Here is a 144179-nt window from a genome sequence, read left to right as displayed (position 1 = left end):
CGTTGGAGGCATCAACAGAGACAACACTGGACCTCCAAAACTTTCCTGCTTTTGCCATGACAAAAGATTGACCATCAGACACCTGGGTGGCTCAGTTTGTTGAGCATCCGACTCTTGATTTCTACTCAGGTCACGATCTCACAGCCATGAGATCAAGCCCTGTGTCAGACTCTTCACTGGGTATGGAGCCTGCTTGAGATTCTCTGTCTCCCCCTCCCCCCAGCAAATAAATAAATAAATAAATAAATAAATAATAAAAATAAAAATAAAGCTCTAAGTCTTTAACACTTTCAATAAGGACAAAAGTAATTACTCCATTTTTCTTATTTTTCACACATTTGGCCATTTCTGTTAGCTCCTCTGTGAGCTACTTTTACAATAGTGACCTTCACTTTCGGAGACTATAACTGGGCATGTTGTTTTTTTTTAAATATAAAATTTATTGTCAAATTGGTCCATACAACACCCAGTGCTCATCCCAGCAGGTGCCCTCCTCAATGCCCATTACCCACCTTTGCCTCCCTCCCACCCATCAACCCCTAGTTTATTCTCAGTTTTTAAGAGTCTTTTATGGTTTGGCTCCCTCCCTCTCTAACTTTTTTTTTCCTTACCCTCCCCCATGGTCTTCTGTTAAGTTTCTCAGGATCCACATGAAAAGACACTTCTCTAAAGAAGACATCCAGATGGCCAACAGGCACATGAAAAGATGCTCGACGTCGCTCCTCATCAGGGAAATACAAATCAAAACCACACTGAGATACCACCTCATGCCAGTCAGAGTGGCTAAAATGGGCATGGTTTTTTAAACGATGGCCCAAAACGTGCCAACAATCATTTTAAATAGTCTTCAGGTTAATACACAGTAACGCTTCACTACCCCTTTCCATAACACTATTCCATTACTGGCTTGGTTCTTCTTACTGTCCAGGAACTAACTCTAGATCTTTCTCGGAGGTATGTAGACTGGCTGTATCCATCCCTTGACCCTTAATTACTGTTTAGCGATTTATACTATGTCCCCACCCGTATCGCATTGCTTCCTGTTTGCTGTAAAACAACGGCAGAACAGCCAGGAGGAAATCGTTTCCTTTTCCTCTTGGTATTTATTTACATGCTGCTCTGGGCATCATATGTAAAGAGTAGCTACGGCAAGTGTGGTGAGCCTGGTGTCCTGGGCAAACTGACAGCGGTTGTCAGGAGGGTTTGGGAAAAGTACTCCGCGCTGGCAGAGGGGGTGAAGGGGACATAGAGCAGGGCTGACCATGCCTCTGACTCATCCTGTCTCGGATTTGTCTTCGTTCCCAGGTTACTTCCTGTTACCGCAGGAACGTCCAAGGGGTTCTGCGTAAATGGAGCTCTCCCAGATGTGTCTGTGGTGAGGTCAGCCTACATTTCATCCTTCTGATTGCTTTCAATATACCATAATTATGAGCTGGTGGACTGAATATCATGTGTCTTGGGTGGTGGGAGCAAACCAGCTTACCTGGCCAGAATAGAACCCACACTTGTTTGTGTTATGCGTTGCCATGTTTATTCATTCATTCATTCATTCATGCACCCCTCCAACGCACTTTTGGAACTTGTGGTCTGTGCAAAGTGTCATGCTAGGCTCTAGGAATACCAACAGTCCTGCCTTGAGGCGCTCATGGTCAGCGGGTTCCCCAGAAGACTCTTTGTCAGGGCTTTCCACTCACCCTAGCAGAGGAAGAAAGTGCACCTTGAACAGACTGTCATGTGGAATCCAATATCTGGAGCTATGCTGCCTAGAGAGGAATACAGGTTACTTCTAAGAGGGCAGCAAGTTACAGCAGGTCAAGCATGAACGTAGGAGCCATCAGGCACTTACTATGTCATTTACCTATTTCACGTACTAACTCGTTAAATTTGGGCAACGTCCTTAACCTTCTAATGTATAAAACAGAGCTGAAGATATCGTCATAACAAATCACTATCCTATAGGAAGAAGGTAGCACAGTCGGAGGCAGGAAGAATTGCTTGAGGTTTTCAACGCTTCCTCTCCAGCCAACATCACTTACCTCAATCTCTTATTATTGAAAACCAAATGAAGCCAAAATAAAACTATGTAATCTGGATGCAACATTCTGCACCAAGCGACACTTTATAATCAGTTGCTGTGATTATTGGATGCGACTTAGAACAAGAGCGGTGTAGCTGAAATGCAAGTTATGTGTGCAGATGGGCCAGGGTTAGCTCAACTGCTGTGGGGTATCGGGGGGCTAGTGGGGGTCTCAGGGAACACAAGGACTCCAGCATTTTCTGTGGCTTGTTGAGTCCAGATTAATCAGGTGGAGGGTTTGTGCTGTCGTTGCTGATAGTATTGGGGTTTTTGAAAGTAAAAGACGGAGGTAAATGAATCAGGCTCATCTAGGATCACCAAAATGTAGACGATTTCTTCCTGAATCGACATTTCGAAGTCAGTAGGCTTTGCTCAATGCTCGTGAAGTTATGCTGAAAGCCACATGCAGGAAGCAAAATCATGAACAAGGAATATGTAGACACAGTTGTGAAACCTTTTTTTTATTTTCAAAAGAGGGACCTGGGCATAAAAAGGAAAACATTGGACTAGTCACGCATCCTGAGATTAGTCAAGACACATGGGACCTTTCACCTCCCACTAATGTGGGGTGCCTGGCGTGGCCAGAGGTGACCGTGAGCATTTGGCACTTGGCAGCTGTGATGGACCATGGTGAAATCAGATCCAAGCCCAGGGCAGTTCTAGGGTAAACAGGTGCCCACACTGCACATGTTAAGTGCATTTTGTGAGGGACGAGTAATCCTAGTGACTAGGTGGTCTGAAAAATGAAATTGCTCTGGGGCCCTCTGAAATCCACTCATTAATGCACATGGTCGTTAATCCTTAAGCCCCTACTGTTCTTGTTGGGTTGAGAAGGGGAATTTTATATATTCTGTCTGGCTAGAATTGGAGAGACTATCACAGGATTCTAGAAAAGGCTGTGTGTGTGTGTGTGTGTGTGTGAACACAATGAGCAGGGAATAAGAAATTGCTTAGCTCAATAAGATTTTTGAAAAGGAAAGACATTTTTAGTTTGGTTCAGAGCAAGGATAAAGGTCTCAAAGCTGGAGGCTGAGGACATGATATTAAAGTCAACACAGAAAGGAAAATTCCTTCCCCACAGGCTGATTTCTGCAATCTTTGTAAAGTGAAATATTTAACTATACGTTTCTCAAGTACATAGACAGAGCACTGATTTTTATTTTGGCTATTTATTTTCATGTCATAGGTTTACCTGTTCCGGCAGGAATTTCCCTTCTAACACATATTCATAAGTAGATGTGTATATAAAATTTCCAAATAATTTGAGTCCTGCTTTTATATGTGTGCCTGTCCCTCTTACAGAAATGTTGATAGCGGACCTTAAGGGTCACTTCAAGGGCACCTGGGTGGCTCAGTGGGTTAAGCGTCTGACTCTTGGTTTTGGCTCAGGTCATGATCTCACAGTTCGTGGGTTCGAGCCCCGCTGATAGCATGGAGCCTGCTTGGGATTCTCTCTTGCTCCCTCTCTCTATGCCCCTCTCCTGCCCGCTGTCTCTCTCAAAAGAAACTTAAAAAATAAATTAAAAAAAAAAACCCAATCACTTCAAGTGCTTCTGTATTTCCCCTGAATGCTCCAGAAAGTCTTGACCGTGACCGTCGAGGCTTTATTGCAAATCTAAGCAGTATAAGGCACTGTTCTACATCAAGGACCAATTTGCTACAAAGAAGGAATGTTTTCAGGCATTTTTCCTCCTCTCTCCTAACCTGAGGTCATGGTCCCTCTGTATTTTTCATGACGACTGTCCTTGCCTCTGAAATCTGTCAAATGGAGCCCGGGCTGGCTGTTTGCTCCACGGGGCTTCTGCTAAGGGATCTAACCTCCAAGTCTCTGTGCTCAGCAACCGGGGCCACATGTGGCCCAACGGCAATTGAAGGGGCTGGTTATATAAACAAGCTCAGAGCAGAGACTGGTGACAGCCACTGGCAATAGACCCTCCAATTAGCGAAGTTCAATCCCACCCCCCCCCCCCTTTCTGAGGACTTACTGGATACCTGGAGGAGTTGCCTCAGGAATGTATTTACAGCTAATAAAAGGTGACCCTTCCTGCAAGTCTCCTGCCTCTTCAAACAAACAAGGCTCCCCTGCGGCCAGCCCTCACCTCCCCCTCTGTCCTTTGAACCTATTACTATGCACCCCTGCCCCAGAGGATGTCAGGCCAGGTTTCAGATTTCACTGGTATGCAACAGCTCTTGCTTTTCCGATAAAAACTTCAAACATCAGGACTGTGCTAGACAAAGCAGGAGAACCATGGAGCTGGCTGTCCTTGAGCTGAGGGCATTCTGCGAGACAGGCCCAAGGGCCACATGGATGCCTGCTGGCTTTCGCGGCTATAGATAACCTCGCGGAGTCCATGCCCGCGTGCTTTTAAGGGGGAGACCGGGCAGGATGGGCTGTCCCCACCTCTGTTGTTTCCTTTCCTTCCACATCATTTGAAGGGAGAAGCTTCTTGTCAAGACTGTATTATCCAGCCAGAGACGTCGTTAGAATAGCAAGATATTGATTGACTTTAGTAAGCTGTGCTAAGGGTCTAATAATAGCAAGAGACAGTATTGTCTTAGAGTTACTGCCCTCGGAGAAAGCTGGGATTGTTAAAGCTTTGAGAATCTGCCATCACTCTCTGAAACAGAACCAGATGGAAAGGGACAAGAAAGGCCCCCAGAATCCTGGGGAGGAGAGGAACAAGGCCAGAGAGAGATGCCCAGGACTCACTTGGCAGAAGACCCCACGAGAAAACTCAGAAGGTGTGTATGTGATCCGCTACAAGCGAGAATTTGCATCTGGTCAAGATGTCTCAGGCTCCCGGCCCAGCCAAAGGCTGCATAAAGCTTCTTCCTCCTGTTTTTTTTTTTAGGGATTATTTTGAGAAAGGAATATCAGAAGGCTGTATAAAAGGCATAACATTCCTACTCGTCTCTCAAAGCTCGTAGGGTCGAAGGAACATTCTCTGGGTGTTTCAGAGCACAAAGCAGTGTTTGCCCTGCCCTGACGAAATGCTTCCAGATACAGAACAAGTGATGGCCTGCCTCGTCCTGGCCCCAAGGGTCCCAAAGGGCTGCAGGCAGTGGGTCCAGACAGCCTGTGGGGAGCAGGCGGAGACCTGCACTCCATCAAGGAGGCCTGGGTTGTCCGAGGGGAAACGGAATCTGTCAGCCCTATCTCATCTTGGCTTCCAGTCACCTGCACTCTACCGTGTGCAGAGTAATGATGTGTCGTGAGCTGTGTCTGGACCTGCTGTCCACAGGCTTGCAGTCTCCAGCTGGAAGAATGTGGCTCCCTGTCTGGCTTCCTTGATGTGTCCGGGGGGATCAGAACTCGTGGGGTCACCAGGTTGTCGGAGCTGACCAAGGGGGCCTTGGGCAGAGCCCCCGGGGTTCCTTTCTCTTCCCCAGGAGCTCCTGGCCAGCGTGTGGTCGGCTCGCTGCGGGGACAGCTGACTCACAGGGGACCGCACAGAACCTCCGTACCCCTCCTTTCAGCCTCCAGCTCTGCAAGATGAAGAGTGTGCGGAAGGTTCGCTGCTGTTCTCTCGCGATGGCAAAATCAGACACCCACCTAATGCAGTGGAGAAGAAATGCATCAAGCCTGCCAATTTGCTTCATGCAGACAAGCCACACTATTCATTGATACGTTCTGGTAGAAATTCACATGGTGCAATAATTGAGATACGTGTCTTGCAGGCAGGGTGTATCTGTTCTTCTGATAGGAACTTTTAGCCCATCAAGGTGGTGTTTGCAGAGGCTGACAAAGTGATAAATTTTGCTTATTTTAATCCTTTCCTTTTTCCCATCAGAGGTTAATTGTTTGGTATTCTTTGTTAAACTAACACTTTTGATGAGTTAAGAACCACTAAGGCTGCTTAAATAAACACACCCTTCAGGTAAGAACAGAAGAGCCAGTATAGACACAAGCTATTAACTTGCTGCCTTGGGGTTGGAGTGTTAGTTGATGGACACTGAAAATGACTTGTGGATTTCACTCGCAGAATTTTGTAAATACCCATCAACTGCCAACAAGTGTTAACTTTCTTTTTGGAGGCCGGAGAAATGGACTCCTTGATATTTAATCTTCCTGAATTATTGAAATAATCCCTCTTAAGTAATGTTATACCATCCTCCAAATGCACTGCTTACTCTCCTTGACATTATTTTTAATAAAGTACATTGACTTTATCACATTTTTGTGCACAGATTTTAGAATCTAGATCGTACAAGTTTGCGGAAACGACTCAGGAAATATTCCATTTGTCTCTGTGCTCCAGAAGAGATGTTGTGTGGTGGAAATTCTGAACTTGCTTCACAGACAATTTTACAGTCTGGAAGCAGGATAGTCATTTATGTCCATGATGGCAGGTGTAGAAACCCTGGCCTATCTGCCCTTCTCCCAGAAGTGTTTACATCCTCAAACTTCCTCCTTTTCTGAACTATTTTGCCTATTCTGAAACATTTAAAACTCTGAATACACTTCAAAATAAGCCACAGATTTGTACAAAACCAAGTGTGCTGATAACTTGATTTGAATGGTTTAAAGCTACAGAGGAGACTGAGAGAATAGACGTCTTAACCCAAGGGAGTCTGACGACTTATAGGCACATATCTTCCTCATTTAGGTAAGTCTTCATTCGTTTCTCAGCAGTGTTTTGTAATTTTCGTGGTATAACTCTTACACGCATCTCGTTAAATTTATTCCCAAGTGTTTCATATTTTCGATGCTATTGTAATTATTACTTTTTGAGTTTCCGATCTTTAGTTGTTTGTTGCTGGTACACAGAAGTACAGTTGACTGTTGTAGGTCGACCTTAGGCTGATCCCTCTGGCTGAGGTCATTCCTTAGTTCCGTCAGCTTTTTTTTTTTTTTTTTTTTTCTCCTGGTAGATCCCTTAGAAGGATTTTCTACAGGCATTTTCTTCTTCCATTTTATTCTAAATTCTTTTTTATCTCTCTGTATTGCACTGGCTGGGAAGTTTAGTACATCATTCACCGGAAGTGGTGAGGGGGTATTTCGCATTGTTTCCATAGGAAAAAATGCATTCAAATTCACCATTAAATATGAAGTGAACTGTGGATTGATATGCATGTTCCAAGGTGAGGACAATTCATTTCATTCCTAGTGGGCTGACAATTTTAAGACGAACTGGGTTTAAGTAATGTCAAATGCTTTTTCTACATTTGTTGAGATTATCATGTGATCCTTCTCTTCTGCTCTGTTAATATTAACAAATAAGTCGAAGTGATTTTCTTGTATTCCTGGAATAAACCTCACTTGGCAATGATATTTTTTTGTATATGTTTCTGGGTATTTCCTAACAGGCTATGAAGGATTTTGTGTGTGTATTCATGAGGGGTATCAGTCTGTAGTTTTCTTTTCTTACAACACTGTTGTTGGGTTTTGGTGTAAGGTTGATGTTGGCTTCAAAAAATGAGTCTGGAGGTTCTTCCTACCCCCTTCTATTTTCTGAAAGAATTGGTGTAGGATTGGTATTATTTTTTCCTTAAATATTTCATAGAATGTATCAGTGGGATCACATGGGCCTTGTGTTTCCTTTGGGAGAAATTCTGAAGTTAGGAATTTGGTTCCTTTATTGGATCTAGGGCTACTGAGATTTTTCTATTTCTTTTTGCATCCATTTTGTTAATTTGTGCTTTTCATGGAATTTGTCTTTTTCATCTAAGTTACTGTTTGTTGTCATAACATTTTCAAATATTCTCTTATTGGCCTTTTAATGTCTGTTGGATCTGAAGTGATGTCCCCTCTTTGATTCCTGATATTGAGAATTTAAATATTTTTCTTTTTTTTTTTACTCGATCAGTCACACCAGGGATTATCAAATCTTTTCAATAAGCCAGATCTTAGTGTTACTAATCTACTGTATTGTTTGTCTATTTTCTATTTCATGGATCACCACTCTTACATTTCTTCCCTTCCACCCACTTCAAGTACAGATTATTCTTTCTCCGGCCTCTACATTGGAAATTTGGGTCATGGATTTTAATCCTCTCTATAAGCATATAAAGGTAGAAAATTTTCCACTACAATCACACTGTATATTAAAATTTTTACTATGTCACATTTTCATTTAGTTTGAAATATGTTATAATTTTTTCCCTGATGTTTGTGTTCTTTAGATGTGTTTGGTTTCATTTTCAATAATTTGGGGATTTTCCAGATACCTCTCTGTTACTGATTTATCATTTGATTCAGTCACGGTGAAAAATAAAACACACAACAACACTGTGATTTCAACCCTTTAATATGTATTGAGATTGATTTTATAACCAAGTATTTTGTTTGTTTTGGCAAATGTTCCACATGCATCTGAATAATATGTTTTCTGCAGCTCTGGTGTGTAGTGTTGTCTTTTTTTGAAGATCAATCAGGTCAACTTGGGTAATAGTGTTCCCCGAGTCCAGTGCATCCCAATTGATTTTCTATTTGCTCTGTCATTTGCTGAGAGAGAGGTGTTTAATTCTCCAAATATAATATGTCCATTTCTCTTTTCAGTTCTGCCAGTTTTTGCTTCATCTATTTTGAAGTTCTGTTATTAGGTACGTGCACATTAGTATCACATGCCACCATGATGAAGTGAGTCCTTTATCATAATGAAATGACCCCCTCCAGTCCTGGCAGGATCTCCTGTTCTCAAGTCTCTGGTTCCAGCTCTTTTGTGATTCATGGCCAATGGCGTTTCTATTTCCATTCTTTTACTTCTATACATCTCTGTCTTTATGTTTATGGCTGTTTTGTTGTTGTTTCGTGTTTGTTGTTTTGGAGACACCATACATGTGGACCATGTTGTTTCATCCCATCTGAAAAGTCTGGGTTTCAGTTGAAAATGTTTAGATGGACATTGTGTAACAGGACTGTCCATGGTGATGGAAATGTTCTATATTTACACTGCCCAAGATGGCGGCCACTAGCCACCTGTAACTACTGAACCCTGGAGATGTTTCTAGGTTGACTGAGGACTGACATATTTATTTTCTTTTTTTAATAATTAATTACATTCCAATTCAAATAGCCACATGTGGCTAGTGACTATCAAAGAAAATAATTCAGGCTTAGATCATTTATATTCAATGCACTTATAGCTATGTGTGGGTTTAGGTATAACATATTTTGATTTGTTTTCTATTTATTAATCTGATAAGTGTTCCTTGTTTTCCTCTCCACTTGTCTTTTTAAAAATTAATTCTTATGTTCTGTGATTCCATTTTGTATCTACTGTTATTTATTAACTTTACCACTTTCTTTTTGGGGGGAGGGGTTGTTCTAGGATTTAAAATACATATTTTTAATATTTCATACTTTATTTTCAAATGATATTATATCACTAAAATATAATTTAAGAAGTTTATATCTACTTTCCATCTTTTTGCTGTTGTTACACATTTTATATATACATATATTATAAACTACACAAATCAATGTTATTATCTTTTGCTTTAAATAGTCAGTTGCTGGTGAAAGGAATTTAAAACTAAAAAGAAAGTTTCATATTTCTGTACATATTTATAATTTGTAGTACTCTTCATCCTTTCTATATATTCAGGTTTCTAGCTGAAATTCTTTTTTTTTTGCCTAGAGAATTCCTTTTAACATTTCTTGAATGAAGTTCTCAAGGCCCAATTTTTGGTGAAGATTTGCTAGTGATAAATTATCTGTTTTTGTTGATCTGATAAAGTTTTAACACAAATTTTTAAGATAAAATTTTAAATTGAAGTGCTTTTTTTTTTTTTTTTTTTTTTCCCCTCTCAGCCTTTTAAACATGTAATCCAATTGTCTTCTGGGTTACAACATTTCTGATGAAATGTCTTTGTTCCTTTCTTTATAATGTGCCTTTCTTTTTATTTTCAAGATGTTTAAGATTTTCTCCTTATCACCGTTTTTCAGCAATTGTACTATGAGGTGTTTAGGTGTGGTTTTCTTTGTTTTGTTGGGCGACTTGGACCTGTAGGTTATAGTTTTCACCAAATTTGAAATATCCCCAGCCATTTCCTCAAATATTATTTCTGACCCCACCTCTCTCTCTCTCTTTTTTTGTTTTTTCCTGATTCTAATCACACATTTGTTAGGTGGCTTGGTATTATCTAAAAGGCCATTCAGAGTCTATTCATTCTTTTTCATTCTTTTCTCTCCTTATATTTTGGATAGTTTCTATTGTTATGTCTTTTTAAAAAAATTTTTTAATGTTTATTTATTTTTGAGACAGAGAGAGACAGACAGAGCTTGAGTGGGGGAGGGGCAGAGAGAGACAGAGACACGGAATCCGAAGCAGGCTCCAGGCCCTGAGCTGTCAGCACAGAGCCCGACGCGGGGCTCAAACTCACAAACCATGGGATCATGACCTGAGCCAAAGTCAGACAGTTAACTGACTAAATCACTTAACTGACTAAGTCTCTCAGGCACCCCTCTTTTGTTGTGTCTTCATGTGCACTGATCTTTTGAGGTTCTTACTCTTCTCTTAATCCAATACAGTGGAAATGTATATTTCAGAGTCATTTATCTTTAGAAATGCCACTCTTTTGATATCTTTTCTTTCCTTGTTATATTCATGTCTTCCTTCAACCCTTGATCATATTAAGCATATATATAAATAATAGCTCCTTTGGAGTCCCTTCCTCCTGAGTTTACCACCTTGCTCATATCTGGTTCTGTTTGTACTGACAGAACTTTCTCCTCGTATATGTTACATCTTGCCTCTTATGATGTCTAGTAATTTTTCTTAGATATCAGACATTGTCAAAGTTTTTAGTGCTAGGTGTTTTGTTTTGTTTTGTTTTGTTTTTAAGGGTGTTAGGCTTTGTTCTGGCAGCTAATTCAGACATTTGTGGGTTAACTTGCTATTTTTGAGGTGTATTTTAACCCTTTCTATGGCCTTCCTCTAGGGTTGGTTTAGCTCACTGCTACAGCATGACCCTTCTAGGGTCTCAGTTCAAGACCACAAACATCCCATCTTCCTTGGATGTAGCAAATCAAAAGCTTTCTGGCTCTGTGTGGATAACTCTGAGCATTGTTAGACCTATAGCTTCCTGGTAACTTTTTTGTGCCTGGAAGCTCTTCTTCCTCCAGCCTCATATGCAAGTGCAGAATGGTCCTCATCCAGAAATGCAAGGGGACATTTCTGAAGATCTCTCAAGCTCACTCTTTGCATAGCATCCTCCTCTCTAGCACTCGGCTTTGCAAAGGCTTCAGTTTCCCCAAACTCTGATAGCTATCCCCTTGTATCAGTGATGTGGCCCTGCTCTGTTGAGGATTCTTCTCCCTGCCTTACAGTCTGGGATTTGCTTCCTGGAAGGAAGCTGAGGAAATCTTGTTTCCATCTTGTTTGTTTCCTTTTTTTCTCAGGGAACATAGTCTTGCACTTCTTTTCCAATTTCTGAAACAGTTGTTTCAAATAGCTATTCAAGTGTTTTTTATCTGTTCAAAGTAGGACAATGAGTCTCAACGTTTTTACTCCCCCTTAGCCACAGTCATATTTGATTTTTAATGTATATTTAATATATGCCTTTAATTATAATTAAATCATCATTCACATAGATTTGTGCCTGATTTTAAAAATTTATCTGGGGGCGCCTGGGTGGCTCAGTCGGTTGGGCGTCCGACTTCAGCTCATGTCACGATCTCACGGTCTGTGAGTTTGAGCCCCGCGTCGGGCTCTGGGCTGATGGCTCAGAGCCTGGAGCCTGCTTCCGATTCTGTGTCTCCCTCTCTCTCTGCCCCTCCCCCGTTCATGCTCTGTCTCTCTCTGTCTCAAAAATAAAATAAACGTTAAAAAAAAATTTTTTTTAAATTTATCTGATTTCTTTATATTGTTTATACACTATGTGGGCTACATGACTGCATTTTGAATGGCATTTTAATATGATCTCATCTATTTTTTTCCCAGAAGACATTAAGATTATTTCTAATATTTCCAGAATTATGATAAACATTTTGGGCCCGTCTGTCCTCTTCATGTCCTATCCCCACTTTATCTAATAATTCACTTCATCTTTTCCCAGCATGAATTCTGCAAAAGAGAAGTCCATTCAGGTGCTCTATGAGGAAAAAGCACATGGTTGGGTAGGTTTGGGAAATAGTGGGTGATAGACCCTCTTCTTGGTGAATCATAATGTGCCTGGGCTTGTTACAGGCTTGGGAAATTTTTCACCAAGAAGCCACACTTACCTTTTTTTGTTGTTACTTTAATTGTTTGGCAAGTTTTATATAGTTTTTATTGTTTTGTTAAACAACATCCAAAGCCGGACTGATCTCTGTTTCAAACAGTAGGGCCTTGGAAGCATTTATCCTGCTGGGCCTTTGGCCTGCTCTCCCACTGAGGCCTAAGCTGGGGATTTGGATTCCAGCAGATGACCCGTGGCATTTTCTGCCCATTCCTCAAGTACTCTAGCCCGAGAGGTCTGGAGGTGAGCAGGCTCCCACTTCATGGGAAGGGACTCAGACTCCCTGCTATGGGTCTGAGGCACAAAAGCTGGTAGGTTCCTGAGGGAAGGAGACGGGGATGGAGGTCAGTAGCCATAATGCCCCTTGGAGACTGCAAAGGCTCTGGAGAAGTAGGTTTGTTGGAACACACAATGCTATGAGACCCCCAAAGTCTTTGCATCCCACGGGCCCTGGGACAGGTGGTGGTGGAATCTGGGGATCATGAGGTCTGAGGCCCTATCCCAATAGAATTGTGGAAGACATGCCTCTAGGCTGCAGACTCTGCCCTCTGGGTCCCCTCTGTGGTTGTCCTTGTGTCCTAGACACTTCTGTGCCCCCACTCTAAGGGATAGGCCAGCAGGTGGGCAATGTGGTGAGGGGGAGGCCCCTTGATGCTGATACAGAGGCAGGTAGTATGTTCCCCCATGGGGAAGCATAGTTCTGCTCCTGGCTGTCCTGTGTTACTAGGTGCTCCTAAAGAACACCGTTATGTAAAAGTCTGGTGGCTCTGATGGCTCACTGTGGAGACATCTGTCACTCACTGCCTGTCTCCATAGTTTCTGGCCCATCATAGGGCCAGGTGGGTAGCATAACCGACTTACTTCAAAGAGAGAGCTTTCCTCATGGGGTTTCCTATCTTCTCAAGGTGAAAATGCGGGTCTAGTCAGGATGAAATGATGTCACCACTGCCACATGCAGGATCTACTTGGCCTTGTTTGCTGGGACAGCTGGTATCACTGTCCAAAGCCAACTGGGACCGTGGTCACCCTCAACATTAGGACCATGGGGAGCTTCTCTTGTCCTTCTCTTGTGTAGAGGATGTTTAGAGAACAGAGATAATAGGGCAGGGATATGAGTGAGGCAGTAGCAATCGTCCTGAAGAAATTTGGCGAGGACCAGAACTCAGCCCGTGCAGATGGAAAGAAAGCGAACAACTTAAGACACTTGATAGAAACTCAGCACCACTTCCAGCCCATCTGATGGTTCTGTTCCCCTCCAGGCATCTTGTGCTGTGACCTCTTTTAGAGGATCATCAACAGCCCTATGCTTTCCTGGCTTCCTGCCTTGCGTGACATGATGCCATTCTGCTGGCCTGGAATGCCACCTGCCTTTGACCCTCTCTTCTGCCACGATAGCTTCTCTGAGGCTGAAACCTCCCCCGGAGCTTCCATTTCCTGCCCAGTGAACACTTTCCAAATCCATGAATAAAACCAAATGAATAAATGGAATGCACCTGGCAATGAGTGGCTCCCCTCTTTGCAGTGGCCTGGATGTGGTCACGGCTTCCCACTGATGATGAGTGACCTCTCCTGCAGGATCCCGTTTTCCTTTCTTTTACCTCCCTCACCAGTTTGTTCTGTCTCACAGCTGCCTGTGGGCATAAACTTAACATAGAGGGCACTTAATAAGGGCGCTAGATGGCTCAGTCAGTTAAACGTCCGACTTCGTCTCAGGTCATGATCTCACGGTTTGTGGGATTGAGCCCCACATCCGGGTCTGGGTGGGTGGTATGGATCTTGCTTGGGATTCTGTCTCTCCCTCTCTCTGACCTTACCCCTGTTCAAAATAAACAAGTCAACTTAAAAAAATACAGCACTTGATAAATATTCGTTCAGTGAATAAAGTGATAAACAAATCATCACCCAAGCAGCAGTTCAGAAATCAATCAATTACAACATTTCTTAACTGGAGATGACCAACCCGTGGAATAGTGTCTCCCCTATATCAAGTCATGGGGCTGCTCGGAGAAAAAGAGACCCCTCTTCACACACTCTCCCCATGCCCTGGATGGTGGTGGAGTTGAGGAGGAAAGTCTGGGCATTTGGTGAGGACACTCAGAGCTGGCCAGTGGCAGCTGTCCAGCTTGAGTTGCCCTGATGGACGCTTTGTAGTCATAGCCTCATTCTAATAGGTTTGTAACAAATGTGTAAGACACATGGGTTGCATTTTATGTTGCAGGGCTTAAGCTGGTTACCACACATGTTCATTTTCCTGGCCAACAAGCATTGTCAAAACCAATGAGTAAAAGCTAAACGAGGAAGTGGACTCTACCTGGTGTGATGAACAGCCGCCTGTGGGGAGAAGGGGCTGTGCCTGGAGGTGTCCAGGTATTTGGGGAGCAGGACCCCAGCCGTGGAAACACAATTATCTGCCCAGGCCCAACACTGGCTTGGTCTGTGTAGTCGGACAAGCATTTTTACTGGCTTTTACTCTCTCCCTGGAATTTTTAGGTTGTTTGCCGGAATTGGCTGCATTAATCAAATAGTTGTTTCTCAGAGACATCGTTTATGTTTGCTGGAGCCAGAGAGGGATCTGTGGGCCTTATTTTTACTTGCAGAAAGTAAACTCTGGGCCAGAAAGCGAAATGCCATTGGTTTTATTTCATCACAAAGCCCCGAGGACAAATTCTCGCCCCTTCTGGATTTATAGTTGGGCTTGTGACAGAGTAGGAGGAAAGAGACCAGAGAGTAAATGCCAGGATATGAGAAGGAAGAGAGGGGAGGGTTCTGGTTCTCTAAGTCGTAAGGAGCAAACCAGGAAACCGCTGGTGTCCAGGCCCCATCCGGGGACCAGGACACCCCCTTCCCCCAAGGAAGGCCAGTTTGTCTTCCTACGCCTCATTGTCCCCCAGTGAGTTCAAAGCACTATTCCTCAGCCAAAGGGCACAAGGACTCTGGGGATGGTGCTGAGCATTTTCCAAGCAGGTGCAGAGGACTCTGGTAGCTACTGGCTGACATTGCCCCAAGTACCAAATTTAACAAAGCTATGCGGCTAATCCACATCAGGTTATTACTAAAGGCTGTGCCCTACTTTATTTTAAGATGGCATTCGTCACTTCTGCAGAGAATAAAAGTAATCTATGAATCCCGTTTTTTTTTAAAGGGAAATAGAGAAAATATAAAAAAAGGAGACATTGTCTGCAAGCATAGAATTCAGGTATCACTTCTAACAACATTCCGGTATTTTTCTTTTGTCTCTTTTTAGACAAAAGAAAAAGGCATGACCTTTACTCTTCCAGAAGAATATAATTTTTATGGACTTGTAATATTCTGTATTATGATTTGGCTACTCCTCAACTATTATTGAAGTTGTTTTTCCCCCCACTGTTACAAAGAGGAAGACATTGAACATCCTTGTACACAAACCACAGGCCACTTTTTATTTATTGTTTTTCCAGGCCACATTTCTATAGGTGAGAGTGGGAATAAAACAATACTTACTCTTTCAGAAATCTTGATACATGGTGCTCAGAAGAAGTCCACGTGGTGCCCTAACAATGTGTTCATTTACCAAGAAAAACAATCAGACTTTATTGTGAAGGCGTCTAGACTCTGGTCATTTGATTTATTTTTCTTTGAAACTTTCAACCAAATGTCTTACGATAGACGTAATGTGAAGTGGAGAATGTTGCTACAGCTAGAGAAAAGATTCGTTCGTTCTTACATATCCTATCTTCTGAAACAACATTTTCCCATTTGTTCCACTGCATAGCCCTCTGTCTCACTGCATGAAGATGATTTCGAAGAGTTTCCACTTGTGGGGCACGTGGGTGGCTCAGTCGGTTAAGCATCCGATTCTCGATTTCGGCTCAGGTCATGATCTCACGGTTCCTGAGATTGAGTCCCGCATAGGGCTCTGTGCTGGTGGCACAGGGGCTGCTTGGGATTCTCTCTCTCTCTCTCTCTCTCTCTCTGTCCCTCTCTCTGCCCGTCCCCCTTTCGTGCTGTCTCTGTGTCTAAATAAATAAATAAAATTAAAAAAAAAAAAAACTAAAAAAATAAAAGAGCTTCCACTTGTGAGAACATAGGCTGGTCTCTTCCCCTGGCACAGGAAATACAGCCCTCCAGGCAGCCCATAACTCCTGAAAGCCCTTGCCGGAAAACAGCCTCAGCTTTGGTCGCCAGCGTCAGGCACACGACGGTTAATGCAGATTGCAATGGATAAAACAATTTGTGTGGTTGGCATCACATTCACCCGAGGCTGTCACTGCCTTGACAGAGCTGAGACTTTCCCTTTGGTCCAGTCCTCCCAATAAATCAGGTCGCACCATCAGCAGTGAACTTGTTAGCTTTTCTTGAATAGGGTTTCTTTTTCAGCCTTGAAATTCCTACATCTGTATGTAACTTCCCTGTTAACTACGACAAAAATAAATAAATGCATTCCCCGAGCAAGTAAAGAAAGAAAGACAAGCAGAGAAAATGACATTTGCACCCTCCGGCGGACTCCTGATTAAGGACTAGGAAGGTAAGAACAATAGTGTCCCTAAGATCCAGTGGCCCGGCGGCTGCCCCCTCCACCCTGTGTCTTGGAAGGATTTGAATGAAACGCTTCATAGATATTTACACGCTGGTAACTGTGTTAGGACGATAGCCATGGTCTGCACAACCTGATCTGAGCCAGGAAGTTTGGACGTAAGGCAGCAGGAATTCTGCTGTCGGGCCTGGTGCCGTGACTCGTGAATCCTCGGTTGCCCACCTACTGTTCAAAGGCCCCTGACGGCAAATTCAGCACAGAGACTGCATACCTGCTTGTGTCGCAGCACAGCACCCTCTTAGGGATGGGACGGTGAAGCCAGACCAATGGCTTTTTTAAAAGACATTTTTTGGGGCGCCTGGGTGGCTCAGTTGTTTGAGTGTCCAACTTCGGCTCAGGTCATGATCTCCCGGTTTGCGGGTTCAAGCACCACATCGGGTTCTGTGCTGATAGCTTGGAGCCTGGAGCCTGCTTCAGATTGTGTGTGTGTGTGTGTGTGTGTGTCTTTCTCTGCTCCCCCCCATCACATTCTGTCTCTGTCTCTCTCAAAAAATAAACATAAAAAAAATGTTTTTAATAAAAAAAATAATAAAAAAAAATAAAAGACCTTTTCCCCGGCATATACATCCCGCCCCCGCAATTCTATATTGGAGAGGAAGGGGTTGGAGAGACACCGTGCACTCGAGGGGCCACACTTGATGGGAACACACTATGTGTGGCTCCCATGATGCCTGAAAGTTTGCTCTGTTTGCCCATCTGTGATTCTGGGTGCTTGGAATGCGTGCAAAGATGCAGTGCCCTGGCCTCGTGGCACTTACATTCTATGGGGAAGCATGGAAGGCACATGTTATTAAGTGAATCAAGTGCAAATCTATCGTCATCGGCCACAGGGTGACATTGACATGTCACACGGTGACACTGACATATACGGTGGAAAAACAGAGCCGCGTGAAGAGAAGGAGCCTGCGCACAGCCTCTGGTGGCCTGCTGGAGAAGGTAAAGGACACAGGCCTGAAGGGCAAGGCCTCCCCCCGTAGCAGCCCGGGACACAGGCATGAGAGTGGAGAGACAGTAGGGCCACGGTGCGCCACAGGTGACAGCCGAAAGGTCCTGTGGTCACCAAGAAAGGATTTAGAGTTTGCTGAGAGATGGGCGGCTGCTGGGAGGTTTGGAGCTTGGAGACCCACGGGACCACGTCCAGGGTCTCTGCCGCCCCAGCCTCCCCGTGGGCACCTCGATGCCCCAGCCCATTCGCTGCTGGAACCCTCTCTCTGGAGCCAGGGGCCCCAGACTCGCTCCTGGGCCCACATTCTGCCTGTTGGATCAGCAAAAGGGCAACCGCTCAGCCTGGTGAGTTTAAAGCAATTGTAGCCTCTTTAAGTCACTGAGAGAGAAGCTGGGGGCCGCTCCCCCCGGGCTATGCGTCTTCCGTGCCCACCTGTGATGGCAACATGGGGGGGTGCTTCCGGTCAGGGAGGGACCAGCTCACTTGTCTGGGGGTGCCCCATGTGGTCCCTGCCTCCCTCTGAGCCCCGCCAGCAGGCTGGGGGTGGGGGTGGCCAGATGTCGTCAATTTCCAGGTTCAACATTATATTCCCCAAACATAAATTAATCTTCCCACGAAAGGCAGAAATACATTTTGCTTCATATTGCTTTATAGTTATCTTCAGAATGACTATGGATGAAATATCACTAGCTTCATATTTCAAGATAATTCCCCTTCCGGCCAATGTCCCCCCACCCCAGGAATAAAGACATGGCAGGCACACTCTGTTGTGACTGCATTTTCTCCCTTTGTGTAAACATGCTCCTCTGGGCTCCCTCTGATTGCCGGGGCCCAGCATGTGACGGTCACTGCTGGCCCGAGAGGTCTGGCTTTTAGCGTCCTAGATCGGCCAGGGAGGTTAACAAGTTAATAAAATCCTATTTATCAGGCTCCTGACTCCATTTCCTCCTCCCTGTGGCTCATGGTTATAATTATTCTTTATGGACTCTCTGTGTTCCTTTAGATCTGGTTTCCTCGAAACCCTCCTATTTCCTGAGAGTCAGGGCCACAGAGAGAGAGCTCAGTTCCATGGAAAGATGTCTGTTACTCATTTCCACCTGGTGTAACAAGGGTCAGTGGAAGGCGGAGCTTAGATAGTCCCCATGTTAACCCGTGCGCGGGTTCCTGTCCTCTCGGGGTCCCCACATGGCCCCAGCCCTAGCCACACACATCCAGAGGCCCCGACAAGCTGCTCCAGGGTTTTACCTGAAAACCATGCGCACATACGACGATAAACAACAGTAGTTTATGTGAAAGAACTTTGAGAGCAGCCCCAGGAAAGCACGGAAAATCAAGGCCTTGTCTTGGCTGCATTTAGCAGGTGCCCTGCCAGCCTGGGAGACCCGGCCTCTGCCACCGAGCCAGTTAAGTCCCGGAGAAATGAGGATCCCTATGTCCCCTTTCCCTCTATCCATACCTCAAAGCACCGGTCTGAGACCCAAACACTAACAGAATCCATCCACCCCCGGAAGCTGGGCAGGCAGAGGCTGGCCTTGGCAACGATTTAAAAACCAGCACATCAACCACAGCTAATCAGGCATGAAAATCTATTAATTAATTCAACATTCAATAATCAAAAGAAGAAAGTAACGTGATCAGTCCAATAAATGCCAACGGACCTGTCTGATATAATCGAACCTATCTTAACAAATTTTGCAGGCACACGTGCTACACCACAACCCTTCCGTAGAAGAATGCACTGTAGTCCTTAAATAATAGGCGCCTAAAAATCGCAAAACAAGAATCACGGTCAAGCTGAATGGTTCAGATTAGAGTCAGGGCCGTGAAAAGGTATGTCTGTGCCCACTAGTAATATTTAATGTTGTTTTGGAAACGTCAGCCAATGGAATTAGATAAGAGATCATTTCGTGATAATACGATCGCGCATCTGAAAACACAGAATAATCAGCCAAAGTAATTATTAGAATGGACAGGAGAATTTGGTGAACTGCCCGGTGGTCTTTAAATTGATATGCAAAAATCACTAGCTTCCCCTTGCCTGAAAAATAAGCATTTGGAAAATACAACTGAAGGAGTGCTCCCTTTACAACGGCAATAACATTTGAATAACGAGGCAAGAATTTTACAAGACTTGCCGAACCTATATAAAGAAAATACGTTATTCTGCTGAGAGAGATAAACTCTGCTGTGAGTAAGTGAGATAACATAGCTTATCTCTGGAAAGGGCGACTGGGTGGTGTAAAGGAATAAATTACCCTAAATTGGGCTATATATTCCATGAAATATTAAGTAAGCTACAACAGGATATTTTGGAATTTCACAGCGTGACACGTGGGAAATCGCACGTGGGAAAATAGTTATGAATCATCAAGGGATTTGTGGAAAGGAAAGTGATGAAGGCTCTCTTTTTCCAAAATGTACAATGTTGAGATTTTCCAGAAAAATCAGCATGCCCTGCACTGGACCATGGACAGACAGAATCACTGCTCTGAAACGGACGGGCCAGAAAGAGGCTGAAACACAATGCACCTCTCAGACATGCGGCTTCAGGAGTATTTTTATCCCTCGTAAGTGTTTTGAGCATCTTTGAATATTTTGAATGTTTTAACATTTGTTCTACTCTCTTTTTCCTAATTGCCCCTGTGGTTTTCTATTTTATTTTGTACAAATCCTTAAGTCTGTTCCTCATGTCCTTGAGAGTATGTTTAGTTTAGCTTTAGTATCACTTTTAGTCATTTTAATTACTATTTTAGTTTCAAGAAATTAGGTGCATTATAAATGCACATAAATCACACAAACTCAGTTAATACCGAAGTGTATACAAAAAGTTGAGTTTCTCTCTCCTTGTAGATACCTTGTCTCTCATTCTGTCATCTCCAGAGTTTTGCGTATCTTTCTAGAAATTTTTGCCACAAATGGCAACATGATCTACGGAAGGGGCAGAGTAGTATAACATTTTTTAAAAACATCATGTCATGACAGCACACCTAAATGTACTTTATTGTTGTTCATGACTATAATATTCCTTTTGATACAAACACCGTACATTATTTCTGAACACTTAAGTTTTTGCACTTTTCCATTTTTTCCATTTTATTTTTCTCAAGAAATAATTTTTTTTCTTGAGTCCATTTTCTAAACATATAGTAATGAATAAAGATTTATAGGTAACCCCCCCAAAATAAAATAAATGCTATGTGTTAATACTGTCTTTGCACACATGTGGAAGAATATCTAGGAAAAAATTCTGCACGTAGAATTGCTATTTAAAATGCCATATGCTATAGTAGTGTGCATTTGGCCATATGCTATAGTAGGGTGCATTTGGCAAAGTCTGGAGACTGTTTTGGTCATCATAACTAGGGAATGGGGTTCTAATTAGCATCTAGTGAGTGGAGGCCAGTCGTAATGCTAAACATTCAACAGTTCTTGACAAGGTAATTCTCAGCATACACATGGGCACCTGTCTCTGCAAGATTAAACACCTTGTCTCAGCCCAAAGCAATAAGTGCATAACCAAAATTGAGCTCTGGTTTCTCTGCTCTCAAAGCCCATGCTCCACGCTTTTCACCATGAAGCTGATACCCGGAATAAAGACCCACAAGAAAGAGATGAATGAAATTAAAAGGAAAAGACAGGCAATGGAGGTCTAACATATCGTCAGCAGGTGTCTCTGATGTGGAGAATAAACCCACGAAGCAGTGAGCAAACCTAGAGATGTCAGAGGAGAAACCATTCCCAACATGAAGGAGGCCCTCAGTCTGCTGTTTGAAAGCTCACATCATCTTCCTGGAAAATTCGGATAGAGAAAGTTCATCTTGACTCTATCCTGGTAAAATTAGTTAACTCTAAGGACGGGGAAAGAACACCACAAGCCTCCAGGCAGAAAAAAATACAATCAGTCTAAAGGAGAAGAAAGATGAAGCGTGGACTCCACACGACACAGCTCTGACACAGAAGCAGATGTCATGCCATTTAGAGGGGAAGGCGTGAGCCCTCGATCCTGTACCTAGTGAGGGTGTTCTTTGTGTGTAACGTCAATACAGAGTCATTATCAAAAGTGCAATGAATTCCTTCTGAAAAAGTAGCAAGCCATATCTGAAATGATTACAAATAAAGAGCTCAGGCGAGGGGTAGTAGTGAGCATTTTAAATATAGTCATTATGCTTACAAAACTCTGCAAAAGTCAACATTTTGAAGGAAGAGATTACAGAGTAAAATTTTTAAATAATCTATGATAAAGACAGACTGTTTCCTGTGTTTGTTAATAGAAGGAAGAGGTCAGAGTGGGCTGACCTGTACATATAACTGATGTTCATAGGACAGAGGCAAAAATCATTTTGTTTTTAAGATTTCCTTTCTTGGGTTGAGCAATATTTAGTGCTATCTGCCCATATTATTTAAAGCTATAAAGTTAGTCACTGAGAGAAGTAGGGACAAATTATATAGCTCTTAAATTATCACAAGATGAAAAACATATTGATCATAAAATGGGACATACAAAAGGAATAGAACATATTTCATTCTGCCTGAGAAGCGTGGGGAGCACGGATAACTTAATATGTGAAAATCTATTAGCATAATTCCCTATGTTGCCAAATTTATGGAGAAACCATATGGTCATCTCATAGATGCAGAGAAAAAACATTTAATTAAATTTAACACTCATATATGATCGAATAACAACTCTTAGCAAACTAATAAGGAAAGCGAATGTTCTAAACTTAATAAAAGACATCAACGACACAGAAATCATCCCATGAGTGGTGAAATGTTGGAAATATTTTGAAGTGAACTGTAAGAGAATGTTGTCTGTGATCATTGTTTCTGATTAATATTGTTCTGGAATCCCTGGCAAGTCTCATAAGACAAAGAAAAAGGACTCCTTTCTCCCCACCCCCACAAAAGTCCCCAAACTAAATAAAACATGAAGAGATTGGAAAGGAAGAAACACAGTTATTGTTTCCAGCAACCATGAATTAGAAAATGTAATTATAAAAGTTTCTGCCAACAACACAGCAGAACTCACAAGAATCTGGGAATAAATCTCACAAAAGACAAGTATGACTTTTATTGAGAAAATTAAGACACAATTTACAGATAATTAAATCAGTGGAAATGTATTGTGTGTTCACAAGTGGGATGATAACTTTATGGTGATATCAATTCCCTCTAAATTAACTCTTGAGTTCCAGGCAGTGTCAGTCAAAATCCCACGGGTTTGTCGATGAAAGTTGGCATTAGCTTTATCATAGACTCCATATGGGCTAAGAATAGAGAACAGAGGAAGCATTCTGAAGAAAGGTGACCATGAGAAGTGGGACAGGTGGAGGAGACAGACCATTTCTCCCAACTTTGTAACATTACAGTAATTAGAAGAAGGTGATGTGGTAAGGGGGATGAGAAAATAGACCAAGAAAACAGAGCAAAGGACTCAGAAGGCAATCTGTGTGGATATGCTCTACCAGATTCTACCAAAGCTCTGGGACAAAACATTGGTGGAAAGACCAGCTGGTGCTATGTGCTACCTGAATACTTGCCCACCATACGGGCAAAATCAAGTGAAATCTACACCTGATACCATGGCCCATGATGGATTCCAGTAGGCTAAAGAAATGAGTTTGAAGAGTAAAAAAATAGGACAATAGGCAGTGTTGGGGAACATGGAGAGAAAAGATGACACTTCGGTCCCATGGGTGTTAGGGGGGTGGGAATGTATATGGGACGGTTTCTCTGAAACACCGTGGATGATGGATATATGCTACATGCCTGCGTTTCACTCGCTCAGAAAGTCTCACATCTGAAGACGTTCATTACAGCACTGCTTTCAAAAGGGACGACTGGAAAATAGCTATGTGCCTTTTCATGCAAAAATGGATAAATTATGCCATATATAACAGAATCCTACATAGATCTGAACATACCCATGGGGAGTAGAACAGGACCAGAACAGGAGCTCCAACCGTGTGAATAACATCACATCTTTTCAAAGACGTAACATCTGAAGTAAATTAGAAAATGCAGTTGAATATACAAATTACCGTGTTGACAACTCGCACCGGTGTTCTTGGGGAGAAATTTGTCTGTTTAGGAAAAATGGTCTGCGTAAACTCCTTTAGGTCCAAAAGGGAAAACCCAGACGGTATATTTTGGAGGAAAAAAAAAGACATCTGAAAGAGGATACACTGTGCCATTGGACCATGATTAATTTAGGAGTGTGAGATCATAGAAAATGTTTACTTAAAGCTTGACTATTCTAGTCTGTACGTCACTCGAATGGTAATCACATGTCATTATGCATTTGTGCAAGCCCACAGAAGAACATGGAGATGAAGCCTAATGTGGACTGTGGACCCTGAGTGATAATGGCGTGTCCATGCAGGTTCATGCATTGTAACCAAATGTCCCCCTTCGTGGGTGGTGTTGATCATGGGGGAGGCTGTGCATGGGGGACGGGAGGGCAGAAAGCATGTGGGAAATCTCCTCACCTTCCACTCCATTTTGCTGAACCTAAAACTGCTCGAAAAAATAAAGTCTGGGGGAGCCTGGGTGGCTCAGTCGGTTGAGCGTCCGATTTCAGCTCAGGTCACGATCTCGCGGTCCATGAGTTTGAGCCCGGCGTCGGACTCTGGGCTGATGGCTCAGAGTCTGGAGCCTATTTCTGATTCTGTGTCTCCCTCTCTCTCTGCCCCTCCCCTGTTCATGCTCTGTCTCTCTCTGTCCCAAAAATAAATAAACGTTGAAAAAAAAATTAAAAAAAAAAAAAAGAAAAAAGAAAGTCTGTTGAAAAATACTCCCCAAACCAAACTTGTGATGTAGTTATTAAAAAAAAAAGCGTTTTCATTCAAAGATTTTAATATGTGCCCATTTTGCAATAGCGTTTATTACTTTTGTATTTGAGAAAAATAAGTTTCAACTATACTAGGGATTCAAAAAATGCAAATTATAACAAGGAAATACCATTTTACATGGACCAAATTGTCAAAACTGTAATCAAAGTGACGTGACCCCTGATTGGCAAGAGTGCATGAAACAGACATTCTTTTTTAGTGCTGGCGGGACGTAAATTAGTATTGATTATCTGGAGGGCATCTAAACCCTGGAAAACATTCAGACCCTTGAAACTGTGATTCCAGTTTAGGTGAATTAACCTTAGTGAAGGTCAGAGATGTGCAAAAATATTTACGTAGAAGGGAGTATGTTGTTTCTTAAGCAATAGAGGTAAAATATAGGAGACCTCCGTGTACCCAACAATAGACATTTATTTAAACAAAATATGCTACAGCTATATGATGGAACATGACCCATCTATTAAAGCAAACTTTTCAAAAAAATATTCAGTCTTATGGGAAAATGTTTGTGATACATTGGTAAACTTAAAAAGTGAATTTCAAAGCAGTATTACAGTTTGACTCCTCTTTGTGTGTGTGTGTGTCTGTGTGTGTATCATGTGTGTATGTATGTACATATATATTTATTTATTTACATAGATACACACATATCGATGAAAAGAAAGGAGAGGAGGCTGAGAAAGAGACAGAGAAAATAAATGAATAGAAACAAATAGACCTAAATGTTAAACATGTTTCTGGCAGGTTTAACACAGTTTCTGTATTGGCCCATTTTTGTACAATATACTACTTTGATAACAATTTTCTTTTTTTTTTAATGTTTATTCATTTTTGAGAGACAGAGTGAGCAGGGGAGGAGCAGAGAGAGAGGGGACAGAGGATCCAAAGCGGGCTCTGTGCTAACATCAGTGAGCCTGATGCAGGGCTCAAACCCATGAACCATGAGATCATGACCTGAGCCAATTTTAAAGTGCTAGCAATTTTAAAGTGCAAGGGGAAATACCTCCAGCTTGGGGAGCCAGGGTCACCCAACACCTTGCTCACGTGACCTGTGGCTGGTGGAGTCAGATACCTTCTGGTCTAGTGAAAAGAGTAATTTAGAATTCATTCCTTCTGAATCCACTCTTTGTACTACAAAGCAATTTGGAAATACAGAGGAAAGGGAAATTATATTGTAGTTTATATGCAAGCAAAGGAAGGAATCGGAAACATTCGGTAACACAAACGTGAAATCCCTCACCTCCGTGAACGCATGTGACACAGATAAATCACGACTGACATGTCATGTGGGGCTCTAGTTCTTCAGAACTCATGGTAAGGAGTAAATTAGAATCCCACCAGGGCTTGAACTGAAAATGAACTACTGGGGAGGAATACCATTTTTGTTGTGAAAATAAAGGTACTAATTTGATAAGGAGATTAAGGGAGTGGATTTCAGGGAAGGGAGGTTTCCTTGTTAAAAATTTACCATTGCTAATGGAATTCATTAATCACTCCCATCTGCTATGTCTGGTTATAAAAATAGCAAACCAAGAAGGAAAATTATGGAGATCTTACACCTCTGGAATGTTCTTATACTTTTTAAGGAATTGGACATTTAGCTTTCATATTTGGCAAGAGTAAAGGTTTATTAAAAGATAAAGTTCGGTGTGCATTTGCATAAATATTTATGCAAGTGTCTATACCAATAACCAAGGAAAGCACACGAAGTGTTTTTGGAAAAAAAAGTGAGCACAGTGTAAGAGACTTTTAAACCACCCACAAGGCAGAAGTGTTCTTGTTCACCTGTTGGGTGTATTCTTACTCTTTCGCAGTTAGGAAGCTAACAGCATGTTTGCTGATATTAAGATTTCACTTCCCCACTCTATTGATCATCTGTCCAGTCACATGTGATCATTTCCTTAGCCGTTCTGAAATCCTAATGATTCCAGAAGTGATGCCTATTCCTTCTGGAAATTCAGCAAAGGAAAGACTAATTTATTTGAGGCTATGGTATATACTGTAAAAATACCAGATAGGAAGAATTTTAGTTGTTTAAAAAAAGTTTATTTTTTCAACACATTGAGCCTCTACTCTGTTCTGACCTCTGTTCTGGGATCTGTAGTTAGAGACAGTTAATACTCAGTCCCAGCCCCCCAGGAGTTCAGTGTCTGGGGACATCCAAAAGTACGATTCAATATGGCAAGTGAGTAGAACAGTGATTGACACAAAGACCTTTTGTAGCCTATTAGTTCTGCCCTAAGGTGTTGGGGGCATGATAGTCATTTGTGCTATTCATGGATATTTTTTCATTCTCCCAAACATGTGGTAGGATTATACTTGTGTACCTTCATTTAGTTGGGTGTAGCCATGTGGTTTGCCTCACCTCGATAATCATGGAAGCTAGACCTTCAATTAGATTCTTGAGTGGTTAAAATGGCAGTCTCACTATTGACCACGCTGGACACTCAACATGAGTGAGAAACAAGGCTTTGCTGTGTCAAGCCCCTGAGATTTGGGGGCTGTTTTTTTCTGTGGCATAGCCCTGCCCTGCTGACTAATACCACGATGATGTATGGGCTAGGACTTGGAGAGTCTGCCCAAGTACAGAAGAACAGGGAAAGTGGGAACAGAGACAGTGAGACCCACAGATACAAACCCATTCTCCTGTGTCTTGACTGTTCTTCCTCATGTCCTAGTTTGCTAGGTCAATTTCTCCTCATCTCTTTCCAGACTGCTGGTTAAACATGGGGCATCGACCACAACCATCTATCTCCTCTCCTCCCCAAACTACACTGATACATCAGCAATGGAACAGCAAAAGCATGATTCGCCAATAAAAACAGCAGGGAACAGGAAACCTCAACAGACAACAGATATCAACACAATTTTGGATGAAAGAAGCAGATGGAAGAGATACCACCTGAAGGAACTCAGAGGGAATAACACTAAGTAGCAACTTGGTTCACTTTGCAGAGTCCCCAGAGGCTCAGCCCCCTGGGAGTGGTGGGGCAGAGCTCCAGGGTTGAAATCAGGGGTTGGGGGGAGGGGTGTAGAAAGACCAGGTGAATGGGTGGGCAGATCCCCAAACCCCTTTACCTAATGAGCACAGAGCTATACCACTTCCTGCAGAGGAAGATGGAGATCCCTGGTCTTGGGTGCACCAAACACACAGGAAGTCTTAGGTGAGAATCAGAATCTAAATACAACTTTTAATATATTTAACACAGAGACCCCCAGTTCTCTTCCTCAGTATGGCTTCCAAAATGTTTGCAGCCATGTATATGTTCTCCGAATAAACTTCTCCAGGTACTGACATTGGGGAATGCTTCAATAAAACAATCAACTTGCTTCTCTCAACCACAGGGAATCCTACCAGTCAGTGAGCTCCACTTGTGAATCCAAGACTTTTGATTTGTTGGTCAGTGTCCCACACTGAATATGAATGACAAAAAAAGACCACCAGCATTTGAGTGACTCCAACTTGGAAGCATGAAAGTCAGTCAAACAAAGGCATGAACAGAAGGAGCCTGGAGGAAACAGATGGTTTGGGGACCAGAAGAAAAATTCCAAACAAACAAATGGAAAGTATTTTTGAGAAATAAAGAAGATATTGCATCCATAACACAAGCACTGAATGTTTTTATAGGATGAAAAATTAGAGAAAAGGAAGAGCTCTGGGAAATTAAACTCTTGAGCCAAAATTTAAAACATTAAATTGGACAATAGGATTGCGGACTCTGATAAAGAATGCAAAGGCAGAGAGGTATAAAATGTTAGGGACAAAAACAAGGCTTCAAAGCTTTATCCAGGAATTCCAACATTTTACTAATGGGAGCTTGAGATCAAACAGATTACCAAATTACCAAAGAATCAGGATGACAGAATGGCTGAGCGAGACCCATCTGGGCCCAAGTACGGTGAAGAGGGCAGCCACCCAAAGGGGCAGCCTGACCGGGATCTCAGAGCTCAAAGGTGGTAAGGAAGATATCCGGGAAGAACAGTGTCACAGTGGAAAGTCAGGCCCAAACAGGAAAGGAAGTCATCTATGACAAGGGCCATGGAGTGCTGGTGGACCTGTAAGATTGGTTACATAAGGGGTGGTCAATTGGAAAAGTATATAAATATATGAAGGATAAAGGGAGTCAGGTCCTCAGTGTCAGAGAAAGGAGTTATATAGAAAAAAAAAAAGAAAACTAGAATGAACTCTGGCTATTGGTTTGGAATTAGAGGTATTGACTATTATTGTGAACTAAGGATCTTCAACATACGGGTGAGTAGATGATAGATGGATAGATGATAGATGATAGATAGATGATAGATTAGATAGATAGATAGATAGATAGATAGATAGATATTGATTCCTAACTCTCTATACTAGGAAGATCAGAGCACAATGATGTCTCCAACCAAGATCTTGGTTTCTACATATCATTCTTCACTAAAGGACCAGGAGGAATGTCTGAATCCAGGGCTGGGGGACAGAACAGTCAAGAGGAGTCTGGAATGCTTTATACTACAAAGCAAAGAATGAAAAGAACATGTCAAAGCTGGACCAGCTTGAATGGTCTCCTTCTGGCCAATTTGAGCATCAAAATAAATCCTAACAATAAGGGATTATAACCCATTGGATTGAATAAATTAAATAGGAAAACCTGAGTCCATACAGATGCAAATAAAATAATTTAAGAATTGAAGGTTTAATTAGAAATAGGATATTTCCATAATTTCAAAGGCTTATAGATGCCCTAGGAGAAAGAAGGACACCAGACAAGAGGCCAACACCATGTTCACCAATTGACCCATTCATCATGAGGAATGGGACAAACAGAAGAAGAACGTGGCATCCTTTCTAGGATATTCCTACAAAAGATGCAGAATCTGAAACGTGAGGCCAAGGCAGAGAGAGTGGTGTTCTACAAAACAACAGGTCTGGAATCTTCAAAGCTGGTCTTAAAGGTCAGGGAAAGGCAGAGGAACTGTTTCAGACTGAAGTAGAGTAAGGAGAGGCGACCATCAGCACAGCGAGTGGTCGAACAGAACCCTCTCCCTGTGGAGGACAGGCCACTCCTGAGTGGGGGGTGGGGAGTAGCCTGTGGACAGTAACAGCACTACCCTCCCGATGGTGGTGGTTGCGTGTGGCTTCACAGGAGGTGCCCTCCCCGGCGGGCCTCACGTACTAACGAGTTCTGGATGGATGAGACATCAGTTGAGCAACTTATCCGTTGCATGAGAAGGAGAAAAAAGGGGGCGCCTGGGTGGCTCAGGCAGTTAAATGCCCGACTTCAGCTCAGGTCGTGATCTGACAGCTGGTGGGATCAAGCCCTGCCTCGGGCTTGCTGCGGTCTGCATGGAGCCCTCTTTGGATCCTCTGTCCCTCTCTCTGCACCTCCCTGGTTCATGCGTGATCTCTCTCTCTCTCAAAAATAAGCATTAAAAAAAGAAGGGAAAAAAGTGATTTGCACTTTACTACCAACTTTTCCATAAGTTTGTGGCTGTTGAAAAACATTGTTCAAAAATTTGCCACTTCTCCTCAGGCAGGCTTTCAAAGTGCAACCAATTTTTACCTCCTTTGACTATTTCTTCTGGAAGCTACCTACTTAGTTCTAAATAGTATGTTTTCACCGCTATTTGGGGGAGAATATTCCATTAACTGAATGGTTTTGCTTCCAGTTTACGGTAGATTACGGAAGATTTTGCATGGATGCTGTTTGTCCTTTGTTGTTTACTTTATATTGGAATGTTCCGGAGCCACAGGCAGAACAACCGGTGTTTCTACTGAGCATTGTTTGTTTCTGTAGATTTCGACCCATTTGCCGTTTTTCTTTCCCTTCACCAGTAAGCCTCTCAGGGATGCTGCCCCCTTGGAGCTGCCCTCCCCGCCAGAAGCAATACCTGCCTGAGGCTGCCCTGAGCCCCCTCAAGCCAGTAGCTGGTGCTTCTGTCCCCAGGGTTCCAGACCTGCCCTCAGAACCCCCACCAGGGACGGGAGACTCTTTCTGGGTGACGCCATCTGTGGTCAGTCGTCACCAGGTCCACGACTGCCTCCTTTTCCAGAGCTGGCCTTGTTAATTAGAAACTCTCTTTTTTTTTAATTGTTTTTTTTAATGTTTGTTTATTTTTGAAAGAGAGAGAGAGAGTCAGAGAGTGAGCAGGGGAGGGGTAAAGAGAGAGGGAGACAGAATCCGAAGCAGGCTCCAGGCTCCGAGCGGTCAGCACAGAGCCCGACGTGGGGCTCAAACTCACAAGCCGTGAGATCATGACCTGAACTGAAGTCAGAAGCTTAACCGACTGAGCCACCCAGGCGCCCGCCCCTCGTTTCCTAGTTACTTATAACGTAAAGTCTGCAATATTCTCTGGCCTCCAGGTTAAGCTGCGGGTGTGGGTGGTACAGACTTTTGTCTGTTATCTTTGTTGATCTGTGTGCATTTGGGAGGGCATTTGGGAGGGCATGAGGGCATGTGGGGGGTTTAGGTGGTCACTGCTGTCCTATAGGGACACGGCGATCCAGAGACTAACGTGGAGCGATGTCTTCGTGTTCTTTGGATACGCAGAGACGTCTGCAGCAGGGGAGTAGCTAAGATGAGCAGATGGAAAGTACCAAGTGTTGGCAAGGCCGTGGAGCCGCTAGCCCTGACCTTCGCTGCCAGAGGGAGTATAAATTGATACAACCGGTTTGGAAAACTGGCGGTTTCTACTAAAGCTGAGCACAGACACACCGGAGGATCCAACACGGATTTTCGCTCCTGGTGACACACTCAGCGAAATGTGAGCACGTGCCCTCAAAGACACACGCAAGTATGAGTCCGTGGTCCTCAAAGACTAGAACCCCAGATGCCCAGCATCAGCGAGCAGATAAATCCGTTTCAGTACACGCACGCAGTGGGATACTACAGAGCAAGGGAGAGAAAATCACAAACGTAATATTGAGTGAAAGACGTCAGACACAAAAAGAATACTGTAGGTTTCATTTACATAATGTTTAAAATAGGCACAGAAAGCCAACTCCAGAACAAAAGCCATGGTGTAGGCATCCGGGAGAGCGGCCCCCCTCTGGGGAGGAAGGGAGCAGTGAATGGGAGGGGCATCTGGGAAGCTGGTTTGTTCTGTTTCTTGGTCTGGGGGTGGGGGCGGGGGGGGGGGTGCTAAAAATAAGAGTTCACTCTGCAAAACTTCATCCAATTGTGCACGTTGACTTTGTTTACTTTTCCGACAGCTTTTTATTGCAATTGAGAATTTTATTGAGAGTGGGGATGGCCTAATTGGGTAAGGGGCCTTAAGGAATCTACTCCTGAAATCGTGGTTGCACTATATGCTAACTAATTTGGATGTAAATTAAAAAAAAATAAAATAAAATAAAGAGGGATGCATAAATGAAACAGTGGAGGCTTTGGGGGAAGGGAGACAGAAGGACTGATGAGGTTAGGAAAGAAAGAAATTTTCAGGACACAGAAGATATTTGGGTTTGGGCTTTGGGGGGAAGATGATGGATAGAGAATGTTTCAAACAGCAGAAATGAAATGAGCAGTGCAAGCAGAAAAGTGCAAACACCTAATAAATATGTACTGAATGAAAAAAAAATAAAAGTTTGTGGCCATTTGATTTTTTTTTAAATATAAACGTAGACGGCAAAAGAAGCCTTTGGAATGGTCATTCTAAAGCTTAATTAGCCAACAGTGCTATCACAATGGAATTAGATCTCCATGTGATTAGCCATTGATGCTTTAGCTTTACTTCAAAAACCCGTTTTGTAGAAAATTAGGTTGTAATTGTTTGCATTGTTAAGTGATATTTATCTGGGAAACTAGCCCAAGAGAATTATTGTACGTCGGTGATTTGGAAAAGGGGTTTTTATTGTGCAAGTTAATAAGCCATAATACAGATCCCTTTATTTGTACTTTTTGCCTGATTTTTTTCTACAAGAAAAATAAGAAAACTCTTCCTGATGATGGACTGAAAGGTGCAAAAAACTTTTTAATTAAACATAAAATTGTGGATTCTGCCAAAAATAGAAGGAGTTTATTGAGAGCAATCTTTAAAAAAATTTTTAATGTTTATTTATTTTTGAGAGAGAGAGAGAGAGCGTGATTCGGGGAGGGGCAGAGAGAGAGGGAGACACAGAATCCAAAACAGGCTCCAGGCTCTGACCTGTCAGCACAGAGCCGGATACGGGGCTTGAACTTGAACTTACAAGCCGCAAGATCCTGACCTGAGCCAAAGTTGGATGCCTAACAGACTGAGCCACCCAGGGGTCCCTTGTTTACTTTTCTGATAAATTTTTATTGCAATTAAGACGTTTATTGAGAGCAATCTTTTAAAATTATCTTCAATTCGAAATAAAAAATTTACTCCAATTAAACATGATCTAAAACTATGGTTAAGCTTTTCTTTGGCTGTGAACGGTCTTCCGCTTTTCATTAGGTCTATGAATTTTGCCCCTAAAGGAGGCGCCCTCATCAGGCATGCGTCTGGGCACTGCCGCATGGACACTGGAGCGCCATCACCTGGCGAGTCCGTGTAGAGATGCTTGTTCAGCCAGGTGCAGAGGAAGAGCGGCCAGCAGGGAGGGGGCGGGACCGGTGGGGACCCACCCCACCTCTTTTCTTTAACAGTGGTATTTCCAGAGCCTGGAAGGAGGTGGGTGTGGCACCAGGGGGCGGGTCTGTGCTGGTTGCTATGGTGACATTTAAATTCTCTCATCACCTATTTTCTGCCAGTTTCACAAATTCAGGGTCCTGTTCCTGTTCCCAAATGTACTAGATAGAATTCAAGTAAAGAGAAGGTTTGATCCGTGGAAGCTCCATCGAGATCTTACAGATGCGTCTGCCAAACGTTACACGTGGAGACTTTTCTTATTTAGATTCTTTCCAAGTTGTATGAACAGAAAACCGTGACAACCATTTTCTCTGAAAGGCCGCTGTGAGCCCTGCGATCCCACAGCCTCACAAACTCCCATGTGTTCCCATGAACCCTCTGGGCTTTATCCACCTTGTGCGGATTTCATACTAGTGACCGTCTGGCACATGGGATTTCACGCTTGCATTTCCATATAAAACACTGTATCACGTATCGTTCTATTGCGGTCGCAGACAATTCATAATTATTCTAATTGTGTGGGGGGGACAGCGTGACAAAAGTTTTACAGGAATTTTTTAAGATAACAGATAAGTTACCCAAGGCCATGTTCGAGATCCTTGCTCCCGAACCAAAAAGCCTCCAGTGGCCTTACTCTGCTCCGGAATGAGACCAGACCTCAGTGCCTGGCCAAGTCTCCGGCCACTCCCCCACCTGCTGTCCATCCCTCTGCATCAGCCAGGACCCCGTGTTCTTCTTCGGGCTCACAGGAGGCACGCTGGCGAGACCTCAGAACAAACATCACAGCCTCAAGGGGGCCGTTCTTGATCCCGCCCAGGCAGAGGTGGGGATGACCAGTCCTGTATGTCCTCCTGGACTTCACTACACATCACAGCGAGTAGTTGTACTGTTATCTCCGGGGTTATCAGCTCACTAGTCTCTCTACTCGCAGATGGTAAACCACACAGCTTGGGTCGCCGACGCCTTGCCTGATTCTGGCAGACATTCAGTACTGGGTTTGCTGAATGGCAGAACCAGCCTGCCACCCCAACACGCGAACATTTTCATTTTGTGTGTGTGCTTCCCTCCGATCTTTGTTTATCTGCGTATATAACTTCTACCAACCTGCCATCTGTATATTCATCATTTTACGTTCAAGGACCTTTTTAAAGTACAAACGCCCGCGAACCTATCGAGGTTATCATCTGACTTCAGCCCATGCATGGGCGGAAAGTTTACAGAGGTGAGGCTCTTGCACAGCCAGAAGGCGGGCTGTGAGCAGGGCAGTGGGGGCTGCAGACGGGGAAGGTGGGGGCGGGGGGCGTTGCCACACGTGCCCAGAGCAGACAGCCTCTCAGAGCGCTCTGTACCTGTCCTGCCTGCCACTGCGTCCCCGAAGGCTGAGCTCGGTTCTCAGACACCTCAGAGGCTGTTGGCACCGCGTCTGTGGATGAACTGACGTCACTTAATTTCATGCACACGAGGCAAAAGCCACGGTACGGTTGCACTTGAGCTCGATAACAAGTCATTCACTGCACTACCCTTCCCACATCAAAACTGCATACCACAGCCCTTGGGAGAGCCTGCATTTCAAGGTGGCTCCTTCATGGATGAGGTGGTGCAGAAGACAAAGCTTAGTCAAGTTTCTATAAACTTGGGAGATGTGCACTTTTGGATCTTTTGTATAGAACCTGGGGTTATGATCCCATTTTAAGGGTGAGCAGGCCCTATTTTTAAGCTGGCATTCTCTGGGGCCATTCTGCCTCTCCCGGCACTTCAGACCAGACACAGAGAGACGTTAGCGAGAGGTGCAGGGTAGCAGTTGCCGGTGATCTGTCATCAGTGAACTTGGACTGACCCGGAAGCCCTGGAGAACCACTCTAGGGGCCCCCGTGAATGAAGCGTGTGTGGTCTCCCCAGTAAACTTGAAAACCAAAGACCAACAAAGGCCCCTGACATACTCAAGGGGGCATCTGAATTGGTAGTGGACTTCAACACGAGCACGTCCAGAGGGAAATCTGCCTGGCATCTACCCAGGGAAATTCTTGCAGTGAATGAGGAGTGTCTGTTCAGGATCTCAAAACCCTGTTCTTTCCACCCCGCCCCCCCCCCACTCTCCACATTTTCTCCATACGCTGCATTGTTTTAGCAGATTGATTGTGCCTTGTTTTTAATGCGCACTTGTCTTTATTCCCACAGAGGAAAGCATAACAAACAGAAAGCAGGTCTTTTAACCATGCAGAAGACAGGCCATAATATTAAGTCTACCCCGGATGTTCTTACTTGAAGCCCCGTGACTCTGAGCCTGAAGGGCCCCGATGGAAATGAAAAACAGAAACAATAATGCAAGCACAGAGCCAGGTCTGGGTACCCGACCCCAGATAATGGGTTTAATGAATTTTTTCCCAGGACGTGGCAGACTGCTTGTCTCGGATAAATTGACTAGCTGTTTTGGCATGATACAGACAGCCTTGAATATCAGATTCAGTTTGTGTAATCAACCAAATGACCATTTCACCTCTCTTTCCCTGTCCACAATGCCCTGCCTCTCCCAATTCTTCACCCCATTCAGAGTGGGAGGAGTGTCATGGCCAGAACACGAGCGTTGCGTCAGAAGGCCTTGTGTGATACCAGCTGGGCGATTTACCATGGGGGTGACCCTGGGCCAGGCCTGATGTTTCTTCGCAAAGTGGAGATGGTGTCAGCTTCAATGAGCACACAGAGCTGTTACAAGAATCAGAGTGCGTGGGTGCGACGGAGCCACCAGGGAAGCCTAAATCACTACCCGTAAGACATTTAAAAATGATTCTTCAATTTCTATTTCCTCCCCACATTGTGTACCTTAAATGAATTAGAACTCTTTTAGGGCAGGGGCTGAGTCATGTTCATCTTTTTCCCTGGAACTTAACAGATACTCTGTATATATTTGCTGAATTCAATCATAATCTCCGGCAACTCATGGAAAGTAATCATTTGCTTGGCAGGAAACCAGCATCCCCAGGTTCCCTCATCCCAGGGCTTCGCACTACCAGGTGTTTTCTTCTTGGTTTATTTGTTTTCTTGCTCAACTACAAAAGTGCCTTAGACACGGTAGGCACCCAGCTATTAACTGGCAAAGTCTTCCATTTTGAATCCGTACTTGTAGAACCAACAAGTACCTTGGCCAACACTCCGCGTAACCATCGTTGGTCTGTTCATCTGATTTCATTGTTGGTTTGTAAGTTGGGGGAATACAGCATGGGACCCATAATGTGTGTTCCTAACTTAATGAAAGAACACCTGCCATATTTACTTATATTGTTAACCTTCTTTACCCAGGTTTGTCTTAAGAAAGTATTCTCTGAGCCTAAGCCAACAGTTGACAAGAAAAGATATTGGAAACAACAACAACAACAAAATCAGAACAAAGGGCATCTGGGTGGCTCAGTCAGTTAAGCATCCAACTCTTGATTTTGGCTCTGCTCATGATCTCACAGTTCATAGGATCGAGCCCTGCATCAGGCTCTGTGCTGACAACACAGAGCCTCCTTAGGATTCTCTCTCTCCCTTTCTCTCTGCCTTTCCCCTGCTCTATCTCTCCCATCTCTCCCTCTCCAAATAAATAAACATTGAAAAACCCAGAATAGTGAGATAATCACTTCTTGTACCTGTCTGGCAAAGGTTAGATACTCCTGAGTGTTAGCCAAGGTAAAAGAAAATTCAGAAACTTACCACTGATAGGAGTGCTAATTGGTGTAAGATTCTGTAAGATTCTCCACTTAAAACTGTATACATTTTGACCTTGAACTTCTGTTTTGAGACATTATTGCCAGAGGTCAGCAAATATGTGAAAACCCGTTCATGAAGAGAGGGTTATGATTCGTGGTGGAGTGAGGAATGTATTCACAAAATGGTGCACGCATTGTATCCTTCATGAAAACTGGGCTCCAGACCCACTGTTTTCTGTCAAAGAGCTTTCCAGAGTTCTTTTCCAACAGTGAGTCACTGTAGGCTGGTGGGATCATGGATAGTGTCCTCTGTTTATCTACAGTTCTTGTATTTTCTATAATAAATACCTATTATGGGCAGAACAAAAATCAGTGTATAGAAGCAACCAGATCTTCTAAGACCTTTGCTACAGGCATCATTGACAAATTATGCATGGTCGACTATAGTGTGAGTGACTGCAAGGTACACAGTGGCAGCTACTAACTGAAGAATATTAAATATTTACATGATGCAGAGGCCAGTGGGGAGAGCACACACATGAAGGGGCCATCGGAGGAATGTTGTGTTTACACTGAATGCGGTTGAAGGAAGTTGGTTAGGAAGTCAGGGAGGGAAGAGGAAGAAATATTTGATTGTGAGGGAAGCTGCATTGGAGATGTGGAATGCAGCCAGTTTACTGTGAGGATGTCCTAAGACTTATCTGATCCCTACTATTCCCTTCTTAAGATGGAGATGTCCATGGCCATGTCCCTGGGCCTTATCTCCTGCGTTTCTTTCTTAATGTCTGCCAAGATCTGAAATGAACAGTCGGGAGGGAGATGCTTTCTGGCAAGCTGGCAAATGTGAGGCCCACACAGTGCCATTTTCTGTGCTACCTGACAGACCTCTTTCATCCATCACAGCTCTTCGGCCAACCGAGACGTATAGCCAGAAGCTACCGAGAAATTGGAGAGGGAGGACAGTGGTTGAAACTATCCAACTACTTAAAAAGCAGAACAAAACGCCCCAAACAACTATCTTCATATTCCTGTTCAGTTTAAAAGTTCTCTTCTTATCAAAAATATCTTGCATAGGGTGCCTGGGACATAACAGACCCCTAACAAATATTTGTGGAGTAAAGTGGATCAGCATGGAAATGAATGCAGTTAGAGACACTCATCAATGTTTTGCATACTGTTCTCGTCTAGCCATAAAAGTAATATGGTGGGTCATTACACCATAGCCTCGGGGAATTGGGCCCACAGTTTTTGAATTTCTGCACCGTCTTAGGCCCTGTCTGAGGCTCTTTCCCAGTGGAAATGAGAACACATAGGCAGGCTACCTGGGGATGGAGGTGGTGCGTTATAGGATTAATATTAAAATGACATGAACCACAATGGGAAGTCAGTGTGGGCTGGAAGGTGCAAAGATTTTGTGAAAGAGGTAGACTTGGGGTGAACCTCAAAGGATTGGCAGGATTGGGGGAGCTACAAGGATGAGGGAGAGCCCCTAGGAGATGGGAATCGGGGACAAGCACGGGAAGGCCGAGATGGGGGCAGACTGTTCAGGGAACAAGTGACCACAGACATTCTGTTAAAGAAGAGTACAGCCAAATCAGAATTTGATCCATGACATGGGAGTAAGGAATGTCACATTTCATTATTTTTATAACTTGGATAAATCTCTCTGAGCCCCGGGGTTGGCAAGAATTTGAAATGTGGTCATTCATTCCCAAGCTGCTCCCCATTGCCAGGCCTGGTTCAGTGTCTATGGTGGCCCCTGTGCCTACGTGTGGTTGGCCTAGTTACGAATGGCGGCCACTTTCCTTTCAGGCTCAGCTTCCCCTCAGCCACCCTCTCTGACGAGATATGGCTTAGTCTGCTTCCGTGGGGGCTCAGTGCTATGCTATTTCACCCTCCAGATACCCGGGAGCTGCCGGAGCCTCTGGACATGGGGGGCTGGGTTGTCCTCTCCTTCTGCACCCTCTTGCTCACTCCACTTTTCCCGCTGTGTCCTTCTTGTCATCTCTTGAGGGTGGACACTCTGGAGTCTCTTTCCCACTGCTGGTGCTATGCTCTTCCTCCCAGAAAGGCAGCCTTTGTCTTGGCCTGGCCAACGCCTACTCATGCTTTGAGTCACAGTGGATTGCCACCCTCTCAGAAGCCCTTCCCGGAGCCACCACCCCAAATTCACAGTGCCCTGCACTCCCCTCGCTGTCTCTCATTAGATTCCATTTCCTTCAACTGCACATCAACCACGGGTAGCTTGGGCCATGACCTGTGAGGAGCGAGACCGTCCCTGCGCCGGGCTGAGGACCCTCTAGACATGGCAGACGCTGACTCGTGGTGGCCCCAGAGTGACCGCAGCCCACCCTTACCCTCATCACTGTCCTGGTCTAGGGGGTGGACTGAGATGAGGGCGAGGAGGCCCTGCTTCAGTGAGGCCCCGCATGATGAGGACCAAGAAACTTAAAGGAAAGAGGACATCGAGAGACCTCTCAAGCCCTCCCCAACCCCCGTCTCAGCGGAGGCTGGTCAACCTGGCTGCAAACACACCAGCACACGGAACCACCATTTGCCATGCGTTTCCTGTGTCTCTACCACCGACAAAGCGAACACGGTGTGAATGTATCCACAAGCCTTACTTCCCGTCTCCCGCAAGCTTTGGCCAAGGCTGATCATTTCACATCTTACGGTTTTGTTGATTCCACCGTAGAGACAGTTTATCATTTTGCCTATTTGTTTATCTCCCGTTTTCATAGGACAGATGGAGAAGTCGTTTTACGCGGAGGGAAAAGAAAAGACTCTCAAGGCCCAGGTGGAGGGATATTGTTACGGATTCCTGCTCAGCGCTGTGCTGTTAAACAGATGGTAGATGCCTTATTCTCATTTCCTCCGTGGGGCATCTGAGGGGACAGCGTAGGAACCGGGTTTGGAGCACTGCCCCCGGGGTGATTCTGCTGTGGCTAGTGTTGAGGCTTTTCCCTGCGAGGGTCTCCTTGTTCAACTGTCCCCGCACAGGAGGCTTAATCCGCGTCTGCACAATAAACGTGAGCTGCCCTTTATGATGAATCTACTGTGCATTTTGTAGGCTCTAGCGTTCGGCTCCTGTCCAATTAGGAGGAAGAAAATGTGTTGTGTAAATACAGCTTATTTACCTCGCACAAGGCGATTGAATTGCAGATACGCCACATTGTCAAAGAGCGTGGGACATTTCGTAGCTTCCACCTTTGAAAACGGATGCCTCCGATACGTGGCAAAGGTCAGCCAACGGGGACAGGGGCATGGTTATACTTTCCTTTTCGAACTTTCTGGTATCATTTGCAGTAAGACATAAAAAGCTGAACGTCAAGTTTAAAAACCTCAAAGGGAAGCAATATTCATTAAGATGGAATCCGGGTTAGTCTTTGAAACAGGAAATGTTCTCCTTCGCTCAGGTCTCCCCTTCGGGAAGTCTAAATGTTTGTGTGGCACCTTCATGCTGGATGCGGGGGCTTGGGCCCCAGCTTCCTACCTTCCCGTCTTGGAACCGGCACGTGCATTTTGTACTCAGGGCTTGTATTTTCAATTGCCCTCCAGATGCAGAGGTAGCTCCTCACAGCCAAAAAGCTGCAGAAGCAAGTGCCCCCCTCGGGAGAGGCCCTCCACTCGAATGTTCCCACTGCCTTGCGTGGGCTGCGGCTCCGTTCCTAGGAGATGCTACAGAGGCAGTTGGACTGGATTCCTTTTTAGGGTCTGACACGAACCATTTGAACTCTTCCTTCCCACGGTCAGTTCTCACTCTGTGTCCTGATGAGGCATTTTAGTATTTTATTTTATTTTATTTTATTTTTCTTTTTTATTCTATTCTATTTTATTCTATTTCATTCTATTTCATTTTATTCTATTTTATTGTATTTTATTCCAGATTATTTCATTCTATTTTATTTTATTTTATTCTATTTTACTCTATTTTATTTTATTTTATTCTATTTTATTCCATTTTATTATTCTATTTTATTCTATCCTATTTCATTCTATTTTATTTTATTTTATTCTATTTTATTCTAGTTGATTTCATTCTAGTTGATTTTATTTTATTTCATTTTATTTTATTCTATTTTATCTATTTTATTTTATTCCATCTTATGCTATTCTATTTTATTCTATTCTATATATTCTATTTTTATTCTATTCTACTCTATTTATTTTACTCCACCGTGCTAAGAACATTTAACATGAGATCGACTCTCTCAACAGGTATTTCAGGGTAAATACAGTACCGTTCTCTATGGGCGCAACACTGCACAGCATTTCTGGAAGTTACTCATCTTGCATAACTGAAACTTTATTCCCAGCGTTCAGCAAACCCCCCTCTCCCCTCCCGCAGCCCCTGGCAACCACCATTGTATTCCTTCCTTCTGTGAGTCTATTTTAGATTCCTCATGTATGTGGGATCGTTCAGTATTTGTCCTTCTGTGACCAGCTTCTTTCACTTTGCATCACGTCCTCCAGGGCCATCCATGTTGTTGCGTATGGCAGGATTTCCTTCTTTTTTAAACCTGAATAATAGTCCATTGTGTACCTATGACACGTTTTTTCATCCATTCATTCATGAACGGATGGCGAGGAGGTGTATGAAAACAGGCACGATGTCCCTGATCCCCAGCCGACTGCAGACCAACACCACAGCCACACCGCCTCACCACTGTGGGGACGGCCACCGCCAGCAAGGGGACAGGTGTCGGCGGGGATGCAGACCAGACACCGGTGCGTCTCTGCCAACAGCAGAGGTTCCTGGAATGTTAAAGTACCACAGCCGTGTGATCTAGGAATCCCACCTCTGGGGATTTGTCCAAAAGGACTGAAATCAGGATCTCCAAGTGGTCCGGCCCCACCCAGCCTCTTGCAGCACCGGTCCCGGTAGCCCAGGCCGGAAAGTCCTGGTGAGCTGCCGAGCCCAGAGTGCTCCTCCTCCTCCTCCTCCCCCTCTCCCTCCTCTTTCCCCTCCCCATAGCCCACCTGGCCCCTTCCCTGGTGCACACCAGGATGAAGCATCTGCCTCCCAGCCGGCCTGTCCTCCTCTGTTGGCCTCAGCCTCAGACATGGTCTGTGAGCTATTGCCAAACATAACTCTGTAAGGACCGCGTTACCCTGTGAAGCCGATGCTTAATGGTGCAGAACTCCCCACTTCCTACCCTTAATTTGTCATCGTGTTCCTTAATAGCCTGTGCACCCCACTGACACTGAACTGGGCTCTTCCCCAGAAACTCAAAGCCTATTCCCGCCACCACACTTCCTCTCCTCTGCCCCCCTAGGCTGTGCCTGCACAGTCCTGTGCACCTGACTCCCCCTCAGGGACCCCACGCGTCCCTCCTCCACCCCTTCTCTCTGGGCACCCTTTCCCTCCTCCCCCTACCCCCCAGCCCCGCTGTCCTCGAACCTTTACAGAATTTGGATCTGTAACAAATTACTTGCTATTTCATTCTGTTCCGTCCTCTTGCCCATGCTGATCTTGGCTGTGAACTGCCCACTCCTTGAAGGTGGAGATTCCTTATTGTCCTGTGTAGCCCCAAAGCACAGATCCCATGGGAATGGGCTTCCAACCTGAGGTCATTTGACCTCCATCAGGCTTGCGCACGTCTTCACGTCTATGTTTTCCCAGACCAACCATTTCTTTAAACTTAGATGACTTCCTTATTCAAGGGACTTCTTATCACCTCTAGAAATGGAAAACAGGTATCGCTTGCCCTCAGCAGAAGTCGGTTGGAAGACAAATTCCCTGCAAGCAGAGCGGTGCTGTCCGTCAGCGTCTAGCTCCCCACGTCTGAGACGTTAGGGATGTGAGAGAGAGGGACTTGGAGTGAACTAGAACTCTCGCTGTATCACAGTCGCAGAATCCAATGTGCAGTCGCCTCCTGCGATGGCCATCCCGCCCACACTCAGGCTCTAATAACTACCACTGGTTGTGCGATTCTCAAGCAACGGGTCCTGGGTATTGACACATCCGAGCCAGCCAAACTCTCCTGGAACATGGTGCTTTCATCACCCATTTTCCAGATGAGAAGATGGGGGCCCAGCAGGATAAGCTAGCTGCCTGAGGCTCCACCGTGCCAAGTCGCCGCATCAAGACCCAACGGCATGACAGCAGCCATTCTGAACTGCAACACAGGGGATTTAATGCGGGGACTTCACAGGACGGAAGCTGGAAAGGCAGGGATTTATGTCACAGGAGCTGACACACGGAAGGCAGCAACGTGTGAGCCTAGGAGAATGGCCGGAGGGGGGAGCGATAGTATGAGGAAACTCAGTTCCCTCCAGTCTGGTGGATCGAACAAAGGAGTCGGAGTCGGATGAATTTGAAGAAAATAAAGACGTGCCATTTCTTGCACGCCTGCACGTTGTAAACCAAAATTCCCAGCTGCTATGGGATGTGGAAAATGAGGGCATAGTATGAGGTCAGTCTCTGCCCATCCGGGGGGTTTGCTTGAGTCCCTGCAGGCAGGAGTTGGTGGATGGATGTTAATGGGGGCCTCTGGGAGACCCTGGGCCCAAAGCAGACCTCCTCCCTGGCCAGGTGTAGGCGTCACACAAAACTAGAAAGGGGCCCATCCTACCCAAGGGGGGACTACAGAGTCGGGGAAGGTGGTTTCCCACTGAGACGCAGCAGCTGAGGTAGTGGTGAGTCACCATAGCAGAAGTACTGACAGACTGGTCCCTGGGCCCAGGACAGCTGCCCCTCGCAGGTCCCGTGTGAGCAGGACACAAGCAGTGGTGAGATTTCAGGTCCTTCCCCACTGGGCAGGGGCGGGACATTCAGGGTCACTTGGGCCACTGCGAGTCAAAAAAGCATTTTCTGTCCAATCATTTCTTTTCACAACCACCTGAAGGCCGTGGACAGTTTCCTGCACTGGTGTTTTACTGCGTTTTCATGGGAGTTCTGCAAACCAAGGACACTATTCACGTCTCTTACACTAAAAACCCGAAGCTGTATTATTTCCAAAGAAGCAGTCATCAGAAAATAATAGGGTCTCTTGAGAATTTACTTCCTGCTTCCAGGGAAAAGAATTGTGTTTTCGGCTTATATCTTGGGGACTAAAAGCTTTCAGGTCACAGGTTGCTGTTCCACTGAAGCCAATTTCCTGGAAGGGTCTTGGCCATGAAGTTTAGGTGACCCAAAGATTCGTCCTGGGCCCCCAGAGGCCCTAGGGAGGTTCCCAGCCCACATGGGGCAGCTGATCCCCCTGGCAGTGGCTGGCTCTCCCCACTCCTGCTCTGGATGTGCTTTGGTGAGCTGACATGTCAGGCGTGGCTAGTCCCGAACTCTCCCACCCCAGGGAAATAGGAGGGCCGTGGAGCTTGACTCCCAGGACTTGGCCCTTGGGGCGAGGGCCACGGGCATTATGTCCCCCGGAGCAAAATTCTTAGACCCCTTCCCCCCCCCCCCCCCAGAGTAAAAGTCACACGCTCAGAAATGCTCAGGTTTTAAAACGGTCGGTTTTCATTTGACATCATGCCTGGGACCTACTGAGTGATTTCTTGGAAATATCTAACTTCTTGGAACTGGTAATGGGGCGTACAAAGCTGAAACAAAGAGATTAACGGGAACCTCAGACTGAGAGAGAGAGAGAGAAGGAGCTAAGAATGCAGCTGTGGTCTCTCCTAAGAACGCTGGCGGTAGGTGGGGCTCCCTGGGATGTCCCTTGTGCTCTTGGTTAACCTTAACCTTCCTTAAGGCCCTTGAACAAAACCTGAGCTTTGCTCTTTAAACCCGGGGTGGGCTTTTGTGTTGGGAAGAGGAAAGCCAATTTGTCTGGGGAGGAATTACTCAGAGCTGTCTCACGGGCCTCCGGGAACAAAAGAGGAGCATTTGCAATGGGAACAGAAGCCTCTGAAAGGGTGTCTTTTAGACTCAGAGATGTGAGGCCTCAGATACTCGGGTCTGTCCCCCTGATTTGCATTTTAACTGCTGTTTTCAGGCGCGGCCATTGTGAACGGGCAAGGCGTCTTCCCTGCACACCCTGTCTGGGCAGCTGGACACTCTGCCCATTGTTGGCAGGTGCAGTGGGGGACATCGGTCGCTTCTATACTCTTGTTTCAGCTTCTTTTGGTATGTTAACGTGTCCTCTTTCGAAAGAATTTTGTCTCTTATTTCACTCGTGCAAATAGATAGAATTCCAAACAACCCCCTTATTTATGAAATATTTACAACAAAAAATTGGAAGAAAAGAAGAGTAACTATGGATCTCTCATAGGGGGACAGATAACCCAAGGCACACGAAAGCTTAGGATGTTGTGACAAATACTATAGACTGGGGTTAGATGGTGTTAGCGGGTCCTCCACGGTGAGGACCATGATGTCAGTCCCCACAGGTGCTGAGGTGTCCTGGGTCACCTAACAGAATTCCATTTGAAAGACCAGGAGCTGCAGAAAGACGTTTCAGGGAAGGACTGGGATTTCCCATCTAGAAAATCTCATCTCATGGACGATTCCCTTGCACAGTTATCACAGAAGAGGAATGCTCAAAAAAAAAAAAAAAAAAAAACAAGAAATGCAAGGAGAAAAGAATCACCACGTGCCCTTTCAATGTCATAGAATAACCTCTAACATTTTAACAAGCCCATCCAAGGAGCATCTGAAACTCTAGAAGAATGTTCTTTTAAAAATGTAATACTTAGGGGTGCCTGGGTGGCTCAGTTGGTTGAGCATGCAACTCTTGATTTCAGCTCAGGTCATGATCTTACTGTCCTGAGTTCGAGTTCCACTTTGGACTCTGTGCTGATGGTGCAGAGCCTGCTTGGGATTGTGTCTCTCTCAAAATAGATAAATAAAAACATAAACTAAAATAAAAATGCAATGCTTATTACTGATGTGGGGGTACAGCAATGTGATGAATGATCAGGAGCAAATTTTTCTGTCCAGTAAGAAGGAGGATCAAGTCAAATGGGTTCCTTTCGCTGTTCGTGATCTGTTTTGCTTTGCTTTCCCTGTAAGCCACCAGCTTTGTTTCTAAGTGCAAGCTCATTCAACATACTTTCCCCATGGATCACATACACTCACATCTTTTTTTTTTTAACATTTGTCTATTTATTTTTGAGGGAGAGAGCATGAGTGAGGGGCAGAGGGAGAGAGAGAGTGAGAAACACAGAAAGGGAATCTCCATGCTGTCGACGCAGAGCCTGATGCGGGGCTTGATCCCACGAACCAGGGGATCATGACCTCAGCTGAAATCAAGAGTTGGATGCTCAAGCGACTGACCCATCCAGGCACTGCTCATATCTTCTTTTGACCTAGCTTTTATCCTTCTGGCTTCCTCATTAATGAGTTCAGCAAATCTTTAAAACATGCTCACTGTGTATTTGTACGAGTTATATTTTATAAGCTTCAGGAAATAATGCTCTGATTGTGTGGCTAAGTTTTTAGAAAACAGTGATGGTCTTTGTGCTACATTTACAACAACAGAGAGAACCAGAGGAAGAACTTTCATTCTGCACATATCCCTAAATAAAAGCAAGGACACAAAATAATTGCCTAAGGGAGTTTTGAAAAGCCACCATTGACTTGGGAGAAATCTCCTCACGGTAGAGCACCCGTGACAGCATCAATGTTATCCACACATCAAAAAATATTTTGTAGGTAGCAGCTGAAAGAGATATTATTTCCATTTCTTGAATGAGAGTGGAATCATAGCTGGGCCTTTTCAGTTGTGCACGGAGTCGCTGTTTAGTCATGGTTTTTACTGTCCTTCCCTCACAAAGCCATGTTATTCTAGAAGAAAAGGCGATCAGAAAACAAAACAAAAAAAAAAAACGGAAGATGACACAGTAAAGAACTCTACTTCAGATCTTTTCTATACGGAACAATTGACATTTTTTCCAGGAAAACTCCACTTGTTTGTAGAGGCAAATATCAACGCACGAGCTCCAGGAGTGTAATTGCTTTAGGAAAGGAAACTCAGCTGCTTCGTGTCCTTTCGAGGCTTCAGATGAAGGCCTTGACTTCTTTCCCAGGGCTGTTTTGCTTATCTGCTGCAGCTGTATTATTTATAGGGTCAGAGAAAGTCAAAGTCTCACCAGTGCTCACGGATCAAGGGGACCCTCCCGAGAGCTAACTTCCTAACGTTCATTTGGAGAAATCCAGGACGTTTCCTACACAGAGTTTGGCTACCGACAAGTTCAGGGGTCTCGTGATAAAGAAAATATATCTTCCTTCTGAATTCTCCTACAAGACAGTGAGAAGGGTAGTGAGCTAATCATCTTCCTGAAGATACACAGGACAGTGGCCACAGCAGCAGTTTTGCAGTGAATCGCAGAGCCTGAATGATCAGAGTGGCCAGAATGTCCGTCAGATTGAAGTACCACACTTCAGGAAATGTCTGCCGGTCAACTCACAACTTGGGATTGAGGCATATGTGCCTCTAAAAGCCTCGTCAAAATAGAACATGTTATTTGGGAGGAATAGCTTATTAGCTAATCAGGACAGACTTACGAGTTGTTGATTAGAAAAAAAAGGGCACAGAGGTGAGAAGCAGAGGTGGGAAGGGAATTCAAGAGAATTCCTGCCCAGGGAGGAGTTTTGTCTGGTTCTGTTTTGTTTGCAGGTGGGTCCGGGGTGTGGGCAGTGCTGAACAAGGGCTGAAGGGGCCAGGGGAGGACAGCAGGGAAGGAAGTCTCTGTTTCCCAGTTTTACCAAAGACCTCACATTTCACATACAATTTTCTTATTTCTGTAATCTCTGATAATTCACACACACACACACACACACACACACACACACACTTTCTCTCTCGAGCCTGTGTAGTTTCACCGTGGTCATCATGAGAGGAGCTTTGAAGTCAAAAGCCCAGATTCCACCTCAGCTCTGCCCCTTCCTCACCGTGTGGCCACAGATAATTGGCCAGACTTCCTGAAGTTTCAGTTTGTTCATCTGTCAAATGGGGACAGTAGCCCTTATGCATGTGCCTGGCTTGGGACAGACAGTCAATAAATGTTGGCAACTAGCATTCTATTAACACACTGTAAAAACATAAAGCTGCTTCTTGGGAGATGCAAACTGGCATTTCGAGTAGGCTTGAGTCTTTGTGTTATTTGACTTCTTATATAAGGAGTCTTGGTCTATCTGATGCTTCCACTAGGAAGAATATGTTCTTACCATTGATGCTGGACGATGATATGCTCCAGGTACAAGAGAGGTGCACAGCATCCTTCAACATTATATTGTATATCCTCAACCATAACTCTGGTTGCGGATGTTGAACAACTTTTGGAAGGCAATAATTATCTGAAATGTAGACAGAAATCCATGAGATGCTCCATGGAGCTAATGGTCCTATGCGGTTTAGGGCCACAACTCCTACCAGCTGCCTGGGGAAGTCAGGTGACATCTCCCTCAGGCAGAGCTTGAAATGTGGGATCTGGGTACTTGGCTGAATAAACTGGAGTCCATCAAAGGAGGGAAAATGTTTCTCTGATGCCAGATTGAAAATAGATTCTCCTCTTGACGAATTGGAGAGATTGCCTTTGTCTTCTTCCTGAGCTATTCCCTTAACACTTACAAAAACACTCCCCAGGTGATATGAAATGTATGTAAGAACATGTAAAGATGAGTATTCATAGTCACGAGTCTTTATCGTACCTGTTTAAATTCTCATGTATTTGGCCTTTGTTTAAGACTTTTTATCAAGTGGACAAGAGAAGCAGCAAATTTGTATTTCACACAAATTGCTAGTGTGGCCCTCATATCCTCAGGTCCCAGCAGCTTTGGGAGCAAGGGGTACCTCACTTTACCGAGTACTTAACTTTCAGCAGAGTCCTTGCTGGCCCAGAACTGGCTATCTCAGGAGACCTGCAAGGGTCTAAAAGTTGCCTCGCTGGTCTTGGACCCCCTATCTCCTGTGCCACATCATGCCACTTCTCCCTAGTTGCCACCAAAGTGTGCTCTTCCTGGCCAGCTTTGGAGGTTCTCTCCGTCATTTCTCTCCAACAGTTAATGTCTTCAAGATATTGCCACAAGCACTGCTCTCACCTTGGCCCCATTGGTAGCCACCGAGGGTGGTCTTGGTGTTCCATTTCCTCCAAAGCAACTCTTTGCCCATGGACTGGGGAGGAAGTTTGGAGAGATATTCTCCCTCTACTGGCATTACTTGCTGGCCAAGTCTTTGTGCCGTGAGAGTCCCCAGGTAGAGAAACTTGGTCAGAGAACATTTGAAAGGTATCAGGCATCGAAACTCTTTCTTCATCTTTGATTCTTCTAGTGGCTCACTGTCCCTCCACCCACAGGGAACTGTCTGGGACTGGGGCCGTCTGAAGAGGACCCTGGAGAACTCAGTGAATCACCAATGGGTCTAATTTTGGAAAAAATGTCACTATTCAGAACTTACTGAAGAGGCAAAGAAAAGCAATGTCTTTCATGAATAAAGCTTGAACTTCAGACAAAACCACAATGGTTGGCTGCCTCCCTGCAAAGAGGGCAAAATCCCATCAAAAAGAGAGCAACTCACTTTGCACTTTCTTCAAAAGTGTGGAGAAAATACCTTTGGAAAAGCTTAGTCCATTCAAACTTACAAAACAGCCATAAGGTCACTACAGATTTAAGTACGATGTGAACATATGGGATAAAATTAAAGAAAGGTTTATGAACTTCTGAGGAAAAGTCCAAGAGCAGTTTTCCCTTTCCAATATAACTGCCTTCTTCCCTTCCTCCTCTTTTGAAAATATATTGTCGTCGTCATCATCATCATCGTCATCATCCTGAGTGGGCAATTTAGTATCCAAATTAAATGGAAATCAGCAACTCTGTATTAATGCTTCCTGATTTAATATATTTTTATTAGTACTGCTATTTAGTGTGTTGCATTTTTTCATAACTTTAATGATCATAATTTTTTTAAGTTTAGTTATTTTTAAGTAAGCTCTACACCCAACATGGAGCTTGAACTCACAACCCTTGATCAAGAGTCTCATGCTCTCCCAACTGAGCCAACCAGGTGCCCCTAGTGATCATAATTTTTACATTTTTATTTATTTTTGAGAGACAGAGAGAGAGAGAGACAGAGCACAAGTGGGGGAGGGGCAGAGAGAGAGGGAGACACAGAATCGGAAGCAGTCTCCAGGCTCCAAGCTGTCAGCACACAGCCTGACGTGGGGCTTGAACTCATGAACGCTGAGATCATGACCTGAGCTGAATGACGTCAGATGCTTAACCGACTGAGCCACCCAGGCGCCCCTATAATTTTTAAAAATCATATTTATTGGACTTCTATTGGCTTGGTGGTAATACAGTTCTTTTAATATTTTACATTGACTCTACTCTTGACCATAAGTGATTCTCCAATGAGCGATGCTTAAGGAAACCTAACCCTCACATTTTGGAAAGAGCTGCCATACGTAAAATGGTACCATAAGATGCTTTATATATATTTATGGCCTATCACTATGAACCAATTTAAATAGTTTGTTGAGAAACTATTTAAGGAAACACATATTTAATTACAGAAATGTTAGACTATTGGGGAAAATGTTCAAATTCTAAAAGCAATATATTTAGCAATCACATGTTGTTGATTTGTAATATATGGCTATATTGCCTGGAGACATTTTGATGATTAATAAATAAGATTAGCAAGTAGAGAGATTGCTTTAGTTTCTAAAAACTTTACAACTTGTATTGAGCCCTCACACGGCAGAAAGATAGATCAATTATCCCAAGATGAATAGCCACTCCTTTTGTACAATATACACCAGATTAGAGTCAAAGTTTGGATTTGGAATTAAAAGGCATGATTGTAACTGCAATTTTGCACTTACTGTAAGAAAAAGTGAATTATGTATAAAATAGTGTTAGCACAACAAAATTTTGTTACACTTGGTTTTGAGGTGTTAAGTACATGGATTTACACGGAGTTAGGATTTGGATAATTCGCAGGTTTTCATTTTAATGGTATTTGTGTAAATTAGATAGAAAGGCAGGGCCATCAAAGTTCCTAATCAATGTAAGGAAGGGAGAAATTTTTGACTGTGTGTACCGACAGGTTATTTTCACTTAAAACAGCAAGAAACTTTAAACCCATGTTAATATTTGGACATATTCTGATGCTAATACTAGCAAGCACTTACATAGAAGGTGCAGCGAGCACTGTTCTGAGTAGATGTACATTACCTGTGTAATCCTCCCCTCAATTTGACAAAGTAGGTATCATCACCATCACCACCATCATCATGGTCATTGTCTTTGTCACCACTATGTCACAGGCAAGGAGACCCATGCACACGGGATGTAAATTGCTCAAGATTGGGCAGCAAGCAGGAAGGAGCTTGATACAAAGCCAGGCATTCCGGCCACCTCGCCTGCACCCTTCATGGTGGCTGTGTTCAACCTTTTGTGGGTAGAGCACCTTGGTGTAAGCACCTTCACCTCTGGTGTGTCTGCAGTGTGTCTACTGTTGCTGGCCTCTAGTATCTTACTTCCTAAGAAAGACAATGCCATCAGTCACACCCAGACACATTTGAGCTTTTAAAAAATGTAACTTTGCCCTGAAATGTTGAATGACTATTTTGGGTCATCTGTACTAAGTGCTTTCTGCTAAATGACACATTCACTCACCGTTGAGTGTTTGTTTCCATTTGTGTTTTCAAATTACAGGGTTTCGTTTGTCCTGAGGCCATTCTCTACTGTAAGGTTGAGTTTTAATTAAGCCTCCTAAAAATAGAAACTAGAACTGGATTGGCCACGGGTATTTTAAAAGTATTTTTCTCTTCTCTTTTGTTTCTAGTTTATTTTAGAACAGGAACACAGAAAAATAAATGACAGACCAAAGTATCGTTTCTCTCTAAATATCACTTCCTTCTCTTTTCCTTTCCTTTCATTCCTTTCCTTTCCTTTCCTTTCTTTCCTTTCCTTTCCTCTCCTCTCCTTTCCTCTCCTCTCCCCTCCTCTCCCCTCCCCTCCCCTCCCCTCCTTTCCTTTCCTTTCCTTTCTCCTTCCTTCCTTCCTTCCTTCCTTCCTTCCTTCCTTCCTCCCTTCCTGTGTGTGGCTTATTTAATTACACTAGTCATTTACTTTTATTTAGCCAAAAATTATATTATTTATTCACTTCTTGTGTTTTTTTTCAAGAGAATGTTCTCTGATGCTCACATCATTCTGATGTTCAAGTCATATCTTTTTTTTGTTTGTTTTATTGTTGTTTTTGCTTTTATTTTTATTTTTTCATTTTTAAAATATAATTTATTGTCAAGTTAGCTAACATACAGTGTATACAGTGTGCTCTTGGTTTTGGGAGTAGATTCTCATGAGTCATCAATTACATACAACACCTGGTGTTTATCCCAAAAAGTGCCCTCCTCAATGCCCATCACCCATTTTCCTCTCTCCCCCACCCTCCCCCCATCGGTTTGTGCTCTGTATTTCAGAGTCTTTTATGGTTTGCCTCCCTCTCTGTTTGAAACTATTTTTCCCCTTCCCTTCCCCCATGGTCTTCTGTTAACTTTCTCAAGTTCCAAGTTCAAGTCAGATCTTATTTCTTTGGTACTTAAAGGCAGATAATTCTCAGTCCAAAATTATCTTGTTACACTTTAAATTATGAGTTATATGGTTTATCAGTAAAGCGTACCTTACGGAGAACAGCTTAAAAGATAGTAAAGCTAGCAAAGGAATTTACTTAAAATTGTCTATTGTTTTTTAGGCTAGAAATGTATTTGTACACATGTATTTCCAATTTGCAAATCGATAGCCCATAACATTTCTAATTCAGATTACCTCTCAAATTTATATCTTTGCAATAATAATGACAAGAGTCCCTTAGTGTATGTTGAGTACTGTTCTAAGCATATTACAACCCTTAGCTCATTTAACCTCACAACCTGCCCGTGAGCAGTTGTTATATCCACAAGGTCAGAGGGGCTAAGTGACTTGCTCAGGTCACACTGCTAATAATGATATATTACAGAGGCATAAAAATATTTTTTATCATCATTTTTATCATAAGGTTCTTTATTGGGAGGGTACTATCTATGACTATCCCAACTGTCCCGTTAGTAATGCATTAAACATGTCGCTCTGTGGGGCGCCTGGGTGGCGCAGTCGGTTAAGCGTCCGACTTCAGCCAGGTCACGATCTCGCGGTCCGTGAGTTCGAGCCCCGCGTCGGGCTCTGGGCTGATGGCTCAGAGCCTGGAGCCTATTTCCGATTCTGTGTCTCCCTCTCTCTCTGCCCCTCCCCCGTTCATGCTCTGTCTCTCTCTGTCCCAAAAATAAATAAACGTTGAAAAAAAAAAAATTAAAAAAAAAAAACATGTCGCTCTGTTGTAAAGTCAGTAGTGGTAACTGACATGTGGAAGATCAAAGACCTGAAGTCAGTGCTGGAAATCAAGTTCGGATATCTCTTCCTCTGCTCTTCCACACTTGTTTACATCTGGGGGGTCTCAGTGTTCTCAGGCAAAAGATGAAAACAAGGCCTTTCTAATCATGACAACACATGATTGCATACGAAAGACAATTATTGGCTCCAAGTCTGAACACTAGCAGTCATTTCTTAAACAAAAGGCAAAAACTTTTGGTGTTGAGATAAAACATTCTTGATAGGAAAAAGCAAACAACAACAACAAAAAAAAAACAGTCCAGGCAGGTGCAGTCTGATAGACATGATACAGATTTTCTGTGGTCTTGAATAATCAAAGAAAGGCCTGAAGGTTTAGAATCTGTTGAGGCTTAATGTATTCCTGGGACCATTTGTACTTCTTTAATATTATTTGTCTTGGGTGGGTATTTGGCAAGATTTATAAAGGAGAATATATGCATGTCAAACTTGAGGACTTGTGTTTTCGGCATTCTTGGCTCTTTTCTGCCTTTTTACCATCCATGAAGCTTATTTTTTATTTTGTGTAGACCCAAAGTTCTATTGGGTATCCCACCCTTTCCGCTAGAAGAACATTCCATGTGGTACAAGTACGCTGGCAATAAATTCAGCTTTTGCTTTCCTGAAAAAGTCCTCATTTCATCTTTACTTTTGAAAAAGCATTTTAACTGGATATAGAACTCTGGGTTCACAGTGTTTTTTCTTCCTTTCAGTACATTAAAGATGTCACTCTCCTGACTTCTGGCTCCTGTGGCTTTTACTGAGAAATCCCCTGTAATCACTACCTTCATTTTTCTGTGTGTTATATCCTTTCTCTCTGGCTGCCTCCAAGATTTACTATTGAAGGACCGTGATTATGATGTATCTCGGTGTATGCTTTTGGAAATTATCCTGCTTGGGACTCTCTGAGATTCCCCTTCTTGTGGTGTGAAGTATGGTATTATTTTTGAAAAATCTTGATGATTATCTTTTCAAGGACTTCTCCTCTTTATCTTTTTTCTTTTATTTCTGAGAGTCTAGCTATACCTATAGTTAAAAAAAAACTGTTACTGTCCCCAAGGTCTTGAGAGCTCTTTTTGCATTATTTGTTTTTCTCTCTTTATGTTTGAGTAATTTCTCTGGACTTCTGTTCAAGGCTACTGATTCTTTTCTTAGTTGTTTCAAGTCTACTGAAGAGCCTGTCAAAAACATTATTCATTTCTAATATTATGTTTGTTTTAATTTATGGCATTTCCATGACACCTTTTCTTACAGTTCCCATCTCTCTGGTAAGATTCCCTGTCTGGTCATGCACATTGTCTGCCCTTTCTGCTAGATTATCAAACATATTGGCCAAGTATTTGAAAGTCCCTATTAGAGATTTCTAACATCTATGTCATTTCTGAGTCAAGTTTTGTTAATTGCACTGAGTTTCAGCAATGAAATTTTTTTCCTTGCTGTTTTTCTTTTTTTGGTGTGTGTGTGTGTGTGTGTGTGTGTGTGGTTCCTAATCATTTATTAAAGCTTCATGTGTACAGCCCAGTATACCATTTATATTCCAATAACCAAGGAAATTTTAGAAACCACACTTATAAAAGCAAAGCAATAGTCATTTATTTTACAGATCCAGATGGGACTTTAACACACAGTTGGTCCATAATACATGGTACTGTGACTGCCCTGAGTCCAAAAGACGATTACTGGCCCACCCAACCTTACTATGAACAGGAGTCCCACAGCACCTGAACAGCAAGAATAAGAATTAAATGTAGTCCATCCAACTGTCCTATTGGTCCAGGCTCTGGCAGGTCTGGTCATCCTGTTTTCATTATTCTGGATGAGTGAACAAGTGAACTACTCGTGAGAAGACTGCTAGGGAGATCTTTTAAAGTGGTCCTCAAACCTTCTCAGCCACAAAAATAAAAACAAAGAATGGATTACAGAGAAAATATAATCTAGAGCAGACAGACATAAAAGTTATCTAGCATCAAAAATAAAAACAGAAATACAGTGGAGAGATGCCATTAAAAACACAAGAGCAAAACAAGATTTATTAAATGTGTATTTGTTAATTAAATAAATGATGCTTGGTCCACTGGTTAGTTCTTTGAGAGAAAGCTGAATAAACACATGAATTCAGAATCCTCTTTAATACTGCATCCAGGTGGCCACTATCAATTAACCAGAGTTAACATTTAACTGAAAAGAATTGATCATCCCTTATACAGTATCCTACTTCTAAAAGACTAGAAAAATAATCAACAATCTCAAGGACTTCCATGTGCAAAGATAGAGGATAATTTTGACATATGGTCTTTGGACTGTTAAAGACTTTCCTTTTTAAAATTTTTAATTAATTAATTCTTTTTATTGATGAATAATTGACATATGACATTACATTAGTTTCAGGTGTACAATGTAATGATTTGATATTTGTATATATTGCCGAGCAATCATTGCAATAAGTCTAGGTAACATCCATCACCATACGTGGTTACAATTCCTTTTCCTTGGGATGTGAACTTTTAAGGTCTTTTTAAGATCTCTTAGCCGCTTTCAAATATGTAATACAATATTATTAACTATAGTCACCATGCTATTTGATACCTCCCAGGACTTATTCATTTTATAACTTGAAGTTTGTACCCTCTGGCAATCACCAATCTGATCTATGTATCCCTGAGCTCCATTTTTTCTTTTTTTTATTTTAGACCCCACGTATAAGTGAGTTCAGACAGTATTTGTCTTTGTCTGACTTAATGCACTTAGCATAATGCCTTCAAGGTCCATCTATATTGTTGCAAATGTCAAGACTGTATTTTTATGGCTTTAAAATATTCTATTGTGTGTGTGTGTATATACACACACACACACACACACACATATATATATATATATATATATCAAGTTGTCTTTAACCATTCATTCTAAGAACTAAAATTACTAAACAAACCACTAAGGAACAGATTAATAAATGTGAATGAAATTACAGAAAAATTTTAGATGTCTCCATAGCAAAAAAAAAAAAAAAATCCTCTAGCTAACAGTAAGAAAATGAGTTTATCTATATATAAGATTTTTGAACAAATATGACATGAGAGAATTATGTATACTGAACAGTGAACTGGATCCCAACTATCACATCTCCAGCACAAGCTTGGGGCAAGTTCTGTAGTCATTATTCATGGTAAAGATGAGACCTTAGTTCCTTCATCTCTAAAATGAAGATGTTAATAGTTCTCACCCCACAGGATTATGATTTTAAATGACTTCCTTTTGCATCATTGCCCTACAGGAAACATAGTGAGTGTTTGCCACTATTAGTATTGTTTCTGACTAAAGCAGTGCACTTATTCACTAAATACTTAGAACTAGTTAATACGTATTGTCATAAAAATAATATATAATCACTGAAGACTATTTACCTAAGAAGTTTAAACAAAGTTATTCATAATCATAGATAAGACTTTTAGGAATTTTTCCTTCTAATTATATGTATGCATTCTCTTTAGTATAACTATGGATTGTATTGCATAAGTTGTTCTGTTCTGCTTGATTATTTACTATTTATTTTTAACAGCATGTTCCCCTGTATCACTAAAGGTCTTAAAAAATCTGAGTTTTTGCTGTTTATCCATTTCCTTTGAGGACACTTTGCCAGTTTGTTTATTTTTACTACAATAATCCAGCAAAGAGCACTATTGTGTAAATGCATCTCTGGTTATTTCCAAGAAGAGTCAAGATATTGAAAACATATTTGTTTGAGTGGAGAGATGGGTGAATGGATGAACTGAAACATGGATGAATGTGTGAATGTTAACCACTGGCATGTAAATGTTTGCATAAGACACAAAGCTCCAAGAATATCCATTGACAAGTGAGACAAAAGTCAGGTTTTTTTTTTATGAAAAGGTCTTGAGAATATTTATGTGTTGAATAAAACTACTTAGGTAGTTGAGATCCTAAGCCCAAGATGGAAAGAATATGACTGAGAGAAGCAGACCTCCAGGGAGACTAGAGAATCAGATACAGAACAGAAGTAGGAGGCCAGTGTCTCAGGAGTCACCGCATCCTTTGCAAATGGAGAGGAGGAGGCAAGATTGCAAGGTTGTGCGCTGATGTGACATGATCTGTGGAAGCAGAAATAAAGTTAGGAGGGTTCTGAGGCTCCAGTGGGGTTTCTAGGTAAAGTCAGGATGATTTTTTCAAAATGGAGGGGGAAAGGAGTTGGTATTAAAGTGTGGGCAGATAGCAAAAGTCCACAGGAGCCTAGTTACTACAGAATATGAGAAGACACTGGCAAGGGCCACCCAGAGAGCTGGCCAAGCAGCTCTGCAGTGCTGCTTGATCCTGGAGGCCTCACAATGCCAGATAGAGAGGGGGGAAGTCATGACTCAGCTTTGCTAGAAGGAAGGCATAGAAGGACATGTCAAAGAAGGGAACCATCCGAGTGTCTTGGCAGGAATGTGAATGTTGTGACAACCCAGAATCAGGGCTTGATATCAGCACAGTGGAGGCAAGGCCGAGGGAACATATAGATTGGCAGAGTCCAAAGGATCAACTCCTCTGGGTTTCACTGCATCTCAGACAGAGCTCATAAGAGAAAGCAGGAGTGATGGGAGATCATGGTCAAGGAATTCCTGGAGTAGAGGAGTTTAAGATTTCAGAAGTAGGTAAATTCTAGGCACAAGTCAAAGATACGGCCCTAGGACTGAGCACCTGAAGGATGTGCCATTGGGTTGAGAAGCTGAAAGTCATCTGGTCAAACCCAATGGACACTTAAGTCATCCAGAATAGAGATGAGTCTTAGAGTACAAAAGGAGACAAGCATCTGGTGAGAATGTTTTCTAAGAACATGAGCCAATGATTTAAACTGGATACATGGTCAAGAAAAGGAAGGCCAGAAGGTGGTAGACAGGATGGCCAGAATCAACACAAGAACACCTGGCCCTCGGAAGGGAGTAGAACGGGAGAAACAAGATTGCCATCAACAAAGGAGGGGAGGACAGCCTGTTAAGCAAAGGCTGCGCCATGAGTAGAGTCAGAGTTCCTAGACCATGGTGAACAAGAGAAGCATGGACAGCAGTGAGTCCATGTGACCAAGATGTAGTCAAGCACTCAGCATTTAATGGCAGGACTCTTGTACCAGCGAGGCTTATAGTCATGAGTAATGGAAAGTGTGTTTCAGTTGTCAAAGTAAGTGAATAAAATGCATTTTATGGGGTGTTATTTTTAGTTTTATAAGGCCAGATGCTCCAGCTGTGCATTGCCTTATGTGCCTGTATTTCCTGGAAGCGTCACAGTCTCCATTTTCCTTACAGTCTGGAAACACCAAGTTTGGCCTCTGTTATCCAGAGTCAACCCTCCCATAACCTCACTTATTTGAATGCTGGAAAAGGAAACAGAGGGGACATGATGGGCTTTGGAGTGGCCAAAACAGATGTCACAAAGCCCAGGAACTTTAGCCACTGAACATCAGTCACAGCTCATTGGATTTTAAGGCAAAACTTTAACAAAGAACAGTTTTCTGGGTTTTTAACCCAGAAGTGTAGGTTCTGATGCTAAACTTGAAGAGCAGATAGGGAATAATAAATCCAAAGGATCAGCTCTCAAAGAGGCCAAGCAGAAGAAACACGAGAGGCTGCCGCATTCTGGGGCCATCAGGAGCAGCTAGGACAGGAAGAAATGTGTGGTTTGTGGCCATGATTCTGTTATTACTATAAAACTCTGTTACAATAAACAGTCCATTTCACCTGAATTGGGGGCCTCCAAGGTAGGGCCCCCTCCTCCCTCCCTGGCTGTCACCTTCCTTGAGTGCTCCTGTGTCCCTCCCATGGGGTCCAGGAGCTGAGCCATCACCCTATAGTCTTCTTATCTTGTGAGCCAGCTACAAACAGAGAGCCCCTTTTCTTTTCAAGAGTTTTTGTACCAGGGTTTTGGGCCAGAAAAAGAGAGAGAGAGAGACAGAGAGACAGAGACAGAGAAGAGAGAAAACAGATACATGGGAAAGTTTCAAAGAACAAGAAGTTCTCCAAGCAGTCATGCTACGGTCAATAAATATTTGTTGGGTGGATTAATGATCTGTTTAGGATGAACTCAGACCTCAGCCAAGCTCTCACTGCCCTTCCCCCAGGCCAGGGGTCTCAGCTGTCCTCTGGAAGTCAGAGTGTTTTATTTCCATCAGATGCTTTTGGATATTCGGGATGGAGGGACAGAGCGTCAGCTGGAGCACAGACTCCTGAAATAAGCCTGGGGCGCTGAGGTTTTTCCACATTTGAATCTGCCACACAGCGCTCCTCCCCTTGGCTCCTCCCTAGGCGCCTTTCCTCCAGCCCATTCTTCCAAAGACTCGTTTGTAATGGCAGATCAGTCCATCTCTGGACTGGCTCCTGCAGTGAAAGAATCATTTGCTGACCCAGAGAATTCCTGATGAGTCTGCTGACTTGGTCCATTCTCCTTATTCCCTGGTACTAAGGAATCAAATAATTATTATATATATTTTACAAAAAAATATTAAGACCATTAACGTTTTATAAGCAGTGGTGGTTAACATCATGGTCTTCATTGTGAAGAGTGGACTTTTGGGACCACTGTGTCCCAGCTCCACATGGACTTGATGAATAATGACAATAGGTCTCTCCCTTCATCTCAGACCACTCAGGGCTCTGAGTCGCTCACCATCTTCTCTCCTCAGTGTGTGCAGAGCTATGTGTGTGGCTAGTGGTGATAAAGGGATTCCTGGAGAATGAGAATGAGTTCTGGCTTGAAATAAAATCTGCACAGAGAGACAGGGTAGAATCTTCTGGAAGTCAACAGAGTGGTCCAGAGTAGTGCTAAGAGTACAAAGACTGACTTCAGAAATGAGAAAACTTCCACTTTGGTTCAGTTCCCCAGTCACTGTGCACAAATCATGAGCCAGATGTAGGCTACCTACTAGAGATACAGAGAAGAAAATTCAGTCCTTAAATTTGCAGTCCAGAGGGGTGAAATGGAAGCGGGAAACCGTTCAGATGCAGTGAATGAAGGGTGTAGAGTGAGGTCTGGATCTCTGATTTGGACAACTTAGTGAGGGGTGATGCCTTGTCTGAGCCAGCAAACATAACAGAAGTGGGTTGGAGGAAAAGATAGCAGGTCCAGTGCCGAGACTTACCGTGATTCTTCTCTGAGCCGGTACCGTGTTAGCGTTAGAGACAATCGTAGAATCCAGTCCAGTGGAACACAAGGAGTCTTGCACAACAAAGCATGGCAGGAGACTCGCAGCTTGGGTTTTCATGGATTCATTCATCCTGTGACCAGCAGGACATACATACAATGAGGACAGACCCAGATCCTGCAGCAATGGATGGAGAAAGATGCGATAAATCTGCTGGAGAAGGGTGTGGGGGTGGGTAGCTGGGGGTAAAGAGGAAAGTTGTTGTGCACACAGGTTGGTGGGGGGATGAGCAGGGCACAGAAAGTTGCCCTTTTTCAGGAGTGGTGGCCTGGCCTGCAGGGAAAGGGCAGAGAGAGGCCCCCCAGCCCCTAAGCCTAGTTCCCCCTCTCCGTGAGTTTTTAGAAGTGATTCTAGAAAAAGTGGGATCAACACGTTTAACTGCCTGGTGCACCTTGGCCTCTTCTCAAGGGTGCTTTGGGAGAAAATCTGTTCTTCCTTTTGGGCCACTGGGGCATCCACCAGAGAGCCAAAGCAGAACATAGCCCCTGGCCACCTTCAGGATCCCAGAATACTTTACTGTCTGGTGAGAGATGACACTTTTCCAGGAAGGCTAATTCTTGTACTCTCCTAAAGGTCCACAGAACCAGAATGCAAGCTATTAGCTCCCTAAAACCCCTCTAAAATGAAAAGCCTGTATTTCTCAACATTTTAATGAAATGTATTTTATTTTTTTAAGTTTATTTATTCTGGAGGGGGCGGTGAGCAGGGGAAGGGCAGAGAGAGAGGGAAAGAGAGAGAATCCCAAGCAGGCTTCGCGCTGTCAGCTTGGAGTCTGATGCAGGGCCGGAACTCACGAACTCATGAGATCATGACCTGAGCCAAAATCCAGAGTGAGACGCTTAGCTGACTGAGCCACCCAGGTGCCCCTAAAATGTATTTTAGAGCTGAAATCTTGACTACTTAAAACTCTGGTCTGGCTAACCAGGTGGAAAGTTTCTATGCCATTGTTGCTGTCATTGTTTCCAACCAACATTATAGACTGTGTGATGGGACGATAGAGTTCATTTTTAATCGCAACGGCACATGAGGCTTCTTTAAAACTGATTTTCGTGTAGAATCAGAACAGATGCAAATTATTTTTTCTGCCATTGACAGATCCGTTGCTTAAAGAAATCCTGTTTTTCGAATGTTTCAATCATATTATCTCCTTCAAGGTATTCTCTTCATTTGTTGCCTTTAATTCTTTCACATCATGTCATGTATCTTTCCTTTTGACATTTCACAACAGTAACATGGCAGCTGGGCCATGCCACATTACCGCAGCCTTAGTGTATGGAGGGTTTTATTTGGTTTTAGACTTCTGGATAACAAGTGTGGGTGTTGGGGCACCCAGGTGGCTCAGTCGGTTGAGCATCCGACTTTGGCTCAGGTCATGATCTCCTAGTTTGGGAGTTCGAGCCCCGCGTCGGGCTCTGCGCAGACAGCTCAGAGCCTGGAGCCTGCTTCGAATTCTGCGTCTCCCTCTCTCTCTGCCCCTTCCCTGCTCATGCTCTGTCTCTCTCTGTCTCTCAATAATAAATAAATGGTAAAAAATAAATAAAAAAACAAGCATGGGTGCTGATTGCAATGAATAAGAAGCCCTATTTCTCTGTGTACCACCAGCGTGAATTTTGATCACGTGATGATTTCAAATTCATTAATTCCTTATAGTCAATGATCAGTTCCTGTGGGGCAGGGGGAGGGCACAGCATTTTGCATGGAGCAGCATGGAGACTGGGTCTTGCCCTCGCCATATGAGGGGAGCCTGTGATACGTGACTCACATCTAACACATAGAAGTTGGTGACTATCTAGTGTAAGGTTGACCAATTGATACTTTCATCCATTTAGTTCAGCAAATTTATATCCAGTAGCTACTATATGCCAGGCACTGAGCTACACGTGGAGTAGTTAGTGATGAGTAGTTACACACACCTTCTTTGGGGAGACAGATGATAAGCCCACTTAGGAAACACAATGGCGAGTGCAATGAAAAGTATAGATGAGGCAGTGGTAGGGCAGAATACGAGTGTGTGCGTGTGTTCATATGTGTGTGTGTGTGTGTGTGTGTGTGTGTGTGTGTGTATGGTGTGCTATCAAGTGTTAGGAGAACGCTTTAGCTAGGGTGCTCTGGGAACATGTCTCTGAAGAGGTGAGGTTTCGGCTGAGACCTGATGCAGGAAAGAGAGCCAGGCACATGAAGAACATTTCAGGCAGAGGTGATGCACATAAAAACTTCTGGAAGTACAGGAGTCCTGGGGGCAGGGGGGGGGGAACAAAGACTGGTGGAATAGAAAAGAGGCCAATGTGACTGAAGCAAAGTGAACAAGGGAGTGAGAAAATGGAGGGGGTACAGATCAAAGAAAAGAGTTAAGAGCACTGGGGTGTCATTAAAGGAATTTTTTAAACATTTTTCAAAATATGAGAATAATTTTAGATTTGCAGACAAGTTGTAAAGATAGTACAGAGATTTCCTGTATACTCTGAACCTATTTTACTCTGTTGTTAATCTCCTACATTTGTAGGATGCTTTTGTTCATAACTAATTAACCAATAACAATACATTTTTGTGTTAGTTTGCAATTTGTTTTTTTGAGTGCTTCCTTTCTTTCTAGCACTATAAGGTGCTCCAGACCCACCTGGTACATTTCCTGCCCCAGCCCTACCACCACCAGTCATTTCCTCAAGGGTCCTCATTCCTTTTATTGGAGAATGGTGGTAGAAACCAAGATCTGGGTGCCAGGTGTGCTCATTGCCATGGGGTGCCTCTGCTCTGAACTCTCAGTAGAAAGAACTTAGAAATGTCTGTGTGTGAAGGGCACCTGGGTGGCTTGTTAAGCGTCTGACTTCGGCTCAGGTCATGATCTTGCAGTCCATGAGCTCGAGCCCCGCATTGGGCTCTGTGCGGACAGCTCAGAGCCCGGGGCCTGCTTCGGATTTTCTGTCTCCTTCTCTCTGTCCCTCCCCCGCTCTCACTCTTTCTCTCTCTTACAAAAATAAACATTAAAAAAATTATTTAAATAGAAGATATGTCTCTGTGTGTGCTAACCCAGGTGTACCCATATATCTGCAATTGCCTCTGTGTTTATCCGTATGTAGCTGTATTAGGATAGATGCAGATCAATGTTTCCAACCCTGATGCTGTATCATGCATACACTCTCTCTCCATACTGCAGCTTATTTCTAACCTCCTACTGCAAGAGGCAGGAACCCAGTCCTCACCACTTGCTGCCCATTTCTGTGACTGTCCTATTCCAGCAGGCATATACTGGTTTCCAAGTTGTTAGCCCCTATGTCCCCAAGAAACAGCTTCACCAACCATAGCACGGTGCCCGTGTACAGTTCCTTTTGCCTCTAGCCTTACAGACTCCACTTGTTTCCTAAGTTTCTCAGGTCAGCCCCTCTTTTCCCCTTCCACCCTCAGTGGGGTGGTTTCCTGCATCTGTGAGAGAGTTACGTTCTTTGGTCATAGTCCGTGTTCCATCCTGGGACCCCCCGGCCTCCGTCAAGACTTTCTCTGTCTCATTTACCTTTCTCGAGCCCCCTCCGATTTCTGAATGGGAACCGAGCTGCAGGGAGTTGAGTTGGGGCAGGAAGACACATAGGGCCGACACAGCCTGTAGGTGAGGGAGGACAGGGTTTGGACCTGGGTGACTGCCTTGGAGATGAAAACATGTACATGAGATCAATTGTGGGCATAGGTGGATAGATTTGAGTTTAGTTTTTGCAGTAAGTGTCAAGATGTCCCAGAGGGAACTAGACCTCCCCATTCAATTTTGTCCTGAAACCAGCCTCAGCCTCCTCCCTCCCGGCCCTGAGTCCAGCGTTAGGCCTGGTAGGAAGCTTTAAGTGTGACTCATCATACCCCAGAGAATCGTGCTCACTAGCAAAAGCGCTTTATTATTCACGTGGATAACGTCTCTCAGTGCGGTTGAGTCACGCCGTCCGATCATCATAAACATAGTTGCCGGGCTGTTTTAAAGAGTTATGAGTGTGAGAAGGACGACGCTCACCTCGGCCATCTGCTCAGCACCAGGAACAGCTGAACGAGGTCTGGCAAAGGGGACAGTATATACATTTTCTGCCCCTTTGATAGATTTGTTTGGGGAACATGTTCTAGTGATTAATGAGCCATTTCCTTACTGATACACAACACGTGTCCTCATTAACAAATAAATGATTCCAGCGCAGGCTTGGCGGAGCCCTGCCTTGACCATATCTCAGGATGCAGCCGGAGGGGGCGGGCCAGGAGGGGCTGGTGTCTGGGAGGAGGTCATGACCCGGGGTGGACAGGCCTGGAGAAATACCTTTCTTTGCAGGCTGGTGGACGTGGTGAGCATGGTGGGGGACCCAGGGAACCCACAGAGGGGCAGGTTGGGGCACCCAGGCTTCAGGATGCAAAGTTCCTTCCTGTCCATTCCGATATCACTCCTCCTGATAGTTCCTGCAAACATGAGCTCCTGCCTGGAGGATGCATCACTCTTCCTCCGACTCGTGCTAGCACATCTCATGTCACACCTGCTCAGTGCCTTTACCAGGGCTGTGATGAGCCCCATGCAGAGTCCAGGCACTCTCTCCCAGGACTTTGGACAATGAGATAGAGAACCAACAACCCAGAGTCTACTTGTCACCCCAGCCCCCAGAAGGATTCCCTTAAAGCGGCCATTGTGAGGTCCAGTATCCCTGGGACAATCCCCAAAGAAGCCTCTCTCATGTGAGGTTCCCAGCTCAGAGCGATCTGCCAGGGCTCGCTCCCCACGAAAGGGGTCAGTGAGCCAGATCAGGGCCCCGCCCAGGTCGGGTTTATTAATCTCAGGGTCTGCAGAGTCTCAAGGACCACCTCCCAACCCTGCATCTAATGCAGGTTCCCAAGACTGGGAGAGATGCAGCCCCCTCCCTATGGAAGGCAGAGGAGCAGTTTCCAAGGTCCCAGAGACCCAAGCAGCTTGGCCATGTCCACTTCTGAGCACGCTTTCTCCAACGCTGCCTCTGCTCCCATTTTCTCCTGGCTCTTTCCTTTTCTCTGCCTGGTGCCCCTTTGCATTCTGCAGCTCTCAGCTCACATGTCACCTTGTCTAAGAAAACATGCTAGTTAGGAGAGACATCCTCCTCTCAGCTCCTATAATGTGCCATGCCCGTCCTAAACACAGGATTCTCGTATTGTCACGGGAGTAGCATTCTTAGTAACTTCCTCATTCTCTGGAGTTTGGGATTCTTAAGTCACAGATGAGGTCTTCATATTCCTGGAACCTCCGAAAAGTACACACTCAACAAGTGCCTACGGAAGGAAGATTCAGATGAAGGAATGAGCCCGATCACTTCATAGGGTCTTTTTCTTCTTCCGGGTGGAGAGACCCCCCACCTTGTAGTTCACAAAGAATCAAGACCGATCATGGAATGACTCCTTCCCGGGGATACTTTAAAGCACAAAGAAAGGGAACTGGAATTTGTTAAGTACTTTCCAATGCTTCTCAAATTGTGGATTGTGAAATCAGTTTAGAAGGTGGTGGCCAGCATTTGTTGAACGGAACGGAACGGGACGTAGTATAGGATGAAGTACAATGGTAAGGAAAATCATACACGCATGGTAAGGATGAGTGCTGTTTAATTGCATTTAAATTACAGCATTAACCACACACACACAGACAGACAGGAATGCCTGTAGTTTGTCTGGGGGAATCTGTCCTACATTTGTGGCTTCAGTCTTGGCCTTCAGAAGGCCAATTAGCTGTATGCCTATTTCACATCAGTTCTGGCTTCCCCAATCCTATGTGGATCAAGGATTGTGTGATCGTGTAGTATAGGTTATTATACTATCTAATCAGTTTAACAAAACAATAACTTGGACAAAGAGATGACATTCAGATTTGTTATCAGCATATGAATATTTGTTTCCAAACCTAGATAGCCATTCCAGATATAACCAGGAATAAAAATCTCCTTGTCTACTTTATATTTTAAAATTCCACCAATCCGTGGAAACGTAAGTGCGTATTCAATATTGCATGAGCAGAATGCTACTATTAATAATAATAATATGAATTCTATTTGATATCAAATATCATTAAAATTTTTCATATACTTAAACAAGAACAAATATTGGTAGATACTGAAGAGAGTGGCTATGTGTTAGGTGGTGTTAGGAATAGCATTGCTTTCTTTGGAACCAAAAATATTCATAAAAATTTAAATAGTAACACAGGCAGAACAGAAGTTAGTTCTAGCCTTTGTAGAATTTTTTGGGTGCTGGTATTTAAAACAGTAAACACAATAAATAACTGTATTTCTATTTTTTATCATTTAATTCCATTTAGCTCATGAGTGTTTTAAGAAAAAACAATCCACTTGAGAATACTTCACACCTTATATGGAAGAATTAAAAGCAGAAATGTCAACATTTGCCATCTTGAAATATTATAAAAGGCAAAAATCCAAAATTATGATCTTTAGCAAATGGAATAATCAAGACACAATAAACAGTGTAAGAATATGAAGGAATTAAATCTCAGGAACCCAGGGGCGCCTGGGTGGCACAGTCGGTTAAGCGTCCGACTTCCGCCAGGTCACGATCTCGCGGTCCGGGAGTTCGAGCCCCGCGTCGGGCTCTGGGCTGATGGCTGGGAGCCTGGAGCCTGTTTCCGATTCTGTGTCTCCCTCTCTCTCTGCCCCTCCCCCGTTCATGCTCTGTCTCTCTCTGTCCCAAAAATAAATAAACGTTAAAAAAAAAAAGTTTAAATCTCAGGAACCCATTTTCAACTGAGGTCAGAGGAGGAACAAAGTATTGGAGGACATCCCCCTCTTCTCTGTTTCATGGTACAAATGTGCAGTAGGGTGGCAGGAGCGAGAGGTGCCTGTACCAAGAGATCATCGCTTCTGCACCACACTGCCAAACTTCAACATTTTGGTCTCTAAATTGTTTTGAGAGAGAGAAAGAGAAAGTGCACAAGCAAGAGACAGTGGCAGAGAGAGAGCAAAAGAGAGAGAGAGAGAGAGAGAGAGAGAAGCTTAGGCAGACTCCACACTCAGCACAGAGCCCAATGCTGAGCTTGATCCCATGACCCTGGGATCATGACCTGAGCCAGCCTCAAGAGTGGGACGCTCAACTGACTGAGCCACCCGGTCACCCCTTGGTCTCTAAAATTTTAATAAAAACACAATAATAAATAAGATTTAAAGAAAAGTTTAAATAAATTTGAATTTTATTTTTTTATTATTAAAACCCAGATGCTTTGATCTTAATGTCAGTCAATTGTTGATTTTAATATTTGACCATTCAACATTTGGCCAATACGTGTATTCAGTGCATCTCTAATGTCTCTGTGTGTGCGCATGTATGTGCCTGCAGTGTGTCTATGTGGGCACATGTATCTACATGTGAGTGTGTGCATGCATCTGTGTGTGTGTGCATGTGTGCTTCTGCATTTGGAGACTAACGTGTGTCTTTGTCACAGCCCACACTGGGTTTATGCACCCAGAGCGGGTTTAAAAGGGTTCCTCCTCCTCAGCATCATCCTGAGCTGGGACTGACTTGGGTTGGATCTAAGGTTTTCCCTGGAGGAAGGTGAGAGTCCTAGGGATAGTGTCTTCCCGACCTTCTCAAATGATAATCTAGGTTACATTTAGGGACTTTCTCTTGACCCTATGCTCCTCCATTGATTCGTAGATGCAGGGGCAGCCTCTGGAGTCTAGTATGTGGAACGACACAGTGGCTGTTTCCTGCAAGAGACTCTGAGGAACTCTGGGGATGGTGTATGAGGATTCCACGGGACTGGAGATAGCTCTGTACCCTAGTTACACTTCAATAGATATGTTGAGGAGGCCGCACAAACATCCCAAAACTACGGGTGTGTTTTTAAGAGTGTTTATAGCTGTCATCTTATTTTCAAAGGGGCCAGTGACCCAGAAATGGATCGAAGCCCACTTCTCTGAGAGTTTCATCAAACTTCTGAGTCACCAGCATTAATCCTGGACTGCTTTTGATGTGATGGTAGGAAAATCCTATTCTCTGCTCTGCAGCTGGTAGCAATCCAACATAAAGCAATGTAAGATCAGAGTTTCATGCTGAAGGTCCGGGCATGAGTCAGTTGCTAGCAGGGGATTAGTCAGGGCAAGGAGAACTGTAGCCTGCCCAGGGTATCCAGAAGGTCCTGAACAGTTTCTGACCCAGCTATAGAAAAAGAGCATGTGGCCCAGGAAAAGGGCAAATAAAGGAAGGTATTTGGACTCAGAACCCTGGACACTTGCCTGGAATGCAGGGGTCAAAAATCCCTGGTCATTTGGCAAAATTGAAATAGGAAGAAATTTGAAAATTTTAAGACACCAATAACCAGCAAAGAAATTGAGTCAGTAATCAAAAAAATTCCCGGGGCGCCTGGGTGGCGCAGTCGGTTAAGCGTCCGACTTCAGCCAGGTCACGATCTCGCGGTGCGTGAGTTCGAGCCCCGCGTCAGGCTCTGGGCTGATGGCTCAGAGCCTGGAGCCTGTTTCCGATTCTGTGTCTCCCTCTCTCTCTGCCCCTCCCCCGTTCATGCTCTGTCTCTCTCTGTCCCAAAAATAAATAAATGTTGAAAAAAAAAATTAAAAAAAAAATTCCCAATAAACAAAAGTTCAGGACCAGATGGCTCTATAGGTGAATTCTACCAAACATTTAAAAAAGAGTTAATATCTATTCTTCTCAAAGTATTAAAAAAAAAAAAACAGAAGAAGAAGGAAAGCTTTGAAATTCATTCTATGAAGCCAGGATTACCCTGAAACCAAAACCAGATAAAGACACCACTAAAAAAGATAACTACAAGTCAATATCCCTGATGAACATTGATGCAAATATTCTCAAAAAAATCCTATCAAACCAAATTTGGCAGTATATTTTAAAAAAATCATTCACCACAATCAAGTGGGATTTATTTCTGGGTGGTAAGGATGGTTCAATATTCTCAAATCAATCACTGTGATACATCACATCAATAAAAGAAAAGATGAGAACCATATGATGATTTCAATGCAGAAAAAGGCATTTGACAAAGTACAACATCCATTCATGATGTAAAACTGTCAACAAGGTAGGTTTAGGGGGAACATAGCTCAGCATAATAAAGGCCATATATGAAAAACCCACAGCTAACATCATCCTTAATGGGGAAAAAACTGAGAGCTTTTCCCCTAAGGTCAGGAACAAGATAAAGATATCCACTTTTAATCAACATAGTACTAGATGTCCTAACCAAGGCAATCAGACAACAAAAAGAAATAAAAGACATTGGTAAAGAAGGAAAACTGTTGCTATTTGCAGGCAACATGATGCTCTACATAGAAAATCTTAAAGACCTCACAAAAAAAATTGCTAGAACTGATAAATGAATTTAGTAAAGTCACAGAATACAAAATCAAGTTTAGAAATCTGTTGCATGTCTATACACCAATAATGAAGCAGCAGAAAGCGAAATTAAGAAAACAACCCTATTTACAATTGCACTCAAAAAAAGAGAGACTAAGGAATAAACTTAATCAAAGAGCTGAAAGACCTGTACTCTGAAAACTATAAAACACTGATGAAAGAAATTCAAGAATCCACAATGAAATGGAAAGACATTCCATGCTTATGGATCGGAAGAACAAATATTGGTAAAATGTCTATACTGCCCAAAGCAATCTACACATTTAATGCAATCTCTATCAAAATACCAACAACATTTTCACAGAACTAGAACAAACAATCCTAAAATTTGTATGGCACTACAAAAGACCCTGAATAGCCAAAGCAACTTTGAAAAAGCAAAGCAACCTGGAAATATCATAACTCTGGACTTCAGTTATATTACAAACCTGTAGTAATCAAAACAGTATGGAGCTGGCACAAAAATAGATACATAGATGAATGGAATAGAATAGAAAATCCAGAAATAAACCCACAATTATATGGTCAATTAATTTTCAACAAAGCAAGAAAGACTATCCAATGGAAACACGAATGTCTCCTCAACAAATGGTATTGGGAAAACTGGACAGCTGCATGCAGAAGAATGAAACTGGGCCACTTTCTTACACCAGATACAAAAATAAATTCAAAATGGATTAAAGACCTAAATGTGAGGGGCGTCTGGGTGGCTCAGTCAGTTAAGTGTCTGACTTTTGATTCTGGCTCAGGTCATGATCTCAGGGTCACGAGATCATGCCCTGCGTCGGGCTCCCCTAAGTGTGGAGCCTGATTAAGTTTCTCTCCCCTCTCTCTGCCCTCTGCCATGTGGACTGTCTCTGTTTCTCTCAAAAAAAGAGAAAAAGACTTAAATGTGAGACCTGAAACCATAAAATTCCAAGAAGAAAACACACTAACCTCTTTGTCATTGGCTATAGCAAATTCTTTCTAGATATGTTTCCTGAGGCCAGGGGACAAAAGTAAAAATGAACCCTTGGGACTTCATCAAAATAAAAGATTTCTGCACAGCAAAAGAAATAATCAATAAAACTAAAAGACAACCTACAGAATGGGAGAAAATTTTGCAAATGGCATATCCCATAAAGGATTATACATCCTAATATATAAAGAACTTATGAAACTCAACAACCAAAAAAAAAAATCCAATTAAAAAAGGACAGAAGATATGAACAAACATTCCTCCAAAAAAGACATCCAGATGGTCAACAGATACATGGACAGAGTCTCAACATCACTCATCACCAGGGAAATGTGAATCAAAACCATAATGAGATATCACCTCACACTTGTCAGAATGGCTGAAATCAGCAACACAAGAAATAACGAGTGTCGGCGAGGATGTGGAGAAAACAGAACCCGTGTGCGCTGTTGGTGGGAATGCAAACTGATGCAGCCACTGTGGAAAATGGTATGGAGGTTCCTCAAAAAAGTTAAAAATAGAACTACCTCATGATCCACAGCGATTATGCTACTGGATATATGCCCAAAGAAAACAAGAGCACTAATTAAAGGGGATACATGCACCCCCATGTTTATAGCAACGTTATTTACAAGAGCCAATATATGGAATCATCCATCCATCAGGAAGACGTGTGTGTGTGTGTGTGTTACACACTCACACTCACACGCACACACACAATGGAATATTACTCAGCCATAAAAACGAATGAAATCTTGCCATTTGCAACAACATGGATGGAGCTAGAGAGTATAATGCTAAGTGAGAAAGACAGATATCATATGATTTCACTCATGTGTGGAATTTAAGACACACAAAAAAATCAAGCAGAAAGAAAAAAAATAAGACAAAGAGATATAGAAAGAAAGAAACAGACCCTTAACTATAAAGAACAAACTCACGGTTACCAGAGCAGAGTTGGGTGAAGAGAATGGATTAAATAGGTGATGGGAATTGAGGAGTGAACCTGTTGTAATGAGCACAGGGTGATGTATGGAAGTGTTGGATTACTATATTGTACACCTGAAACTAATATAACACTGTTAACATACAGCGTTAACTAATAGGAATTAAAATAAAATCTTTTTTAAAAAGCTCCGGTCCTTTGGGAAATGAAGTTCATTCATTACAAGTCAAATTGCCTTGTAAACAACTATTGCTGAGCCCCAGAAGGAAAGTTCCTTTGTCAGGACTTGGCATGTGCCTTCGTCATCTGCCTCATTCTCCGGAGGGCTAAAGGAGGTCATGAAGAGCTCTGAGCCAAAACGTAGTCTCATGGTTAGACCATGTGTTTGTCCTTTGGTACTTGGGGCTGTGTAAAGTCACAGATGGACACACGAGCTGGACATTCCGCTTCATGTGGACTGCAGTGTAGGAGCGTGAACCGGGTTCTGCAGAATTCAAAGATTTCCTAACGCAGCCCATCTGCGCTGTGTGTACGAGGACTCGAGGGTTCACGTTGGGTGAAGTCACATCCTTCCATTTTCTGGGCAGCTTCAGTGCCTGCACTGGAGTTTCTCTTTCCCGTTTATCCCAAACCTATCCTGGCTGTGGTTCCTCATTGACACTGAACCTGCTGTTTATCCTCATTTTTGGTGCCTCATTCTTAAACTTCTCTCCTTGCTCCTGGTTCGTTGACCCTCGTGGGCCTACTCGGTCTTAACAATTGTCAGTCAGGATTCTGTACTTGCAAATACCAGGAGTAGACTATGAGTAACTAAAGCAAAATAGTGTTCTATAGGACAAATATAGGGAATGTCTCACAAAATAGACAGCTAAGAGCCGACAGTTGCAGGGTCTCTAGAAGGCAAGAACTGATGGGCGGATTCCTCAGGACACAGCTTTCATGACAGACATGTCTGAGCCAGTGTCTGACCCTGACCCACTCGGCTGGATGTTTAAACATCAGAGAGGATCTCATTTGTTTAGTTTGGACCATCTTCCCCCATTGATGGTGTTGGATGCCCTTGGAGCGGTGGCGGAAACAGAACGTGGTGCATCCCCAAATGAAGGTCAAGGACTTGTTACCAGGTTATGGGAGAAAGGATACTGGGCAGGTAGAAACAGGGGCATCCGTCAGAATGCCTCACAGAGGACACAGACCCAGGAACAAGACAAAGCATGCACAGTGGGCAAGGGCATTTCTGAGTGCAGCCACATTCTTCTCTGCTGAGCCTCACAAGCTCAGACTGGTAACGAAAGTTCCCTGGAGTCAGCTTGTGCTCACCCCTCCTGGCAGGACGGAGGTTGATGGATTTTGTTTATGCAAATGGACCATTTGGTAATCTTGCAGACACACTCCAGCTATTGTCCCACAGGATATGAGATAAGACTTGCATGCCCCAGGAAGGGCGAGACTCAAGCAGAATGTCATTTCAGCGAGGAATTAGATAGGGGAAGACACAATCTCTGACTGAAAGTCTGGAGCTCAGCACACCTTCAGAGCCCACCAAGACAAAGACCGAGGCCAGCTTTGAACTGTAACACAGAAGTGGGCGCCCCGGGTCAGGAAAAATCTGCCACAGACCAGCTGGTGTCCTTAGATAGTCAGCTCACCTCCTTGAACTTCAGTGTTTTCATCATGAAAATGTTAAGGTAGCCATCCTCACAATAGCCCTCTGTGAATCTATAGCCAACAGGCTAAGGCTGGACAATGAGCAGGGCTCACTGTCCATAACTCCATTCTAGGACTTCTGTCGCAGTGCATGACCCTGTGTGTGTGTGTGTGTGTGTGTGTGTGTGTGTGTATGTCCCATGGTACAGTCATTTCTTCCATGGCTGGAATTCTTATTCATATCTATAGCCAACATATCTAGCACAGTGACTGATGTATAATCAGCTCCTACTGGATATTTGTTGAACAAACAAATGGATGGATAAATGAATGAATGAATGAATGAATGAATGAAGATGACTCAGAGGCCAGACTCCATTACCTTAGAGGATGCCATGAACAAAAGAATGAAGTAGGCCCCCTTCTGCTTAGAGCATCTAAGAAAGGAAACACCTAGCTCAGCTGTGCTGGTGTGATATCCTTAGTGTCACCTGTTCTGTAGCTCAGAAAACTTCTCTCTTCGCAGCCTTCTGAAAACAGAAAACCATGATGCTTATGCAGAGGGGTGGGGATTGGGTCAGTAGAGTCCCTAAAATTTCCGAGAGTAACTGGGTGGGAGGTTCAGATTAGAATCAACCTCACCCAGGGCATGGTGAGAGCCTCATAGCAGAGCAGAAGCCCATTACATGTCCTCTGTGGTGACATAGGGCTGTGTCAAGAAGGGTGTGGAGTCAGAGCGTCACCCAGTGCCCCCAGTGTCATGACACTCATGTAATAACCCTGAGGCAGGACAAGGTCTTTGTTTCTTTTCTTTTCTTTTAAATTTTTTAAAAACCTTTATTTATTTTTGAGAGGGAGACAGACAGAGTGAGAGCTGGGGAGGAGCAGAGAGAGGGGGAGACACAAAATCCAAAGCAGGCTCCAGGCTCCAAGCTGTCAGCACAGAGCCAGACGCAGGGCTCAAACCCACAAACCGTGAGATCACGACCTGAGCCAAAGTTGGACGTTCAACCGACTGAGCCACCCAGGCTCCCCAAGGTCTTTCTTTTCAAAGGCCATCCAAGGACTTGGGAGTTACAGACAGACCACATGTCCTGGAGTGCTCTACAGTTTTCTTCCCATCAACCCCCAAAAATGGGCTGTGGTTTTCACAAGAGCCAAAAGGTGGAAGCAAGCTAGGTCATCATCGAAAGAAGAATGGAGAAACAAAATGTAATCTGTCCACACAATGGAGTGTTATTCAGCCTTAAAAACGAAGGACGTTCTGATACATGGATGGACCTTGAGAACATATGCCAAGTGAAATAAAGGCAATCACCAAAGATACTGTGTGATTCCGCATATATGAGGTTCCTAGAGTGGTCAGATTCACAGAGACAGAACATAGAGGGAAGATGGTTAAGGGCTGGGGGGGGGGCAGGGAGGGGAGGAGGGCTAGTGTCTACAAGGTACAATTTCAAATTCCAGAGATTGGTTGCACCACAATGTGAATGTACCCAACATTACTGAATGGTACACTGAAAAATAGTTAAGGGGCACCTGGGAGGCTCAGTCGGTTGAACGTCCAACTTTGGCTCAGGTCATGATCTTGCTGCTTGTGGGTTCGAGCCCCACTTTGGGCTCTGTGCTGACAGCTCAGAGCCTGGAGCCTATTTCGGATTCTGTGTCTCCCTCTCTCTCTCTCAAAAATGACTAAACATTTTAAAACATTGTTACGATGGTTAAGAGAAAGAAAGCAAGAGTTCTGGTTGCGACCACATTGCTGATGCAAGGAGCTCGGAGATTCAGATTTCAAATAGAAGCAATGTGGAATCAAATGTCAGCTCTGCTGATAAAGGAAGGAATTAAAATAAAGGGCAAGCAACAAAGTAGGCAAAATGAGCCCATAGATGTGAGCTGGGGGCCTCCCTGCTCCTCAAGAACCAGGCATAGATAGCTCAGTCTCCTGCCAAGGCCCCGGTGCGTGGCAGCCTCAGGCCCTACCCAAAGCCCCCACACTTTTGAGGACATCCCACAACCTCCGCGTCCAGGTTCCTGTTCCCGTGTGCATAGCACAGATGTGAACCCCACACCTCTTTGAGCCTCACAAAAAGCCACAAACTCAAAGTAATTTGAGCACTCTGGGGTCTGGGGGTTGGCGATGTGAAAGGAGGGGTTTCCACTGCCAAGATGCCATGAACGGCAGGGACACTGTAGGCATCACCTGCTAAGGACCGGTGCAGGCTGTCCGAGTTGGCCGCCCCACCACCAAGCTTCACTGGCACAGTTGCTTTCCAAACCCACCCCCATTTCCTGCCTTCCTCAGCATTCTCCACTCTCCCAAAAAAAGTCAATGCCTTCATGGGAGTCTCAGAACACCTTCTTCCCTCTGTGGGCCTTCAGCACTGCGTCACGTAGGCCCCCAGTGGTTCATCTCTGTGCCAGACCATCAGCAGAATGGTCCAATCAGCGTTACTTCTCCACCTATGTGGAATTCTCATGTCCACTGCTAGGATAACACAGGGCTATCCATGGTGTCCCTGGGTTGCTGAGAAATTTAGCTCGTTGTGCAGGGTTGGGGGAGAGGATTCACATTTCGATCCAGGTCTTACATCAAAGCAGCAGAATAAGCTTTGGACAGAGTTAGATGCAAAAGTAATCCATAGAAGGCAACATTTAATCTAAGCTCTTGAGACTAAAAGTAATGGGAGAAATAATAAAAATGGAAATTGACAGGCTCAACTACATGAAAATATAAAATTCCTAAATAAATAAGCAAAGTTTGAAGGCCTTGGAACAAATCTGTGTCGAACATGGCTGGTTTCGACCTCTTCTGTCCACAGCTCAGACAACCAATAAAAACAACAGCAACGCCTTTAATATAAGAGAAAGCGCTGATTCTCTGCAACAGTTTTCTCTGCATGTGAAATAGAAACAAAGTGTTTTTTCCAGTCACTTTTAAAAGAACACACAATACGACATCAAATGTGATTTATTGTCTATACAATTGTCAAAAGATTTCAATGACAATCCTCAATGCTGACAAATCGCGGTGACATGGAGAGAATAAAAACTTTTTACGGAATATTATGTCCCAACAAATCTTGGGATTTGCAATTTTGGCAATAACGATGAACAGCCTTAAAGTGTTCATTTGGGTCAATCCTTCTAGACTCTATCCTAGGTACACACACTGAAATATTGCAATACATACCTAGCGTTTTCTCAGTCTCATAAGTATGAAAATCTGGCAGTAATTTGGCTAACAGCATTGGAAAGGCTAAATAAATTGATATATCGATATAATGAAACATCATGCAGGCACAAACAATTACGCTTTGGTGGATATAAATGACAATTAGTCAACATTAATTTAAAAAGCAATGTTAAAAACATTCTATATGCGTTAAGATATATACTATAAATAAGCATGCATATATATATATTCATAATATTTTTGGTAAAAGACTGGAAATATGCTGAGTCAATTGGATATCCTCCTGGGAAAACACACACCATAAAACAATCACTCCCAGATTTATTATAGATTTAAATGTTGAAGGAAAAACAGTGAACGATGTAGAAAAAAACGGAGCATCCTTATGAATATGAAGCAGGTAGAATTCTCTTTTTCTTTTTTGAAGTAGGTAGAATTCTTAAGCAGAACATAAAAGTGCTGAACTGTAAAGAAAAAAGGATTAGCATAATGTTTTAATATCTTGAGGAGTAGAAATGCAAGCCACAGAGCAGGGGAGATTTGCTGCACATGCGTCTGAAAGGGATTTACAACCAGAATTATAAAGAACTCCTACAAATCAGTACAAAAAAGAAAATGAGTAGCCTACTGGGGAAACAGGTAAAAGATATGAATGGGCACCTCACAAATGAAACTATCCACACAGCCGCTACACGGGGAGGAAAATACAGCGTCGGCCACACTGTGGACAGAGCGACTCGCTCGCTCCTACGCTGCCCATGAGAGCGTAACTCCCTACAACCACTTGGGAAAACTGGATCGGCTAAGGTTGGACACAGATGTCAATAAAAGGAACACGGGTAAATACGGTGAGCTCTGCTCACACAAGAAAATGCCGTAGAGCAGCGACAAGGAGCAGCTATGTGCAGTGGGTGGGGGGTCTCAGAAACACGATGTTGAGTGCAAACATCTGGTTCCAAAAAAGAGGCATACTGTGTGATTCCATTTACGTTAAGTTCGAAGAAAAGAGGAAAACGTATTCCGTGGTGCTGTCACCCCGGAGGCGAGGAGGGGGGACCAGGAGGGGAGCAGGAAGTGCTTCTCGCTGTGGCCAAAGCTGTTTATTTGGGTAGCGGGTTGCACGGATGTGTACAATCTGTGAAAATGTGGCAGGCTGCACTGTTATTAGGACTTGTATACTTTTTGTATCTCTATTTTGCTTAAAGGTTTGTTTAGGACCGTGAGAAATAATCCCTGAAAAGGACACAGGTCGTTCCAATCTCTGGACGGTGGGGTTCCTTGCTTTCTTCTTTGTGTTTGTTTTCTGAAACGAGCATGTGTTACTTGTAAAACAACTGTTCTGCTTTGGGTTTTGCTTGTTTTGAGGACAGCCTGCCTGCCTTCAGCAGAACGAGCCCTGCGATGTATCACACCTGCTGGGCAAGGGTGCCCCGGGGGGAACGGAGGGCACACGACGGGGTTCCCGCTCTCAGGGCAAGGCCCACTGGTGACACAGCTCCTCGTAATGCTGAAGCCGGGACTGAAACGCAGGCACATTTTCGGGAGCTCAGGGGGTGTCGCTGCCCTCTGCTGGAACTGCTCCGTCCCGGCTCCCCAGCCCGTGCAGTCTGGCCTCTGGCCACATGGGGACCATCGAAGGCACGCCAGTCCAGAAAGCCAAGAGTGGATCCCAAACTGTCCTTCATGGACCGGAGCGTCAAGGAGGAGAAAGGTTGTAAACCCACTCCGCGTACTGCTCTTTCAAGGGGAGAGAGAACCGGTGTCAGAAGATGCCGATGCGTTGACGTTCGATGCTCCAGCCAACAGCACGTCTTACCTGACACACCCTGTCATCCACATCCTTTTGGTTTCAAATATCAGACAGCACCTGACTCACACTGGGTTACATAGCAAAGACAGAAAAAATTCGGAGGTGGGCTCGGTATCCAGGCGTGCTTTCATCTGGACCCTGACTCAGACTTGCCCACCTCTCTCTGTTGGCCACCCCTCCCCCATGATGGCAAGATGGCGGCAGCAGCCGCCAAATCCACCTGCTTCCTCATTCAATTCTGACCAAGGCCTGAGCTTTGATCTGATGGAACGCTCCTGAACCAACCCCAGTGACCGGGAGAATGGCATGCTCTGAGGTCGTGATTTGCCTGACGTGTCCACTCTGCCAGGGATACTTGGTATCCTGTGCCGAGGGTGGGGTCACCATCACCCACACTGCTAAACGGGGAAGGAGGGGGTGGGGAGGCAATCCTGAGTTCCATTCCATGTGCTCCATGTGCAAAATGGTTGTCTGACCTTAGGTTTCTTAGGTGCAAATTTGGAGTTCATCACTTTAAAAGGACGGAGAAGAGGGGACTCCTGGGTGGCTGGGTCGGTTAAGCCTCCGACTCTTGGTTTCAGCTCAGGTCATGGTCTCACGGTTCATGAGTTCAAGCCCCGCATCAGGCTCTGTGCTGACAGTGAGGAGCCTGCTTGGGATTCTCTCTCTCTCTCTCTCTCTCTCTGTCTCTCTCTCTGCCTCTCCCACGTGCTCTCTCTCTATCTCAATATAAATAAATAAACCTAAAGACAAAAAAGGAGAGGAAGACCACAATAAGATCTTTTCCTTCTCCAAGAACCCTCAAAGTCTCCTTTTAAAAAATATATACCAGATACCTACCTACTTAGGGCCAGGTCCTGATCGAGGTCCTGGAATAGGAACATAAAAAGGATAGACCGTGTGACCTTGAGATACTCCAGGGGGCTCCTTTCTGGGGGCAGGGGGTGGGGAGGGAGGGTCTAGCCTCTCCGACATGCACATGCGGGGAAAACCCTAGAGGCTGAAGCAGCAGGTGCGGGATCCTTAGTGCCTCTGGCTGGGCTGGGGGGTGGCAGACACCCTGTCCTGCCTTCCTCCGAGGTCTGGAGGACACTGGCGCCTCCAGCGTGATCCGACCTGGCATTGTCACCTGACCCAGAGGATAGGGAGGCCTGGGGAGTCACGAAGCTCCTCTCCACCTACTTTGACACCCTCTCCAAATTGGGTCCAGTTTTCCTTTATGTCAGTCTGTGAAAGGCAGGTCTGAGCCAGCGTGGCCTGGGAAAGGAAGGAAAGGAAACGCTCTGCTTTGGGAAGGGCCACTTTACGCAGCCTGCTTCTGATTGTCTTTTCCTCCGAGTGACCTCTTCTTTTAAAAGCACTGGCCTTTTCCGAGGCCTGGGAAAAATAGCCAAGAAAAGCTGAGGACCGCCTTCTTTTAGGGCCAACCTTTCCTTCCTTTCATGTGGTAAAGAAGCCCCCTTTGAGGGCTGCGCTGTGTAAGCCTCTTAATTGCAGAGCTAATATGAACCAGAGCAGAATGATCCATCCAAGAATCTTTGTTTAGATTCGTGACCGTTTTCAAAGGGGACTCGGGGTCCCTCCCTTATCTGGTCTCCTATCAGCTGAATGACGTAAGTGTTTACAAAGGGCTCAGCAGAAGAGATAACACATTATCACCCCTCCCAGCCTCAGGGGGAAGGGAGGTTTACTCTAAAGATTATCAAGTCTTAACTCCCAAAGGGTGAAGAAACCCAGGCTTCTAGGAAGCTGCTTCTGCCCTGTTCATGGCCCGGCCCAGCCAGGTGTCCCAGGGAAGGTCAGAAGGGGGTCCCACAGCACCGTGGCCAGAAGCGTGAGCCAAAAGGGGTGAGCAAGACCGGTTCTTGTTTCAGAAAGGAACTGGATCCCGGTGTAGACGACGTGCTAAGGGGATGGGAATCTTCCTGCTGGAGCTGACAAGACTACACAGAGGTTATCAACCGTCCCTGTTATGAGCGAGCTGGGATTCCCCTTCAGGCTGAGAGCGGTGGTTGGCCGACAGATGTGGGTGACAACTTACAGGTCGCGCCCTGTTTTTGACCCAGGACCGCGCTGATCTTGGGGCGCTCCCACCAGGACTAGGCAGGGGTGCGGTACGAGGTCCTGGTCGTTTCCATGCAGCACAGGACTCCTTGAAAGAGCAGGCCTGTTCCGGAGCTCAGTGTTGGGCAGGCAGGGAAGATGTCAGCTTTGCACTGTGAACCTGCTCCTGCTTCTTCCCTTTTCCTCTCAAAGCCATTTTCCGTCCTCACTCTGTCTCCGTGCTTGCTTCCCAGAGGGTCCACGTCATGCGTCTATTCACCTGTCCGTGAGGGACTATCTTGTGACCCCTCGCATTTGAGGACGGAGCTCCACAGCGGGGTGGGGCCTCAAGGACCTTTTAAAGAACAGCAGGGATGATTTGGACAGTTGAGGAAAGAAGAATTTCTTGGAATCTGGCCCTAGATTCTCTTCCACCATCCGAATTCATTGGCCAAGGGCGGGGTGAGGGATACTAGCTGATTGAAGAAGACAGCTTCCCAAGGATGTTCCCCAAGGGAGGGCTCCTATCAGAAATTAGAGCCGCACACTGTGTGTGTGACGAGCCTTGCTGTGCACACTTGGGTGGAGATATGTCCGGGGCTTTCACAGCACAGGCGTGCCAGAGTATGCTGGACTCTAGACTGTGTCCTCACCAGACAACACTTGGAAAGGTGAACAACATACTCCTCAGGGCACCTGGGTGGCTCAGTCAGTTAAGCATCGACCTCTTGATATCGGCTCAGATCATGATCTCAGGGTTTGTCAGTTCAAGCCCCACATTGGGCTCTGTGCTGACGGTGTGGAACCTGCTTGGGATTCTCTGTCTCTCCCTCTCTCTCTGCCCCTTGCCTGCTCTCTCTCTCTCTTTATCTCTCAAAATAAATAAGTACACATTAAAAATTTTTTAAAAAATACTTCTCATCACCCAGTTGTGTCCGATCTGGCCCCCAATGTCACCAAAATGTCCTCTCTCCAGGACCCGGAGTCAGGCAGCGTCCAGCTGCCCCTGGCACTGCATCTGAGGAGGCATTTTGCACCTGTCTCTGGAGGACGCCCCAGCCCCTGCCGTCCTGGCCCATGGCACACTCCATGGCATTCTGCCCTCACCTTTGTGCAAGAGCTTTTTCCTGGAGAGTAGCCTGCAAACGTTCTAAGGCTGCCATTTCCTCCAAGATACACCCTAGTGGCTTCTTTGTTCCTTGATGTACAGCAGAAGATAGGTTTAAGTGATGTTTGGAGAATTTGGTAATTAAAAGAATATGTTATGCGGAGAGAGTTTTTCAGTTGAAATTTAATACATAAGTGCATTCAAACCAGGTTTCCCTGACCATAACCCAACGGTAAAATCTAGAGTGCTGACACCACGCCGAGCCCAAACTCCACGTTTCTTGAACTTGAGCCCAGGGAAGAGAACGTATAACTGTCTGTCCACTGAAATATGTCTCTGAACCAAACCATAATGGCTTTGTTTTATTTTTACAGTGGGTGGGTTGCAGAAAGCCAGGAGGAAATTCTGTTTTCTAGCCTGCTTATTTTACTTGGACAGGGAAAATGCCTCCCTAACGGGTGTCCTTGAAAGCAATCAAAGCCAAGAAAAAGCGTTGCCAAGGTTCAAAGGGTAAATATTCCAAAAAGTAATATTTAGCAAATTATTTTCAGGAACAATGCCGACTACCACCACAATTATTTATTAAGGTTTGGAAGTCTTGGTCATTGTAACATTATAATAACATCGGAAACAGAATAAAATGAATGCATATGGTAAGGGGAGAACAATTCTCTTCACAAAGAGTAGCCGTTAGGAATATACTATCGTTTAAAAACAGTTTGGCTAAGTAACTTTAAAGGACAAATGTGTAAAAACTAATAGTATCTCAGTAAAGATCTCACTTGCCATAGTGTTAAAAAATTATATAATAGAGGGGCGCCTGGGTGGCGCAGTCGGTTAAGCGTCCGACTTCAGCCAGGTCACGATCTCGTGGTCCCTGAGTTCGAGCCCCGCGTCAGGCTCTGGGCTGATGGCTCGGAGCCTGGAGCCTGTTTCCGATTCTGTGTCTCCCTCTCTCTCTGCCCCTCCCCCGTTCATGCTCTGTCTCTCTCTGTCCCCCAAAAAAAAAAAAAATTATATAATAGAGATGATTTTGAGAAAATAGACAACATGTAAATAAAACCTCAACGTTCCATCAGAAGTCATAAAAGACAATCAATTTGAGAACCAAAACGTATTTCTAGATGTAAGAATGAATAATTCAAACAGATTCTTTATGGATTTGGCAAAAAATTGGCTTGGACTTTCAAAAGACTGTCTGAAATATAAGACTAATGGGGAAAATGTTTACAGTTCCAGCAGATATTAAAATATATTTTAATAGAAACATTAATTAAAACATTAAAACATTATAATATTGGCTTAAAAACCAAGAGAGAGATGGATGGAATATCGTACATATGCCTTGAGGTAAATGAAGGCAATCATATATAGAAATTCAGCCAGGAATATATGGAATTTTTGATGATCTAGCAGCCACGTTTAACAAAAGTAAAAGGAAATAAGTATAAAACTAATTTTAATAATATGTTTTATTTAACCCTATATATCAGAAGTATTTTAATATGCAACCAATCTAAAGAAATGTTATTAACAAGATTGTTTATGTTCTTCTTGGGTACTAAGCGTTTGAAATTTGGACTCTCCACATGTCGAGTGTTTGATAGCCACACATGGAGAGTGGCTATCCATCATTACAGCATAGATTGTGGGGAAGGGGATTTTATACATTATGAACAAGAATCAGGAAAACAACAGAGAAGGAAAATAAATATTTAATGAAGAGTATGAGGTCCTGGTAATGGTTTGTAAAATCTAGAAATCCATAAACATAGAATCACACTATAGGCCTTCTGATGCAATAAATTTTAGAAAAGTAGATTATAAACAATCTTAGAAACCAAGAAACAGATAAGCCGACAGTGAGTTGAACAGAGTTATGACTTGGGTGGATCTGGGTGGGAGGCCCACTAGTTCCAGGACAACATGGCCTGCGGAGGAAGGGAAGAAGGCAGAAGGTGACAGACACAATGGAGACAGTTGACCTGTTCACTAAGGCAAGTCCTGGGGACGGAAGCCAGGAGTCCAACAACCAAAAGGCAGAGAGAAAATTTCCAGAGTGATTCAGATAACTCTCAGGACCTGGCAGTCCTGGTGGGTGAGGCTATGTAGCAGAAGTTTCCGGGCCCTGAACCAATTTGAAGTCCAGAAGGGTGTTGCCTGGTGTTGGGTAATCTATCCGCAGTGGACAGCACCCCACCCGTGGAAGCCCCACCAGAAAGAATGGAGCTTGTCCTGGGGAGAAGGGCTTGTGGAATCAGCATGCCTCAAGAACTGCCAGGGTTTCAGACGGCTTCAATCCTAGAGGGACGGGAGGACACCCGCAAGACCACAGACATACCGTTGAGTGACAGAACAAGGCAGAAGGTAAATGCCTTGGACAGATAGCCATGGGAGTGGAGGATGCTGTAATGTGCTGAACTGTGTTCCCCACATTTATGTGCTGAAATCCTAATCCCCGGTACCTCTGAATATGACTACATTTGGAGATAGGGTCTTTAAACATGTAACTAAATTAACGTTAGGTCATTAGGATGGGCTCTAATCCAATAGGACAGATGTTCTTATAAGAAGAGGAAGTTAGGACACAGAAACTGAGAGAGACAGCCATGTATGTGAAGACTCGGGGAGAAGAGGGCCATCCCCAAGCCAAGGAGAGAGGCTTCAGAAGAAACCAGCCCAGAGGAAACCTTCATCTTGGACCTCCAGCCTCCAGAATAGTGCAAAAATGGATTTCTGTTGTTGAAACCACCCAGTCTGTGTCACTCGACTGTGGCGGCTCCAGCACACTAATATAGATGCAGAAACTAAAGACTGCACCAGTGAGAGCCCCCAACCCCAGGCCTGGTGAGCAGAAAAGGAGGATCCATGGGATCAGCACACAGGAGCCTCACTTCTGTGTCTTGGGCAAGCCACGCCTCCTCCTGAGGATTGAGAACAAGTGTTTAACCTGGTTAGAAGACTTGACACAGGACACAAAAGAGGACCCTAAGCTAGGGTGGTTAGTTGAAACCCAGGATGCCTAGTTAAATTTGAATTTCAAACAAGCAACAAAATTTTTTAGTGCCTGGCTTAAATTTTGCATGGGGCATGCTCATTCCAAAAATTATTTGTTGTTTCTCTGAAATCCAAATTCACCTGGCCATCTTATATTTTAACTTCCTAATCAGGCATCCCCATTCAAGGATAAGGGAAGGGCCAGCATGTGTAGCAGGAAATGCAAAGGAAAGCAGAAAGGGAGGACCTGAGATGAAGCAGGCTGGCCATCAGGGAACACTCACCAAGGCTCACCAGGGCAAGGGAATGTCAAAAGACCAAATCCAATGGATGGGATTGCAAAGAAATGTCCAACACATTTAACTATATCAATGCTTCATAACTAAAATGAAAAGAGATAAGGAAAAATAATAGGCTGGACAAACCATTCCTACGATATGAAGGTTTGGTATGGAAATAAATAAATACCAATATCTCAGTAGGCAAACAGGTCAAGGACATGATCGAATGATTTATACAAAAAGATCTACAGCTTTCAAACAAGTTTGCATAAGTATTGTCTTTTTCATGATTTCTACGGCCAAGTTTCTAAGAAATTAAGGATCAATTGTCATCTTTTTAAACAGGAACTTAAACAAATAGTAACTAAGATACTCAGTGAGAATGAGAATGGGGTGTAGCCGACAATGCCCTTTCTGGTGGTGGACAATGTGTTTAGCAACATGCTCACGCTGGCTGACCCAACACAACCATTCCTGATTTTATCCCAAGGGTAATAATTTAAAATAAAGAAGGAAAAAATGATAAAAGATGGTGCATTATTTCGTTATCATAACTGTAAAGTAATAAATATGCTTGAACAATAACTGGAAGGAAACATGGGGGAGAAAAGCATTTGATGTGAGTATAGCTTTATCTTTAAAATTTCCTCTTGGGTCATGAGTACACTCTTTTATAATGACACATTTTAATGTGAGAAGCAGTTCCTCTGTTCCGAGCAAGGACTATTGGCGAAGGTACGCCCTGCAAGGATTCTGGGAGGGGTGGGGGGTGGAGGGTCCACCTCTGGATCTGCTCAGGGAACACCTCCAGGAAACTTCCTTTATTTGTCTGCATCTGCAGGGCCATTTCTGGCCACCCAGGTCTTTGAAACAGCTCCTCACAAGCTCTAAGTGTTTTCCTCGGGCCAAAGGTTCAATGGACTGTTGGCCATTCTCAACAAACAAACGTTTCCATTGAATGAGACTCATTATTCTGCCATCTATTTCTTCACTGGAATATTAATGCCCTTCGTCAGTCTTCACTCTGTCTTCTCCCAACCAAAAGCCCAACTCCAAGTAGTTACTGTGCTGCCCATCTTTGTGTATGGTCTGCAGTAATAAATCTTTGCTGTCATTACCCTGTTTTCCAACATCCCAGAGAAAGGAGAGTGGTCTGCTGGCTTATCCCCCAAGTGCCTGGGCTTTGGTTCTGGAATAGACGGTCATTGGAGCTAGCAGGAGAAAGACACTGCGTTATTGGTTGGTTAAGTGCATGTTCTTACTACTTGGGGCGGGAAGGGGGGGCTTCTTTAAAAACAAAGAATTCACATTAACATCAAAGCATGTTGGACTCTCCCGAGGTTCATGCAGCTTTTCTCACTGCAAATGAGCCAACAAGAGACCACTCGTGTGTTAATCTGCCCCAGACTGCCATAAGGAAGCACCTCAGACCCAGGCCGAGAGGAGGGGGTGGTTTAAACAGCAGAGATTTATTGTCTCACAGCTCTGGAGGGCTCAAGTCTGAGATCAAGGTGTCGGCCGGGTGCGTTCCTCTGAGGCCTCTCTGCATGACTTATAGATGGCCGTCCTCTCCCCACACCCTCACCCAGTCACCTCTGTGTCTGTGTCTTAATCTTGTCTCCCTATAAAGACATTACTCATCTTGGATTGGGGCTTACCCTAATGGCCTCATTTGAACTTAATTACCTCTTTAAAGACCCTTTCTGCACATACAGTCCCTGTCTGAGGTTCTGCACATACAGTCCTGTCTGGGGTGAGGGCTTCCACCTGTGAATTGGGGTGGGGGTACACAGCTCAGCCCAAACGACTCATGAGATCATGAGCCTTCTCATGACCTTCTCTCTGCACAAGAGTTAAAGAGGTGAGCCATGAAGCCTACACTAACCACTGAGACCAATGTGCTAGAAGAGCCTCTTTGACCTGCCTGTGGCGAGTGACGAGGACTTGAGGGTGACACACATTTCTCCTTGACATTCCTGAGATGGTTGGCTCGATCCTGCAATTGCCTCTTAGGAGAGAAACCTCTTGCACACAGGTGTCTGTGCGAGACCCGCCCCAGATGCCACTAAGGAGTGCGTCTCCAGTAGGTGGCTTTGGGCCCATGAGGGCTGGGTGAAGTCTCCCTGCCTGGGCACCCCTTGGGTTATAAGTTTTCTCTGTATCTTGTCATTCTCCCACGCCTCATGGCCTGATGCCACCTGTATGTGACCTGCAGAGAGGGCTGTGAAGCTACATGATCCCTGGTCTGGGTCCTTGTTCACATTTCCTTATATTGCCACGGTGCACCTTAGCATGGCCAGCATCGGCCAGGCTACCCCAGCACGCAGCCTTACTGCCCCCTTACTGGCCTCCTGGCCTCCTGCTCGGACCCTGTCCTCCTTGTTCCTGGACATATGGGATGCACGGAGCACTGGGGGATGTTGTACTCACCTTGTGGAACCCCCACCCCCTGGGGGTCCCTAATACACCGTGAGGCTAGAGTGACACTTTTTTTTTTTAAGTTTATTTGTTTATTTATTTAGAGAGCACATGGTGGAGAAGCAGAGAGAGAGGAGACAGAGAGAATCCCAAGCAGTCTCCATGCCTGATGCAGGGCTTGAACTCACGAACCTCGAGATCATGACCTGAGCTGAAATCAAGAGTCGGATGCTTAACCCACTGAGTCCCCCAGGCGCCCCTAGAGTGACACCATCTCTAACAGCAAGCTGAGGGTCCCGATCCATTGGCTTCCTCTCCTTCCACGTACTTTATCTTTTAGCCACACCGAGGGTTGAAGCACACGGTGGCAGGAGACCTCCGTCCAACTCTCTGTAGAACAAACAAGAAAGAGCATGCATGCGACATGTGCAAGTCATTTTGGTGGCCAGCTGTCCTCCTCCCCACCAGGGTATGAGCCCTCTGTTGAGCAGATCCGTCTGTCTACACTCTTGGGCCTTAATGTGTCTCTGACAACATGTGGAGTCGGTGGCCCAGTGCAGACTTGGGATTGCACTGCCTCCTTCAGAGGACACGCAGCCAACTCCGTAGCTGGCGTTCATGCTGCAAAGAGGTCAACAGATGTTATGTAACATCTGCAGCTGCGGAAGGGATCCCAAACACACGGGGAGCGGCACTGCCCTATCCTCCTGTGAGCGTCAGGGCACAGGGTGAGGTGTCTGTGCCTCTGGAGAGCATGTGATTGGTGTCAGAGAAAGTCAGACCTGTCACTGGCACAGTTGAGCAAGACCGAAGGAAATTCTCCAGGAATCGAACTTATCAGACGTCTCGGTCTGGCTTTCCCTCAGGCGGCTCCAACACATTAAATATGGCACCACCGCCTTATCCTCCCGGTCCCCGGCTTGCCTGCCGCTTAACTGCTGATTAAAAACAACCTGAAACGCTTTGCCTTATCTGTATTGGAACACAGGCTCTGAAATTATCCGTAAAATCGTTCATTACTCGAATGCAAAATAGTACGGCGGGCCAAAGGCCAGTACAATTTCAGATAGATGTCTTACATCTAGAAGCAGGAGTTTCTGGATCACTGGCTTAGCTTGGTTTCGTCTTCTTTGTTTGCTCACTAAGCATTGTAATTTCTAACAGGAACCACTACTGGAGAAATAGGACAATGGAAGGAGTTAAAGATCCTGGTTTGGCAGATGGACCTCAGAGCAGGAAGAGGTGAGACCCCTAGGAACCAATAGAAGTAAGGCGGGGGGGGGGGGCTCGGGAAGCTCCTCCCGCCGCCTGGTCAAGCCCCACCAGGAAGTTGCCTGGCTGTGGTAGTGTCCAAGGAATGGAAATAACACATGGGATTCGTCTATGGCATTTTTCACAACTGCGTGCGCATCTTTAAGTATCTCGAAACTGAACGTTTACTTTCAGCTCAGGCAGCAGGTATGTGGTCCCAGTGTGCTCCCTGCCCGCCACACAACACCTGAACTGTCCTTGTGTCCCTGACACCTTAGGAAGAGAGCACCTTGGGGGTGGGGTGGAGGCCAGGCCTCTCTGCAGACCCGTGTCACTGGTGCTCAAGTCTGATGGGTGCTGTTTCGTGTGTGTGTGTGGGGGGGGGGGTGGTTCCTAAAGCCAGGTTGCTGCCCCGTGCCTCCTCCCGCCCCACAGTGACCTGTTGACTGGGGCACACCCCCAGGGGAAGAGACAGTGCTGCCCACATGACACTCTTCCTCACATCTGAGAAAGGAATACGGAAGTTTGGGATGCAACTGCCCAGATGGGAGACGCTGATAGCATGAGCCCGACTCTCAGAGAAGGAAAATGACCCCAGCATAACTATAGGATTTGGAACCTCAGTATTTCCTCAGGCTCTCAGATTTGAAGGGAGGTCTTGCAATGTGAGCAGTAGTTAGTGTGTTTTAGTGAAGATCCCAGCAAGAATAATCATGGCTCAGTAAGCACTGGGTTGAACGGAGGGAGGGAGGGAGGAGGAAGGAAGAAGGGAGGGAAGGAAGAAGGGAGGGAGGGAGGGAGGAAGGGAGGGAGGGAAGAAGGGAGGAAGGGAGGGAGGGAGGGAAGAAAGAAAGGAAGGAAGGAAGGAGGGAGGGAGGGAAGGAAGAAGGGAGAGAGGGAGGGAGGGAGGGAGGAGGGAAGAAAGAAAGGGAGGGAGGGAGGGGAGGAAGGAAGGAAGGAAGAAAGGAGGGAGGGGAGGAAGGGAGGGAGGGAGGAGGGAAGGAAGGGAGGGAGGGAGGGAGGGAAGAAAGAAAGGAAGGAAGGAAGGAGGGAGGGAGGGAAGGAAGAAGGGAGAGAGGGAGGGAAGGAGGGAGGAGGGAAGAAAGAAAAGAAGGGAGGGAAGGAAGAAAGGGAGGGAGGAAGGGAGGAAGGAAGGAAGGAGGGAAGGAAGGAAGGAAGGAAGGAAGGAAAGAAGGGGGGAGGAGGGAAGGATGGGAGGAAGGGGGGAGGGAAGGGAGAAGGAAACTAGACTAGTCCAGGTCTAGCTACATCCAAAACTAGGCTGGAAAGGTCTTTTCCCTGTAACGTGGACCTCCATGATCCAACAGTGCTTTGAGGCAAACACTTCCGGTCAAGAGGAGGCAAGCACCCCCCAACACCCCCCACCCCGCCCCTGCTGATGATGTCTCTTACCATTGGGGCGGGGAGCCTCCGCGAATCCATCTCTTCTGGAATCCATTTTTGCTGGCAAGGATGCTTCAATATTAATTCTGTAAAAAAGAAAATAGCCACGTTTGGCAGACAACTCCCAACATGCAAAGGCTAAATTCTAAACAACGATTGTCAACAGTTATGTTGTTCAGTTCCCAGGGATACTTTTCATCACTAACCCACCCCGGGGCGGATCCCAGCAGAGCTCCCAACCCAGGGGCGTCTGGAGCAGGGAGTCAGGGGGCTGTTTTGGACGGGTCACATGTGACCCCTGCTCCTCGGTCTCCCAGAGGGCTGGAAACATGACAGCAAAAAGGGATTCACCCTCCTCTACCCTTCCAGCGGCGTTTGCTGTCCACACACGGAGCGCCGGCCACTGGTTGGTCGCGCTGCTGGACAACGGCCACCCACCCAGCCACCCACCCCAGCAAGGGCGGCACGTAACACCTCCAACACATACTGAGACTCGAATGTAGCGGGGCCACATTTCTGTAGTTTGCTTATTGCGAACCCACCCTTAAAGTCACCATTCACCGAATTGGGGGAAAAAATAGCAAACTGCTGATTCTTTTTTAGTGCTCGCTCTCGTCTGATAATGTCAAAAATTGCTTTTGTCCGTCCTAGAGCAAGAACAAAAGGTTCTGTTTCTCAGCAGCTCCCTCTCCGCCTGCCTCTCGACGACAACGTCCTTCCCCACGTCGGGGAGCGGGGTTCTCTGGGGAGTTTGTGCTGGGGGTCAAGAGTTGAGGGGCTTGCGTGCAGAACTTCCTGGCAGACGATGACCTGGGTCCCCAGCCTGCTGCCGGCCTGCCTGGCATTCCCAACTCCCGCTGCAGGTGCGAAAGGCAGTCTGGTCCGCCGGGGGTCAGGCAGTGCTCTTGCGATGCCTCCTGGTGGCCTCGGCTGGTGCTGGAGAAGCTTCAAGACTAACTCCTGGTTTAGGGCTCTTGCTCCGGCGTGAACCCGGCTGCGGCAATGGGGCCCAATCCCGGGCTGCCTCAGGTGTGTGCGGCATGTGGGAAGGACTGAAGGATGTCACATGACCTGGAAGGGCTGAAATAAGAGAGGATCCTGCAAGAAAAAGGGCCAAGGGGCCAGTGGCTCCCCAAGTGTGGTCCCTAAAGCAGTAGCATCAGCATCACCTGGGACCGTGCTAGACATGCAGAGGCTCGGGGTCCACGGAATCAGAAACTCTGAGGCTGGGGGTTTTGAGAAGTCCTGTGCCAGGGGGGAGGGGTCTTGGGGGGGTGCTCTGCGGCAGGCCAAAGCGTGAGAACATGAGGCAAATCTGCCTTCCTGCAGAGTAATGAGCTGGGAACATGTGAACTTGCGGTCAATTACTTTGCCTCTTTGATTTTTGTTTTCAGGTTCAGAACCCGTGTTTCATCAGCTTGGGGACCAACTACACAGCAAGAGGACAAGTTCTGATCAAACGGATCTCCTCTCCTCGGGCTCTGCCGAACGTCACCGGGGTCGGGGAACCGTGGCATTTGACGCTTGCCTACTGTTGGTCCAGACGTGGGGCCCAGAGGGGGGCTTCGGGCTCCTCCCAGGAAGGAAGGTGAGTGACTCCACGGGGGCCGGGCGTTCAGAGAGGCATAGGGTGGGGATCAGATCTATAAATCCATTTCCAGAGAGTCCAAACACCTCATCTGTTATAAATGAACATGCCTTCTGAGTGACAGAAGACCTCTCCTTGAGCCGGAGGGTGAGAGACGGTCAGAGGGAGGAGGGCTTGCTGTCGAAATTTTTGTCTTTCCAAAGCATGGCTGTCGGCATTTTGGGCAGCTTCTGAAGGCCGGGCTCCACCCGAAGCAAGGCCAGCCTGGAGCCTGGGTTTCCTGAGCAGGTGCAGGGCGGTTCCTGTGCCTTTGTCTCCAGGCTAGGGGTCCACCTCGGAGCCAGGGGCCCTCTGAGTGGGCCAGCCTCGCCCGTCCCCTCTGCGTGCCCTGAGCTGGCCTCCCATTCCCGTGGGCCTTGCTGTCCCTCAGCTGGAGAGGAGGCCCGCTAAGCACACCTCTTTGCCCACCTGTCCTGGCGGGGACAGTGTGGCTGCAGCCATCCGTGACCCTGTGGGGTGAAGGATGCTCCCACCTCTGTGCCCTCAGGGAGTTCCTCCAAGCTCCTTCATCTAGAGATGCTTTCGGTATAATTCTGTTCGCAAAAACGAAGTTTCTCAGGTCAGCCTCCGATTCCTAAATGTTAGACACTCGTGAGGAGTTAGGAAACGGATGCTCTGTCTAGAAACGGATGCACCTGGCAGTGCCCTGGCCTTCCAGAACCTGACCGGCGGGCGAGTTGAGGGGACAGAGAACCTGTCACCAGGAGACCCGAGATTGTTTTGCAGAGGAAACGATCCCGTAAATGTTGTTTTCTTACAGACGGAAGCTCATTCACCCACACGTCCTCTCCGGTCCTTCTGGGCAGGTGTGCCGTTTTGTACAAATACTCAGCCCGAGTGAGATGCGTCTTCTGGGTAAACAGCTGACCTAGCTACCTCCCCAGCAGCCCACCCCCTCCCCTTGCCTCCCCAGAACCTGGCAGGCTCAGGCCCACCAACTCTGGCTGCAACACTGGGTAGAGGGGACATATTCTGAGGACGAGAAGCTTCCAGATTGTCAAAGAGTTTATTGTGCTGCCCAGTTCCCCAGGACTGAGCACTTTCTGGCCCTGAAGCCTCAGGACGTGAATGTGGGCCTCCCCGTACCTGAGGCTACCGGCCACCCCCTGTGCCTGCCTCCTTTCGCGGGCAGGACTCTGGGACCCAGGCTTGTTGGAACCTCTGGCTGAAGAGAGGTGCCAGCCACAGCCTCCCGTCATAGGAGGCCCCCCGAGCGCCCTGCCTTCGCCCCAGTCCCTGTGCACCCCCCGCAGAGAAGGTAGATTGAGTTCTTCCGGTAAAAGGTCCCCTCAGTGAAAGCTCCACCTGTTCAGAAAACGACACGTTCTCCGAATCTGCCCCCGCCTGTTCCCCGTGTGCCAGCCGGGACGTAACCGTGGACAACGGGATTATTTCTTTGACTCGGCACTGGGCCATTCGTTCTATTACTCAATAGGACAAAAGTGCACGCATTTTGAAGATAAAATCGAGACCATTTCATCTTGTGGCAGACGGCCTCCCGGCTGTTCCCGTGACTCCTGGAATCACACTCCCTCGCTGCAGTTGGGACATTCGGGGCCAAGAATGTCTGAGAGGGGTGGGCCTCCAGGGACCGAGATAACACTCGGGACCCAACCTCCGTCCTTCGAGACCACATTCATTAAGCCAACCACGAAGGAGGCTCACGACGTTCTCCTCCCCCTGGCTCCCCTCACCCCCTGTGCCTCCTCTTCTGCCTCGGTTTCCTTAGAAATAAAGAGCTACGGTTACAGTCTTCACGGCCTTCACCATCCTGGAGGGAAAGCACAGTTCTGGACGTTGTCTTGGATTTATCAGGCCACGGTTCGTTTTCCGTATCAGGAGCATTTCTCTCCAGGAAGGCGGGTCAGTTTCAACTCAGCCAGGACGGGGACACGCGTCCTCGAGGGTCCCCTGTCGTGAAGACGGCCAGCTGGGCGAGCTGCGGTGGGGATGTTCAACCGCGAAAGGCTGGCTGCCGTGGAAAACTGCACCCGTGCGTGGGCCGGCCCGCAAGAATGTTCCTCGGCCTCCTTCCCCACTTCATCACCAGGAACCTCCCACCCCCCTTCGCCCTGGGGTCTTTGCACAGCCCTCAGTCCATGTGGGGGCTCCTGCGGGTCCTGCGGACAGCCAGCGTCGCTGGTGCTTTGGGCCACATCTTCTCGGCCCAGCTAAGGTAGACACCATTATGGCTTGACAGTGAGCTCTAACCCGGCAGCTCGCCGAATCCGGTGTGTGGGCTGACATCTGCATCATTAGGGGGTGGCGCGGGGAGCTTGTTAAAACACAGACTGCTGAGCCGTGAGCCCCCCAGAGCTCCCGAGTTGGCGGGTCTGGGGTGGGGCCTGAGAACTTGCACTTCTGCCGCCCAGCTCTCTTCTCTGTAGCTAATTCTCGGGGACCACCCTTTAGAACCACTGTGGTAACTGTCGCTACTCGAAGTATGCTCATGGGCCAGCATCGGCACCACCTGGGGATTTGTTAGGAGCTCGTTCTCGCCAGCATCGGCTCGTTCTCGGGCCCTGCCCCAGAACGACTGAATCAGAGTCTGCATTTTGACAAGATACCAGGGGAGTCGGGATTCGGGATTTAACGCAAACATTAAAGTTTGCAGAGCCCTGCTCCACCTATGCTACCGGAGGACAAGTTTTCCTTATTTTTCTGGATATTCCCGGTCTCTAGTAGAGGAATGAGCAAGACTGGGGAGTGAGGCTGGAGCAAGCATTCTAGCCTGAGAGAAAACCCCATCCTGGACGTGCATGCTCGTGATAGCACACATCTACTTACCCACAGTGGCTTACTGGGCGCTTGGAAGGAAAAGCCCTCAGCATCTCCAACAACCTGCAAGGTTCTGGAATCTCACAAACATGTACCATCATTTTGGTTCCCAGGTGATCTAAACAGAATTGAAACCTGGATTCGCAAAAGGAGGGTTTTGGCAGGTGTCTCTCCACACCCCGTTTCCGGAAAGAGGGAGGTGAGGGGAACTAATTTCCAAACCACCCAGGCATTGGCTTGTGGGACCTCCCGGAATGGACTGCATCTTGGCTGTCTGAGTCCAGACTTGGAGCTCAGTTTTCTGTTGACAACTTTTCCATCGTTTTGCTGTTGTTAAAAGCTTGTAAACCTACAAGCATTTCCTTCCCCCAAGCTCCAGGACTGATAGTCACGAGCCTGGAAACTCAGGGGCCCATTGGATGATCTTCAGACTCACCCCCACACCCACTCCTGATTATTAGCTGCACGAAAGCCCTGCTCTCTGGGGTGAGTGTGGGCTGCCTTCGACAACCTAGCACATGGATGACGTACAAGACAGATTAGCACATCTGGCAGATGAGGCCCAGAACTGGGTGATGATGAACGTTTTCATTTGGGCAGATGTAATAAAATCCTCCTCACTCTGCAAATAGAATATTCCAAGAGGAAGGAGCCCTCACCGGAGCCGCGTCTTGCGCTAGGGATGCCGCGTTGGTGCCCTCCAGGGAAGGAGGGAGTTCAGCTTGAGAGAAAAATGGTTCAACCAAGAGTTGCCCAGACAATATCTTCTAAAATACACACACGGATAAGGCGATCTAAAGAGCCCCCGTTATTATGTGTCAGGTTATGGATAGAGTCCCGAGTGTCCACAGAGTCGGGGTGGGAGCTGACTGGGTGCCCAGCAGCCCCTCCCTCCTCAGTGCAAGCAAATCCTGCAAAGGTGGTGTCAGCTCAAGTTCACATTCCTCTGATCTCTTCCCTTCCCCAGGATTGTCCCAAAGTATATTTTCCTGAAATGTGAGTTCTTAGGGTAGAGCGTAGGCAGGGGGATGTCCAGACAGGAAGGTATACTTTGTGTTCCCACGTGGAGGCCATGATTCAGCCCTTGTTTTAAAGTCTCTGATCCCAAACATTAAAAAAACAAAATTTTTTAAAGGGGGCACCTTGGGGGCGCCTGGGTGGCGCAGTCGGTTAAGCGTCCGACTTCAGCCAGGTCACGATCTCGCGGTCCGTGAGTTCGAGCCCCGCGTCGGGCTCTGGGCTGATGGCTCAGAGCCTGGAGCCTGTTTCCGATTCTGTGTCTCCCTCTCTCTGCCCCTCCCCCGTTCGTGCTCTGTCTCTCTCTGTCCCAAAAATAAATAAACATTGAAAAAAAAATTAAAAAAAATAAAATAAAATAAAGGGGGCACCTTGGGGTGCCTGGGTGGCTCAGTCGGTTGGGCGGCCGACTTCGGCTCAGGTCATGATCTCGCAGTCCGTGAGTTCGAGCCCCGCGTCGGGCTCTGTGCTGATAGCTCGGAGCCTGGAGCCTGTTTCAGGTTCTGTGTCTCCCTCTCTCTCTGATGCTCCCCCATTCATGCTCTGTCTCTCTCTGTCTCAAAAATAAATAAACATTAAAAAATTTAAAAAAAAAGGGGGGGGCACCTGGGTGGCTCAGTTGGTTAAGCGTCCGACTTTGGCTCAGGTCATGATCTCGCAGTTTGTGAGTTCAAACCCCACGTTGGGCTCTGTGCTGACAGCTCAGAGCCTGGAAGTCCCTTCAGTTCTGTGTCTCCTTTCTCTGCCCCTCCCCTGTTCGAACTCTGCCTGTCTCTCTCTCTCCTTCTCTCAAAAATAAATGAACATTAAAACAGAATTCTTTTTTTTTTTTTTTTTAATTTCTGATCCCTCTAGCTAGCCCACCAGCCCAGGAGGAGCTCCCTCGGAGCTTGACGAATCCCAGGCCTGGGTTGGAAACACCTGCCTCTCGCCCCTTGTCTTCCTGAACGCCACAGGGGTCCACGTGGGGCTGCACACCTATAGGTTCCGTCACGTCCCCTGGGCTGGAGCAGGACAGGTGGAGTCAGGAACGTGCCCCACGTCCCTTATTACTACAGCTCACTCTAGGGTCCCAGGTAAGGGGTGGCTGAGCTGGGTCTGCTGCTTCCAAAATGTGGCCCTTTTGTTTCCCAAAGGAGAAAGAATTTGACCAGGGTCAAGGGGGTGCTTCCCTCCGGACCACCTTTCCTCTACATTTGCCCTTCTTCCTTCCCGTGCGCCCACCAGCCTTCCAAGCCACTCAGCTGGTGGCTTTGAAGGGTACAAAGTGCTTCACGCAGGACAAGGGACACTTGGGGCAAAGCGTCTGTGCTTTGAGGGTGTTGTGTCCTTGGGGCCCAGCACGAGCTCTGCCCCCCAGACTAGCCCTCTCTTGGCTAGGCGTCACCCCAACCTCCACGGAAGACCAGGGCCACGGAAGAGGCGGCTGGTTCCGCACCAGCCTAGCTCAAGCCCTCCTGGTAAGAATGTGGGTCCCATCCACCAGCGGCCCCCGGTTCTGCCTTCAAACCCGGAGCAAGCGCCTCCTTCTCCTGATGTGGTCGGCTCCCCCGGAGCCACATCTGCTTCCTGAGCCCCACCCGACATTAATCATCTTTGAGCTAGAACTCGCTGACACCCTCGAGGTCCTCCCAGCGTGCGGCCTTAGTCACTAGTCTCCCAGAGGTCGTGAACTTCCCAATTCTGTCCTCACGCCCCGGGGCCCGTGCTGGCATCCGACTGCACGTTCCCAAAACATAGCTGTTGTTCCATTTCTAAATCTTCTCCTCATTCCAGACTCGGTGGGGGGGTGGGGGGGGGTTGTTCCCAAACGGTGGATGATTCCAGGTCTGCCTCCTCACGCCCTCTGCCCCAGGCCTGCCTGCCGTTATGGTAACAGAACTCTCCTGTCTGGATTATGGTCTGGAAAACCTGAAAGATGAGAGATTGTGGCTTTTTTCCAAAATCAGGAAACAAGTTGAAGGAAGTGACCAGAAAATGATGCTTTTTCTCTCAAATTGGCTTCACGGTCGAGGGATGGCACGTGTGTGCGTTCCGCGTGTGTGGGTGTGCGTGTGCGTGTGCGTGTGTGTGATACGTGGGGTGCGTGTGTGACATAGAAGGCTTTGAAGAGAGGGTGGGATTTCAGAAACCATTTGCAAGAAGAATTATAGAATTGGGGAGAGAGCAGGAAGAGAGAGAGAGAGAAAGAGAAGGAGGGAGGGGGCGAGACAGAAACAGAGAGGGAGGATTATGGGACAGGTACGCCAGACTTGAGCCTGTGCAGAGCCGACTTAGATCCCTGCTTCCTGACGCAATGAGTCTCTCCAGCCAGGACTCGTTCTGGTCAAGGTCCCCATGCTGGTCAAGGACAGGCGTGGACCTCAGGACTCTCATGAAAGCTCCCGAACCTTCATTACCAATAAACTGTAGCAGGCTTCTAAACAACATGAATCTGTCTCTGGGGCCCTGGGCCATTAGGAGGGAGATGACACTGGCTCGATCCTCCTTCCCCAGCGAGTGAGCCCCCCAAGCAATGAGTCATCCCCAGGGGCTCACACTCTGGGCTCCATCTGTGCCCGTTGACTCCATCCATCAGGCAGGACAGCCAGAGTGGCCCTGCGTCCCGTTCCTTTCTATGCACCCCTCCCCCTTCCCCACCCAGACCCCAAACCTTGAGGCCCATGGGTACAGCACAGATCAGACTGAACATCTAGGAGCCAGAAGAGGATACTGTTGCAGGATTCCTGGCCTCTTAAAATACCGGACGTTTTTGCTTAAAAAGCCCCCTGGCTGGTTCCAAAGCTCACTCCTGTCTGCGCCTTGGATTCTTCCTCTCTTCGCCCTCCAGGGGACCGAGCCCTGCCTTTTTTCTCCTCATCTTCTGCTAATCCACAGCCACGAACAAAGCCAAGCAAAGAGAAAATTCTGCTCTCCGTTGCATATTTTAAAGTATTTACCTGTACCCGCTTGCCCATAGCTGACCCAAAGGAGATGCCAAGTGATCTCAGACCAACAGCTACCCTTGTCTACACTACTTGTGCCTAAGGACCATCCCCTCCCCTCCACAACACTCGTCAGCTTTCTGCCGACGTTTGCTGGGCTATCACATTCTGACCACAAGGGGCCCCACGTCTCGGTGGTTCTGACAGTCTCCTTTGCCACCTGAGTATGGAGCATGGAGAAGGAGCACAGATGACAGACCTTGGAGCATCGAGCACAGATCCCAGAGCAGAGAACTTGGAGCATGGAGTGTGGGACATGAGGACAGAGCACAGAGCATGGTGCACGGAACTTGTGCCACAGGGTGTGCAGCACGGAGCACGGGCTGTGCACAGAACAACTTCCTTCTCTCCTCTGCGTTTCGGTGAGGGTGCTGTTAGAGATCCCTGACGCACACTGCTTTCAGCGTAAGGCTGCCTCGGAACCCTCCAGGAGCCCCTGAACCCTGTGCGGTTCCTATAGCCACCTGCCATGCCCACCCTGCTCCACTCTCCACGTCCTGAGCAAGTGGGAGCTTCTACCTTCCCATTTCGGGGCCACCTGTTAGCTCTGGTCAGACAGAGAAGTCGGGGGTGGGGAGGATGTGTTTGGAAAGAGGGCTGGGCTAGAGATTAGGAAACCTGGGTCTGGGTGCTGCTTGGGCACAGGCCATGGCACCGACCCCAGTCTAAGTCAGCTCATTCCTGGGGGCTCTGTTTCCTCATTTGGCTCGTAATAGTTTGAATAATTGGATTACTCCTGGGGCTCCTGGGTGGCTCAAATGGTTAAGTGTCCGACTCTTGATTTTTGCTCAGGTCATGATCTCATGGTCCATGAGATGAGCCCAGCATTGGGCTCTATGCTGACAACACAGAGCCTGCTTGGGATTCTCATTCTCTCTCTCTCTCTCTCTTGCTCTCTCTCTCAATAAACAAACATTTTAAAAAAATGAAATAATTGGATTATTCCTAAACTATCTTTAATATTTAAAAGGTGTTTCTTGGGGCGCCTGGGTGGCTCAGTCGGTTGAGTGTCCGACTTCGTCTCAGGTCACGATCTCACAGCTCGTGACTTCGAGTCCCACGTCGGGCTCGGTGCTGACAGCTCAGAGCCTGGAGCCCGCTTCGGATTCTGTGTCTCCCTCTCTCTCTGCCCCTAACCCACTCGCATTCTGTCTCTGTCTCTCTCAAAAATAAATAAACGTTAAAAAAAAAATTTAAAGGTGTTTCTTAGCAAGTTGTGCCTATTGGAAATCAGAGACCTCTCCTGACTTTTCCACGACCTGCCTGAGGTCTTACTAAGATGCTAGGAGGTTCTAGAACTTTCCCCCTTGACCCTGTAGAACTTGACTCCCCTGGTGTCCCAATTTGCTCTGACTTCGGGTTAGTCTTTGGCGGATGAAATGTTCCTGCATCTGCTGTTTTCCTGCAGCAAAGTTGCTCTGTGGTGCACAGTGTATTGTTTTATTCTTTGCTCTTGAATCCCAGTCAGAAGTTCCAGAAGGGGATAAAATAAGACAGTCCCGAGGGGGTCGTTGTTCAGCACAAACACCCTTAAGCCTCTGGGTGTGTCTGTCATCAGTTCTTGTGCAGACATCACGGGCTACCACAGTCTGTCGTTCCTGACTAGCTCTGGGAGGCTGTTTGACAATCAAATAGAAGGGAGTTAGCACAGAGCGCCCCCCCCCCCAATACCTTCTGTCTGTCCAAGTTTTAATTCGTGCCCAGAGGCATAGAGATGATTTATTTTCAGTACTAAAAGAACCTCTAAAGGGACAGGTGTCCAGCCCTCTAGGGAGCTGAATGAACAAGAGTGTGAAGGAACTCTTTTAGGAATGGAAGTCAGCATACCGTGACCCCCAGGGATAAAGAGAGAAAGCTCAGGCTTATCCCTGCGTATGGAGGACGGCCGGACAAGTCCCATCCGTCAGGGAATCATCGTGCGTCCTGCTTTATGGACTGACCAGTGACTTACTTTCCATCAGCAGACGGTTTGAATGAACCCAGAGATGAGGTCTAGGGACAATCATTTTGAAAATATAAGTCACAAGTAAGTGAGAAATTCTATGTGAAAGTGGTTAGCACAGCACTGGACATGTGGTAGGGGTCCTATAACTATTGATTCTTCCTCCCATATAAAAATTATTAAATGAGGCATTTTGTGGGGTAATCGGGACCAGTAGGGAAGCGGAAAGTGTGGCGGATTCGTTTCCTAAAATGGCGGCACTGGTACCTGCCACCCCACATGACCCTTTGCAATGTGACCCTGCTGTTCCTCCCAGTAAGAGGCAGAGTCCCGTTCTCCTCCCCTCAAATCTGGGTGGGCCCTGTGAGTTTTCTTGACCAAGAGAATGCGGCAGAAACAGTGTCGTGTAAGTCCCTAAAATGTCTATAGCTTCTACTTTGGACTCTGAGAAACCTAACTCTCCTGAGACCAACCGCCATGCTGTGAGGAAGCCCAAGTCAGCCAGGGCAAAAGAACAGCCATATGGAAGTGCCAGACCTGGGAGTGAAGCCTCCTGGGACCTTCCAGCCCAGCCCAGCCCAGGCACCCACTGAATCCACGTAGCCAATGATCCCAGCCGGTATCCCACAGTACAGACCAAGCACCTGGCCAGAATTCCTGCCTCACGTGATCAAGAACAAATGAAATGATGACTGTTTGAAGCCGCTAAATTCACTACAGGTGGTCTGTGGACTGAAGTCGGGTCTCCTCTAACTGCTCATCCAGCCCTAACATTCCATCAGCCGTGGGTGGGGTATCTGAGGACTGACCCCAGGGGAGACTCTTTAGGCTCTACGACTACCAGAAACCAGAGAACTGGACAGACACAAGCTTATCTAATTTTTCTATGTATTCTTCTGGCATAACGATGAAGTCACAGGCAGGCAGTTGAGGGGCTGGCAAGACACCTCTACAGTACGGCGAGGACGTGGGCTCCTTCCTGCCTCCTCCTCCAATTCTTCCATGTGGTTTTGGCCCATATGCTCCCTGGAAGGGTCCACCACTTCTAGATAGCTTGCTCACACTTCCAGGCAGGAAGGAAGAGAGGGAAAGGACAAGTCTCAAAAGGAAATTCCAGTTTGATCTGTCCCTTTTCATCGAGAAAGCAACTGCTTTCCTAGAAGCGTCACCTGTCACCCCGCTGATAAAGTCTTCTGGGCCAGAATGTGGTGGGGAATCTACCTTTAGTGGCAGGAGGAGCTGGGCACACTCTGACACGAACCCGCTTTTGTGGTCGAGGAGAAGGACACCAGCCTGTACCAGGTGTTAGAAGTAAGGAAGCGGGGTGGGGGGGGGTGTATGCGTATGCTGGGGAGTCAATCAGTAATGTCCACTGCAGTCAGAAGGTCAGTGGGCTGAAAAGGCCTTTGGACAAGACTTGGACTTCAGTGTTGGAGTTTGAGGCTGATTCTCTGACTTGCCTTCCTCCACATCTTCTCCAGGTCCAGTGAATGTGCCTTTTTGCTCCACAGAGGCTAAAAGCTAGACACTAGACTTCCCAGACTCCCTTGCAGCAGGGGTTCCGGTTGTGACTTAGTGTGTGTGCCAATCAGGACCGCTCCAACACAAATATCGATTTATTGCTGAACATCTGAAACTAATATCATGTTTTATGTCCATTATACCTCAAATAAAAAGGAAGCACTCCTTCAGGACGTGCGTTCAGAAGTGAGTTGAGTAGGAGAGAGGCAGGTCCTGATGAGGCTCCCGAGGCAGCTCCCCACTCAGGCAGTTCGCTGTGGAGCCTCTGTGGCATCAGAGATGTTTCTGGAAGCTCACCTGGAATCATATCCTCCAGAACCTCCATAAGTGTACTGTCCGCCCAATAACAGAGGTAAATCCCTTTCTAAACTGGCCAGAGTGACTCTGGCCTCTGTAACCAAGGCTTGATCACAGAGCCCTCGATCCATTTCAGCCTCCCCTACTCCCCAGCTGTGTGACCTGGGACAAGTGAGGTCATCGCTCTAGGTCTTGATGTCTTTTCTCTCAAATGGACTCTTTGCTTAGATTGATTATAAAACCTCATGAAAAATGCTCTGCATAATGCCCGGCCCAGAGTGAACGTCCAACAAACATTAGCTTCCAAAACCTTCTCTCAGAAGCGTTAGTGAAAATGCAATGGAGGTAGACGTTGAATGGTGGGGGCAGGACTAGAGAGACGTCCTGATGTAAGATAATGGCCCTGTGCCCCACGGGGTTTCAAGGAGGTGGCACACAGGAGCCCAGACTCAGAACCCGTGCTAATATCTGTCTCTTCCAGTAACGTACAAGCCCTGGGGTCTTAGGCTGACTTTCAAGCTATTTGTATTTCTTTTAGCTTCTCCCATCAATCCTGATACAGAGGAGTCTGTATGGAAAAGGCCTGGATGGAAACTTCGAAATGCTGAGAATAGTCTCGGAACTAGTAACCATGCCCTTACCATCTATGAGGCACAACTCACGTGCCCACACTCTGTCAGCCGCAGCTGTGGTGGCAACCAGGACAGACGCCGTCATTGTCTTCCTAGAGTTTCCCATCTAGCACAGGAGACAGACGCTGGAAAGTTCACCTCTGCTTATGTATATCTGTTAGGATTGATGTGATAGAAGAAGGGATTGCAGCCATGCCTCCAGGGAGGGCACACCTGAAAAAGTCACGTTAGGTTGATGCTTGATTAAGGAAATAAATCTGTATCAGCTACTTTAGTTTCCCTGTGAGACTTTTGGTGGCCAAGCCGCTCGTGGTGCCAAATGTAGCTTTTGTAGGGAGCAGAGAGTAAGTAAATGTTGCTGAAGGCAGTAGGGAGCCAACGCAGACAGCGGAGGAACAAAGTTGTGTGCTTAAGGTCAATCTGGCAGAGTGTGCAAGATACAAAAGGAAGTGGAGGGAGGGCTGGGGTTCGGTCACAGACCTGGACCACCTCAGTGGGAACAGAAAAACAGCAAAACGAGAGTTTTTCTAGAGAACCTACAGATTTTGTCACATGTCCAAGTTTCCTTCTTGTGGATCTTCAGAAAATAAAAGAAGGGAAATGTAATCATTTAATTGGCCCAACTTCTCCTTGGGGAAGCTTTAATGACACCCCGTGTGTGCCTATCAACAGCTCAGATCCCACTATTATTTGACGGGTAATCTGCTTTAATCCCCGTAACAATGAGAACTCAGTGGGGAAAGGATATCTTCCTCTCTGCCCCATGATGCCTGCAGAACGAGCGTCCAGTAAGGGGCAGTCGGCAGCGGGAACAATTGTGGGTGGCACTTAACAAATGTTTATGGAAGGAGACGTTGCACAAATGAACAACACCCACATAGTAAGCAATGTGGATGCAGCTTTCCCTCCGACTCTTAGAGGAATGTCCTGTCAGTTTCTTTTTTTTTTTTAATTTTTTTTTTCAACGTTTATTTATTTTTGGGACAGAGAGAGACAGAGCATGAACGGGGGAGGGGCAGAGAGAGAGGGAGACACAGAATCGGAAACAGGCTCCAGGCTCCGAGCCATCAGCCCAGAGCCCGACGCGGGGCTCGAACTCACGGACCGCGAGATCGTGACCTGGCTGAAGTCGGACGCTTAACCGACTGCGCCACCCAGGCGCCCCTGTCCTGTCAGTTTCGATGTCCTTTGAGGACAGGCTGTCATAATTGGTAAGAGCTGGGGCTCATGGAGCCAAGTCCTGAGCTCAGTACTGCAGAGAGTTCCGTGGAGTGTCTTGGGGGCAGGGAGAGGGGAGATGCCCTGTGGATGGACCGCGGGCAGCCAGGGAAGGGGAGGGGCCGGCTGTGGATCTTGGCCACTCCCCTCACAGGGTGATGGAAGGAAGGGCTGTCAAATATCAGTGACAGTATCTACTCTGCCCAATTCATAGCATCGCCGTGAAGCCCAGACAGACAATGCGGGAAAGAGCTTCTGGTCCCATAAGGGCAGAGACTTACTAGTTACAATTTCGCAGAACCGCAGAGCGCAGATTGGAACTGTCGAGTGGACTCCTGTGGACCGCGGGGACTGATCCGGCCCGGGTAAGCAGTACCATGCAGGCTCCCTGGCAAAGGTACATTCTGAGCAGAATTTAAAAGAAGGGAATGTAGGGATCTGCAGAGAAGTGAAGGAACTCTTTTGTTCTTCGTTAAGATTGCTTCGGCTGTCTTGGCCCTGTGAATTTCTGCAGTTTTCGACCAGGCTCATCAAATGCCACCGAACAGACCTTTGGGGGTTTTTATTGGGATTGTATTGAATCCATAGGTTCCTTTAGGTAGGACTGGCATTTTTACAATCTTGGATTTTTCTACCAATGAGCATGGCATAATCCCTCCCTGTATGTACAGGAAAAGCATTAACCGAAGATTTGACCGCCTGTACTATTGAGAATCCGTGAGAGGCTTATACTGAAGAAGGAAAGCACAAGCCCACCCACACTTGAAGAATTGTAGTTTCTGTTATCTCAAAAGGGGGTCCCTGCATCAGAAGGGAATGAGGACCCTAAAGACGGAACGGTATCACTGAGGATCAGGTGCCTACCAGGGGCTTGCTGGTCAAAGAAACGTGGCTCCAGGAGCCCGAACTCACAGCTTGCTGAGGAGCTGTCTGTTCTTGGCCAGGAGGATTGTTGATTCTGTGCCTCAGAGCTATCAGATATAAACAGCAACAGTAATATCTACCTTGTTACTTCATGGGTCATCTGAAGAAATTAAACAAAATTCCCCCAAATTATAGGATTTCATCTAATTTTTTTAAATTTTTTTAATGTTTATTATTTATTTTTTTTTTAATTTTTTTCAACGTTTTTTATTTATTTTTGGGACAGAGAGAGACAGAGCATGAACGGGGGAGGGGCAGAGAGAGAGGGAGACACAGAATCGGAAACGGGCTCCAGGCTCCGAGCCGTCAGCCCAGAGCCCGACGCGGGGCTCGAACTCACGGACCGCGAGATCGTGACCTGGCTGAAGTCGGACGCTTAACCGACTGCGCCACCCAGGCGCCCCTATTTTTTGAAAGAGATTCCGAAACAGGCTCCAGGCTCTGAGCCATCAGCACAGAGCCCGATGTGGGGCTCAAACCCATGAACCGTGAGATCATGACCGAGACGAAGTCAGACGCTCAGCCGACTGAGCCACCCAGTCACCCCTCTAAATATTTTTTAATGTTTATTTATTTATTTTTGAGAGAGAGAGAGAGAGAGAGAGAGAGCACAAGCAGGAGAGGGCCAGAGAGAGAGGGAGACACAGAATCCAAAGCAGGTTCCAGGCTCCATGCTGTCTGCACAGAGCCTGATACAGGGCTCGAACACACAAACCTCTGGATCGTGACCTGAGCTCAAGTCAGAAGCTCAACTGACTGAGCCACCCAGGCATCCCTCTATCCAAATATTAAAAGTCATCCCTATTCCCATCACACAATCACTTCACAGGATTGCTGTTAGGAAACAGGTTGCCACCCAACTTCTGCAGAAGATCAAGGATGGCAGGTGCTAGAAATTGCTACACAGAGGCAAGTTCTTAAGAAAGTAGCCCACTAATGGTGACCTCTTTTTTTTTAAGAAGGCATCACTTCACTAAAATTTAGCTTGGAAGCCATCCTCGACTCTTTCTTTTTACTCACCTCCAATCATCAAGTCCTTTCCCTTTTTAAATGTGGCTAGATAGTATGCCCCTTCCCAACCTTGATGTCTATTGCCCCAGTCCTGGTGTCGCAGCCTGGGTGACCCAGCAAGCAGGGTCCAAGGCAGAATCGTGCATGCTCGTTACTCTACCAGAGGGTGCATTCCCTGGAAAACAGCCGTGAGCAGGGAGGGCAGTAAGCCAGGGGGGGAAAGAGAGAGCCAATCTGAGGGTCGGGGTGTCACCAGATGACCTCCACTTTGTCACAAGTGTCCTTGCTGGCTAGTCCTTATGGAACCATTTTTTGAAGGACCTAAGAATGCTTGAGTCCGAGAACAATTCGTTCTGAGGAAGGAAGGAGAAATAACTCTACTTGCCTGCATCCTGCACTGATCTAAAGTTCGTGCCATGGGACTCTAATTCCCCATGAATTTGCAGGTTGCACACACATGGACACTGGGGCGGGAGGAGAGGTGGGCAGGGAGGCACCATAGGACTGTGCCGACGTGACTCCTTGGAATCCATACGGAGCTGGTCAGAGTGGTGGCCGCTGCAGAACAAGTAGCCAAAGGGCCTGGAAATAGACGAGGAACAAAAGATACACCTGCTCCCATCATCTCTCATGTGGGCGACTTCAAGGGCTCCCCAATGTCCCGTGCACTGGCCAGTCTTAATAGACATCTAAGGTATTTGCTGAATGCTCTTACTGTCTCTTCCTTTAAAAGTCTTCCTTATGACATTGTTTCCTACAAAGGGACTATTTCCTCCCTATTGCCATCTCTCTTTGCCTGAGATAGCAAAAAAGAATCAGACCGAGATTTGATATGGAGCCTCCTGGAGTCATATACACTGGATTTGAATCTTGTTCTGCTACACTCTTGCTTTGTGACCTTGGGTATCTCTGAACTGCATCCCGATTATAAAATGGGGAAATGGTCCTACCAAGTAAGATGTTGTGAGTATTAGGTGAGTGACTGTATGTTGGACCACTTCACAGAGTGTTGGCACAAGGAAGCCTGCGGCATTGTCAGCGGCCATGACCGTCAACATTCAGTGCCACTGTCACCAGCATGATCGTCACTGTCAGGGGCGCCTGGGTGGCTCAGTTAAGTGTCTGACTTCAGCCGAGGTCATGATCTCACGGTTTGTGGGCTCAAGCCCTGCGTCAGGCTCTGTGGTGACAGCTTGAAGCCTGCTTCAGATTGTGTCCACCTCTGTCTCCGCACCTCCCCAACTGTGTTGTGTGTCTCTGTCTCTGAAAAATAAATAAATGTTAAAAAATTATTTTTAAAAATTAAAAAAAAGACTAGGATGAGTCAAACTTGTAAAAAAGCTTTATCAACTATGCAGTCATCTGTGAGGATTGGGGGTCACAATTCCTCTGATCCCCCTCATAATTCCCATGATTCTCTGCATCATCCAAAACACACTTAAAGAAAGGAAAAGCAAGAGAAAGGGGTTTGGATAGGGAAGGGGATGGAGATACATCTAAACAGGGACAGAGAGAGAGAGAGAGAGAGAGAGAGAGAGAGGAGACTTGTGGATGTAATGTTTCCTGGGAAATCACCTGTTCCATCCCCAGGACAACCCTCCAGGGTGGGATTTATTAACCCCATTCCACAAATGAAGAAAAGAAAGCCCAGAGAGATCAAGGAATACACCCCAGAGTACAGGGCTGGTAAATCAGTGAGCCCGGGACTGTGCTCTTCCCAACCCCCATGTTTCCCAGCGCAGAGCTCCCCTCTTGTGGCTTTGGGGGTGTTCTATTGCTTGAAGACCAGGAATTAATCCCTGTGCCCATAGGAATGCTCTTAGAGCAGAGATAATTCAGCAATACACCCCCTTGTATATTTTGTATGTCTCCCCTCTTCCACCTGGTTCAGAGCTGGAAGTCAATCTTTTAACCACTCAGCTAAATTCCCGGGGCGCTCTTAAGATACAGAAATTCCAGCTGTAAATAGCAAAACTGTTAGACCAGATTAAACTTGCCAAAGTGATTTGAGCAGGAGCTGAGAAAAATGGACCCCCTTGAAATGATACGCTATCAGCCAACAGTAACATAACCCTGGAAACGAACCTTTCAGTTTGTTATTCAACACGCGGAACACATGGTAAGGAGGAGGCTTGGCCAAGATCTAGCATCAGCAGAGGGCGTGGAAAATGTAAGCTGTACTTAATTTGCTTTTCTTCTCCTGCTCTCCTTTCTTCTTCCCCCCAATAAAATGATCGTGTGGGGAATTCTCCGATTTTAACGCATGAAATCTATGGAGTCTGTCTGGAAGGTGACTGATGATAGGGTAGCCCCTGTGTTAAGGATCACCATCAGAGGAGAGGAAAGTGGCCAGGCAGCCATGGGACGGAGGGGCAATTGAGTAGATTCAGATGAGGGACACATGTGGGGGGCATCTGTTCTCACTTCATTTTTCTTGTAACAGCTTAAAAATGGAAAACAAATGCTGTGGGGGACTTTTTCTAGGGAAATTGATAAAGTTAAAAAAAAAAAACGCAACCTGTGTTTCCATTGGTCAGTTTCTCCGTGAGGACCAGAGCAGCTGGGGTAGCATGCCCCTGTCAGCCCCGTCCTGAAGACGTCTGGTTTCTTCAGACCCACTGGAGCAATTCCAGGCTACACTGCACACCCTCGTCTGGCCTCTCCTTCTATTGATTTCTGGTTCTGGGGAAGCCCAGGCCCTGAGGTGACATTGGGACAGGTAAGTTGCCTTAGCTGAGGAAGCAAAAAAGCTGTTATTCTATAATCAGGCGGGTGATTTATTGCAAAATTGTTCAGATACCCCCCCAACCCGACCCGGAACAATGTCCAGATGACAGGCCATCCGGTGTTTCCCTTTCCAGCTGGTATCTTGTATTGTAACTAGCACCATGCTTTAGACCACTTGGGGCACTAAATGTTGACCTGGTCTGTTGTCACTGTCCTCAACCAGGAGCCCAGGAGTGTTCCCTCTCTGGGAACCATCCATCTGGCCCTGGCCTCTTCTGTCTCTTTCTCCCTCTTCTTTCTCGGTCTTTCCTGTGGAAAAGTGCTTCCAAAATCTGAAATTACACCATTTTTAAAATTTATTTCATTTAAATTCAAGTTAGTGAATATACAGTGTCGTCTTGGCTTCACGAGTAGAACCCGGTGACTCATCTCTTACATATAACACCCAGGGCTCATCCCAACAAGTACCCTCCTTAATGCCCATCCCCCACTTGTTTTTTCTTTTTAAAAGAAATTTTTAAGTTTATTTATTTATTTTGAGAGACAGAGACAGTGCGAGTGGGGGAGAACACAGAGAGAGAGAGGGAGAGAGAGAATCCCAAGCAGGCTCCACGCTGCCAGCATGGAGCCCCATGCTGGGCTCAAACTCACAAACCATGAGATCATGACCTGAGCTAAAACCAAGAGTCAAGTGCTTAACTTACAGAACAACCCAGGCACCCCTCCCCATCACCCATTGAACCCACCCCCCACCCACCTCCCCTCCAGCAGCCCTCAGTTTGTTCTCTGTACTTAAGAGTCTCTTACGGCTTGCCTCCCTCTGATGCACACCGGGTTTTGTTCTATGTATTTCATATCAGACTGTTCCAGTGGTCACAAGAGGTAGGATTTCTTTGAAGAAAACCAATAACCAACAGATGGGGTCAACGTGCCCCTTTGATCCTTTTTCTACAGCAATGGTATCACCTCGTGTGAACTACCCCTTACTTCGCTTTCCTTCTACAAGAAATGTTTAGCAGCCATCCGACCAACTGTTCATTGATTTGCAAACATCTATTCCAGATCAACAGAGCCTGTTCCTCTCACGGGGGAAGGTGAGGGACATCCTAGGTGTTCTCCAGTTTCCATTAGCGATGCCCTTGGGCATGCATGAAGATATGTTGCAGGCACTTCCGGTGGAGAGGCTCTTGCTTGTTGGGGATGAACTGGGTGACTGGTCACTGAATTGATGCACCCTCTTGGAATGCTCACCAGATCCGTGCCCCGCAGTAGGGGCAGCTGGAGAAGGGGCTCCCACATTTACAGGTGAGGTGACTAAAGCCGGGCAACCTGCTTCTTCTGGTCTCTTTGTTCTGGAGCTGGGATCCGGAAGGAAGTGGGTGGGAGTTGCTTGCCCTGTGGAGAAGATGACCTCATATGTAGTCTGAGGAATTCTTCTGAAAGATCAGAGTCTGGAGCTCCAGTTCCCGTTGCCCCCACCCCTTTACCCACATTAGGGGGTAAAGCCTGAGATCACCGCTGGGTGATGGGACTCTGATGTATTTCAGTCTGGAAAACCATATCCTCTCTGACAGGTTGCTCTGGCTACCATTGCTGAGGCCCCTGGAGGGGGAATCCACAGAACTGCAGAGGGGCGCTTGGGCAGGCGGTGGGGGGGGAGACCAGTTACCGTATCAACACTGGGGGAGTCAGGGAGCATAGAGATACCAGAAAGGCACTGACAGCAGGCAAGGATCGCTCTCCCCACTGCGTGAACCCCAAAACAGAGGGGCGCCAAACAGGCCAAAAAGGCCTGAGACTTTGCTTCCCCTCCCCCCAACCCTATACCGTGCCCAGGGAGGGCATCCCTCTCCTCCTGCCCAGGTCAGAGCCCCCCCCCTCCAAGGGTCTGGAGGATCCTGGAAGGCCACAGTAGGGGGGCGAGATGGGGCCCATCAGTCCCAGGAACCTGGGTGCAGCTTAGACGTCCACTCGTTGTGGGGCTTTGAGTGCCCTCGTCCGTGAGTCTGTCATCAGGAGAAGCATGATGTGTAATGGGTGATCTGACATTCCGTAACCTGGGTCCCTGTAGTGCACCAAAGCATTCATCGCAATATGACAAAGAGAGCAGTCAGCCTTCTGCCAGGAGGCACTTAAATTCCTATTTCGGGTGATCCGTGGAAAGAAATTCACTCCTGAAACTGCAGAAGCAAACTCGGACCCATGGGCTTAGCCCACGGACACAAGGAGACCATGGCTTTTCCCGAAATTCCAGACACAAGAAAAGGTTTGGGACCCAAGCAAGCAGCTGAGCTCTCAGGCCCAGGGGCCGATCTAGAACGCCAGCCTCCTTAACGCAAAAGAAATCAGTGTCACCAAGCACTGTTTTCAAATACCTGCGTGAGAGCTTAACATGGGGTCTGAGTTGACAACCCTGTCCCATGATTCCTGCTCACAGAACGCGTTTGTCAGGGGGTGCTCACGAAACCTGAAGGGACAGATTTTCACCCACTGTTAGAGTCAATATTTACCTTGGAAGAAAGCAGGCGTCAGAACTTGCCAATGGAGGTTTGGTCAGCACACCTGGGTGCTCGGTTGAAATCATGTCCTTCAACTGACACCCCTCGGAAAATGCTGGGATTTTTGTTAGAATGGAGAAATGTCACCCAGCCCGGTGTGGCGAGAAAGCACCTGCCACGATAATTTCAACAACTCGTTCTAGGTGACTTCCTCTTGCATCACACAGCAGGCTGGGTGCACTTTCCTCACCTTATTTGTGTTTCTGTTGCTCTTTCTTTTAACCTTTTTTTTTTTTTTAATTTTGGAGAAGAGACACTTTGTTCCAAGTTCCGACTCTGGGACAGCGACAAACCCCCACAGCCAAAACACTCTGCAGCTGTGTCCTTTGGAGCAAGGAACGAGAGCTTCTCTGCTGACCTCACTTCACCCCAAAGGCGTGTCCTCTGCGTTCACCCAGGTTGGACTCAGCCAGGCGACAGACATGTGCGGCACCAGCCATGTCCCCCCAGTGGCCCTGCCCACGGCAGCACGCCATCCATCACGCCACAGTCAAGACGCCAGCCAGCAGCCAGGCCGCCACGACAAGCAAAACGAGGCGGGCACCGCTGGCTCCTGTCAAGGCCTCCCGTGCACCAGCAGCCTTCATGTTAATGGGAGAAGTTGACTGAGACTATTTGACACAGTTGCTGGAAACTAAACAGAGCAGGAGAATGATAAGCAAAGCTCTTACTTAATTAAAAGCACATTTATACAAGGTTCGGCCTGGCAGGAAAATGACAAAGGCAGTTAAAATTTTAAAATCAAGCCATTTTCTCTTGAGAGATTTCTGCCAGACCCTGGTGGATTCAGGATGCTGGGTTTTCTCTTCCAACAGAGCCTGAACATCTGAGCCGGGGTGAGCCAAGTGTGAGCTCCCTGGCTGTTTTCTTTTTTTTTAAATTTTTTTTTCAACGTTTATTTATTTTTTGGGACAGAGAGAGACAGAGTATGAACGGGGGAGGGGCAGAGAGAGAGGGAGACACAGAATCGGAAACAGGCTCCAGGCTCCGAGCCATCAGCCCAGAGCCTGATGCGGGGCTCGAACTCACGGACCGCGAGATCGTGACCTGGCTGAAGTCGGACGCTCAACCGACTGCGCCACCCAGGCGCCCCTCCCTGGCTGTTTTCAAAGAAGTGGAACTTTTTCCCCAAAGTGATTCCCCTTTCTGGAGCCAATGGCAAGAGCGAGGCATGCTAGGCATGGGCCTGGATGTGGCCCCCTCCAGAAACACAAGGATGGATGTGGAAAGTACGGGGTGACTCTCTGTAGGAACAAGGGACCTTTGATATGCCTCCATGAAAATGGCTTCTTTGAGAAGACGGTCTTAAGAGTGGGTCACGGCGGCAGACGAAGGCACCAGGAAAGCCTGGGTGGAGAAAAGTGAAACGTTACAAGTTGAGAGCCGTCCTCCTCTCTTTGAAAAAAGAACTGTACGAATCCTTTGTAATTCCAGAAGGAAGACCTGGGGCCGATGGGGAAATTACAGAAGGGAGGATTTCCAATTAACAGAAGAACTTTCCAAGGAGTATTGCTCAAATAGGAAACCACAGGCAGTTCAGCCTGCCTCGGGATGTGCTGGAAGAGACCACAGCCCGTGTCTTGGTGGTACTGAGGTGGGGGGGGGGGTGTCGCACACTGGGGGCAGGACCCGGGGACTAAGTAAACACCTGCCGTGTTCTAAAAATTCTCGGATTCCGCCTCATTGCGTAACACTCTGTAGAAACATGTATTTATTGCTCAGAAATTTGGAAAACAATTGTTCTTGGACATTTTACTGTTTATTCGTCAAATCCATTTCTGAATGAGAATCCATTTGGTAAGGCAAAGGCATTTGAACGCTCTCCGCTGGTCTAAGAACTTCATATTTCCTCAGTGAATCATTATAATCTGTGCACATGGACAGAATTCTCGCTCCTGGCGCCAAAAAGTACAATCAACCAAGGGAGAGTGTTTCTTAAATAAAAGTGGTGTTTCTAGTTGGCAAAACATAGATTATTTTTGCTATTAGAGAAATTGATTTCTTAAGACGTTGTGATTAATTATGTCTGTAAAACAGAAAATCCATCAAAGACAAAATATTTTTCCCTTCAGAAAACACAAATTCCTACAATGTCACTGACCACATATGACATTCTATTTACAGGCACCTTGTCTCCAAAGATATATCTGGGCTCACTTTCTACTCTGTCTTCCCCAGGCTCTGGGGAGATTGATGACCTATGACAAAACCAGGGGAACACTCGGTGCCATTCTGCTGGTTCTTGAGAATCGAAATGAAAGTTCTACCCTGTGCCTGGTCTGTGGAGAGGAACCTTCTGAGGAAAACAATGAAAGGTGATTCCATTTCCAATGTGAAAAGGCCCTTGTTGGCAAGTCCTGTTGGACTTGGCTTCCAAATAGATCCAGAACCCCAGCACTGTTCATCCCACCCACTGCCAACTCCCTGGCCGAAGCAGAAGGATCTTATGTCACTACTCCAACAACGTTTGCTGCAACGGCGCCCCCTAGCATTGTGTGGGCACAGCCCATGAGCCGCAGCCCTGTCCTACGCAGGTGTCTTTCACTTAGACCATTGTACTTCCTCCTCTCCAGGCTCCCTGGGTCTATGTCACTCCTTTTTGTTTATTCTAAACACAACAGCCAGACTGATCCTGTTAAAACCCAAGTGGGATCACTGAACATAGCTCCGATGCTTCTCAGGCCTTCTCATCCCAACCAGTGGCCTTGGTGCCTGCTTGATCCTTCTCCTCCTTACCCTCTGGGTAGGGTCCAGTGGCCCAGCTGCACTGCCTTTCTATTTCTAGAGTATGCCAGGGCACCACAGCTCCAGACCTTGCTATTGTTGTCCCTCTGTCAGGAATTCTGCCCTCTGTGGGTACCTCCATGGCCAGCTTCCTCTCTCCTTGTAAGAAGGATGTCATCTTCTCTGAGGAACTGTTCCCAACCATTCTTGTTAAAATGTTAGCTGCCCCTTCACATTCCCTGTCCCTCTCCCCTGCTTTAGGGTTTCCATAACACTGACTTTTGACATACTACATAACTTGCTTATCTGTCCTGTTTTTGTCTGTCCCCTTCATAAGGAAACAGGATTTCTGATGGCAGGATTGCTACCGGTTTTGTTCACTGCTATGTCTCTACTGCCTGGCACTTCCCAGCACACATCAGTCCTTCAATTAATGTTTTTTGAATAAATAAATGGGTAGGTAGATGGAAGAGCAGACATATGGATGGATGTGCAGGTGGATGGATGGATGGATGGATGGGCAGATGGATGAGGGTGGATGGATGCATGGATGGGCAGATGGATGGATGGATGGATGTGTGGACAGATGGATGTGGGTGGATGGATGGATGGTTGGATGGATGGATGGATGTGCGGGTGGATGGATGGATGGATGGGCAGATGGATGGATGGATGGATGGGCGGACAGATGGATGTGGGTTGATGGATGGATGGTTGGATGGATGGATGGATGGATGGATGGATAGATGGATGGATGGGCAGATGAATGGATGGATGGATGGATGGGCAGATAGGTGGATGGATGGATGGATGGATGGGCAGATACATGAATGGATACCTTCTTCCAACTTCTGAACTAGAAAACAATTGAAGGTCCACAGTATTTTTGGCTTATGCACAGCATCACTAAAGATCTGTGCACACAAATGTCCAGTCATCCATCATTGCCAAGGCCTAAAATGAGTAGCTGCTCAATAAACATCTGCAGACAGGAAGGAGGGATGGAAGGGAGGGAAAGTACAACAGAGCGAGACCACAGTGGTTTATCAGAATAAGACACAAAGCACCAACTTAACAAAGAAATGAAAACAAAAAAGCAGCAGAGGAGAGTGGAGGTACAACCTTTTATTAGATAGTGTTAGAGTCCGTCATTGTCACCTCAGCAGCCTCCACTCATGGGTGTGCCCATGGCTTCTTGCTGCAAGTCCCTGTGACCCTGTGCCAGAGGGCTTTTTGCGGCTGCAGAACCTGGCTTGGCTAAACGCTCTGGAGAGTCAAAGCCCAGAGCAGCCCTTAACCATGATGGAAGGGAATGGGTGGGTAAGTCATCCAGCTTCCTACCCTTCTGGAGGGACAACTTGCAAGCATGTTCTCTGTGGTCTCCCAGAGTTCAATGAGCCCCAAATGCCCAGAGAGGCGATCTGCTCCTTAGGGCACCTGGCCCTGGTTTCCTACAATTCCCTGACACCTTTCCCAACTCATTTGCTCTTACTTTTCAGGATCACCTCCAAAGCTCACAACCTGCTCTCACATCTTGGTCATGGGGTCTGCTTTTGGGGGACCCCAAGCTAGACAGGCACCAACAGGAATAGGTGTGAACCCCTTAGACGGAGGTCACATAAAAAGTTTTGATCATCTCACACTTACCCTGAGTGGTTCCAAAAATGTGCAGAATTATTAAAAACCTTTCATGAACTAGGGAAAATCTCAGACCTAGCACAATGGCTGACCAGTTGTAAAAATAGTTTAAAGCAATTTCATGCTTCCATCCCACTCTGGAGTGTGCAAGAATTCAATGCCCCATTCAGTGCAGGTGGATTTCTTGAATCCTTACTTTGGTTGATCCCTTTATGCTCTTCTGCTGTAAGAAAAGTTCACATGTGTAACTCAGAGTCCCTTTGTCCTCAACCAGCTTCCAGACTTCACCCACTGAACAGAGTGATGGAGGGTCAAGCTCTGGTGTGTGGGATGGCTAGTGTCCGTCCACCTTGGGAGGTGGCCCTGTGGCAAAAAAAAAAAAAAAAAAAAGTTAGTATTAGGAACTGAAAAAAAAAAAAAAAAGAACCAAAATGTGCACAACGTGGTTCCATTTTAAGTGCATGGGCATATATTAGTTATCTGATCTGATTTTTTTTCCACAGGAAATATACAGACATATATGAGCCATTATCTAATGACTCTGACTACTTCTAACTGATGTCTTCCCTGGGGGCTAGGGGGCAGGGTGCTCTTGTTCTTTCCTTCACCGAAAGAGAGAACCACCTTAGCCATGTCTCTGTTCCTCTTTTGGAATGTCACTTTCCCAAGAACTGACACAGTGTCTCTTTCTCCATTCCATAGGCCATAACCAACCTCATGCCTGGTAGACGTTCAGCAGACATGGGTTGGGTGAATGAATAAAGGATGGATGGATGGATGGATGGATGCTTTCCTGCTAGTTTTCTCTCCTTCGTCTTTCCCTTTTTGGGAAATCCTTTTCCCAAAAATCTGCCTTCTCCATTAATATGATCATGTTTTAAAGAGAGTTTGAAAGGAGTTACAAGTTTGCATTTGTTATTATATGGTCTGAGAGTTTATACAATAGCTTAACACATTTATTCTGCTGCATTAACTGTTTGCTTGGTCTTCAGTCTGTCATCTTCGTTTATGATTTCTATTTTTTATGTTTTCTTCATGTTTCCAATTTATTTCCTTCCCTACTTTTTGCCATATTGCATAAGCAACGCTTGCTCTCTTTTCTTGTTATTATTTTTAGAAATTTTCCGCTTATCTTTAACAATAGTAATGTTTACATTTCTAAGTACAACAGTAATGACTACATATATCATTATAATAATAATATAACTTTTCCATCACATTTATCAGCTGCATCTCCTAGCTCCTCCACATAAAAGAATTAACAAGTAGCATGTTAATATTTTTTTTCTTCTGCCCAGCCTCCCTTCCAAGATTTTGCTGAAATCATTGGGAATTTGAGGTGCAAATTATCACCATTGCATGATTTTTATATAACAGGTCATTTCTTTATAGTATGTTATTTTTCTTTACTTTTGCATGAAGTTGTATGATCTTGTTATCGATGGTTACTTATTAACTAACTCATTTCATGCAACTTATTTTATACCATATCTTCACCATTGCTGCTTCCACGTTTTCATCACTGTTCAGTTTTCAAGGGCTCACCCGTGGCGACTTTTGCTGTAAGTCGTCAGGGCCCTTCCGGTTCCGGGAATGTCACCATGTGGCCACAGTAGGGGACAGGACTCGGCAATACTGGATGCTGGCGTTACATCCTTCCCATCAAAACTCAGAGGCTGAGGCCCCGCTAGTATGGCTCTCTCATGCCAAGAAGTCTGCATGTTGGCCTGTTCTGTTTTGGAAGGTTACCTGCATTTCTGGAACTGGACATCTTCACCAACAGATGCCTCCTTATACACTTCTCTTTTTAAAGTCCAAAATGCAAACAGCTTTACTTCTTCCTTTTGGTCCCAGACAGCGGGGAGAGAGAAGGTATGTCTTCCTAGTGCTGAGGCTACAGGTGCACAGGGCCCAGGTGGGGAGACAACCCCAGGAGCAGAGCCTCTCAGGAGGTGCACCTGCTAGCGGTCAGAGCCCCCGAGACACCAAGGCGCGGCCCTCCCAAAGAGCCCACTTTTACCAGCTGTGCATGCACATGACAGCAGGCTCACAGGGAGCCCTTCAAGGTTGCTGAGACCACTGCCCACCTGCCCCTCTCCTCCAGCCCTGGCTGTTGAGCCTGGGCTCTTTGCCCAAGTAGCTTTCTGGAAAGCAGCTCTGTCAGGAGCAGTTATAGGACAGGGGCCTCCATACTGTGCCTAAGTAGAGGCTTCCTTATGGAGTTTTCTGTGGCCTCCTGGCATCAGGACTCTGCCCCTCTCCCACTTACTTCTCTAACTGTGTAGAAGCCTCCTGAGGTTGCCTTGGAAGTCTTGGGCCCCCTTGAGTGAGCACAGCACCTTTCAGCCTGGGCACCTGTTTTCTGATCTGTTTCGGGAATGTGTCCACAGCCGGTTATTGGAAAACCCCAATGTTATGTCCAGAGTGGAGCTGGGGCCTTGATTTTTCAAAGTGGGGCTGGGACCTTGATTTGGAAAGACACAGCTCACTGTGGGGAAAACCCATATGAGATGTCAGGCCCTTTGCATATATCCTCTCAGAAATAACAGCCATGGTTTTTGCACCTTCCCCCACCCCCTACACCTATATAATTGACGTCTTCAGTTAGCGACGTCTTCAAGAAAGAGAACACATATCTGTACTTCATATTCCTGGTCACAGTCACCACAAGGGAAGGTAATACACAGACCGATCCACACATGCCACTTGTTTGTGTGGTGGAATTGTGGGAAGTAACGAAATATGAGTGTTTGCAAGACAGATATTCGAATGTGATATTTTATTCTTTCTTCCCAAAGGTCTTGACCCACCCACCACGTGAATCAATTATTTTTCCGGACAGCTTCCTGACATTCCCAAGGAAAGAGAGAAAATGACAGGTAATTAGGGGAAAGCATGCCAACAAGCCCTCCACCCTAACATGGCAGAAGGGTGCTCCCAACACCTAATTTATCAACGCTTGTTCTTTCCCGCCCGAGCCAAGGACACAGGATTGCTTGGCAAACGGGGAAGAGAAAGGTCAGGTCATTCTGTGCCTTTTCTGGAAACGTATTTTTGTTTGGGTCAATCCCCCCAATAAATTATGGTCTTGTCCTACCGCTGCATTGGTGGGATTCTTGCGAGCGTTATTTAGTACATTTAAGAGCCCTGCAAGACCCAAATGGATTTAAAGTTAAAAAAAAAAAAAAGTTAGCCAAACTGAATGTTGAATTTGTTTGCGTTGTTCCACTGGTTCCCACTGGAGCTTAATCATCACAGCCTTTCAGTCCTCGGTGCCTGCTTCAAGATGCAGCAGAAATCAAACTTGAGGAGTCTGGACGCTTTGTTTTCATGTAACTCATTAAGCGTTTCCCCATGTGCTGTGATAGATGTTTCTCCCAGCCAGGAATTTCATACCACGTGTACATGTCCCTATTTTGCTCAGCAGAGTAATTCTCAGGATATACAAGCTAATGATGCCTGTGGTTTCCAAACGTCATTGTTATTGTTTGTGCAGGGCATTTGGAAAATCTGTAGACAGGTTATTAAGAGGATGCTGAGCAGTGAAAACATTATTAGGCCTTATTATTGTTTATTGTACCCAGATGTTGTGCATTTCGAGCGTCCCGAAGGATTAGGGGTGATGTCAGATACCAAAATCTTGCTTTTCCTTGCGGATACTAAGTCTTAATTTTCCCCATTAAAAACAAAACATTTGCACCAAGCAAGTGGATTGTGCTTGGGCAAAACGTCGGTTGGCGGTAAAGCCGTGCTGCTCAGATGAGACGTAGGGGCATAATGGAAAACCAAAACAAAGCCTTGGCTACCGTCGGAAATTCCGGTCTGAAAAAAAAAGACTAACGAGGTGTACATTCAGGATGAAATAAATCATGCCAGCCAACATGCAGAGGGGCAATTTCAAAGAAAAATTTTTGTTCTCAATGAAAAGGAAGGCAAAGGCAGAGCAAACCCTGCCAATAAGTTCCTAACAAGGGCCAGGCACTCTGCTCAAGGCAATCAGAGGGCGTTTGTTGGTCGATTGAGACACGTCATGGGAAAACAATGGTTTGGCCCGCAAAGTTAGCCCTGCTAACTCCATTGGATAGCAAACCATACCAAAAAGCCAACGATTTGTAATAATGAGGAACCCGTTTTTAAAACGACACGTTAAAGCTGCACCCAGAATAAACAAAACCAAGATTATTGTATGTGAGAATTCAATATATAACAAATAATCACTCCATTCTAGGAAAAGAAGAATTATGTAATCAATGATGCTGGCTTGTAAGCAATTTGGGGAAAGCGAATCTAGAAGAAACCCAGCAGGGATTGCGTTCACAGGCTTTCTGCCTTCGGGCTTCCTGCTGGCTTGGCCGATGGGAGGACATCAGGAGACCGGAAGGAGGGGGACAGTGTGTGTAAGGTAGTGTCCCTGATTCCCCGCATCAAGTGACTGCGGGAAGCCTGCTCCCCTGTCCTAATGGCCACTGTGTGGCTCGGGCAGCCTTTGCATACAATACTCCAGGTTCAGGAAATGGCTTCCTCCTCTGCCCCTTGAGGTGTGAGGATGATCAGAGTTCCCAGTCACTGCCCCGTCCAGGGAGCTCCCCATCCCTGAGCATCCCTGCCGTTGCTGTGGTGACGTCCTCAAGCTCACCTCAGCCACCAGATCTAGCGGGCCATCTGTTTCCTCCTGGGGCTGCCGAGCGTTACAGGTGCCCTGGGGACAGCCACTAAGCTTCAGCCTCACGTGCAACTTCGGATTTTGAGGTTTATCCATTCACATGAGGCTGGAGTGGTTCTGGTCCGTGCTCTGCAGGCATGCACACGGCTGGCCTCTGGGTAACACTGCCCTGTCACCCGGTGGTTCTCACCAGGGGCCACTGCGACCCTGGGGACCTTTGGCTGTGTCGAGACATTTACGGTTGATACAGCGGGGGTCAGGGTGCTGCTGGGTCCTTGTGGGTGGAGCCCAGAGATGCTACGCACCCTACATTGCACAGGACACCAGCCCTAATAGTGACCCAGCCCGGGATGACTATGCTGCCCTCGAGAACCCTGTTGTGCCTGTTGGAGGAAACATGCATTCACAGCAGTAGCTCAGCAAAGCCAACTCTTCCTCAGTGGAAAGCTGATGAGTCCACTTGGAAAATAAAATTTCTGCCACTGGCTCATTAGTGAGTCCCGACCAGAGAGAGAGTAGTGGCTGCGTGATCCTGAGAAACACTGTTGTCAATCCCTGAAGGCCCCATGTACCCCTCTCTGTCCTTGGGATGGGCCCCCCACGTGAACTGGGAATCTCTCACAAGAGCCCACGAGTGTCCCTGTGCGGGAATGTACAGGGTGTGGCCTCTGTGTCTGGCTACTGAGATTCAGGTCCAGCTGCTACCATTGCTTGATTGGGTTGATTTATTTCATCTCTGGTAGGTTCTGTGTCATCATTTGTAAAGCGTGGGTACTGCCGGTTGGAAATTTTTTTCTTTAAAGTTTATTTATTTATGTATTTAGAGAGAGAGAGAGAGAGAGAGAGAACAGGGAGGGTCAAAGAGAGGGGGAGAAAGAGAATCCCAAGCAGGCTTCACGCTGTCAGTGCAGAGCCCTGATGACGTGAGATCATGACCTGAGCCGAAATCAAGAGTCAGACGCTCCACCGACTGAGCTACTCAGATGCCCCTAATAGTCGCAAATTCTGTAGGGTAATGGAAGGGATTAAATGAGAAAATACATGCCAAAGGCTTATGCTAAGCTGCTATGAATATGGCCCTACAGAGAGAACCCTGCCATCGAGCCTCTTGTACAATACACTGGGCTAAATGAATTCATCAGGATTTGCTTGTTTTCTTGGTAAGACCTATCAGAGCCTTTAAAGTGTTACTAAGCATTTGGACTCTCTAGGAAAAGGGCACAATACACCACCATCCCCAAGCCCAGGCACCACTCAATGCTGCTCTGAACCGGACTCCTGTTACGTCACAGAAGTAACCTCCGGCCAACACGGGTAGATGCACCATTGGGCCTCCACAACATACTGACCAACAATCCAATGTGGTGGCTTCCATAATTGAGTTTTGAATGTTGAACCAGCCTTGCACACCTGGAATAACTCCCTTGGTCATGGTGTTTAATTACTTTTATAAACTATTAGATTTGATTTGCTATTATTTCGTTGGGGGGGTTGCATCTGTGTTCATGAGAGATACTGCTCTGTCATTTTCTTCTCATAATGTCTTCATCTTTGATACTAAGATAATGCTGGTCTCAGAGAAAGCAGTTAGAAAGTATTCGCTCTACTTCTGTCTTCTGAATAAGACTGTAGAGAATTGGTATAATCCCTTCCCTAAATATTTGGTAGAATTCACCAGTGGATCTATCTAAGCCTGGAACTTTCTTTTTTGGAAGGTTAATTATTGGTTCAATTTCTTCAATAGATATAAGCCTATTCAGATGATATGAGTTTTGGTAAATTGTGTCTTTCCAGGAATTGGTCCATTTCATTTATCTATGTAATTATCACATTTGTGGGCACAGAGATGTTCATAGTATTTCTTTATTATACTTTCTTTTTTTTTAAAGTTTATTTATTTTTGAGACAGAGAGAGACAGAGCATGAACAGGGGAGGGTCAGAGAGAGAGGGAGACACAGAATCCGAAACAGGCTCCAGGCTCTGAGCGGTCAGCACAGAGCCCGACACGGGGCTCAAACTCACGGACCGCGAGATCATGACCTGAGCCGAAGTCAGACGCCCAGCCGACTGAGCCACCCAGGCGCCCCTCTTTATTGTACTTTCAATAGTTCATATATTTTATATTGATCACTTCCAGCTCCTATCTCAGAGGGTGGCACTTTCTGATTTCCCCCAAATCAAAGTCCACCTCTGGGAGTCTGTAGCTACATTGGACAATTTTACTCCTGACTTTCTATTGATTTTCTTTGATCAGTTATTCATATTGACCTGGGTTTTCAATGTGGATGTGGATTGTTTGTGAACATGTATAATATCTTTAGTCATTTAAAGACACGTATATTTTGTTTTCCAACATTCACCTTTCTTAGCTTAACTTAGAAAACAGTTAAATCGGGCTACCTGCTCAACATAATCTGGCTCTATGTGAAATATTTTTTGAAAACCTCTCTCAGGGCGCCTGGGTGGCTCAGTCAGTTGAGTGTCCGACCTCAGCTCAGGTCATGATCTCGTGGTTCATGAGTTCAAGCCCCACGTCGGGCTCTGTGCTGACAGCTCGGAGCCTGCAGCCTGCTTCGGATTCTGTATCTCCCTCTCTCTTTGCCCCTCCCCTGCTCGCATTCTATCTCTGTCTCTCAAAAATGAATAAACGTTAAAAAAAAACCTCTCTCTACATTATCATGTCATTCAAGAAACTGAAATAAATTCATATACAGAGATGACAGAAGTACCTTATTTGTCAGAGTCAAAACATATATTTAAAAAAAATTTTTTTTGAGAGAGAGAGAGCACACAAGCAGGGGAAAACAAGAGAGAGAGAGAGAGAGAGAGAGAGAGAGAATCTCAAGCAGACTCCACGCTCAGTGGAGAGCCTGACATGGGGCTCCCTCTCACGACCCTGGGATCATTACTTGAGCCAAAATCGAGAGTCAGACACTCATCCAACTGAGCCACCCAGGTGCCCCAAAAGCATATATATTTAAAATGTGTTTATAAACCATAAAGTACTACAAAATATAGAAGCATTTACTCTCCAGTTTGGAATTACCCCACTTAAAAAAATAAACAAATCCAGGTAATAGGAGAATGCCCAGAGAAATTACTGCTGGAGAAAAGGAATGCCAGCTTCACACGCTGGTGATTTAAAGTTGGACAAGCACTAAAGCACCCCACTCTAGGTTCTGGGTGACGGCTTGTTTGAGTAACACATCCTGAAGGCAGAGGCCACTTTACTTTGTAGGTTAGAGAACAAGAAAGAACGCAAACAAGCCACAGAGGACCAAAATAGAGAAGGAAACCCATCTGTTACGTGAAGAACTATGTTCCCCAAATCTCATATGTTGGAGTCCTAACCCCTAGGAGCTCAGAATGTGAGTCTACTTCAGAGGCATGGTCTTTAAAGAGGTAATTAACGTGAAATGCGGTCTCTGGGGTGGTCCCACTGGGGCGGGACACTGGGGTGTTCTATGACAATGTCCTTACAAGAAGAAGAGATTAGGACACAGACAAGTGTAGAGGAGAAGAAGGAGAAGGAGCTGTCTTCACACCAAGGAGAAAGACCTCGGGAGAAACCAACCCTGTGGACACCTTGGTCTTGGACTTTCAGCCTCCACGACTGGAAGGAAATAAAAGTCTGGTGTTGAAGCTGCAGCCCACGCAGATGTGTCTCATGCTGGATATCCTACAGGCCCATCACCAAGTATGGATTCCCATCATCGCCCCAGCTGTCACCCAGAGAGGTCTCTGCTGGGGTGTCTCATCACTTACCCTGGCTTCTCTCATTATGGGTTTTCTCTTTGAAATGTAACCAAAGCTTCTCTGCACACATTCGATTTGCCCATAGGGTCATGGAATATCTGGTTTCACTGACTCACATGAAACTTCCATTTTGGTCCAGCAACATGACACTTTCCTTCTTCTGCATGTTTTAGAATAATTTCAGAGTCAACAATCTCTTCATAGTTCATCCCGTGGGTCAGTCTGATGTTTTGAAACAACAGCTTCAGTATCGATTCCAAATGATCACAGATAGTATCAGACTGAAAAAAAAAAATCTGTGTGGCTGGAAGCACAAGGGAGGAGAGACAAAAAGTGAGAGAGACAGAGACAGAGAGACACAGGTGTGGGTACACTTGAGTAATTAATTGAGTGAAAACAAGAGGAATGACAGCAAGGTTCATAAGGCACTAACAATAGTTCTTGTCTCTCGAGCACCTGCTCTGGTTTGGGCACCGTCTCTAAGTTCTGATCCTCCGATGCCCCTGAGAACCACGTCTTGTGTTCTCATGACACAGAAAGCAAGATGGCGGCACAGCATGTTAAGCAACGCCCTGCCCCCCGCCCCCGCCCAGGGCCCTAGAGCTGGCAAGACACCAACCCTGGGCTGAACTGACTTCACAGGTAGACAGCGCTCCCACATAGCATGCCGCATCCCCTGCACGGGCAGGATTTCAGAAAGGACACCCCTGCAAGCCCGAGGCACCCTGCACATTGAGCACAGCCCAGTGCCTTGTCACACCAGGGGAGGATTCTAAGGCCAGACTTCCTGTTCTGCCGGGGTACGTGTGGGAAAGACATTGCTGGGATGGTTTAACTGTGTTGTCAGTTGTGAACAGCTCTGAGCACAGGGCCATAAACCAAGAGGCCAGGCACATGAAATGTCATGGTTCAGCATTTCCAAATAGTTCAGTCTTTATGCGCCTGCGTTTTTCAATCAGAGATGTCGTTGGCTTTAATTGTTCCAATCAATATCAAAATAAGTTTAGAGAGTCATTTAATGCAGGGTGACTCCTCTTACACTAAGCGATTAAAGTCCTTTAACACAGTGACACACGGGGTCACTGCCGTTCCTTTAGGGTGAAGGTGTCTGATCCAGAGGGTCCCTGGCTCGTGCTGTCCTTGCATAAATGAACTAACATTGCAAATAGATGCTGAAGTGCGTCATAAATTCCTAACAGAACTATTTCAAGAATTCTTTCTTTGAGGCGCCCGGGGGGCTCAGTAGGCTAAGCGTCTGACTCTTCATTTTAGTTCAGGTCATGATCTCACAATTTTGTGAGTTCGAGCCCTGCCCCGGGCTCTGCACTGACCGTGTGAAGTCGACTTGGGATTCTCCCTCTCTCCCTGCCCCTCCCCTGCATTCTCTCCCTCCCTCCCTCCCTCCCTCTCTGTCGCTCTGTCTCTCTGACTCTCTCAGTTTAAAATAATAAGCAAACTTAAAAAAGAGAATCCCTTCCTTAAAATGCTTAACCACTGTTTAAAATGCCACATTCTACATAATATGGTAGATCATTTGAAAGACAAATTTAGTTCAAAAATGAAACAGAACATAAGCACCATTTCCACTCCTTCTATGTTTTTTTTAAGTTCCCCCCAATGCAATAACACAGGAAAAATAAATAACGGCGAGAATGTTCACTGGAGAGGTATTTAATAAGTGCCTGCCAATGGCCAGCCAGACCTGGGGACACAGTGGTGAGCCAGTTACATAAGCTTCCACCCACACGGAGCTTACTTCTCATGAGACACAGACACAAGAAGCACAGAATTTAAGAGATAGGTGAAGGTGGGTCATGCCACCTTCAGAACATGGCAGAACGTGACAGACATGGGTCCCTACTGCAATGACTAATCGGGCCTCGGTGAGGAGGTGACATCTGACGTGAAAGATTTGAGGAAGAACATTAGTGGCAGAAGAGAAAGCATGTGAAAAGGCCCTGAGGCAGGGACAAAGTCGGCGTCTTCTGAGAGACAAGGAAGAAAGCAGTGGAGAGGGAGCCTCAGGTCAGAGGAGGCAAACCAGGGCGAGGCCTCGGAGGAGAGAAGACCACTACGCAGAGATTTGGGAGGGAGTTGGGATTCCTTCAAAAGGGTGGGGATCCGTCAACAGATGAGTGGAAAAACATGCGGTCTACCCACATAAGGGAATAATCTGCAGCCTTAAGAAGGAAGGAAATCCTATCACACACCACAACTTGAATAACTCTCGAGGACATTTGCTCCGTGAAACAAGCAGGGACAAAAGAACAAATTCTGCACAATGCCACTGACATGAGGTCCCTGGTGGAGTGGGATTCTTGGCGACAGGAAGTAGAATGGTGGCTTTCAGGGGCTGTGGGGAGAATGGGGGGTTAGTGTTTAGCGGGCCGGAGTTTGGGTTTTGCAAGATGAAAAAGTTCTGGAGACCTTTTCCACATACTTAACACTAAGAAACAGCACGCTTAAAAATGGTTATGATGGCAAATTTTATGTTATCTTTTTTGCAACAATTAAAGACATTTGTTTAATTAAGGGTATTAGGGGCCCACGGGGGAGTTTTAAGCAGGGAACAGCCACACTAGAATTTTAAAATATGATTAGTTGAAAACAACCTGACTCTACTCCTAAGAAAATCTAAAAGACAAACTACCTGAAAACCGAAAGGCTAATATATAAGCCTCTGTGGTAGGGACAGCTATAAGAAAAATACACAGGAAAAATAAAAGATCAAGCAAAGTCATTAGCCATGAGAAGATAAGCGAAGTCATTAGCAAATAAAACCATTTTGAAATTCAAGATCCCATTTATAAAAGACTCAAGGATTTGAAATCATAATAAATCAAATTACTTACAATGGATGTCGTCATAAAAAACCTTGCAAAATTGCAGAATTGCTGAAGAGGTGCTCAATGAATCATTGCTGAACGGATGAGCAACATCGTCAAGCCTTGCGAGGAGGTTAGAAAAAGAAGACAAATTAAGTGGAAAACACTGTGTTCTAGTTTACAGATACAGTGTGATTCCAGTTAAAATATAAACAGGCTTCTCTTTTTGTAACCCACTGTGTGAGAATCCCCAGTCAGCCCCGTGACACAGGTGCCTGTGAGACCCGCCCATGCAGCCCCGTGACACAGGTGGGACAGGAAGAATCCCCACGAAAGTCAGCAAGCTGAGGTCAGGGCCCCTCACACTCCCTGGGCTCCCTGGCCCTTCGCAGGCAGCTCAGACATTTTGTGTTTATAATTTTGTCTTATCTTTCTTAAGAGAGCCCCCACTCCAACTGTATGAGCTTCATGTTCCCCAAACCTGGAGTCTTTTCCCTGTGTGGGTATTGTAGAGAATATCCCAAATAGAAGAAAATGAATCGAAACTTAGCCTTTTTAGAAAATAGAATATTAGCTGCTGTAACAATAATAAAAAGCCACGTGGAGTTGTTCAGAAATGGGAATAAAGACGAACGGAATACCCAAGGCAGTGAGCCCCAGCATATTATTCCACGATCTTTGTACAACAAAGAGCTAAGGATGAATTGTAATAGAAATAACACTGGGATAATGTCGCAATTTGGAGAAAAACTGATGTAATCCATAATTTACACAGTGGTCCCCAAATAAAGGAGGGTATTTAATGATTGCAAGCATATTCATAGAGAAAAATCGGCAGAAAATAGCCTGCCTTTGAAGAAATAAAAATAATACCTTTTTTCAATATTAAACAAGACATGAAGGAAACTGATGAGCAAGTCAATTAAATTTTTTTTTTTTTTACAACAGGGGCACCTGGGTGGCTCAGCCAGTTAAGCACCTGACTCTTGATCTCAGCTCAGGTCAGGATCTCATGGCTCATGAGTTTGGGCCCCACATCGGGCTCTGTGCTGATGGCACGGAGCCTGCATGAGATTCTGTCTTTCTCTCTGCCCTTTGTTTGCTTGTGCGCTCTCTGTCTCTCTTTCTTAAAATAAATAAATAAACTTAAAAAAATAAGAATAAAAATAAAAAAAAATTGCAACATTGATGAAAATAAAAAGTACTAGGTTAAACTACACAGCGTGTCCGTACGTGATGAATCACGGGAATCTACTCCCGAGGCCAAGAGGACAGTATATAAATGTCTATTAGCTAACTTGACAATGAATTACACATATAAAAAGAAACTACAGAGAGTAACATGTAAGACAGAATGTTTACATGAAGTGTGTGGACAAGTATGGTTTACACGGATAACGCCCTGGGAAAACACTCAGATGCTCCGGGAGAATGAGTCGTAGCCAAGCACAAAAACTGTGCACATAAAATAAGGTAAAATGAATAAACCAGCACCTGAAATAGAAATTAGCGGAAGACCCATCTTAAATGCAAGAACCGTCTTAAACCTAGATCAGAAAAAGTTGCAACCACCACGTCCAGTGCGGGTGAAATCAGGTGGAAATGGAAGGCACCCACACCCCTGTGCACACAGCAAGGCCAGAGGCACCAGAATTAGCACACGCCTTTTGTGGGTGACCGTATCGTGGTGACCAGCTTGCTTGCCTGGACTTCCCACTTCCAGGAACGTATCTGGAAGGAATGACGGGAGGAAATGCTCATTAGCCACAACAATTAAGAGACTATGTGGAGACCCGGGGCAGCCACATGCTGCACTGTAATGTGAACCAGCTGCATGAACACAGACCCTCGCCCATGACCACTGGAGTAGAGAGAACTAACGTTCTACATCGCTCTGGCCCTTGGGGTATATCCACACACGCGTATGTGTGTGTGTGTGTGTGTGTGTGTGATGTCGAAGAGCCGTGAACGCTCAGACTGAGAGGAAATTGCCAGATATCAGAACTGCTTTAAAGTAAGAAAACAGTGGATTCCACATACATCATAAAATAATCCATATTTCCATCCTGGGTTTCTATTAAGATTCTGCCTGTCAGGACTGGACGCTCTTAAATGTCGCCACCAGAATGAAGATGTCCATTACCTGCACGTAAACCGTGAGATCCTGGCAGGCAATTTTTAAACATCAAAAGAGCACTCCAGGAATTCCAAATAAAAAACCAACTCTTCCTTTCATTTGCTTAAAAGAGTTTTCTCTCTTCTTAGTCTCTGACTCTTGGTCGTAGATGCATCAAATAGATTGTTATTTTCCGCTTGGGGAGAAGGTATGGCTCAGTGTGACAGCCGCCTTTCAAACGTAAGCCTTTGGAGCCAAGTTCCAGTTGGGAAATGAATTTTTACAGCACAGTTTAAAGTAGAGAGGGAGCACTGTGAAATCCTTAGCAATCTTCGGCTTTATCGCGTACTCCTTCATCTTTATCAGTCAGATGAGACGGTCTTGGAATCCCGGGGCCCAGAGGCTGGGTTCATCACCCCCACATCTCCACCTGGGGGTACGCTCTTGCAACTACAAAACAGAACTTTTACTGTAAATTTGTTTTTTTTTTTTTAAGAAAGGAATGTACCTTTTATAGAGTGAACACTTTGGTGTTATAAATCAAACAGAAGGGCTTTGACCATATGTTTAAGTAAAAAAAAAAAAAACAGGCGCATTCTCTATGGAAACTTTCTTAGCAAATATATAATGTTTGTTTGTGGTACAGCTGTGTATCTTGGGACCCTCTTGAGATATTTCCATCATATTCCAGCATATTCACGTCGGGGAAGAGTCTGGGTGGAACCCTCAAGTTTTTATATGAAATCAGCACTTAGAACAGTGCCTGGTATATGGTAAGCACCACGTAGTTTTCAGATGTTGTTGTTGTCACTAAATTATAATTATGTGGCCTGTGTGAGTTTTCTGAGACCTAGCCAATAGCGGAGAATGTTTCTGAGGAAGATCAAATGACTCGAATTGGACATTTTGGAAACAATGATGCTTATGTTCCAAAGACATTGACGAAGGATAAAGCTTGTGAGATGGAAGATGTTTGTAATCAACAAGCACATACTCAGTGCCCGTTGTGGGCTTTACCACCCACAGAAAGCATGACTCTACATTATGAAAGGGATATCGCTGATGGCCTCAGAGAGTGAACTCCTAGAATATTCAAGGTTAAATACACCATGGGGTGGGATTTGGATTATAAATAGCATGACACTTCTAGAAGATTTTCATGACTGGCTATGAATTTTGAATTGGTTAGGTTACAGCTGGGGAAAACTGGCGGGGCCAGAAATGAAAGGCCACGAGGGAACTAAGAGAGAAAAACAAGCTTCTTGACCAATGAGTTTGAAGAGAAAATGAGAACGAATAAGGGGTCAGTTAGCTTGTAGTTTGAAAGTAGTCGCTCCCTCTGGCTCTTATGCTTCCCTCCTGTAACGTGTGACTCGTTAGTGATCCCACAGTCTGACCTCAGGCTCAGCTTGCCCAGAGGGTCGGAGCAAAGTGATGTAAACAGAGGCCTGAAATGTGCTTGCATGACAAGCCTTGCTTGCCTGTGTCCACCTGTGGTCAAGATGGGCCTGGCTAGGCTGGAGGGTAAGGAACCATGGATAGAGCCAACAGACTTTGGGCGTCCCAGCTGAGGCCACCCTAGATTGCCAATGGCTAGTGGAACCAGGACGTGGGCTCCCAGCCCTAGACAGTGGAGCCATCTAGATGATGACCCACCCTAGGACAGGCAGCGACGATGGTCCATTTGACCTCCTAAATGTTTCTGCAATCCATGTTTCCCCATTTCTACGACTATCACCAAGACTATTCATTCACTGAAGAAACTATTTATACAGCACTTACTTTACCCCAAGTGCAAAGCCAGCCACCAGACCCTAACAGAGAGCAAGCCAGGTGAGTTCCCTGGAGACTCCTCGGTCCCTCTGCCTCTGCCCTAGGTCACCTGAGGTAGCATCTCCACACTGGAGTCAGGGTAGCATTCAATGTCCACATCTTATTATCTCACGCCCTACTTCCTGGGGTCACCACGCTTCCTTTTACTATGCAGACTCTGCCTTTTCTACTCCCTCTGCTGAAAACGTTGCTTCCTCCAGTCCCCACCTGCTTAACTCATTCTCCAACAGGCCTAACAAGTTCACGTTCCCTCGTGTGGGCTCTCCTAACGTGGTGCTCTGCTCCAGCCTGCTGAGCGCACTTGTGGTTTTACGGAATGATAATTAGATAAGAGTCCTTGTGTTCACTACTGTCTCACTCCAGGTGTGGAAACTCCATTACATTCCCAGGATCAAGGTCTGTGTTCAATAAACATTTATGGAACGAATAACTGACATCATTTGATTCGAATATGAAGAAATGAGAACCGGGAAGGTCACACAACTTACCCAACATCGCATACTGAGTAACTGTCCAAGTCTGATTCGAGCCAAGACTCTTTGATTCCAGAGGCCACGTTGCCAAGCTTCCTTACATTGCTAGGACTGTGCACTCGGGTAAAGCCAGCACCACGACACCTGGGTGGCTCGGTCGGTTAAGTATCTGACTCTTGATGTCAGCTCAGGTTATGGTCTCACGGTTTATGAGTTTGAGCCCCGCACAGGGCTCTGCACTGACAGCATGGAGCCTGCTTAGGATTCTCTCTCTCTCTCTCTCTCTCTCTCTCTGTCCCTCCTCTGCTCTCTCTGTCTCTCTCAAAAATATAACAATAATAATAATAAAACATGAAAGAAAGAAAGAAAGAAAGAAAGAAAGAAAGAAAGAAAGAAGAAAGAAAGAAAGAAAGAAAGAAGCAGCCAGAAAGAAAAAGCGAGGACCCAAGCCTCCAACTCATTGCACCCTGGGCTGATTGTCTCACCTTGGCTGCCCGGCCAGCAGTCAGCCCAGCACAGGGACGCAGAGACTCAGAGAAGCTTTCCTTGGTCAGAGTTACTGTCATTTCTGTGTCCATCATTGCTCTGTACCCAGGGGCTGTGGGAGAATAGGGACGTTTCTCCCCGTTTCCACAAACTCCTCCGGCCTTTGATTTTCATTATCTCAAAAAAAAAAAAAAAAAAGTCTCAACCATGTAGGGGACCATTAAAAGCCTTCACTTGTTTCAAGGGATCAGTAGCTCACGAAATGGTATGTCTTTGTTGATGCAAAGAAAGGCCACAGTGGTCAGATTTCTATTAAAAGTAGATAGTTAAGCAACAGTCCTGAGGCAACCGCAGAAGTGATTAATGTGCTGACACACTGATCGATGATAAACATAATAGAGCTTGAAGGAAATTAATGATATTTTGAATCTTTAATAATGGTACATAACTATCTAAAAGAGATATCTCCATCACAATGTAATGCTTTTAAAAGCAAAGGGAGATTTAATGACAACCGGGTAACACATTTTGTGTGGATAAGGGAGAGAGAGAAACAGAAAATTTGTCAAATTTGTCAGAGTGGTGGGATTGTCCTTGAGCCTTTTAGTCTAATTCCTTTACTATTATCCTGGTGGGGTCTTGTGCAATATACCTTTTAAAAAATAAAGCATCGAGTAGACTGCAGTTCTCTCCAAAATATGTGTATGTTTTTCGTGAGAATATAAAGATCAAGTTAATTCATGCCCTTTTCCCCTATCTCCAGCAACAAAAACCCTCTGTTCCTTCGTGGAAATGTAAGCTACACGCAGGGCCATTGTTCTTGAGTTTTTGTCCATTAGGAGTTTGGGAAAATGCACACTCACCCCAAGAGGAAAGGGTCAGATGTGGCAGAAGGAATGCCTCCAGGGACAATGGGTCATTGTGATCCTGGGAGCCTTGATTAATCATCTACATCTTGGGGAAAATTCCGCTAGGGACACCTCGAGTCAGAGGCTGATCCGAAGACAAAGGGGCCACGCTCCAAGCGAATCTGTGAGCACCTCCAGTGTAACCGGGTTTGTGGTCTGACGTGCCATGCTGGGCACGTGGCTGCCTTTCATTGAACTCCTACTTCACAGCCTGGCTGGTTTTGCCCCTGACCAAAAGGGAATATTTGAGATCGGAAACAAAAATCCTGTGGAATCACAATATCTGGAAGCTGTAGCAGTGTCAGAAGCCATCACCAGTTTGTGTCGCAAAGACTTGTTTCCCAGAAGCCACAGAGTGAAGCGGGGGGCTCTGAAGCCGACCCACGTGCAAATGGGGGAGGTTGTACCGGAAAGCTGGTAATTTCAGAACCACATCGAAGGACCTTTCCTGCACAAGTTTGCAAATTAGTCACAGTATTGCTTTATAATGATGCCATTATCTGAGTATGCTAATAATGTCTCGCTTATAGTCAGTTTGCCTCCTCCGACGAGCTGGTGATTTCCCATGATGACACTAAAACTCAGCACTAAAACCGGCCGCTAGACCTCATATTCCCAGAATGTCACAAAGATCGGCTTGGCTTTCTGAAGGGTGAACCATTGCTTTGATTCAAGATGGTCTTGGATGATCCTTCTGAAAAAAATTGACCAGGACTTGCCTACGTGATGCCCCGCCAGCCACAAGGTGAAAGACAAAACTCACCCCTGAGTTACCCGATTAAATGTGAGTAAATGACTGATGGTCAAACGGCCCGACCTGCCACTTCAACCCAACGGCCCCCATGAATGCCACGCAAGGCACACAAACTAATTAGTCTCCCTGCAAACGGTTGGTTCCTGAGCTGTGATGTTTGGTTTAACAAACTGTTGACAGACACAGAAGACAGAGACAGAAGAAAGAGCAGCTTTGAGGGAAACAGAGTGATGGGTCTTCAAGGGCTCCTCTCCTTCCAGTACTTTCTTGTACTTTCCGTGGTCAGGCTGGGGTTTTCCGTAATGAACAAGAGAGTTCCGGGGACAGGGGGGATCTGATGGGATAATATGAACAAAGAGGGGAGAAAGCACATTTTAAGCAGAGACTATGTGCCAAGAAGGATAAACCAGATAGCCAAAATTTATCTGTGTGGGAAAAGAAGGGAGAGACAGTTCCGGGGCCTCCCCAGCCCGCTTGGCCAGGGAGGCGCTGTCCTGCTGTAACAAAACAGTGTGGAGCAGTAGGACTGTCACCCCATGTAGTGTCCCAATAGCCTCTTCTCCTCCTTCTGCTTTCCCTCCCCCCGCTGCCCTGTTCATTCAGCCGTTTTTCAGGAAAGCAGGGAGGTATGGACATCATAACTACATCCGCCCAGATTCCAGTTTTGCCACCAGATAACTGTGTGACGTCAGCATGCTGGGCCCCAGGGGCTCCCCTGGACAGCAGCAACGCTGGCCCAGCTCCCTCCACGTCCTGCCCTACTGGTCTATGACGGGGCTCGCTCTGCTCTCTGGTGCCAGTAATTCCACAGCCACCCTTCTGGGCACCACAAGGTCCATTGTCAAGGTTATTGGGTTTTTTGTATGCACCCATTTCAACCAGTGCTTAGGGGATCTCCCTTTGTAGGCTCTGCTGAATGTGACAGAGGATATTACAAGACATAGTTATTCTCAAGGGGCCATGACCTGCCTGGAGAAATCAAATGCCCCAAGTTCTCTGGTGGGAGAAAAGGAATGGGAGTTGATGAGAACCAAATGCAGGGCAGTGCCGTGTAGTAGAAGAAGCAGAGTGGGGACTCTGGGTTCCACCTAAATGGATGTTCTGCTTTCATCTCGTGGGCCTCAGTCTTCTTGCCTGCTACATGGGACAGCTAGACCATGTGATGCCCCAGGGCTGTTCATGGAATATGGAGAACTGACCCACATGTGATGCTCTATTGACTTAGGGACATGGGGGAAAAGTGTGTGCAGGGTGGTCGGAAGGGGGCAACACAGTGTATGACAGGGGCTGGGTCATAGGTGGAAATGTTCACAGGACAGAGCCAGGAAGGCCACTTAAAGCCCATTGGAGGCAGAGGTGGCCAGGACCATTATGTGCCCACTACAGAAGGCTAGAGGCGGGAGAGGGCACTGGGCTGAATAGGTAAGTCCCAACCCCTTTGCAACGAGGACTGTGACCTTTCCGTTTTGTCCCTCTGACACCAGAGAGCAGTGAAGGTTCAGGGTGGGATGCCGCCATGAAAGTGGTATCGCCATGGTGGAGTGGCTGTTCCTGACAACACCTGGTCTTGGGGCATCTCCCGGTCTTCACCCCTGGTGCCACCGGGTCATTGCATCGTGTCCTGCGTCTGCTCCACCCTGAGAGGACCTGACAGGTAAAGAATCTGAGGCAGCAGGTGGGAACCCCAAGGACCCTGAATCCTGCTGGATCCCTCCCAGGTGGGATTTCTGTCCCACCCCACCGTCTGCAGGAGCACAGACGTTTTGAGCTGTTCTCAAGGCTAAGAGTGATGTAATGAGCTGGGGCATCTGGGGCATAGAGTGGCCTGCCCTAAGAAGTCCCCACACAAAAGCAACCCCACAACACAAACAAACGGCAATCCACCACCCTCGACCAGAGAGAACCTCCTTTTTAAAAAAAATTTTTTTAACCTTTCTTTATTTTTCAGAGACAGAGAGAGACAGAGCGCAAGCAGGGGAAGGACAGAGAGAGAGGGAGACACAGAATCCGAAGCAGGCTCCAGACTCCAAGCTGTCAGCACAGAGCCCGACATGGGGCTTGAATTCATGAACCGCGAGACAACGACCTGAGCCAAAGTCAGACGCTCAACCGACTGAGCCACCCAGGCACCCCAGAGGGGACTTCCTTTTTAGCCAACTGAGTGGACGAGAAAGAGGGGGTTTTCATGGACTCAGACTCTTGACTTACTGGACTGCCAGAACTGAGGGAGTTCTCAGAACTGAAGCCACAGACTGATGTGCAGAAGGGAAACCATGTTTGGGGCACCTGGGGGGCTCAGTCGGTTGAGCATCCGACTTCCGCTCAGGTCATGATCTCACGGTCTGTGGGTTCGAGCCTCGCGTCGGGCTCTGTGCTGACAGCTCAGAGCCTGGAGCCTGCTTCCGATTCTGTGTCTCCCTCTCTCTGACCCTCCCCCGTTCATGCTCTTTCTCTGTCTCAAAAATAAATAAATATTTTTTAAAAATTTTAAAAATAAAAGAAGGGAAACCATGTTTAACTCAAGCTCTGGTTCACGGGAGGGCATCTCTGCAATAAACATCTCCTCCGCTGTTCAGACTTTTACACCCTTCACCGTTAAGACAAGACCACTCGGTGCCAATGTTACAAAGAGAGCAAGCTAAATGTTAGCAGAAGGATTGCTTCATGTTGGTTTTGCCTTCTTTACAACCACTAACCTTCCATGGGCAGAGAATGGCATCTTACAAACACTTAGCCCTGTTCCAGGGAAGGACTACGTGCTTCTATCAAGTGGCCTGGCCAGAACCACTTAAGAAGTTACAAGTTCAAATATGACCCCAGTGGATGCAAACCAGCCTGGGCTTGTTACAATTTTTCTCTGAAAGGAGGTGAAGACAAAATATCTAATTCTCACAAGAGTGCAGGGGTTCGGTGGGAGAAGAATCCAATGAGAGCAGCCATCAGTCAGTAGCTCCAAGGGAGGCAGATTTTCCCTTCTGTGGCTGCCCTTTGAGCAGTTGGGCACCTGCAGCAGCTTTAAAGCTTCCTCCAGAAAGCACTGCCTTGAGAAAGTACACCACATCTGCTAGAACCTGGCCACTGGGATTCCCTGGGCTCCCTGCATTCCAGCTCTGGCCTCCACCTCCTGCTGTCTCCTGGCTCTGACTCTAGCTTTCAGGTACCCCCTCTGATGAGGCTGCCACTGAATACCTTGTGCCACACCCACTGCCGGCCCCTCTCACCGGCCCCTAATGCTAACTCGGCCTCAGTCACCGTCCTTTCCTGGGTCATCACCTGCGAAGCCTCGGGATGCTTGCAATCAGCATGCGGTGAATCCAGCAGACAGATTCACCTGCAGAGCACCCAAGCACCTGTGTACCTTACGTAAAGCCATGAGCCCCACGGAGCTGGGCCCTGCCTTCCACTGCGTCTTATTGCTTTGGGTCATTAGCACAAGGCCTGTGCAAGTTGGATGGTCAGCAAACATTCTTTGCATGAGTCACCAGAAAAAAGCCTGAGTGCACGCATTAGGACTTGGGAGTGGGAGAGGAAGGAGAGGAGGATCATGGATGCATAAAGCTGATTTGGAAGAAGTGCTTCCTTATGACCTGGCAGTGATGAAAAGAAAAGGAACAATTATAACACATGGCAGTGTAATTAAGTGCCTAAAATACACAAGGAATGATAAGGACAATCCCATTATCTCTGAGTTCATATACTGCCTTAATTCTAAACCTTGGGAAATATTTGTGAAGATGGCATTTGAGCTGGGTCTTGCACTATGGATGGGAGTTCTAACAAGCCAGTGTGTGCTATACTCCGTTATCCTGAGCCGGTGGCAGACATCACTAATTGACCACCCAATGGCAGACATCACTAATTGATCAACCAGTGGCAGACATCACTAATTGACCACCCAATGGCAGACGTCACTAATTGATCACCCAGTGGCAGAAATCACTAATTGATCACCCAATGGCAGACATCACTAATTGATCACCCAGTGGCAGACATCACTCATTGATCACCCAGTGGCAGACATCACTAATTAATCATAGCTCTCTTTCCCACTGAGCTTTGCAGTCCTTCACAACACAGCCTTACATCCCCAGGCCCATGAGGAGCAATCTATTTACCGTCCCATCTCTGTCCTAGATTGTGACCAGCCATTCTGGGGCCCAGGACTCAGAGTCAAAGGGATTCCAGAAGGGACAGACAACCACTGATAACTCAGGGACCTTGGTCATGGATATGCCTCCTCCTCTAGGGCTTGGTCATAAGTCCGTGAATGCCTGCAACCAGAGCCATCTTCCCCCATGTTACCAACAGTGTAGAAAGGAAATGGGGACTTCTCTCACTGTCAATATAACCTAGAGAGCAATCCCAACAGTTTCCAAATCAGAGGCAAAAGGATGCTATTGGGACCCTTGTTTGGTTTTCTGGGAAGAGAGGAAGGGGAAAAAAGAGTTTTTATTAATCATTAGCTTTGTGTCAGCCACTTGAACAGGCATGCTCTGACACGTATCTTATTCAACGCTTTAATAGGTTAAGTTTATTTATTTATTTTGAGAGAGGGGGAGAGAACATGAGCAGAGAAAGGACAGGGAGAGAGAGGGAGAGAGACAGAATTCCAAGCAGGCCCCACACTCCCAGCACAGAGCCCAACATGGGGCTCGAACTCACGAACAGTGAGATCATGACCTGAGCTGAAACTAAGAGTCGGACGGTCAACTGACTGAGCCACCCAGGCACCCCTGCTTTAATAGTTTTGAGAGGCATCAGATGGATAGATGCATACATACATACATCATACATACATACATACATACATACATCACTCACACATTCATAGATGCATGCATACATCATACATATATACATAGGAAGAAAAAAAAGAATTTTTTTAGCCACCGGTGTCATTTGCAATACCAGTAACTAAGCTACTTTGTTTAACCCACACCAAGTTTGAACATTTCTTTTTCTTATGGGCTTTCACTGCTATTGTTAACTGCTCAGGGTACCCTAATGGGCAGTGAGACCGTGCCTTAAGATTAGGAATTCTTTGCAATTTGCTATTCAGTCTCTAAACAGCAGGCAGACATCCAATGGGCCATAATTATGATTTGAATATCATGAGATTCTTCCGTCCCTGTCTGGTTCCCGACTGGACTCCTGTCCTGTCAACCAATAGCAATCTTTTGAAGTCTGTAACTTTCCTAACTTCAAAGTTTTCTCAGGGCCTGGCTAACGGGAGGCTCTCAAGGTGGAAATACTAAATGGATGTTCTATGCATGGCATAAATAATATCCATCTAAGAACATTCAGGACTTCAAAACCATTTGTATTAATGTAGGTGGCCGTTGTGAGAGTCTACCCTTGCATGATGTCCTATTATAAACATCAGAGTGGAGGGAAATTGGGAGGGGAGAAGCCTTGTTCATTTCCACTGGATTTTTGCCAATGTTTTCCTCCACAATACCTTTGACATGAGGCCCTCTGAATGTGTTCGAGGGCCCCTCCTGTGTAATCACGCAACTGTTGTCATTTAAGGAAGCAAAATACCTTACTCCATTCTTTTATGGGGCTCATCATGCAAAATGCTTCCAAGGCAATTTAAACCCTCGAGAATTTAGAAATAGTTTTCAACGGCCACTATTGTTCGGTGGATTCTTAGACTCCTCTGGACACGTTGCTTTCTTAAATAAACGTGCAATGGTACCAGGGGTGGTAAGCCCAGGTATCAGGGAATCTGTATCGGGTGCAAGGCTTTGTGCTTTGTCTATACTATCTCAGTTACCCTTTGTGGGAGCCCCATTTAAAGACATGCAAACTGAGGCTGGAAGAGGTCTAGATAACGTGCCTAAATCAACAATTAGTAACACATGGGACCAGGATTGGAATGCAGCTGAAACCACCATTTTTCCCCTTCTCTAAATTCAGCCTTCCTTTCTTGTCTCCCTAGAATCCAGAAAAATGCTCTTCTGATGATTGATCATAAATTTTGTGTGTGTGTGTGTGTGTGTGCACGTGTGTGTATGTGTGCGTGCATGTGTGTTTTAATTCTCTAGTGTTTTGAAGTCTAAGGGCATCTATAAGTTCTATACATCAGTAATTATTCCATTTCATGAAATGGGAGGTAGCAATATTTTCATTTGGCAGGTTGTAAACTCAGTCAGACAGAATCAAATCATTTCCCTCAAGCTCACCGCAGGAAGGTAACCTCATTACTTAAAAAAAAAAAAAAGAGCTTCCTTCTTCATTAGCCTTCCTCACAAATGTCCTCTGCATTTTTATTGCTGTTTTCATTACTTGGCTCTGAGATTTCCCCCCAGATGTTCTTAATTTGGAGGTTATTTTCCATTGCATGTGCGGCCTTCGGTACTGTAAATATTTGATCCGGTATTTTCCATAGCTTGAAGAACTTTATGGTGGTCACTTCAAACATTGCTACGGAATTTTCTCTGCTCTTTTAAGGTTGTTCTGTAAATTAGGAACTTGGTAGTTGATATCTTGCTGGCTCCGGGCACCATTTTTTCCCAGACTTTGATGTCTAGAAGCACATGCGACTCTTTATGCCTTAAGCACAGAAAAGGATATCATTCAAGCGTATATAAAGGTAGCTCTTATTAATGAACATTTCCCCCCAGTTAATTTCTCCTCCGTGTCAGGGTCCTCATGATCAATTTTAAAAGATCTCTGCTAACTGTCTTTCAGCGATACCTTTTGATGTAGCTCAATGGGTCATGGGGTAGTGTTGTTACCAATCTTTTGCGTGTGAAATGTCCTTAGATGCTTCCCCTCACAATCTCAGCCTGGACCTTCCCCCTTGATCCTCACCCCCTGCCTCACCCTTTCCCGCGATCTTCTCCAACCAGGGCCCCTCCCCATCATGCCTTTCCTCCCTGGCAAGACCTGCCCTTGGGTAATTTTAATTAATATGTACTAATAACCATGTTAATATTAACACATCATCTTAATCACTAATAAATCAATTTTATGTCTTCTAAGGACATAGTCACGTAACGAATCTGACTTTTAAAAAATTATATTCATTTGAAATCACACAGACGTTTTATCTTGCACTGATTTACCAATGGAAGGCTACAGCCGACAACTAAAATATCTTTCCGAGTTCATTCCTAAAAGCAACTGTTTCATTTTGGTGTTATATTTCATATTGCAAGAAAATAACATTCTTTAAGCTATAAAAAATTACAATGCTATAATTTAAATCATCAGTAGACACGAGAAAAAGTCTTATTAAGGCATCTGGTCCATCTTGCTAATATAGGAACTTTGTTGATGATGTGTTGTGTTATATCTTTTCATAAGATGTTGATAAATAGCATGTTTATAAATGGCTCATATAATGGATTTTTAACAACTTCCTTGGGAAATAATTTTATGTTCCCATAAGATTTTCCTGCCACTCGTCCTAAATTTCCTTTGACATATTTGATGGCTCAATAAGGTGGTGATTTCATGGAGTACTTTACATTGCCAGCATGTAGCTGGCATAATGGGTCGTAAAACCTTAGGGCAAGGAAGGACCTACGAGGTACCAAATCACACAGGTCACGTGATCATCTTCTCTTTTTAATTCAAATTAAGTTGTACATGTTTATTGTCCAGAAAATAATCTTGACATATTTTTAAATGGGAAAGATCCATTTTGTACAACAGAATATTGAGTGTGATTCTTTGGGGGTTGGGGGGGGAATCTATGTGTGCTGTCTGTCTGTTGACATGGTCATGTTGGCTGTTCATGTCGGGGTCCATTGGGCCATTGGTCCACTGGGGGCCCCATGTGCAGAGCAGACCCGCCCCCTGTGACTGGAGGCCATCTTGCACTGGGTTGGCCCTCTGCACTGCCTTCTGGGCCAGCCCTGGCTGTGGCCAGAATGCAAGCATCTGCCCTCGACTTTCTGCTACTCCCGGCAGGTGACTCTGTCCTGTACCTGCTGCAGACCACGGTTCTCACCTTTCTTTCTATTCATTAAGAAAATGCATGTGTTGTTTGATTCCCGCCCCGCCCCCCGCAGAGGAATTCCTCTGGGAGAAGACATTGGGACTCAGAGATCCAACCGACCCCTTTTCTTTCGGTTTTGCCTTTTCCCTCAAGGAAGGGGGAAACTGGGTCAGAGAAGGTTCCAGTGTGCCCTCAGACCAGACCCGAAAACACCACTGCATCCTCACACTTGCCCCACCAGCCTTCAAACTCACTTGTAGTGACTCTCGGGGCCACTCTGTTCCTGTCTATGGTGTGGTTTCCATCCCCGCCCCGCACCCATCCCCAAGTCAGACACATCTGTGTGGTCAGGCTCCCCCTTCCCACTGAGCTCCAGGGCCTCCTGATGATAAGGGACAAGCCTGTGCTCGGCTCCAGGGTCCCCCAACTTTGCCCAGCCCCGCGGTTGGACGTACCCACCTGGAACCCAGCAAGGACTGTGCAAAGTGGAGAGTCGCCCAGCTCCACGGGCCACCTGGACCAGCCCGTGGCTCCAAACCAGTCACACTGTCTCGTTAAGATGAGCAAGGAGTAGAACCTAGGGGACAGACGTCTCAGTGCTAACGGTTATGTTTGGGACTATGGGGGATGGGAACTTTTCCTTTGCACCTTCCAGGAGTGCTTTGATTTCCTTTACGACGTCCACATTCTGAATAAGTTATTTGTTGTAATTGAGATGCGGGGCATGGACGTGAGGCGACGGCAGTGAGAACGGAGGGGAAGGGAGAGACCTGCGAGTCATCATGGAGCAGACACAGCAGCCAGCAAGGAACGAGGGAGACACTGCCCGCGACGGCTGGCATCATGGGCTCCTCGTACAAATACGGGGCATGGTGGGGGGGGGGCATGCAAGATGCCGGGGTGTCCTCCAGGCTGTCTTCCTGGCCTCTCCCAGCCCAGCACTGAGCCCCCCCCAGCCTGCTCCCACCCACCTGGCTCACCTGGGGGCCAACGGGATAGCTCCTTCTACAAATATGTACTGAGAGCCAAGTGCAGGCCAATCATTAGTTCCTGTTTCCAGCAAAAACAAAACAAAACAAAACAAAACAAAACAAAACAAAAAACCCTCCCCGGGAAGTTTCTATCCCAGGAAGAAGTTGGAGAGACCAACAATACACAAGATAAATTATGAAAAACGTATAATGTTAGCTATTAAGTGTTAGTGAGAAAAAATATATATAAAGCGGAGAGAAGAAGGGTATGTGAAGTGTTGGGAAGGGGGCACTGGAGTGCTCATCCTGGTGACCAGACATGGGACACTGAGAAGGGACCATGTGAGTGCAAACCTAAGTCTAAGTCAGGAAGGCTGGCTTACAGGCACCAGAGGGAACAGCACCACAGGCAGAAGGAACAGAAGTGCACAGAGCAACGTAGGAATGTGCTGGCACATTCAGGGCACAGTGTGGCTCGAGTGGAGAGAGAAAGGGGGAGACTGGAAGGAGAGAGATGGGATCACAGGACCCTGGGCATAATAATGAGGACTCGGGCCTTGACAGAGTGAGCTGATGGCCATTGGGGAGTTCGCACAGAGGACTGATCAGAAACACGGTCTGACTTGTAAGAGGCTGTTTTATTGACAAGGCGGACAAAAGGCTGCAGGGGTGCTGAGGGAGGAGTGGTGAAGCCAGTCCAGAGGCAAGAGATGGGTTACAAGGCTCTGGCTGGAGTCCGGGGAGCAGAAGGGTCTCAGAGCAGGCTGGTGGTAGCGGTGGGGTGGGGAGAAGAAAAAGAGAGGATTAAAAATGCCTCCCACACTCCCAACATTTTGGGGGGAAACTAGGAGAATTTACTGAAATTGAGGAAAAGCTGGAAGAACAGATTTGGTGGGAAATTCAGGAGCTCAGATTCAGACGTGGAGACCTTCCGAAGCCCCCAGACGCCCAGGAGGAGATGCAGAGGAGACGCTTGGAGGCAGAGGTCTGGAGCTCAAGGGAGGGACCAGGGCCAGAGAAACGCCTTGGCCGGCGGTCAGGGTTCAGGTGCATTCACAGCCAGGAGGCTGTATGAGGGCCCCCCGCCCCGAGGGATGGGGAGGACAGAAAAGGGGAGGGACCAGAGGACTGAGCCCCAAAGGACCCCAAGGTTAAAGGTCAGGGAGGAGAAAAGGAGCCTCGAAAATTCTTGGGTGGGGTCTGCAGAGGAAGGGTCAGCATACTTTCAGGGTGCAACAGAGTCAAAGCTTCTGTGGCTTCTGCGACCCGAGGGGCTATTGGGAAGGGGCGGGGGTGGGGTGGAGGCAGTGAAATCGGAGAAACCCTTCAGAAAATTTGCCATAAAAATAACGGTGATGACGATGTTGATACCTGACATCTATCATCTCCTCTGGCACTTTATACATATCGAGTGAGTGGAAAGGAAGGACGGGAGATAGGCAGAGACCCAACGCTACGCGGGGCCCACGACAGGCTCCCTACTGCTTGGGCTGTATGGTGTGTGCACTACGGGAAACCACAGAGCATACGTATGGGTGGAAGGGAGGCGGCAGTGATGGGAAAAGCTGACAAGACAGAGAGGAGGGGTTCCCGGGGCCCAGGGTGGAAGCTGAGGCCAGACACGGGGGCTGCGCTGACGGCAGCCAGTGTATCGTCCCGTGCCCGAAGGAAGAAGGAAGAGCAGAAAGTCTCAGCTGTTTAACTCGGAAAAAAGGAAGTCAGGGAGGGAGGGCATTCCTGGAGGCAGCGGAGGGGAGGGTGCGTTGAAGGATGGGACCGTCACAGGTGGGCCCCAGTGGGAGCGGGCTGGGTCATGGTTCCCAGAAGTACTGTCACCCAGCATGGAAGGAAGGAAGGAAGGAAGAAAGGAAGGAAGGAAGGAAGGAAGGAAAGAAGGGAGGGAGGAAGGGAGGGAGGGAGGGAGGAAGGAAGGAAGGAAGGGAGGGAGGGAGGAAGGAAGGAAGGGAGGGAGGGAGGAAGGAAGGGAGGAAGGGAAGGAGGGAGGAAGGGAGGAAGGAAGGGAGGA

Source organism: Lynx rufus, unplaced genomic scaffold (assembly GCF_022079265.1).
Source record: "Lynx rufus isolate CCGP_SWC_20201006 ecotype Redwood Valley unplaced genomic scaffold, mLynRuf1.p SCAF_2, whole genome shotgun sequence".
In the NCBI taxonomy this organism is placed as follows: domain Eukaryota; kingdom Metazoa; phylum Chordata; class Mammalia; order Carnivora; family Felidae; genus Lynx; species Lynx rufus.
Note: the sequence above shows the minus strand (reverse complement) of the source record.